General features: G+C 33.8%; 1 long non-coding RNA gene across 1 annotated transcript; it reads right to left on the bottom strand.

Annotated features, from left to right (window-relative positions):
- Nucleotides 1-31,166: 31,166 nt before the first annotated feature.
- LOC124367165 lies at nt 31,167-112,531 on the bottom strand. The gene is made up of 3 exons (XR_006922878.1): nt 112,450-112,531; nt 92,165-92,215; nt 31,167-31,215 (listed from the first exon to the last, which is right to left on the bottom strand). It is a non-coding gene; the product is annotated as an uncharacterized LOC124367165 (long non-coding RNA).
- Between the last annotated feature and the right edge of the window lie 31,648 nt (nt 112,532-144,179).

Genomic DNA, 144,179 nt, shown 5'->3' with positions numbered 1-144,179 from the left:
AAAGCAAACAGTTTTCGAAATAGTATTTTTTGTTTACTGGATCATATCATATGTGACAAGTAGAATTAACTAAATGGTATTTAGAAAACAAATGTTATTGTAAAAAGTTAAAAATTGATAGATTTAAGCGCACAAAGAAGGTACGTAAGTTGAATTTATTAAAAGGAGGTTTGTCGGATAAGCGTACATTATTGTATGCTGTCGTTTACATAAAGTTATTCTTAAACGCATTTTGCTTTAAGAGAAACTTAAAAAAACGTTAGAAAGGGCAAATGAGAATAAAAATATATTTCATAAATCGATTCAATAATATTCATTACAAGGCAAACATACAAATTGAGAGGTCTTCTTTGTACTAGCCGAAACTTAAAATATATGCTCGATAAAAAACGCCATTTTTTTTAATTTAAAATTTCGTGTTAATTTCTTCCGATTGTGATCAATGGTTGTTGCCTATCTGGGAGGGTATCAATAATTCAGTCTCCAGAGATGATTGTACAAATTGTGACGCTAGGATCGATAGACTGTGTATTGTCCATCAATAGGAGGCATCAATAATTCAGACTTCCCAGGTAATAATTGTACAAATTAACATTAATTATTTACAGTACGTCCATCTTTTTTCCGGTGACAGGTTTGAAATACTAATTGGAATTTACAAAAGATTTACAAAATATTATTTTGAAAATGTAGGACAGAAAATGGGAAATATCATTTTAATCACTAAAATTTGACATCGTGTAGTAAATATAATTATCTAGACAATTATGCCAGAGATAATGTATACAGCGGTGTGTCGCATATTAATTACGTGGTGCGCTAATTGTCCAAACTATCCATTAGAGTGCATAACATTAGTTATTAATGAATACTAATGTGTTGATATTGAAGAAAGGTTTAAGTGGTGGATGTTTGTGTGAAAATTAGATTTTTGTGGAGATTGTCATTGGAAATAATGTAGTGAAACACACTTAGTTTCAGTTTTAATCACCATTTAAAATAATAAAATACTACATTCAATTTATAATATCAGGCATTCATATTCACAATGATATACATTCTAATAAGGACATGCTATGAATATAGAGCATACCCCTGGTCAATTTCCTTTCGTTTGGGTTGCAATGTGAGTATAGAAAAACTTGTAGACAATTTTTATTTTGAAGTCCATAATATCTAATAGACTTACGTTTAAGGAAATTATTGTGTTCATAGATTTTACACTAATTCACTAGACCTAAACCTAGTACTTTTTGAATAAGGTAGCTAAAAAAGTCAATTTTTATACTATTTTTCTTTAATTAAAGAAGTAAACATTTAATGCGTACATCGCAAGTTTCAAAATGTAGCTCCTTTTTAAAAATATATGTGAACCAATTATTGCTTCTTATTAGTTCTTACTTTAACTAGTCGTATATTTCTCTTGTTAGTTTACGATGAAGGCGTTATCTCCTAAATCATTGCCTGTGTTACTGCCGCATCTTAAGGGATAAAAGCTTTTCCTCATAAATTACTATAGGCCGAGCAATAGGATTAAGTGATATTTCCGTGTTAATCACTTGTTTTTAACAATCTGAGGACAATAAAAATGTCATGTAAATATTTCTTTGTTGGCATTAAAAATATTGTTTTTATTATTTGTACAAGACTGGCAAGTACAGATGTGGAATGTCTGGTCATTGTCTCGCAGCTTGGGTATCGGCCAACGTAAAACTTGATAGTCATTCACACTATCAGACTGAGATCTATTCACTTCTCGAGCACGTGCTAAAAGTCAGCCGATACATGTCTTCTTTTCTGCTTTGAAACTTCTAAGCGTGTGCATGTGAGAATGTTATATGCCGATGGAGTCTGAGAGGTGTATGGTCTAAAGAGCTTAGAGCTTAATTCTACATCTTTAACGGAAATAGTGGATAAAAGTGTATAAATAGGAGACAAATAATACTGGGACAATCGAATAATTTTTTCATGTTCACATTACTAAGAAATGTTACAAACAAATTTAGCTCTTAAAAACATTTAGAATTCCTTATAGGAGCCATTTTCATTCAATAGATACTAAATAGGATTTATGGCTTATTCATGTCATAATGTCAAACTTTATCCTGTGCCAAAGTGTATAGTGCGAATTAGTATTTGAATTGCATGCAATCTTATTGCCACCATCATGTTTATAAGAAATTTGTATTATGATAGAAAGACAACTGTAATTATTAATTTTAGATGTTATTAATTCCTTAGTCAGAAGAAGATTAAGTAAATAAAGGTATATAAAAATACACAGAGCATTAACGTACTTTCATCTAACAACGAGAAAATGAAAGAATACAAAAGAAGAACCAATTAGCATATACAGTTTTATATTTACGATAGTTGTATGTCCAGTTGGAGTTTGATTAGGAATATAGTAGATGAGGATATTAGCGTTGACGTTGCGGTAGCCAGAGCTAATATTAGCTGAGATGTTGGGATATAAATACGGCTACTACACCGTCCACAGCGACATTATCGTGTCGTCCCGTGCTTCAAGCTGTCTGCTTTCTGACCTCCTAATACTTGTTACTAGCTTGCTTACTGTGACAATGTCGCATTGTTCTAATTTAAAGCTGTCTGCTTTCTGATATCCAGATCCTTGTTACTAGACTGTTCATAGCGACATTATCGCGTTGTCCCGGGCATTGAGCTGTGTACTTTCTGAATTTCTTATACTTGATAATATACTTTCCACAGCGACATTATCGCGTTGTCCCGGGCATTGAGCTGTGTACTTTCTGAATTCCTTATACTTGATAATAGACTTTCAACAGCGACATTATCGCGTTTTCCCGGGCATTGAGCTGTGTACTTTCTGAATTCCTTATACTTGATAATAGACTTTCCACAGCGACATTATCGCGTTGTCCCGGGCATTGAGCTGTGTACTTTCTGACTTCCTTATACTTGATAATAGACTTTCCACAGCGACATTATCGCGTTGTCCCAGGCTTTAAGCTGTGTACTTTCTGACTTTCTTATACTTGTTAATAGACTTTGAGCTGTGTACTTTCTGACCTCCTGATACTTTTAACTAGGTTTTCTACAGTGACAATGTCGCGCTGTTTTGTGTTTCGAGCTGTGTGCTTTCAGACCTCCTGATACTTGATACTAGAAAGTTTGTCTACAATGACAATGTCGCGCTGTTCTGTTCTTCAAGAGGTCTAACATTATGGCGTTATTACATCAAGAAGATGAATACCGATCATTTGTTGTGGCCGAAAACTCTGGTTGAAACAGAATCCATTAAGTTACTGGGAATGCACCTGGCCCCGGGACGGACCCTAAGTGATCACATAGTCTGTGTTTGCCTCAGGCTTACGCAATATAGTGCACGTTTGGTGTAAACAGTCTATTTTGGCCTTATATTTCCATATTTGTTTTATAGTTAGACTATTGAGCAGATATTCTATTTACAAATACAATACAGTATTTATACAAGAAAATATAGCTAAGGAATCCATTCAACAATAATATTTGTAAAATTTGTATAGATAAATAAATTCATAATACGCCTTTTTTTTAATTTCCTCATGAATTTAATTTTGAAATTGCATACGATTTTAAACATTACAAGTAAGATATAACTCATGACGTTTGGTAAATAACATTGCATATTGTACAACCCATTTAAACACATATGTGACAGTAACGATAAAATACAAAATAATTTAATCGTAAAATGTAAGGGCTCAGAGATGTATTGGTAGCATTCTCGCCCAACAAGTGAGAGATCCGGGTTTGAGTCCCAGCGGAGCAAATACTTTTTGTCATTAAATCCTTATTTCAACTAATCATATAATAAGGTATACTTCATTTCAATATTTAATAAACCAATTTCAATTTGAAGATTTGAAGATAGACGAGGTGATGTCAGCAATACTCGGGCATCAATGACATTAATTGGGCCAATGTTTGTGAACGTTGGATTCAATCAACAGAACAGGAATTGTAATTAGCTTTAGGAGCTGTCACTCATGTTCAGTGTAATACCTTTTATACTTCAAACGATTGCACATAAACTTTATTGTACTTTTATCATAGCAGGCCATCACCGTTCTGACGTCCACCTATACTGTAGGAGTACAATTCTTCTAAAAAGCGATGGAAGGTTTTATTCATAAGAAAGACATTGATCGTGAGCCACGCTGCTTGTGGTAGGTATTGGAAAAAAGGAGACATCATAAGAGTTTAAATTATGAAAAGGTATTTTCTTATCTGACACTTCATTTTGTCAATACACTTAAAATGATCATCAGACACATAAGACAAATTTTTTACGAGCTCAGTGTATTTGACATAGAAACATGCCACGTATAATTTCAAAAGTGGTTCGTCAGCAAATGTGTTACTAAGACTCTTTATTTCGCAGGTATTACTCTAACACAGATTTGGAAGAACATTGTCCTTGTAATAAATTACAACTCATATTCCACGTAATAGGCACGTTAAAGCTAATCGTATAAAACATCTTTTAGAAAGCGGTTCATCACTGACTGAAATGAGTGAATGAATTTACAATTATAACTGTAATCAGTTCGTTTAAAAATGTATGTATTCTGCTGTTTTCTCATTTTCCTTGTGGTTAATCATAAGACCAATGTAAAATATATTCGAAACACTCAGCCAAATTCCATGTAGTGACATACACCAAAATCAAACTCAATGTTCAAGTTTGTAGGTCAGCTTGTGTTCAAGATATCGTGCGGACAGACAGACAGACAGACACACATGAATTTCTTCAGCCCCTCGAATCCACAGGCTTTGCTAATGCTTGACCCATAAAAGTGATATTTTCAAAAGAAACAAACATTTTATATCGTATAATATATATTATTTCTATAGTCCTGTAGAAGTTAAATTATATTGTTTTGTATTTAAACTATCCTGTAAATGTTTTAACGTCAACTGTTAAAATTAAATACCGTAAGCAAACTTGTTCATGAATTATAGAATTCAAGAACTCTTCATTATTACCTCTGTGCACGCCTGAAACTCCGCAGGTAGAATAACTTCGGTAGTGATAATTGAATAAAAACATTGCGTCTAGACCGTAAACAAACAAACTTGGTTTACTGAACAAACTAGCAACACTTGTTGAGTTTGCACCAGCACAGCAAACATCCTTGTCCATGATAATAGCCGTTTCAATCTTAATAAAATATCTTTAATAATCAGTTTTTTCAGTTTCCTACCAATACATAATAGACACTTGTACCCTTGCTAACAGAATCAGATCAGTCATTCGCCGAGTGGGCGGATTTCAATATCAGGTAGATGGTGGGTGGCAAGGTGAATGATTGAATCTGAGCTCTTCCCTTCCCTGAGATTGCTTGACAGCGAAGATCTGACACATCTATCTGGAGCCATATCAGAATTTCCACATCAAAATGTTAGAGGAAAAGTTCAGTGATTGTGAAACTTGAGAACTACAATAAAATGGATAATTATTTGTTTCAAATATTTGCTTTGTTTCTTGCGTACAACCATTTTTGGCGTATTTTCCTAATTTAATTCTTAATTCAAGTACAGAATAAATAAATCAGTGAAGGAAACAGGATTCTTTCCGGATATTTTCCATCGTTCAGCGATACAAAAAATCACTACACTACGTTTCGAGATCTACAATCTGATCTCTTCTTCAGGTAAATAACTAACACAAATTACAAACTGGGTTAAAATAACCAAATCATACCAGAGCGTTGAGACACGCGTAGGTCAGGAATCACAACCACATGTTGTGTGTCAACTTCAATAACTCTAAAACATTCAATTGATTAAAAATTAAACATAGCACTAATTATTCCATATGACTGTAATGTACACAGGACGTGACTCTTTATTAGCCTCACTCTCACTGCACTTTATATCCGTCTTAACCAAGGAAGGGCCATTGATTGTTTAGCTTATCGTTAATGTTAGTGCAACATCATTCTCACTGTTAGTCTCAAATAAACAGCAATGCATATTTTACCAACCTCAAGGTCTCTGCGACACTGTATTTTAATTTCCAAGAATGAAATGAAATGAACACCAGAAATTTTGCTTGCAACCACAGGGAAGTCAGTTACGCAAAACGCGGTGTGGTGTATTCGTATTCTAATATCTTTATTACACTATGCAATAACATCATATTTACATTTGTATTGATATTATGGAATTAAAGAGCTCGCGTGTGTCACTTCCTGTCACGTGACCACGTGATACATTGTAACTGGTATCCTTGTTGGAGGAAGTGGTCTGTACAATATTTCTGTGCTTTTCATGTTCTGAGGAATTGGTTTCAACGTATTCTTTATTTTATTCAACTATGAAGAACAAATGCAGTGCACACTTAGGTAGCAATAAATATTTACTACATTTTTAGAAATAACAATTCACAATCCAATTGAATTGTAACATTACTGATTTAGTGTATGTAGATTCCATACGAAGTTCTCTATCACCAATAACTTGTGAAATAAACGCTGAAACAAGTTCCAGCTTGGTGTAAATATTTATCTTTCACATTACTTGCAATTTACCATTGAGGTGTAAATTCGCAATTAAATCACGTAAGGCCTTAGGCAAAAGGAAAAATTGTTCTGGAATGCTAACACAAATTATATAGAACAATATGGGTATATTTTTATACAACTTAAACTCTTAGATATACATATTACATGTAAGCTCCATAAGAAAAAAAGCTGTTAATATTTGTACTGTCACAAAATCTACCGAGAAAAAAATTTAATCTATTTAATTTACTATTTAATCATTGTGAGTAAAATTAATTGAGTTAAATATATTTTGTAGTATAATAAAATTGTATAATGTATAAAGACACAAAACAACATGAAATTTGTATTAGATTCAACAAATCGATACTATTGTTGTTTTTGAACGTAAGGTATTTACTTGAAAAAATCCTTTTTAACTAAACTAAGCTAGTATTAAACTCGGGTCCTTAAATCTAAATGTATTTTTGAATGACAGAAAAAGGCTTTTTTAAGACTTATTTATCCTCTTTGTTAATAAAGCTGATTTTACTTACAACTTGATATTGTATGCGTTACTCAAAAATTACCTACATCTAAAGGATACACTTAAATAAATATAATATTACGTTAACAATTAGTTTACGAGACAATCAATAAGATTTGGTACAGTGAATGAAGGTCTTGATTTCTCGCACTGTGATATAAAAATAGACCAATATAGATGACTCGACCTTGGCATGAACTACGTCTCATAAATATAAGAGGTCCAACTCCACATATAACTACAGTCAGCCCCGCAGCACAGACACTACAGTGTATTGTGGAATATCGAGGGTTGGCCTGAGGCCAATGTCACCAGCTTTGGCCTTCGTCCATGTGCACAACTCCCTCAATGGGTTTAGCTTTCAATCGTCTAGATGTAGTAAGTTTTTTTAATATTAAATTCATAGAATAAATAGTTTGCATCATTTTTAGTTTGGCCTCCAAGGATTTTATCGTAGAGTTCGGAAGTTGTCCGAGAGTCGATTTGCAACGTATAAGCACACAACCTGCTTTTCGTTAAAATTGGTAGAGATATTTGTGTTAAGGCAGACGTCAGGCGTCAGCCTCGTTTACTAAGACGGAGATCGGAATAGGGGGGTACCAAAAGAGTTAAAAATATGAAACTATAATTTTTTTCCTTACATTGGTTTTTCCTAATTTGATAGCTATATGACCGTCCGAAAATAAGATAGACAAATTCACCACGTCATGTCCCTCCATATAATGAAGTTAGTAACGCTTATTTAACATTTATTTGCGTTTCTTAAGGTATTTTAGTCTAAGTGTGTTGGCTATGAAAAATATGATCTGAGAAAATATATTTTCCTATTTCGAGCTCCAACAAAAATAGCTAGAGATGGGTCTCTTGTTTGATTATAGCTTTCGGCTCCTGAACTATTAATAGATTTGCTTGTATGTTAAAGCGAGTAAGCGAAAGTAAAAGTAAAATTAAACTTACTTCATAAAACTCGTCGTGTCATTATCATAAAGATTTGTGATCATTTCCCAACTAAGAAATTAATAGAATAGTTAATTTGGATGTGACGTTATTTTGAGTTATCAGAGACAAAGTGATCGGAGATATATCTCTATATGTGTATTACTCGTGTTATTTGTAGTTAACTAGTTGTCTTATGTGAGCAGAGCTAGGACTACAACATCGCGCGTAATACAACACAACAGGTCACGTCACTATCAACGTGACTGCATCGCACGTCAAACATGCAGACGCGTACTACGCGCCGTGCCGCTACGTGACTAAGACATCACGAGAGAGTTTCTGGTGTACGCTAATATACCGCGCATAACGTAGCTATGGTGGGGAGATTTGATTCATTGTGAATGTTGAGTTTGGTTCAGTTCTCGTCCTCTTAGTGCAGCGTCTGGAATCTGTAGTCTGTGTCAGTCAGATTCTTCTAGACGTGCACTAAGACATTAAACTGGAGCTAAACTCAACATCCACTATGTTCCTATTAACATTATTTGTTCGATACATTTTTATTTTAAATAATGAAAAATCCGTTAAAGTAAACTACCCAAAACTGAGTGGGGTTTTAATTAGAAACCCACTTTTGCAACATAAACTAAATAGAACGTCTTCACTAATTAAAAGTGTTTTTAAGACGGCTTAACCTTACTAATTAAGGATTTTTACATTCAAATTTTAATTACGTCAGTGCAACTGTACTATCAAATTTTTAATTAAACTTTCGAATCATATCTACAACTATATTTATCTGATAAATAGTACTAATCATTTAATACTAATCTATTTTCAATAAATTCAAACACTACTAGTAGAAAGATTACACCTATATCTCAAGAAATATTGGAATAAGTATGAATATTAAAACTATAGTTATTCGTAATGATGAGTTCATCTATTGTGAAATACATAACGATACTGGACCCTTTATTGAATAAGTTATCTCGTTATGTAGACAGGAATGGCAAATGCTTTTATTAACGTATGCAGTGATCGTTCTCTTTCGAATTGAATCTGAATGTTTCTATTTCAAGAATACTGCGCATATGGAACGTGCATTGCATTTTATTACAAGGCAAATGTTCTTGTAAAGGGTCTCAGTCACAAATAATATGCTCACGAACCACATTCTGAATTAAATCTAGTATGAATCTGCTTTATTTATATTGAGCACGTGGAACATATGTTGCAGTTATTTACAAGGGTAATGTTCTGCCATCTCTGTGTTAGAATAATACACACGTGAAATCAAGAGTCTCAGTAACAGATGTGCTCTCAAACTACTTTCTAAATGAAGTATGGTATGATTCTGTTTTATTTATAATGATTACACGTGGAACATGTGTTGTAATTTGTTACAAGTCTAATGTTCTTCCATCTCTGTGTTAGAGTAACACGCGAAATAAAAAGTCGCAGTAACAGATGTGCTGACGAACCACTTTCGAAATTACATCTGGCATGTTTGAGACTCCTTAACGATGAAATGCAATCTTTACCTGAGAACGACAATACCTCAGAACGCTGGTGGCCTGCTATGATACAAGTACAAAAGAATTTATGTGCTATCGTTTGAAGTATAAAAGGTATTACACTAAACATGAGTGACAGCTCCTAAAGCTAATTACAATTCCTGTTGTGTTGATTGAATCCAACGTTCACAAACATTGGCCCAATTAATGTCATTGATGCCCGAGTATTGCTGACATCGCCTCGTCACATAGCGCGTGTTCATGTCGAACAAAGCAAATGGATAACGCTGCACTTTATTAATTTTCTATATTGGAGAGGAATTTCCTTTTCCTTTCTTTATTGGCGTCCAGGTAGGTCAAAGTGAAGTTCAATCAAATGAAATTAATTTGCAGGCGTATGAAAAGCAATTCTTTTTTCAAAATTGGAATTGGTTTATTAAATATTGAAAATGAATGTCTTTTTATATGATTAGTTCCGATAGAGATTGAATTACGAAAAATAATTTGCTCTGCTGGGACTCGAACCTGCATCTCTCACTTGTTGGGCGAGAATGCTACCAATACATCACTGAGCACTTACGTTCTTTTTACGATTTTATTATTTTGTATTTGATCACTACTGTCACATTTAAATGGGCTGTATAATATGCAGTAATATTATTTATAAAAGGGTATTAGTTATATCTTATAATACTTATAATGATTTCAAAACCATATACAATTCATAAATTAAATTTATGAGGAAATTAAAGAAGAGCTGTATTCTAAGTTTGGTCATATTGGTCAGTTTGGAAATATTGATGCCATCTATTTATTGATGGACTGACCGTCTATCGATCCCGGTTTGACAATTTGTACTTTAATCATCTAGGGAGAATGAATTATTGATGCCATCTATTTATTGATGGACAGACCGTCTATCGATCCTGGCTTCACAATTTGTACTTTAATCATCTAGGGAGACTGAATTATTGACGCCATCTATTTATTGATGGACAGACCGTCTATCGATCCTGGCTTCACAATTTTTACTTTAATCATCTAGGGAGACTGAATTATTGACGCCATCTATTTATTGATGGACAGACCGTCTGTCGATCCTGGCTTCACAATTTGTACTTTAATCATCTAGGGAGACTGAATTATTGATACCTCCTTTTGATTTAAAGACTTTCTATCGATTCTGGTTTTACAATATGTACAATCATTATGTGGGGGGACTGAGCTATTGATACCTTCTTTTGATTTAAAGACTCTCTATCGATTCTGGTTTTACAATTTGTACAATCATTACGTAGGGAGACTGAATTATTGATGCCTTCTATTGACAAACGACTTGTCTATCGGTCCTAGCTTCACAATTTTCTTGTTTTCTTTTTTCATTTGCCAGGCAACAACCTATGTTCAAAAGTGTAAGTAACTAACACTAAAAGTGTTAAATTTCAAATTACAAAATGGCGTGTTTTATCAACCAACTATTTCAAGTGGCGGCTAGTTCAATCAAGTCCTTTTAATTTTTTGTGTTTGGCTTGTGATGAATACTGTTGAATTGATCTATAAAATATCAATAAAAATCGTTATTTTCATTTTCCCTTTATAATAATTTTGTTTAAGGTTCTCTTCAAGATACATTTTTTTAAAGAAGAAATTTATACGCACGGCAGCACAAAAACATGTACGAGGTTTTTCACTCCTTTAAAATAATTCTGCTAACGTGCATAATTTTTGCGTTTATATCTATCAACTTCTAACCATTTTACAATAAAGTTTACCTATTTGTCTAAGTAACATTAAGTCAATTCTACTCGTCTCAGATGATATGATACTTTCAGTCCACAAAACAACATATTTTGAGAAAAGTTTCGGTATATGTGGCGGAACATATATTCAATCACTTCCCTTAAAAACATTAAAAGGAACGTTATAATCCTTTAGAAACACTACTACGTAAGTATTTAATGAAATGGATGTTTTATTGTGTTCGGGAACACCTAACTTACTTATCTTATTAAGATAACCGTAAGGATTTTTTTTATTATGCTTCTTTACATACTCATTATTAATATAATCATGACATGTACTTTTATACTAAGTCATTATGTTGATTTGGACTAATAAACTAACACTTAAGGATATGTTTGTAGTGGTGTATATAATAACACAGGAAATAAAATAAAATATAGTAAATTATAGTTGGAAGGTGTCGCGTTAAAGACTTTGCTGGCGTTGTATGAAAATTTTCAATTCTATAGCTAATTTTATTCTCAATATTGTCTAATGCAGATAGATAGACGGAAAATCAAAAAGAAAATTTTACATCCCCTCCGGCAGTCAAGAGAGAAACTGTATCAGCCTACTGAGTCATAGCGTTCAATGACGCTCAGCCAAATTCCATGGTTAGACATGCACGCACCGTCATAGAAGACAGTTTTGTCACTGTAGAAATGATGTTTCACGCAACATTTAAAGCCAACAGATGAAAACTTTCTAAGGATGTCTTACCACAAACAATTATCTATCTTAAAATTACAACATCTTAGAGACTATCACTCACTCATTCCGTTGGACGCTCTTTTAAATTTAAATTGTCCTAGTTATCTTTCAAACGACTTTTAATTTATGTCTGAAATAAGTGAACGAAGTACAAGGAGGGGCACATCCTTATTATCTATCCCAATTCATTCAACAAATGCCTTTAGTAAGTCGTTTACAGTTTCTGTGTGTCGATTGTGGAATGCTTTAACTGTAAACCGATAAAGCATCGGTACCATCGATAATCGCGCTCGCTTCGGGGCGGAGGTCAAGGCTTTGATGCTGGGGACTCGGGATATAGCGGCGGCGGCTTTTGGGTGTGGGACTTATGGCAATGGAATGGAAGTAAAATGAATGCGGATGTGTCTTGATGTAGTATTTTAAATACGTATAAAGTTACATTAGTTATTGATGCTTGTTTTTAACTCAGGTTCTTTCCATATATCATGTAAATAAACAGATTTATTATTAGTTATAAATGTATATTTATGTTGGTTTAATGTTTTATGAAATTAAGTGGTAGAGAGGACTTGGTCTCTAATAAAGACATTTTCATGTCATTTCAGTTCACATAATGCAATCCCATTTTTATTCATTAAATTGTGTTTTATAGCAATATTCCAACGACAAAGGTTCCGGTGAGCTACGAAAACTACTAAAACGCTAGAAATTTCTGAAATTTAATATTAGCCTATCCCCGGGTTTTAACATTGATTTCCCACTATTTTCCTTTTTATCCAATGAATATTTCACATGGTGAAATATGAAATGATTGGTTGAGGTTTATTTACAAATTTGTTTATTCTACTTTGTCTCATTTCCATTAAAGTTACCCATTAGACCAATGTTAAAACATTCACTAACGCTCAGCCAAATCCTATAGTGACATGACCCATCGTTGAAGTTTTGCTTATGGGTAACTTATGCTTGTTGCTATCAAAGTTAGCAACTAATTTTGATCCTTCACAACTGTTTCTCACCAAACTAAAAAAATATTCAGTTAAATAATATTTAATAACACCACACTACGTTTTGTGTAACAGACCTCGCTGTGGCTGCGTGAAACTTTCTAGTATTTATCGCATTTCGTTGTAGAATATCCTGCAGACATACAGAGACTCATACATACTCTGTCAGACATAAGAGTAATTGTGTAAGCCTTCCGAGTAATAACGCTCAGCCAACTTTCGTAGATGTACATGTACTCTCGTAAAACTGAATCTTATCTGTGTATAAATTAAGTTACATGCAAAACATAAGTTTACAGTTGAAATCTTTCTCGAAATATATTTCCTCGTGATACATTCAAACTTTTCATTACGTTGGGTTTCATAGCAGCGCTTAATAACACAAGTTCCGGTAAGATCTGAGGGTTACTTCAATACAAGAGTACGTTGAAATCAAATATTACTACTGTTATTACTGAACGTTAACATTGACTTTTCAATATATATATTTCTGTCTTTTCTCTGCGAATGCATATTTTAGACGCTAAAATCTCATATAATCGTAATCAGTTTGTTTAAAAATGTATTTATTCTGTTATTTTCTCATTGCCATTGTTGTTACTCAAAAGACCCATCTACAATCTATTCAGAACACTCAGCCAAATCCAGTGCATCATCGTAAAACTCAGTGTTGAAGTCTACAAGGTCAGTTCGTTTTCGAGATATCGTTTGGACGGACAGACAGACACACATGAATTTATCCAGCCCCTCGAGTCCACAGGCTTTTCTAACGCTTGTCTAATAAAAGTGATATTTTCAAGAGAAATAAACATTTTATATCGTATAATATATATTATTTCTATAGTCCTGTAGAAGTTAAATCATATTCTTTTATCGTGTAACTACACTGTAAATGTTTTAACGTCAACAATCAAAATCAAATACCATAATCAAGCTTGTTCATAAACTATAAGAATTCAAGAACTCTCCATTAATAACTCGGTGCACGCCAGAAACTCCTCAGGTACAGTAACTTCGGTAGTGATAATTGAATAAAAACATTTCGTCTAGACCGCAAACAAACAAACTTGGTTTACTGTACAAACTAGCAACACTTGTTGAGTTTGCATCAGCACAGCAAACATCCTTGTCCATGATAATAGCAGTTTCAATCTTAATAAAAAATTTGTTTAATCAAATTTTTTAGATTCCCGCCAATACATAATAGACACTAGTACTCTTGCTAACAGAATCAGATCAGTCATTCACCGAGTGGTGGATTTCAATAACAGGTAGATGGTGGGTGGCAAGGTGAATGATTGAATCTGAGCTCTTCCCTGAGATTGCTTGACAGCGAAGATCTGACACATCTATCTGGCAGGAGCCATATCAGCATTCCTGCATCAATACGTTAGAGGTAAGGGTTTGTGATTCTGAAACTTGAGAGAACTACAATAAAATGGGTAAATAATTGTTTGAAATATTTTCTCTTGTGCTTACATATAACCCTGTTATGGCGTTATTCGTGATTTAAGTTTTAATTCCAATACAGAATAAATAGATCCGTGAATAAAACAGGATTTTCCGGACTTTTGCCAACGTTCAGTCATACAAAAATCAGTAACACTACGTTTCGAGATCTGCAATCTAATCTCTTCTTCAGGTAAGTAACTAACACTTAATTACAAACTAGGTTAAAATAAACAAATCACATACCTGACTTGTAACACGCGTAAGTCAGGAATCACAATCACCATGTTGTGTATCAGCTTCACTAACTCTAAAACATGCACTTAATAAAAAAACTAAATACAACAATAATCTATTATTAAAACTGAACTACAGAATATAAGTCACAATAGGTCTACAATCGCCGACCAACCACCTACGACTGAAAACAAACTTCAAACAAAGAAATAGATCAGCTCCACCAATGCGAGTTAAAAACATATCAATGATATCTACTTTAGCCATTGCAGGTATACAGAACTTAATTTTCACTAGATCTCATTATTATCCCCAAATACAAAGACCGACTGCTTGACTGATATCTCTCTGCCTGTAATGTAACCAGGACCTGGCCCTTTATTGACCTCACTCTCACTGCACGCTATACATAATTTAATTCTTACTTCGTCTCATTGTTGTTGCCAAATATAAAGACCGACTGCTTGAATGATTTCACTCTGACTGTAATGTACTCAGAACTTGAACCTTTATTGACCTCACTCTCACTGCAAGCTATGCATCATTTAATTCTTTCTTCGTCTCATTGTTGTTGCCAAATATAAAGACCGACTGCTTGAATGATTTCACTCTGACTGTAATGTACTCAGAACTTGAACCTTTATTGACCTCACTCTCACTGCAAGCTATGCATCATTTAATTCTTTCTTCGTCTCATTATTGTTGCCAAATATAAAGACCGACTGCTTGACTGATCTCACTCTGACTGTAATGTACTCAGAACTTGAACCTTTATTGACCTCACTCTCACTGCAAGCTATGCATCATTTAATTCTTTCTTCGTCTCATTGTTGTTGCCAAATATAAAGACCGACTGCTTGAATGATTTCACTCTGACTGTAATGTACTCAGAACTTGAAACTTTATTGACCTCACTCTCACTGCAAGCTATGCATCATTTAATTCTTTCTTCGTCTCATTGTTGTTGCCAAATATAAAGACCGACTGCTTGACTGATCTCACTCTGACTGTAATGTACTCAGAACTTGAACCTTTATTGACCTCACTCTCACTGCAAGCTATGCATCATTTAATTCTTTCTTCGTCTCATTATTGTTGCCAAATATAAAGACCGACTGCTTGACTGATCTCACTCTGACTGTAATGTACCCAGGACTTGAACATTTATTGACATCACTGTCACTGCAAGCTATGCATCATTTAATTCTTTCTTCGTCTCATTATTGTTGCCAAATATAAATACCGACTGCTTGACTGATCTCACTCTGACTGTAATGTACCCAGGACTTGAACATTTATTGACATCACTGTCACTGCAAGCTATGCATCATTTAATTCTTTCTTCGTCTCATTGTTGTTGCCAAATATAAAGACCGACTGCTTGAATGATTTCACTCTGACTGTAATGTACTCAGAACTTGAACCTTTATTGACCTCACTCTCACTGCAAGCTATGCATCATTTAATTCTTTCTTCGTCTCATTGTTGTTGCCAAATATAAAGACCGACTGCTTGACTGATCTCACTCTGACTGTAATGTACTCAGAACTTGAACCTTTATTGACCTCACTCTCACTGCAAGCTATGCATCATTTAATTCTTTCTTCGTCTCATTATTGTTGCCAAATATAAAGACCGACTGCTTGACTGATCTCACTCTGACTGTAATGTACCCAGGACTTGAACATTTATTGACATCACTGTCACTGCAAGCTATGCATCATTTAATTCTTTCTTCGTCTCATTATTGTTGCCAAATATAAATACCGACTGCTTGACTGATCTCACTCTGACTGTAATGTACCCAGGACTTGAACATTTATTGACATCACTGTCACTGCAAGCTATGCATCATTTAATTCTTTCTTCGTCTCATTGTTGTTGCCAAATATAAAGACCGACTGCTTGACTGATCTCACTCTGACTGTAATGTACCCAGGACTTGAACATTTATTGACATCACTGCCACTGCAAGCTATGCATCATTTAATTCTTTCTTCGTCTCATTGTTGTTGCCAAATATAAAGACCGACTGCTTGACTGATCTCACTCTGACTGTAATGTACTCAGAACTTGAACCTTTATTGACCTCACTCTCACTGCAAGCTATGCATCATTTAATTCTTTCTTCGTCTCATTGTTGTTGCCAAATATAAAGACCGACTGCTTGACTGATCTCACTCTGACTGTAATGTACTCAGAACTTGAACCTTTATTGACCTCACTCTCACTGCAAGCTATGCATCATTTAATTCTTTCTTCGTCTCATTGTTGTTGCCAAATATAAAGACCGACTGCTTGACTGATCTCACTCTGACTGTAATGTACTCAGAACTTGAACCTTTATTGACATCACTGTCACTGCAAGCTATGTATCATTTAATTCTTTCTTCGTCTCATTATTGTTGCCAAATATAAAGACCGACTGCTTGACTGATCTCACTCTGACTGTAATGTACCCAGGACTTGAACATTTATTGACATCACTGTCACTGCAAGCTATGCATCATTTAATTCTTTCTTCGTCTCATTATTGTTGCCAAATATAAAGACCGACTGCTTGACTGATCTCACTCTGACTGTAATGTACCCAGGACTTGAACATTTATTGACATCACTGCCACTGCAAGCTATGCATCATTTAATTCTTACTTCGTCTCATTATTGTTGCCAAATATAAAGACCGACTGCTTGACTGATCTCACTCTGACTGTAATGTACCCAGGACTTGAACATTTATTGACATCACTGTCACTGCAAGCTATGCATCATTTAATTCTTTCTTCGTCTCATTCTTGTTGCCAAATATAAAGACCGACTGCTTGACTGGTATCTCTCTGCCTGTAATGTACCCAGGACTTGAACATTTATTGACATCACTGTCAATGCAAGCTATGCATCATTTAATTCTTTCTTCGTCTCATTATTGTTGCCAAATATAAAGACCGACTGCTTGACTGATCTCACTCTGACTGTAATGTACCCAGGACTTGAACATTTATTGACATCACTGTCACTGTAAGCATTAATTCTGCAGAGATACGACTCAATAAAACTCAAGACTTTAAGAGTGAGGTATATTGTATTGTCTTAAAGATAACTGACAAAAGGATATTATGCTACATTTATTACAATAGTTTCAAGATCTTTCTTACGTAATTACAATATAGCCTATTAGGTTTAGTATCATTTATCAAGTTTCGTATTTCCAAAAAGTTCTAAACGCTTTCATACATTATATTTGGGACGGCCCATCTCCCCAAATTAACTCTTGGTATGGAATTAAAGAGCTCGCGTGTGTCACTGCCTGTTACGTGACCACATGATACATTGTAACGGGTATCCTTGTTGGAGGAATTGCTCTCTACAACATTTCTGTGCTTTTCATGCTCTGAGGAATTCTTTCAACGTATTCTTTCTTTTATCCAACTATGAAGCACACATGAGTTCACTAACCACTAAAAACTTCTATGTAATAAGCATTGCTAATGCTAGTATTAAAAATATTATTTACCTGAAAAAATATTACATTATATTTTGGAGCATTTACCCACCCACGTAGCCATAAATCTTTACTACATTTTTTATAAATAACCAAGGAATTGTGAAATAAGCGTTAAAAAAATTTCCAGCTTGGTGCATCAATTCATCTTAGGCTACGGTTACTATGGATTCGAATTCTGACGAAAATCTGTTCTGACGAGCACTGACGAGTTCGTAAGAAGTCGTCCGAAAAAACAAAAGCCTGTTTTATACTGATACTGTTTACAGTGACAGCGACCTCTGCGTCAGAAAAGACTCGAAGTCGTCAGAACGATTTGAGCGATCAAATAAGTTTGATTTTTTCGTGCGGCCAGCAACTTGTTTCACACTTTGCGTCGAATTTTAGAGTTATTAACTTAAATTAACCATGGATATTGATAAATTACTCGGTCTTGTGTACGAGAACAAATGTTTGTGGGACATGAGGAGAGAAATTATGCTTCCCGAAATGAAGATTCAGACTAAAATTTTTTTATGAGCCTACTACCATATTTCCAAAAATACCGGAAGAAAGAAAAATGATTGTGAGGACCAAGCTACAACAAGTGTTTTGTGATGAGGATCTTTTGTCGGGATTCGGAGGACAACATCGACTACAGCCAATCCACCATCCACCACATAACTATGGTTCTTCCCCATGTGGTTCATCAACGAGTGATACTTGGGAACGTCGTTCACAAGCACCAACTCCGCTGAGTACAGCTCAACATGAGGACCTTGCTTCGTTTTTTTTTCAAATTTAACTCCAACCGATTTAAACTAAAAAATGGAAGTTACATTTTTCCAACGTTACTGCTACTTTACTTTCACTTATTTTGCGTCTTCACTTTTTAAATTTAACCTAATTTCAATTTATGGCGAATGTGCGTAAAATGTGGGTTTTCAGTAAAACTATTTTTTTCAAGGAAATTTATTCTTCTTATCAAACAAAGGTTGTTTTATTTCTAGGGTTAACTGTTATTTCAATCAAATTTTAATAATTTTGTGAATCTAATTTTTTTTTAATGAGATTGTTTTGTAATAATTAATAAATAATATTTATTTGACCAATTAAATACATTGTTTCTAATTATTCTGGCTATTTAATATTATTTTCACATCTGCCTTATTTTCCAATATCTCGAAAATATTGTTGATCGAGTTCATCCATTTAGCTGGGCGGCTTTGACACGTACTGACTATCAGAAGATCTGAAAACGCGCACACTGTAACCGCCTTGTTCTGACGAGGGTTTCGGACGTACTCGTCAGAACAGATTTTCGTCAGAATTCGCATCCATAGTAACCGTAACCTTACACGTTTCTAGGCCACGTTCACTGGCCGGTTTGGTACGCCCTTGAGGTGCAAATTCGCAATTAAGTTATTGAAGGCCTTATAAAGAAGTAGAAATTATTCTTTAATGCTAACACAAATTATATAGAACAATCGAGGTATTTAGATACGTCTTAAACGTTTAGAGATGTATAGTACTTGTAAACCCCATAAGAAATAAATTATTTATACTGTCAAAAATACACTTTTTCTACAGAGCGGGAATAACTATTAAGTTATTTATGGTTAAAGTTTTTGAGGTAAATACATTTTGTAAAATAATGAAATTTTATAATGTATGAAGACAGAGAATAATTTGAAAAAATAATAAGATTCAACACATTGATACTATTTTTGCTTTTTAACGTAAGGTTTTTTATTTTCAAAAAATGCTTTAACTAAACTAAGCTAGTATTAAAAATTGGACCCTCTAATCTATAATGAATCTTTTCCAGAAAGATAAAGGCTTTTTTACAAACCAATTTATCCTTTTGGTTAATAAAGCTAATTTTGCATACAACTTAATATTGTATGCTTCACTTTGAAAAACTATATATATTTTAAGGATACACTTAAGTATATGTATATATAACACTGTATTAACAATTACAAGTCGAAACATGCAATTAAATTTTGCACAGTGAATGAAGGTCTTGGTTTGTCGCTGGTATAAAAATAGACCAATAAAGATGACTCGACCTTGGCATGAACTACGTCTCATAAATATAAGAGGTCCAACTCCACATATAACTACAGTCAGCCCCGCAGCACATACACTACAATGTATTGTGGCATATCGAGGGTTGGCCTGAGGCCAATGTCACCAGCTTTGGCCTTCGTCCATGTGCACAGCTCCCTCAATGGGTTTAGCTTTCAATCGTCCAGATTTAGTAAGCTTTTGGAATGCTAAAGTCCTAGAATAAATAGTTTGCATGATTTTTAGTTTGGCCTCCAAGGATTTTATCTTAGAGGTCGAAAGTTGTCCGAGAGCCGATTTGCAACGTATAAGCACACAACCTGCTTTTCGTTAAAATTGGTAGAGATATTCGTGTTAAGGCAGACGTCAATCGTCAGCCTCGTTTACTAAGACGGAGATCGGAATAGGGGGGTACCAAAAGGGTTAAAATATGAAACTATAATGTTTTTCCTTACATTGATTTTTCCTACCTTGACAGCTATATCACCGTCCAAAATAAGATAAAGAGACGAATTCGCCAATTAAAGACTCTGCATATATCAGGTGACGCTGATTTAAAATTTATTTACAAGTCTGACGTTTTTTAGTATGTTGGCTAGGAAAAATATGATCTGATAAAAATATATTTTGCTACTCCAACACAATTAGCTAACGGTCGATCTCTTGTGTGATTATTAAGATTACTTTTATTTTGAGTAATGCAAAAGTTAAACTTACAAAGTAAAATTAACCTGAATTCACGAAACTCTTCCTGTTACTACCTAAAAGGGTTTGTGTGCTGTGCCAACTTAGAAATTGATTGAATAGTCAATTCTATGTAACGTATGACTACTACATTTTGTTACGTAATGATCGAATAATGATTTTCATTTCAAGCTTGTTTCGAAATTTGTAATAACTTATTTTCAATAATTAATCATAGTTCAGACATTTAGTCGGCTGTTTTTTTATTGAAATTGAACGCTGACGTATTATATGAACATAGTTTTGATTGAACAAGTTTGCTTGGTTATTCACATTTTGGGTTATCACAGACAAAATGATTGGAGATATATCTCGATATGTGTATTATTCGTGTTATTTCTAGTTGAGTTATTGTCGTATTTAAGTGGAGCTAGAACCACAACATCGCGCGTAATACAACAACACAACAGGTCACGTCACTATCAACGTGACTGTATCGCACGTCAAACATGCAGACGCGTACTACGCGCCGTGCCGCTACGTGACTAAGACATCATGAGAGAGTTTCTGGTGTACACTAATATACCGCGCATAACGTAGATATGGTGGGGAGGTTTGATTCATTGGGAATGTTGAGTTTGGCTCCAGTTCTCCGTCCTCTTAGTGCAGCGTCTGGAATCTGTAGTCTGTGTCAGTCAGATTCTTCTAGACGTGCACTAAGAAGTTAAACTGGAGCTAAACTCAACATCCACTATGTTGCTATTAAAATTATTTGTTCGTTACTTTTTTATTTTAAATAATGAATAATCGGTTAAATTAAACTACCCAAACTGAGTGGGGTTTTAATTAGAAACCCACTTTTGCAACATAAAGTAAATAGAACGTTTCCACTAATTAACAGTGTATTTAATACTGCTTAACCTTACTAATTAACGATTGTTACATTTCAAATTTTAATTACGTCAGTACAAATATATTATCCAATTGTTAATTAAACTTTCGAATAATATCTTCAAGTATATTTATCTGATAAATAGTACTAATCATTTAATACTAATCTATTTTCAATAAATTCAAACAGTACTAGTAGAAAGAGTACACCTATATCTCAAGAAATATTGGAATAAGTATGAATGTTAAAACTATAGTTATTCGTAATGATGAGTGCATGTATTGTGAAATACATAACGATACTAGACCCTTTATTGAATAAATTATCTCGGTATATAGACAGGAATGGCAAATGCTTTTATTAACGTATGCAGTGATCATTGTCTTTCGAAATTGAATCTGAATGTTTCTATTTCAAGAATACTGCGCATATGGAACGTGCATTGCATTTTATTACAAGGCAAATGTTCTTGTAAAGGGTCTCAGTCACAAATAATATGCTCACGAACCACATTCTGAATTAAATCTAGTATGAATCTGCTTTATTTATATTGAGCACGTGGAACATGTGTTGCAGTTATTTACAAGGGTAATGTTCTGCCATCTCTGTGTTAAAGTAACATGCAACTTGTGCTGCAATTTGTTACAAGTCTAATGTGTATCCATTTCTGTGTTTGAGGAATACAGGCACATTGTAGAGTATCAATAACAGATGTACTGACAAACCACTTTCGAAATTATAACTGATGTAAATGTCCTTCATTTATACTGGGCAACATGTGTTGCAATTTGTTGCAAGTCTAATATTCTTCCATCTCTGTGTTAGAATAATACACACGTGAAATCAAGAGTCTCAGTAACAGATGTGCTCTCAAACTACTTTCTAAATGAAGTATGGTATGATTCTGTTTTATTTATAATGATTACACGTGGAACATGTGTTGTAATTTGTTACAAGTCTAATGTTCTTCCATCTCTGTGTTAGAGTAACACGCGAAATAAAAAGTCGCAGTAACAGATGTGCTGACGAACCACTTTCGAAATTACATCTGGCATGTTTGAGACTCCTTAACGATGAAATTCAGTCTTTACCTGAGAACCACACCACATTAGAACGCCGGTGGCCTGCTATGATACAAATTAAATAAAGTTTATGTTCAATCGTTTGAAGTGTAAATGGTATTACACTGAACATGAGTGACAACTCCTAAAGCTAATTACAATTCCTGTTGTGTTGATTGAATCCAATGTGCACAAACATTGGCCCAATTAATGTCATTGAAGCCCGAGTATTGCTGACATCGCCTCGTCACATAACGCGTGTTCATGTCGAACAAAGCAAATGGATAGCGCTGTACTTAATTAATTTTATATATTGGAAAGGAATTTCCGTTTCCTTTCGTTATTGGTGTACAGGTAGCTCAAAGTGGAGTTCAATCAAATGAAATTAATTTTCCGGCGTATGAAAAGCAATTCTATCTTCAAAATTGGAATTGGTTTATTAAATATTGGAAATGAAGAATATCTTGTTATAAGATTAGTTCAAATTAAGATTGAATTACAAAAAGTACTAGCTCCGCTGGGAATCGAACCCGAATATCTCACTTGTTGGACAAAAATGCTACCAATACATCACAGAGCCCTTACTTTTTACGATTAAGTTTTTTTAATTTTATCGTTACTGTCATATATGTATTTAAAAGGCTGTATAATATGTAGTAAGTTTAATTACAGAACGATATGGGGTATATCTTATAATACTTGTAACGACGTTAAAACCATATACAATTCCTAAAATAAATTTGTGAGAAAATTAAAGAACTGCTGCATTATGAATTTAGTCATCTTTACAAATTCTACTAATCTTGTTGAAAGGATTCGTCAGCTTTATTTTCTGTTATAGACTGTTTTCAATTAGTTAAACGTGCAGAGTGTTGCTATATTGCGTAAAGCCTGAGGCAAACCTTTGAGGAAACACTGTCTATGTGACCACTTTAGGTCCGTCCCGGGGCCAGGTGCATTCCCAGTAACTTAATGGATTCTGTTTCAACCAGAATAGCTTTTTCTGCCACCAAAAATGATTGATATTCGTATTTTCGACGTAATAACGCCATAATGTCAGATCGCTTGAAGAACAGAACAACGCGACATTGTCATTGTAGATAGTCTATAAACAAATATTAAGAGGCTAGAAAACAGACAGCTTGAAACGTGGGACAACGCGATATTGTCACTGTAGAAAGCCTAGTAACAAGTATCAGGAGGCCATAATGTACATAGCTTAACTCCAGGGACAACGCAATAATGTCGATGTGGACAGTCTAGTAACAAGTATCAGGAGGTCAGAAAGCAGCCAGCCAAAAGCACGGGACAGTGGGATAATGTCATTGTGGACAGTCTAGTAACAAGTATTAGGAGGTCAGAAAGCAGACAGCTTTAAACTAGAAAAATGCGACATTGTCACAGTAAGCAGGCTATTAACAAGTATCAGGGGGTCAGAAAGCAGACAGCTTGAAGCACGGGACGACATGATAATGTCGCTGTGGACGGTGTAGTAGCCGTATTTATATCCCAACATCTCAGCTAATATTAGCTCTGGCTACCGCAACGTCAACGCTAATATCCTCATCTACTTTATTCTTAATCAAACTCCAACTGGATATACAACTATCGTAAAAATAAAACCGTATATATTAATTTTTTCTTCTTTTTTATTCTTTCTATTTCTCGTTCTAAGATGAAAGAACGCTAATGCTCTGTGTAGTTTTATATATACTCTTTATTCAATATTCCACTGACTAAGGAATAAATAGAATAAACAATTACAGTGAAATTGCTATTACAATACAAGTTATTGACATGATTGTGGTAGCAACATGGTATGCAGTTAAAAAACTATTACATATAATAGCACAGGATAAGCCTTCACATTATAAGATACATAAGCCAAATATTTGAATTCGTTTCTATTGAATGACAATGGCTTCTATAAGGAAGCCAAAATATTTTAAGACTCTAAACATGGTAATAACATTTCTTGGTGACGTGAACATGAAAAAATTATTCGATTGTCCCAGTATTATTTTTCTCCTATTTCTACACTTTTATCCACTATTTCCGTTAAAGATGTAGAATTAAGCTCCAAGCTCTTTAGACCATACACCTCTCAGAAACCATCGGCATATAACATTCTCACATGCACATGCTTGGAAGTTTCAAAGCAGAAAATAAGACATGTATATGCTGACTTTTAGCACGTGCTCGAGGTGTGACCAGATCTCAGTCTGATCGTGTGGACGGCTATCAACTTTTACGTTGGCCGATACCCAAGCTGCGAGACAATGACCACACATACCACATCTGTACTTGCCGGTCTTGGCAAGCCGGTGTAAGAATACTGAGGCCGAACTTTTTTGTCTTCTCAAAAATATCAAAACTGATATAGTCATAGTCATTCTTGCATATGACTTTGGTAATCGTGTATCTCCTTCTAGCTTTCCAAAAGCATTTGCACAACTTTTTGAATAACATATTTAAGTGTACAGTATGTTTAGATAACAATGTATGACCAAATGTACTTAACAATACAAATGCACGCTATGATACACCTAAAAGATAAAAAAAAGAAGTATAGATATACTGTATAATAAATCTGAAACTAAAATAATATTATAGTAAATAAAAAAATCGTTCTAGTGAATCTTGATAACTTATGTACTTTTTCACATTAGAACAATTTTTGATAACCGACTCTAAAAATTTAAATTTTAAAATGTAAAACATCACTTATAGGATAAGATATATATATATCAACATTATTACTTTCGTAAATATGAGACTACATACAAAATATTTGGTTGAGAAATTCCGAGAATACATACAACACATTAAAAAATTCCAATGCTATAAACGTTGCTTACACACATAATTTTAATTTTTGAAATCCAGTCATGGTTGCTTGAACCTAATAAAAGCAAATTTACATCCAGTATGTTTGAAAATTGTGAATTTATAAAAACTTAATTGAATTTTTACACTTTGCAAATGTTGCAATTAATAAGGTCCAAAATTCAAAAGTAAAGATTTGAAGAATTATTGTTGGGTATAAGTTAAAAGGTTATTAAATTAAAAGTATATTATTTATGAAACTGGAAAGGCCTTCAGGTTTTGTAAACATCCTTTTAACCCTCGCATATCAGTGTTTGTATGATTGAATACAAAACACCGATGAAATAACATCACAAAATTAAGAACATTTTACCTTATTTGGTAACAGCATTGTGATGGTTAAAGTAAATAATTGAGGAGTATGACTAATTCGCTTGCATATGCAAGGTAGACCATCTTAGGCATACTACATCCCTGGTACTATTACAATCCAACGGAAGAATCTTTACGGATAAAACTTTTTTTAAGATAGCCGGATTCATTTGGAAAGATAACATAAATTATCCAGAATAATATGTTGAAAGTTATCCCTGAAAGGTCAAATGCTCCTCGGGGAATGGAAGCGAGTAACAAATGTACGACAAGGACACCCGCACATTGAAATGAGATCAATACATAAACGGTAACTCAATGATTCATAACTTCGCATTTCCACTTACCAGTCGGAACGTTACCAGTGTAATGTGATCACTGTACCATATCAGAATATTGTTTCATGCAGAGCCTGATCATTTAGAAATATTATACATTTCATTATTTTCCACTTCTATTTCATTGGTTTTAAACTATTTGTATGGTATTGATAACAGAACTAACAACCTACTAAAGGAGACAACAACTAATACAATAAATACATTATTTACAAAAACTTCATAATTTATAATGTAATTCTTCGTAGTTGTGTGTAAATAAGACTGTACATAATCATAACATATTAATAACCTACATGTTACTTTTAAGTATGTAACTTGTGATTGATGATTTGATAATAATATTTAACCCTTTCCGGGCCAGGCGGCAATATATTGCCGCCATAGATCGTGTCTGAAAAGTGCCAGGCGGCAATATATTGCCACCTTGATATTCGTAATTTTCTTTAAAAAATACGACATCAAATGATTAAAGTTTTATGTTTTTTTATTCCCTGGTATATTTGTAGATATTTAATATGAATATAATTTTTATTTTGGAGGTCTATGCATTTTTATTTCGTAATTGTCACGTGACATTATCAGGTGACTCGATCTATTGTTGTTAATTCTTTATGCTTTAGTGCAATCGTACCATTGTATGCTGGATTCTTCTTCATTATTTTATTTTGTGGTTGTAAATATTAGTAGTGTTACCTGCTTAGCTATTGTGTGTAGTAGTTACAATGACTGACAATTTGCGATCTCACGGGAGTGAAATTGTAAGTAGCATATTTGTAAATAGAAAAAGTGTAAATAAATTTCAAATAAAATTGTGTAAATATTTCTTGGTAAATAGTGTTTTTAACTGTATTGAAACTGCTTATGGATCCTACAATCATCTGTTTACCGGTACATCCGTAATGTGAATATTTATTTTAAGTTTCTTGCAGTTAAGAGTCAGTTGCTTTATCACTTGATGCGAAGTACAATTATGCGTATTTAAACAAAATGTGTCATAAAAAATTTATTTATGAGAGAAATATTACAAAATTTTGTATGGTTGTTCCTTTATAAATGTACAATATAATAACATAGCTTTCTACAGTAAAATTATTTTTCCTTTTTTAGTTATTTACGAAAAAAATTAAAAAATTAAATTTTTTTATGTAATCCATTAAAACATTATTTTTTTTTTTAATTTTAAATTACTTAAAACTACATCTTTATATTTTTTTGTTGATAGTATATATCTATACGAGTAATTTGGTGCAACTTTTAGGTCATTCTCTAATGTTTATGAAAAGTTATAAATTTTAATCTAAGAGACTGCAAAATCGCCAATTTTAGCCTGGCACTTTTGACTAGTCACAAGGGGATAGATATGTGAAAAAATTTTGCAACATCTCATATTTGGTCCTGGCCCTGAAAGGGTTAAGAAGTTTCTCGACAATATATGCTACGAAAATAGACACAACGTTTCGAATATTGGAATCCATAATCTTCCTCAGGTGTCAGAAAGTTCTGTTTTTGCGAAACGACATACTTTCATCTCCTCCGTCTCGCCTTACCATTAATATATTTCTTATCTTGTGTACGCATATCACGCAATGTTGTCAGATTAGTTTAATGTGTGGCAAGTCTATTTTGTGTATATTTAACCATATTGCTTAGGGAATTTGACACTTGAGAAAGTGAATAAATTTTAAAATTCTGGAAATCCTATTACCCTTAAATCGTTTTTTATTATTTTGCCAAGCTAACCAATCAGTTAAGAGGAAACTCTGGTAGGCTGGTGGCCGCGCATCTGAGGATACTGGTTGCCCTTTTAATGTGGAGATATTTTTTTATAATTTGTATTCAATATAGAGTTTGCAAATAATACAGCTGCGGTGGGAAGAGCTGATTGAATATAAATGTTGATTCTAGACCCAATTCACCTTCCTTTTAATTCAGCGTCTGAAATTTGACACTGTCGCCAAAATTGACTCCTGAGATCTACAGTCACGTAGGTATGAAAAGATAAAAAAATTCGAAATGACAAAGAATTTCAAAGCAAACTTCGTTTCAAAAAGAGTAAGGTAAACTAGAACTAAATTCGACATTAACATTCAATCAATCCTTCTTACCATATCTACGTATGCGTAGAAAACTCGGTTACCCCACCGTGCTTTAGGATCGTGTCAGACACATCCTAGTGAACCCAATTGTACGTCTGATGAGACAATAAGAATAACTCCTCCGCCTAGATTAAACTATATTCTAGGTTTCTCAGATGTCCAAACAATGCGGAGTGTCTTTTTGAGCTTCTGCGCCGATTTTTTTTGGATATTTTCTTACGAACACCCCAGGAGTCAAGATTTCAGCGTCAGATTTCAGACGCCGCACTAAGAGTATGAATGTGAACTGAGTTCATTCATAGAGTTTGTCATAGGAAAATCTATACTAAACACAAATGTTGAAAATTTAGTATCAACAGAAAATCGTATTTTTTAATTAATCAGCATCAAAATACTAAAATCTAAACCTCTCTAGTGAAATATTCATCTATTTAAAACGCTTCCCTAGTAACAACGCTTCCCTACCGACAGCGAACTAACGTTCTCGTTTAAATACAACAGTGACAGTTACACTATACACTCTCACAATAGATCCAGATCGTTTTATATTAGCTGTGGTAACGATAGTTACGAGGGCATTTTTACGGTCTGTATTAACAGTTTATTGTAGTCTCCTCGTGTCCGAAAGTCTAGAGAGTAGCACATGTTCTTGTTAAGATAAACAGCTGATACAGTCGGTCTGTATAAACAGCTGACTGCAGACCCTGGCATCACAGATGTACATGTACTGCGGATACTGATTTCGAACCGAATGACATCCAGCAACGTGAGATTTGTTTAAATGCCGCCTCGTGTCCTATAGTCCAGGGAGTAGCACATGTTCTTGTATAGACAAACAGCTGATACAGTCGGTCTGTATTAACAGCTGACTGTAGTCTCTGATATCACAGATGTACATGCACTGCGGATACTGAGTTCGAACCGAGTGACAGCGAGCAATGTGAGATTTGTTGAAAAGCCTCCTCGTGTCCGAAAGTCTAGAGAGTAGCACATGTTCTTGTATAGATAAACAGCTGATACAGTCGGTCTGTATAAACAGCTGACTGCGGACTCTGGCATCACAGATGTACATGTACTGCGGATACTGAGTTCGAACCGAGTGACAGCGAGCAATGAGAGATTTGTTTAAAATCCGCCTCGTGTCCGATAGTCTAGGGTGTAGCACATGTTCTTGTATAGACAAACAGCTGATACAGTCGGTCTGTATAAACAGCTGACTGCGGATTCTGGTATCACAGATGTGTATGTACTGCGGATACTGAGTTCGAACCGAGTGATAGCGAGCAATGTGAGATTTGTTTAAAAGCCGCCTTGTGTCCGATAGTCCAGGGAGTAGCACATGTTCTTGTATAGACAAACAGCTGATACAGTCGGTCTGTATAAACAGCTGACTGCGGACTCTGGCATCACAGATGTACATGTACTGCGGATACTGAGTTCGAACCGAGTGACAGCGAGCAATGTGAGATTTGTTTAAAAGCCGCCTTGTGTCCGATAGTCTAGGGAGTAGCACATGTTCTTGTATAGACAAACAGCTGATACAGTCGGTCTGTATAAACAGCTGACTGCGGACTCTGGTATCACAGATGTACATGTACTGCGGATACTGAGTTCGAACCGAGTGACAGCGAGCAATGTGAGATTTGTTTAAAAGCCGCCTCGTGTCCGATAGTCCAGGGAGTAGCACATGTTCTTGTATAGACAAACAGCTGATACAGTCAGTCTGTATAAACAGCTGACTGCGGACTCTGGCATCACAGATGTACATGACCAGCTGACTAAAATTATAAACTACAAATGCCTACTTCAGAAAAAACATTGAGTCAATTACTGTTCTACTATATGTGGTCGATGTTACTATTGAAATTTGGCTTTTTATTCAATTCATTTAGTGAAAGTCAATAGAAAAATTCTAATTATATAACTGTGTAAAATATGGTTGGAGAGTTTATGTTCAATGAGCACAACGCATTCGTGTACTTTCTTTTTGTAAATTTGTTTATAAGATGAGTGATTATTTTAAAAGAATAATTTGCTATAGTTGTAAGTTACGAATTGTATCACACAACGTTTCGAAGATTGGTATCTGTCCTCTTCGTCAGGTGAGAAGACAATTAGTATATCTTGTATGCCTATTTTGCCTTTGCTTGTGTGACGTGTTATAGTGATCGTGACTTGCATACTGCATAGTGACAACACCTGGGTTCATTTTCACCTGTATGAACATAGTAGCTTGTGCTAATAGACGCTCCATATGTAATAATTTTCTTCTCACCTGATAGATTTCTATAGTATTCAATAAATTATTACAAATGTCCGAAGTCCTAATTAATTAATTAATTGTTTTCATGTACTTTTTTGTTCGTGGCCCATTACAAAGTATTGCCTGTTAGAGTGTTATAACTTTGTTATCGTTGATACCATATAGATACAGGACATCATTAACAAATCAATCTACAACCCAAACTGGCGTCTTAATAGTGTTAGATGAGATCGGTACACAAAATCCCATTACAAAACTCAATATGTAAAGTCATTTTTGTTTAGAACATGAATCTGTGCTAATTTATATCTAAAGATAATGCAAACTGAGATGGTTAAAATGTACCTTTCTGTTTCCACAATTAATTAATTATAGAATAAATACTTACGATGATTAGATCCACTTCATTCCAACAAACAGTCACTAATCAGCACCTGGCAAAACAAAGGTACGAGTAAATTACTGTCCAATTTGCATATAAATTACACTCGATCCACACAGAGCTATTACGTTTCGCGTAACCTGCCACAAACAAATCATAATTTAGCAGGATAATGTGTCAGTACACCTAGCCATACCCGATAAGTAAATTACTTTAGATTGAAATGTGATCAAGAAAGAATCAAATCAACATAAGGCCTGTAAGTGTTTTTGTTATAGCCCTAGTTTTCAACAGTATCGATTTCGAATATTACAACGTAACAACCATATTATTTAATGCCTAAACCGCAAAATTCTTTTACCTAATTTGAACTTAAAGTGACCGTAAAACCAAGATTTAGGAATTTATTTCTCATCTCGGTCTAAATTAAATCGCTTATTACAATTAATTAATAAAATTCGTGTTTTAATTTCTTCTATCTGTACCAAATTTTACTCAGAAGTCAATTTACTAAGTTATAACAAAATATTGCTGTATGGATAAATCATTATTATTTTAAAACAGTAATATTTAAAATAGATTAAACATAAAAACATAAAGACACTAGTCTTTTAAAACCTCTTATTGGAATAAAATTCATATTCAACTACCTGTTTCTTACGCTACTATTTCCAAATTAGTATTATCAAAAGTGTTTTTAGGACAATTAAGGCATTCAATTTTGGGGTTTTTTATTTTTTTAGTTTCTCTCTAGAATTGAATTTCGGTATCTAGAAAACTTTCGGCTGCTCAGTATAGTTAACTTTAGTGTTTATGAATTTTTCTCGGTAGAAAGAGATAACAGAATGTTGGATATTTTCCATCATTTTATGTTACAATAAGTATATCACGAAGTTCCCAGGATTCCAATCTACCCTCTTCTTCACGTGTCAAAAATCCTAATAGGCTACATCACAAAACCTGAAAATAAAAAGTGCCGCTGTAGACTGCTACTGAAAACTTCACGTCATTAACCGATGCTATGTCACTACACAGAAGCCGAGAGCAAAAACTACACGCCACACACGCACAAGCGAGTGTGGAACACTGCTTCTGTGAAATTGCAATGCTCGAAACGTAGTGTTATACTCTTTGTTATTCTTTCAAATCATTCATCGTGAATAACAAAATTTAGAATAGGACAAGATGGTCAGTCCAACCATTCATCCTTCATCCTACGTGGAAGAGTTGGTGAATTAAACTAAACTGTTTTTTTTCTCTCTCTCTCTCTTAGGACAAGAAGCTTATAAATTTCACTTAGTCCTGTAAGAACCTTTGCGCTGCTTCCGGAGTGATAGGATATTCAGATGGGTAAGGTTAGGGAGTAGTGGCCGCCTCCTATCAAGATCCATGACGAAGAATTAGGGCACTACATCTCAAAGTCATGTCCCCCCGGAAGAAGGAGAGGCCAGCTCTGAACCAGCATCTCCAGTAAAAGTGGGCAGGGGGTGGCACACCCTGTTGAGGTTAACAAGAACGTTTGAGGTTAGGGAACAAACCCCATCAACTCCAACAGTCATCTTCCACAGTAGACTAGACCTATCGAATTGCCCATGAACCCCAGAATCTCAACATTTGTTGTTAGTGATGTGCCGCTACTGGACATCCATAAGGTTACCCAGATTGAAGTGGCACATCGGTTTTTGCTGTGCCCAGTGGTGGGTTCGACTGGTAGGTATAAACCAGCCAAAAGTGATCCCTGCTGGGTATATTATTATATATCTACTGTTGCTCAATGTTCAAACAATCTTGTGGAATTTCGGTACTGTTTGTTCATGGGCGAATCTGCAGAATCTGAGAGCTGATTGTGATAGAACGAAGTATGGAACAATTATGAAGAAGCTCAACATTGCGGACACTCTCCCATGCACTGGGATAAAAGAGCAAATCTGTGGCTCATGAGAAGTGACTGGAGAATGGCGAGACCACCGAAATATAAAACAAACTCCACAATATTATCCGATGTGATGGCTGTAACGTCTGAAAATCAATAATAAAGCGGAGAGCGGAAGCAACCGTTTCGTCCATCATGATTACGTCATCCGGCCATATAAAAGGGTGGCGGTAACCAGGTTTTTAGTTTCCTGTCTGATTTTACTTACCGCGAGGTTGGTTTACCTTGGAAACTCGTTACAATACATCAGAAACTTTGAGCTTTAATCTCTAGAGAAGCTGAAAAAAGCAGATTATTAAAATCTGAAATACCTTTGTGACAGAAATTAAAGTACATTTTTTAGTGCAGTCATTGAAGCGAAAAAATAACGGTCTTACCTCCGAATTTTTTTACTATGAACCGATTTGCATGAAATTTTGGAATTAGGCTCATCTTACCCTTAACTTCAAAAGTGAAAATGATCTGAACTCCGCCTATTATTTTTAAGGGATGTAAACAACCCCTTAATGGAAAAATTGACATTGAGCCATTTAATCGCTAGAAAACATGTCTAATAGTAAGTGGTGAAATTTTAAAGTGTTTTCTAACACAATTACCTACCTCATATTAAAATCATTTTCAACCCCTTGAAAAATCTTACAACCCTTGTAAACAACCCCTAAATTGAAAAAATCACAAAGAAAATACTTTGGTAATGACATAAAAAGATGTAAGTATAGAGTAAGTAATATTTTATAATCTCTATAATAATTATCAAATTTTTATAACCTCCTTTCAACCCTTGAAAGCTACCCCTTGATAAAAATTGTTAAAAAAATGTTTTTGATAAAATGAAAAAGATTTAAATATTATTCCACACTCTCGAAAATGATTTATCATATTCTTAAGTTTTTTTTCTACCCTTAAAATTACCCCTAAATTAAATCAATAAATATATATATATATAAAAATAATTTAATTTAGAGTAAAAAAACTGCCATTTATTTAATAAAATATTTACAAATTACATAAAATTCACTCAAATGTGTTATATACATATAAGAACGTTGGTATGTATTCATGCCTACGTTTTCCAAAATATACGAGCCATATCTATATATATATATATATATATATATATATACATTACAATAGTTTTTGGGTCTCTATTTATACTGCGTACTTTCACATTGCTCCAAATATTCACACTGCGAAATTTCAGTTACTAAGTAGAAAAAAAAAATATGATAAGTTTTTTGGACCATAACTCCTTCAATTTTCGTGCTATCACAATTTATAAAAAACCATTGTAAATTTAATTAAGAGAGCTACAACATCCTTCATTGCAATATATAGTAAAAAACCTTTTTCTCAAACGGTGAAGGGTTTAAAGGGCTTAAGAGAGGCTGTGATTGCGCTAACCACGCGCTCTTTAAACAATCATATCTCCGTCAATTTTTGTTTGACAGAAAAGACAAAAAAACCCAAATTGTTTGTCATAAAAATACCTAAATTTTTATCCCTACACTTTTATACGTATCTGTCGTCATTTTTGAGATATTATGAAAAAAGGTGTTTTTTTTAAATTTGAAATGTTTTTTAATCGTGACTTTTTTGAAAAATATGTGTCCTGAAGCAGCCAAACTGATACAATCTATCAAAATCTTCATAATAAAGTTAATTCTAGGCGGAATAACGATTAATTTTAATTTTTGTGGTAATGGCATTTATGAAACCCATTGATTTCAAAGAAAAACATTAGATGCTCCTCTTATTTGCAATACAGGTCACTTATTTTACGTGCAAAAGACTTTTAATAGTGCTCATTTTAAAGCTTATTTCAAGCACTACAAAACCCTTTTTTATTAGAATGCCTAAAATGCATCTGCTCGCCGCTAGATGGCATTGACCACATCGATTAAAATTTCAGACAAAATAAAAAACGGCTTTGATCTTTAATATCTAGTTTAATATTGCACTTAGAATACTTTATAAAAAAACCAAATTGTTCATTTTTGTTACCTGCTACAATTTTGTTCTTTATACAATTTTTGATAAAACGTTTATTTTTGGAGATATTTGCAAACAACCGATGAAAAACGTGAAAAAAATTGCGAATTTTCAATTGCCAATAACTTGAAAAATATTGGATTTTCGAAAAACTTTATAGAGGATGTTTTGCTTAAAATTAAGGCCTTCTATCGATATCCGAGGTTATTTTGAAACAAAAAAATTCGCCCCGCGAAAAGGGGTGGCAACCAGTTGCGGAGGTCAAATCATTTTCACTTTTGAAGTTTAAGGGTAAGATGAAACCTAATTTCCAAAATTTTATGCAATTCGGTTCAAAGTAAAAAAATTCGGAGCAACAATGCTTCAATGACTGCACTATTTAGAGATACCACTGGCTTTCTGCACTAAATTAAGCGGGGGAGAATTATTAACTCAATTAACTCAATAGACATTCGGGTAATTGTTTACTACAAGTTAACTAAGCTTTATAAGGGATGTTGTATTATTAGTAAATTTAGCTTATACACAATAAATGTAGCTATCTTTACCATGGGCGTATATAGGGGATAATTAGATGGCTCAAAGCCCCCCCCCACGAAATTTTGAAAGACAAATATTAAAATTGCACCCATTATTTTTTTAAACAAGAAAAAATATATCAGGCCTTAAAGCTCTACAATTTTGATGGGGAAGAATCCCAAGCCTATATTTTTAGGGTATTTTATACCTGCTAAACAACCCTGTGTGTCAACCCCCTCCCCCAAAATAATTTTCTAAATACGCCACTGATCTTTACATGTTAATTTTAGTTATATATTGTAACTAAAATATTAGTTCGCAAGTTAATAAAGAATTCAAGCTCTATTTAAATACACACAATACAACTGATTCATAAAACATTCACTGTACTTATGTTCTACAATGGTATGCTTCAAAGACCAAAGTACAAAGTAAATTACAACAAAATATCATGCAATCATATACATACCTTAAACTTCATCTGTAAAAATCACATCTTCTATAAAAGTGTGATTCATTGAAAGGTCAATTGGAAATAAAATTATTTACAAGTGTATCATAAATTTTAAATCGAATGCAAACAGAATTAACTAACTTTCTCAGCTTCATTTTTATCGACAAAAGTTTTAAATTGAGCATCTAAAAGTTACCTGTAGCCTAGTATTCAATAAATATTTTATTTTATTTATATCGGTACATTTGAGTAAAACTATTTCATTTACTAAATACACAATTATTGTTTGGAAGTTCAATTTTATCACACGATTTTTTCGTGAACCATGATGTGTAGTTACTGCGCACGGCGGGTTCAAAACAAATAAATTGAAAAGTAAAAAAGTGTTTTATTACCTATCTATTATTGTTTAATCATTGTTATATATTGGGTCGACTTTACTATGTACAATGGATTTTAACATAAAAACAACACTTTTAACCAAATAAATATTGCATTTAAATTACGTAACTTCCTCGTTATTTTCCACGAGATTTTCACAATTCTAAACGAACTTTGCAGTAGGAATGATATACAATGAGAATGCAAGCTGTCTTCTACTTATGCTTACCACAACCGCTGTGTTGACCTATTTAAATATAGTAACGTTGTAATAACGTAAGAAAATTCAAGTTTATTATTAATTTCAGGTGGCTCTGCAAGAACAAATTGTCACATTTTGATGCTTCCAGCGCTCAGATTCGTTTTAGATCAAAGAGCCTGAAATAGCTGCTATTTCTCAAGCAGGCGTGGGCCAAAACCCAAATCTCTTATCAAAATGGCATCTACCAGATGTTTGTAGATATCTTTATACGCGAGAGTATCTTCTTTCAAATAAACATAAAAGGGAGCAGCCGCTAAGACTTGGTGCTTTATAGCAGACTTTTACAAAGATGGAGCGAGTGCATTTCTTCAATATAACCTGTGTTGATCTTTCGTTACAAAAAGGGCTCCCGACTGTATAACTCTGAGAAATTATTTTAACCACGAAAACGTTGCAGAAATCTACGTTGGGTTGAATAACTTTCGTAAGACCTAAACTTACCAGTTTAGCTTGTTACAAGTATAGTAATCAACCTGGTATACAAGAATCAATAATATTTATAGCCATTTATAGATTTAATGTAATATTCCAAAATTATGTGTCAGATTTCTTATTTTATAAAAGATAATTATAATTACTTGTAGGAACTCCATGCGTGATGGAATTTCTCACTGTCTGTGAATTTATTAATGGTTAATATTTATAAAGGTTATCGCTGGTAAAAAGCAATCTGTACACTTGTGCTACATAATTAATTAATATTGGAAAAGGGTTTATCAGTAACCACCTAAATAACTTCTTTTAAAATTATTAAATTTGTTTATTCACAGACTCTTGTTATACTGTTAATTTGGAAAGTTTGCGTATTATTCATGAATATCCTGCCGAATATTGAAAAGATGAGTATTTTATACTACATTGAAATGTAATAATCATAACTAGTATTTAGAATACTCTGCTAGCTGTTGATGAGAGTTGTGTCATCCGTATATGAAACTAGATAGCAGCACTCCTCCAGGTGCTCTTGAGTATCTCCAATAAAAAGCACAAACAGTACTAGCCCCAAATTAGATCCTTGAGGAACGCCTCTTTTAATCTCTACAGGGTTAGATGTTCCCTTGCTTGATTTCCACTACAATCTTTCTTCTCTGCAAGTAGCTCTGAAACCACTTCATTCCTGTGCCCTTGATGTGCTACCATAAGAATTTACTTTTATAAGACTTATATGTGGTTAAACTGTACATGTTTTAAGAGAAATAAACAACGGCTGGCAGTGCTCCAAGGATCCAGCTCCAGCCATGACCCTAACGATCGTGCTTTGTAACAAAATAAATCCACGTACATGGAGAGAATATCCACATACAATTAACCCATATGAGATGTGAGATTCCAAAAGGCCCATATACACCATTCTTGAAATAACTTCATTGATTTCAAGAACAGTTCTAGTCTCCTTTCTTCTCAATTCATTCAAAAATTATACTGTATTCGTATCTAATTTTTCATACTGGCTGAAATATTTCCAAAAGTTTTGTATTTGCATATTTACACCGTATAGTATTTTAATTGTAATAAAAATTATGTAAATATTTATTTATGGAGTAGCCTGATGATGAAACCTTTGGCCTCGCCCAAAAAATAAATAATTTGGAAAAGTATTTTATTATTCACATTTAGTAGTATTTATTCGTTTTTTTCCAATTGCTCCAAGAGTCTTCAATCAACAATCATGTTATCTTCAACTTCATGTAAAAGACTTTTACTGTAACCGGAAAGGTACGGTAAGGCGAGAGTTAGTAACTCCGCATCCCTCCTACGTCGAGTTAACGGTGTGACGTCACAACCGTGGGACACAATAAGATAATGGCGACCAGTTGGACAATTAGTATCGGGTACAGTCAGTTAGTAGCCTTTGTGTCACAGAACGCCGCCGCCGCGCCACGTCAGATGACGATGCTAATCACGCTCCCTTCCCACCCCCTTGCACTGTCATACAATACGGTTGTAACTATGAAATAACTACGGTTGTGCTAATTCTCTGATATAACTCTGAATAGAAAGGATTTAGAGCCTTGAAACGTGGAACATAGGTTCTTCTTGATCCAAAGGGTCCTACAGGTGTATTGAGTCAGAATCGAAAACGTTTTATGGAACATTACTTTGAACATTTTTAACATATGCACTAATTGTGAGATGGTTCAATATGACGTGTACTATACATTTAAAATTGGACATATTCCAAAATTCTGCAAGAGTAAAATGTTGTCAAGTTTAAAAATCGTTCACATAAATAAACTTGTGTAAACAAAGAAACAGTCACTTCTGTATGAAAAGTTGTTTAACAAAACAGCACAAATCTCGTAGTCTAGACCAAATAGTATTCTCGGAGCTGTCAATATTTAACTCGCAAAATGCAGCCGAGTGGTGACACAAAAGAGACGATAAAATATTGACTCGATCTCAAGTCTATAACAAGATGGCGGGCCATGAATTGATAACACCCGGTGGGGAGCGAGGTACAGCTCCTCAGCCGCTATCAGGACTCCATTTCGCTCGAAATACGACGAGAGAATAATCTGTTTGTTCGTGAAGTTAACGAATGCAGAACTGTTTGCAATTTTGACTACCGCCATCACAACTGATGCCAGATCGAGTGGACAGAAATACGATAAATATTTATGTGCAAGTCCAATCTTACTTCTAGATTACTCTGTTGAAGATTACTTGAAATAGACTTAATTTCACTGTGCAGTTTGTAGAGTATAATCTGGTAATAAAATATATTTCCTCACTTTTACACAACAGATTCTTTCTTATCTTTGTTATTCATCTTTCTCATTTCACTTCTCTATTAATATACTTATTAATATACTTTCTTCTAAAACATTAAAAACAAGATATTTGTTTAGTTTTAAACAAAATGTACTCTTTGATGAAATAATAAAATTGTACCGCAAATAAATACATTAGTCATGTATTTTTCCTTACATTCCCTTGTTCTTCATTAATACCTTTCTTTACAATCTTTTATTGAAGCTGAATTTCGTTTATGAGTATAATACAATTTTATTCTAAACTCAAATAAATTATATTTTCAAGACAATATCAACGTTTATGCATACCTTAAATATGATAATTGATAAAAAAATAGTTAGAGTATGCTTTTGGTGTTATGTTTATTTTTGTAGTACACATTAATCAGTTATGCGTTGGTATAAGATAATGAGATTTTATTACTACAGTATATAGTATTACTTGTTATACACCTCGATTATTAAAGGAACTGACTATACCGGTGGTTATTTTGGTTCTAGCCCCGAACGAAAAATTTTAAACCCTTAACTGCTCATTTTTAAGGAGACGTAATTAAAACTCATCAAAAAAATATGTAAATTCAATTTTTTATTTCGTTTTTCTTATTTTTTTTTTAATTTACAGGAAAAACTAAAAGCATTATCATTATAATCATCTCTTGTAATTCTACTAACAAAATTAAAGACTAAGAGTCTTTAAAGTTTAACATTGTCCATGTGGGATGAGACACACTTCACTACAAATAGTTCTTAAATTCTTAAGTGTCTAAAGTTTAATACGGTTAAAAGCTTTCTCTTGCCGTAACTATCTGAAAGACTTCCAAGGTATTAAAAAAATTATATTCGACCTTGTAAGACTCTATAAGTAAACTTTACAGAATCCTGTTCTACAAATATAATCTTACATTTGTAGAAATTTACTAACAAATTACTGACTCGATCACGTGACTGTTATGATGAAAAGGAACTGGAAGTATTTTTGCAAACAAAAATACGTAGAATTTCTCTGAGCGCCAAGAGCGTTACCTTGTGAAAAGTCGCCAAAATGGCAACTCTGATAGACTCAGCGTTAATTTTATTTCCCGCCAACCCGCCACTTTACGGAATATAATCAGCTGTTTCTCCGCCGCAGTTCCGGTCCACTGTCCCACAGTTCCGATTATTACATTACCGCAACTCAGTTTGTGTGGAGTGTACGTAACCTCAGGGTCTTTCCTTTCTGGCGTTACCGACTTGTAAATGTACCATTCCAAAAAATAAAACTGCCTTTCCCAATGACCACATACAGTATGTTCATGTGTATAACTAATGCGGATGTTGAATTTAGCTTCGATCTCAGCATCTGATATATGACACTGTCACATACTCGACTCCTGGAATGTGGACCCCACGTTCGTCTGAAGAGATCCAAAAAACATCTGCGACGAAGGAGTTCAAAACGAACTTTTTGCAGCGTTTCGACATCAGGTACACCTAGCCTATACGAAATAGCTGTGTGGTTCACTCAGCAGCCGACTTATGTAATCTAAATAGATCTAGGTAGATTTATCATTCAAGCAATGGGTGCACAATTAATTGAGTGCACTACGATGTTTTAGAGTTTCATACACTTAACACAAATATGGTGGGAATGGTTGATTCAATGTGAATATTTGATATTTACAATGATAATACCTATTCACCTAGAACACACTATATTGAGAAGTCTAGGTGTCTCTGTTGTCGAAACGCTGCAAAGAGTATCTTCATACGTACATGACTCCAGATCCCAGGAGTCAAGTCTGTGACAGCGTCAGATTTTCACTAGAATGTGAACTTGACCTAAACTCAAAATTCGAGTTGAATCCCTTCCCACCATAGTTTGGTTAAGTGTAGTATAACTAAGTTAACTAGAAAGGGCTTCGGAAATTTTTCATTGTTTTATATTACAAAAAGAGATTGCGTTTCGAAGACTATCCTATCCTTAAGGTGCAAAAGGAAAGTGTATAGCTTAAGGCTAAGCTTAGAACAAATTTTAAAATATTTCATTTCTAATAAAGCAATCTTTAATTTTTTGACACCAGATGAAAATAATACGTCCAATCGCCGAAATTTAGTTTTACTTATAGAATATCTAACGATGTCTATAAAGTGATAAAGAGTATGAGTATTGAAAACTAGATGTCTTGACCTCATTCCATGAGGATATAAGGGACCGTGATGATCAAACATGTTATCGCTTCAAACAGGTGCCATTCCCTTACGGAATGAGGACCAGAACTGTATTTTTCATTATTCGTGATTTTGAATCATTACTTTTTTATAGTAATTTCCACGTGAAATATTGGAGGTTACCACGAAATATTCTATTTTGAAATAAAGCCAAAGTTGAAAAAGTTAACAAAACATTCACTTATTAGGTTTGGTGTTTAAATTGGTTACAAAGATAGGTTCAATACAGGCGTTTCCACAATTTTACCTAACCCAGTATACGTACATTTACTTCTATATGGAAGAGCCTTTTAGGATAAAGTAGACTTATAAATACTTTTAAAAGTTGTTAAAATTACATCGTACATATATGGTTGATGTTGAATTTTTACAGGGACATACTTATGTTCCTCAGATGAATATAGGCATATTCTTATTTCGAGAATCCCTTTGGGTTACGCCCTTTGGACTATAAAGGAGATAAGAATCCCATCTTGGTCTCTAAAGTTGCGAAATAATTGAAAGAGCCGTTAATTTTAATAAACCGTTATGTTGAAACATTTTATTATGACAGCACGACTATAGGCCTGCGTTTCTTTAATTTACCAATATTTTCAATTGTTTTACATTTAAACAGTTCAAACATAACAAAAGTAAGAACACTTCTTATTTCAATATCGTGGTAACAAGGAAAACCAATTTATTTTTTCAATGAACTAGATTGTTCATGTACGGTATTGAATCTAGTTTCCTTAGACCATGTGGAACGGTATATTTACAGTAGCCGAAACAGAGGGACTGTACATTAGCATGATTCAACAAGCCATTTGCTCCGTGACTACACTTCGAGCAAACAAGCTAGCACAGTCAGTTTGTGATTATAGCAAGTAGAATCACAAAGCAATACACGAGACACTAAATGCAATTTTTATGACAGAAAATAGTCGAGGAGACATCGCATTCATTACTCACTGATGGGGTGTACTTTCCTATTTAGGTATATACATAATACGCATATTATGTTATAATTCCTAAACTGCACCAAAATAATAGTATTATATAGCGAGCATGGATAGGGACACAACAACATGTACTATGTTGCATCATGCATCATGTATCATCTTTACATATAAATGACAACTGCCACAATGTAAGTATTATTGATGTTGATAGTAGTTTTTAATTTCCATTAACAACATCTATATTCATACAACTTAGAAAACTGTACTGTAAAAATCCAGCCAAAATTAGATATGGTCTATATTGAATTGATTATAGTTATTGATTTATTTTATTCAATAAATAATACATTTCTGAGGCCCCGCTAAGTACAATACTTGTCAGCGGAAACCTTTATAACAATATTCTACTACAGTTAAGACACATATTTACATTTAATTATCTTTCAAATCCTTAATGTTTTTTTTTTTTTTTTGTTGTGGTGAAGATTGATATATTTGGTTCTGATAACTTTATTGGTGGTGATACACACACACACACACACACACACACACACACACACACACACACACACACACACACACACACACACACACACACACACACACACACACACACATATATTTCGGGATTTTACACCGAAAAACAATATATATATATATATATATTGTTTTTCGGTGTAAAATCCCTAACTTCAAGTTTGCGTTGAAAATATAATTAATTTGAATTAGAGGTGCACACCTCAAATAATAATTACATTACATCGTATACACCACGTGTGCTTTTACTAACAAAGCTTTGAACTTCGACTTTGGATTTCCTCTAAACGGGTCTAAAAAAGTTACAAGTGATACTGAAATCGAGGGAGCTATTCAATAAAATATGCGGAATGTTGCATAGAAATTGCGGGCGAAGCCGCGGGTATGTGCTAGTATATAAACAGGTCTGAAAAGCCTTCTTCTGAAAAAAAACCACTAAGATAACTAAGTTTTTTAATTTATAGTAAAAGTTAGATAGTAATTTTATCTTTAATATTACAGTATTGACCAAGCAGTGCATTCTTCAAATTTCCTGAAGTGTACATTAAAAAGTATATTTTTATTAAGACTGTTAAATTTCTTATCTGGATATGTTCTTACTCTGTGCTTAAACATCGGATGCTAAAAAGGTAGGAATAAAGAGTGTCGATACAATCAAGCTTACTCTATGTTTTAAGACCAAAAATTGAAAGTGTTCCTTAAATTAAATAAACTTATGGCTGTGCTGTCATAAAACAGTCTTTTCACCGAACATATGATTACATTTAACAGGATCTTTCAATTATAATATTTTGTTTTTTTTAATGAAACTTTAGAGACCAGTGGGGCGTAGCCCGGAGGGATTTTCGAAATAAGAGTGGCCTTATATGTTAAACAGAGACCCTATGAATGTCCATGTAAAATGTCGATACATTTGCTACAGTACTTTCTACGTGATTGAGTAAAAAAATCAAACCAACACACACTATTAGATAGTTAAATAATATAATAGATATAGGAATATTACAATTAGTTCTGTCTAAAGTACGTATTACTTAATGGACTACAAGTGTGCACTTACTCTTTCATTGCTGTGCGTATATATTTTGCTTACTGATGTTATTATTATTACAATTATAAATAAGACTTCATACTAAAGCAGAGCAAAGGAAAGTCCTTTGAAGAGAAAAAAAGCCACGAGTGGAAATAGAAACAATGGTTGGTGATTTGTAAGTCGGTACGGCCGCGCGGGGATAGATTTCTTGTAAATATGACACAGCATGCGATTGAGGTCTGACCTAATTTGAGTCTTCTGGAAAGTAAAAACCACAATGCTCAAAAATCAATTGAAAACACATTAAAAGTGTTCGACACTACCCATTTTCTGAACTTTGAACATTGCAAATAAATTGGGTAACAGTCCTTTGCAGACTTAATTGCTCGCTTTAAAAGTACAAACTAGTGGTAAATTATACGAGTCAATCCAATTAAATTGCATATGACTGAAGTACTTGAACTTTATTTATTTTTATTTCCCTGTTTTTGAAATAACACTATTAAAGCAACTTCAAAGCAACTTTACACTACAAAAGATCTAAGCCTGAGCCTGCTTTCAACTTTTAATATGCTTTCAGTGACCATTTCAACGTAGAGAAACAACACTGATTTTAAAGATAATTAAGGAAACCTCAATGACGACAGGTTTTCCTGGGCCATTAGGTATATTTGTAAATTGAAAAGTCTATTAATTTTTCCATTTTCCATGTCCCTAAAACTTAACTCATTTGAGTCGCTATCCAATTTAGTAATACTTCCTGATGCCTCATTCCTCTTAGTGCTTTTAAGCAGTAATTAAACCGCTAATTGTAATAAATGTAATTAGTACATTAAAATTTTTATGACTAAAATAGTGATTGATATGCTATCTTACAATTTAATTTTACTAACAACGAACTATGCTAATGGTACTATAAAATGTATGAATAAAATCTCGTAAAGTGTGAGACAAGAACAATTTTTAATGAGAAAATTCAACTAATTAGTGTGTGTTTTTCAAGAATATTTATGTTCGAAAATCAATTTAAACACTTATTCATTAAAACATTCCATTATATTAATAAAGCAAATGCATTTCTAAGGAATAACATGACTGTTAATTTTGTAATGTGTCTCTAATTTACGATTTAAATTTTATCTACTCATCTATTTTGTTACACTAGCTGTTTCCCGCGGCTTTGCACGCTTTTCGTAAGCTTTGCCCGTGTATGAGCGCTTCTGGTTCAAGTGAATTATATATCGCCGATGTAAAGTTTGCCCTGTCGCCACGATCAAGAAAATCTGTTAAAAGTGTTTCTATTCATTGTACACGTACATGAACTTTATTATAAAGTGGTTCACACTTAAGCTTTAAGTAGAAACATAAATTTATTTTATAGACAAATATACATCAAAACTTAGTGCCTTCAAATAGTGTTTGGCTTTTTAATATACGTAACTATCTCGTAATTGCAGTTTATAATGTGCAGGCGAGTTAATAACTTTTATAACTTGCAGCGCCGTCTGGTGGTGAGTTACATCAATGGGCATAGCATATAAACGTTCTACGTGGAAAAATACATATACATACAAATTGTTTTTTATGATCGGTCAAATAGTTTCTGAATCTATAAAGGATGTACAGAGAAACGCCCATTTCCATATATAATAAAAATTATTTTAACAATCACTGTCCAAATAATAAAAAAGAACAATAAAAATTGAAATCCTGTATATAAGTTGTATGCACTCCAACCAGCTACTACTTCCTCAGGAATAAGGAATAAGGAATTATGAACTAATAATATAGTTAAAATATTTTAAGTACAAATTATAGTTATAGAATTAAAACGTAAAACACATGTTTGATACAGAACATACTCTAAACTATACATTCAAATAGGAAAATTTGAAATATACATTTTTTATGTTTTTATTTATGTGTTTTATACTTGTATAACTTAAAACACACGTTTTGGCTCTCGCTATATAAAAAAACATAAGAAGAATAAACATATAAACCTCTAAAGAGTGTTTTCATGTTTATCTAAATCTGAAAAACTTGGTAAAAGAAATAAATACTACGGCAATGATGCTAAACTATAACAATCCATTATGGCAATGGAAAAAGAGAAGGTGTGTTTTAATATGCTCGCCATCTTGCAATTCAAGAATATGGATTTCTCTTGTCAAATCTGGTTTCACCTGGCTGAGTTATTTTAAATTTGTCTCTGCACGTTTTATTAAACTGTTTGCTTCTGAATTTGCTTGCTTATAGCAAATCTTACAAGCCCCTCTCATATATGCGTGGAAAGTAGTGTATGGTAAATCTTCTAAACACTATTAGAAGTTTGATTGTTTAATTGACTCAAAAAATAATATTCAATTCAATAAAAAACACTTTGTCATCTTTAAAAAGTCTATATGTATCTCCTTTCCTCTTTTATCTCTTTCCTACTATTTAACTTTCCCAGGAGAAGATCAGTTCTACGAAGTAGTGAACTAGTTACAAAAGTATCATCGGCATGTTCCTATTTTTAAATAAAACTGACCAAAGTTGGATTAAGAATTAAAATTTTTCTTGTGAAATCTATCACTTGAGGGTCTGAAAGATGTCATTTCTGTCTGTCTGTCTGTCTGTCCGCACGATATTTCGGATGGAACTGACATATAGATTTGAAATTTTGCATGAAGCCTTACATCTTTAAAGTGAGTTGTGTTCGATGATAGTGCAATTTATTCCATGGGATTAATTCGTATTGAATATTCATTTTACATTGGTCTTAAAGGTAGCCGTGATTGCAACGATAAAATAAATAAATTTGTAAACAAAATTATTACAATCATGTGACATTTTCAAATATGGCATTGTAATACATGTAGCCTAGTGAGATTAACTATAGGCTAGAAATTTTACATGCAGCCTTAGTGAAACCTGTTACGTGATATTTTGTATAGCGTACTCCCACATTGTTTAGGTTGGGCGAATATTGCCAAAATCAAAAACACTAAAAAACACAACTATATGTATAGAGTTTTGATCTGCCATCCCAGCCTCAATAATCAATCGAGTGCCAATGTTTCAAATAAATAAACAAACTAATTAAATTTACTTAATTTTGTATTTTTGACAGAGAAATAATTGACACTCACTATAAACACTCATGATATTACATTATTTATAAACATTATTGCCTATTAAAACACAATATTGTACATTCGATAAGTGCGATGTCTAATAGAAGCTCAGCAAATAGTAATCCGTATTCGAGAATGAAACCAGGCCAAGTGCTGTCTCAATCTGCAATTCTGCAATCAGCAAGGCAGTGGAATCCTGCACTGCCTTCTTGAGCATAATCTCCAACCACTACATCGTCACTCCGTCTGGCTCTGACTGTGACTCATTAGTGCAGGGAGAGTTAACCGGTTAATAGTTCAATACCAAACTCGTCTGCACGTTCTTACTGAACACTCGAGAGTTCTAGAAGAGTTGACTTCAGTTCAATATAGCTTCGTATTTTATCACGTTTTCTGGACTTTTTTATTTGCTGTAAAAAATAAACTAAGGAAAATGATTTACATATTTCATAATATTTACTGAAATATTAAATCCCAATGAAATTAAAACTATTTATTACGCCTATGCACAATCAATTTTACAATATGGTATTATAGTATGGGGAGGGCCTTACAGGTCTATTTTAGATCCGTTAATGACTGTTCAAAATTTAGTTATTAAGGCAGCGTTTAAAAAACACAACAGATACCGACTATCTTGCTTTATACAGAGACACAATTGTTATCAATTCGGCAGCTATATATTAAAATCTTACTGGTTTTCGCAAGGAGCCACAGATCGTCACCCCTGTCACACATAGATATTTTACAAGGAATGCTGTTTAGCGTGGGCCTGCAGGCTCCCCGAGTAGTAAAATCGTATAATTACACCAATCCCTATTACATTGCAAATTTCCTACTCAGAAATATTCCGCAACACATAAGGGACCTGCAGGTCCCGCTGTCCGCATACAAAAATCGTGTCTCTGTCTGGCTGTTGGAGGTCGGCGCTGAACACGCTGAGTCGCTGCTCTCGTCTATATACTAGACTAATGTATATGATCACGTTTATTTACTGACTAACTTACTTTATTACACGTAACAAACTTTTTTCACTATTGTTGCGATGGCCGTCTTGCGCCGTTTCGCCTCTCCGATGGTTTTAAACACCTCTAATAACCCAAATTTAACCCAAGTATCGTTAGTAATTAATTTTGTTCAATTTAATAATTTACACAATAGCAAATAACATACCTTATTTTTTTATCTTTTATATAAAATAATTTAGACTATTGGGTATTATGGCATAATTAATGTTTCTGTAGCCTACAAATTACACAGATTATTTTAGATTTTATATATAATAATTGTTTTTAAAAAGTATATGAAATAGTTTATTATTATTAATGATAACTATCATAATACCGCTGTGCACAGCAACTAGAAACTGACTCGTCACCACGCACAAGCCTCTATTACCCATGTGGGACTAATTTCATGCATACTACGTGTACCATGCTTGTTTGTAAATCTATTATAAAAAATGAAACTGTTCGTGTGTAACAGCATCACACTCACAAACGGCTGGACGGATTCGCCTAATTTTTTTTTTAATTTGTTCGTCTTGATCTGTAGAAGGTTATAGGATACTTTTTATCCCTTTCCCGATTCAGGATTCCGCCCCACTGGTTACAGAAATACCCGTAAGAAATGCATTGCAGCAAACATATGTTATTAAGTGAAAGAGTCTTTTCAAATTTTTAATCAGCTGTTCTTTGTAAACATATATAATGCGACAAAAAATATATTTATATATAATTTAATTACTACACTTATAGTTTTAAAGCATAGAGTAAGCTTAAGAGAAACGACAAATTTTGTTTAAACTGTTTCTGCAATCACTGTTAAACATAGACTTTACTATCCAGATAATACAATTCAAATTTGACGTAAAAATTCACCTTTAACTGCAATATTTATTTAATATAAACCATGCTCATGCTTGATCAGAAGAGCAATGCAGGATATCATAATTACTATCTTACGTTGGCTACAAATATAAAGAATGTTATAAAATCAACCTTAGTTGTTTTTTTTTGACAGAAGTATCAGGAATGTGGTACATACCTTCATAATGCGCCCAAGAAGCTCACGAAGGAACGACTATCAATTATCTCAGCAATGTTTAGAATGTGATAGAAAATGAATAAGTGAATATAGTGTACTGTTTTCAACGGGAAATTGCGTGCGAAGCCGCGGGAAACTTATTGAAATGCGCAGCGAAGCGCGCCGGGTCCGCTAGTTTTGAAATAAATTTGATTTGATTTGATTTGCTGTCGAGTTTTTCAATAGTAATGGCAAAAACCGTAATTGGGTTTGATATGTCAAGTGTAAGTATAACGAGAAAGGTATGTAGACTTCGCAATTTTGAGCACAAATAATTATTACATTATGTTTTTTATTTCAATTTTCCCCTCGTACCCCAAGGGATACCTAAAAAAATTCATTTACCTTAAAAATTAGAAAATCATGCGCCTGACGGGGTACACAAAACTCGGAGGTATTTATTTAAGCGTGGGATTAAATTTAAACGAACCATCAAGACAGGCCAAATATACAAACGCAATATTGAAATGCATAGCAACGTGTACCCCCCATTGGGCGCACGACGCACTTTACTATAAAGCCGGTGTGTACCCGATCAGGTACACGGCGGCGGTTGTAAACGATCGCGTGTACCCGATGGAGTACACGTTGTCGTGAACGTGGTTCATACCGGCCATTGCCTTCAGCTGGTGTTAAAAAAATTAGCGACTTTATGTAAAAAATACAAGATCTTGTAACCAAACTGAATAAAGAGACATTACGCAAACTCATTTCTCGTTGATGTCAAATTGAACATTTTTTTAATCTTGTAAATTTTTAAGTCGCTTACATTCTGAAACTAATTTAATTATTTAAATAACACGTATTTTCGAATTATGCAGAAGTGTAGATTACTTAAGGTCATGTGGGTAGCGTGCAGACATAGTTCATTTTTTTTCAGATCACACACCTGAAACGATTAAACGATTCTATAAAATTAACAACTTAGTATTTGAGGTTATGTTAGGCCTACAAACATGAAATCGTTAAATCAATAAATAAATTATCAAATCTGAAATTAAATAAGTGATGGCGTACCCCCTTGATCGTATATTTCAGTTACTTTAACATTCAGTACGGTATTGCTAATCTGTTATATAGCTCTCAACGTAAGTTAGGTCAGCGCCTAGCCGCACATGTGTCACATACACAAGAAAGTGTATATCTATCCAGCTGGCTCGGTTTACTTACAAATCATCCGCCGTTCTTTTTATTTCTCTTGTTACCTTCGAGTTTCGTGTTTCAAAGAACATTTTCTCTTATCGGTACATTGAGGTTCTTTCCTTAACATGTAATATGGATTTATGTACATGTAATATGGACATTCTTGCGGTTTATGGGATGAATATAGGCATATTCTTATTTCGGAAATCCCTCCGGGCTACGCCTCATAGGATCGCCTCATAAGATTAAAGTAGAGAAAATTTTCATCTTGGTCTCTAAAGTTGTGTAATATTAATTGAATGAACCTGTCAAATGTAATCGGCTGTTCTGTGGAAACATTGCTTATTATTTTCAATTTGTTACATTTATAGTGAGTAAATGTTCTAATAAGTGAACATTATTTTTACGCCGTTTTGGATTTCAGCGATTGGGTATTTACCATCTGCCATAGAAAATGTCCTAAACATAAGAAGAGCTGAATTTGACTCCGAAGACTCCCTTTGAAGCAGTCGGCAATAACTATGGTAGATGAAAGTTCGCTGGACTGTGCTTTTGAACTAATGTACCAATTCCAGCTCAAAATGTTTTAAAATATTTTTCAGTGTGTAAACAAACAAACACGTAAATAGTGGCATTTTAAATGTACATTTTTCGCAAATACTAAGTAATGGATATGAAATAAAAAGTTACTATTTAAGTTTTACAATTAATTTAAACACTGTTACAAAACCCTTCTTAGTTCGCTTTTAACGGAAGTGGGCTTCTCTGACCTGTGATGTATATTTTCTTGGCCAAATCAACCGTAGGACAAAACATACTAAGAACGGAGTAAATTGCAATAGCTGTAAATACACACATTTTGACGTATTTTTAGTCGTAACTACAAGGAAAACTCAACATTGGCGTCGTAAATACGTTAATCGGGTAATTCGCTCGAACCAGAAGTGCTCATGTAGCTGAAACATAGGTACGAAGCCGCGGGTAACTGCTAGTAAATTAATAAATCAAAAACTATTTCCATCACTTCGCGTAATTTTCTATTATTAATTTTGATGGGTAAATATCACTGATAAAATATTAGCGGAATTCTTTCTATCTGCACTCGCTAGAAAAAGGCTACAGTTTAATAAGAGGCCACCAACACAATCGGATTATGATTATCGATTTTAAATATTGATACTATCGAATACGACCTATAGATATTCATAAATAATCATTGCCAGCTTTCTTTATTTAGATTGGTGACGTCATTACCAGCTGTTGTTATTTCGTTTATGTAGGAGAAGGCTAGTGACAACGACAAAATACATAAAGTAAGTAAATGTTATGTTTTATTGTAATTATATAAATTATATTGATATTTATACATTAATTTTTAAGATTGAAAACTACCAAAAACCATATTGTTTTTTGAAATATCTATAACGTTATTTTTTCTTAAATTTTGCTTTCAGTCTTTTGGATGGCATGGATATCGATGATAACGAATCATTCGATAATCATAATCGATTGTGTTGGTGGCCGCTTTTTATACTACAGCCTGGAAAAATACTTTTATACAATTTCAGGATTCCATACACAAGGTCTGCTTCAGAAACCATTGAAGCGTTCTACTCCGGGAGCCACTCACTCACTCGAGATGGCATCAATTCATCACTCGCCTTCAGTATACTCGGAGCGTAGTCAATATTTTATCGTCCCTATTGACTCGGTCATTTCCGACCGTATTGTGCAGGGACAGTATTGTCGAGCACGAGGAACACTAGACTATTCCATTATAACTGGAAAATTCCAGGATATTCTGGAAGGACGATGTTGACCTGTCTTGATATTTTGTGCTATTTCATTTTATATACATCACTACAACGGGTACTGGGTACTGGAGTAGGATGAATTAAAAGGGGCCAACATTGTGTATCACAAATTATGACGTTTTTTCGTGTCCTGGTTTTTGTCTCCATTTTGTAGGTGGGAGTTAAATTAATAATTGAAATAACGCTACACTAAAACATGCTTTACGCCAAAAAATACGAGTAAATTTAAGCGGTGAGAGCTCTCCAGTATTAAAAGATGTTTTTACCATAGGTTGCAATGGATGGCTGATGAGTAAACCAGAGAGAGCTCTTTTGTAGCCTAGGTGTCTTTGATATCTCTCCAGTCTCAAGTAGACTGCAGATTTCAGAGTCAAGTCTGTGACAGTTTTCAGATGCTACACTAAGAGAAAACTATGCCTTAACATATAAAAATCCTGCACAAAGCACATAGAGACATTTGGGAGTTTTAAAATTTAATTGTTTCGAAATGAGTATGATGAGTGTGTATATATCAGGAATATAGTGAATACATAAGCTTTTTAACTGTGTATTAAAGGCACTGGATTCGGAAAAAAATACTAACCGAATCTTCTAAAACTCTGTAAAAGGTTATAATTTTATTATATAGAACATTGTTTAAATTAAATAGTTCCATTTCCATTGTTTCCTCGTCACCTACTTAATAAATTCCATGAAAGCGTCACTATCTGTTCACTGTAATAATCTATATATGAATTTTTTCTTTATGTCCTTTATAGAATCAGAAAATATTTGACCGAACAATATGAAAACTTGTATGTATATATCTTTTTTCACATAGAAGGTTTATATGCCATGCCTATTGATGAAACTCACCACCAAGCGGCGCTGCAAAATATAAAAGTTATCAAAGCGCCTGCACATTATTATAAACTGCAATTACGAGACAGTTATGTGTATTAAATAGCCAAATACTACTTGAAGGCGCCAAGTGTTAATGTACATGTTCTTTAAAATAAAGTTCTGTTTAAACTCAAGGCTTGAGTGTTAGACCACTTTATAATAAAGTACATGTACATATACAATGGCTTAACCATAAATTTTTTACAGATTGTCTTGATCGTGGCAACAAGGTAATCTCTACATCGGCGTTGGACATATAATTTACTTGAACTAGAAGTGATCTTACACTGACATAGCTTACGAAAAGCGTGCGAAGCCGTGGAAAACAGCTAGTTTTATATGAGTATCAGTGCCTTAGAAAACATCATGATATAGCTTACAAATGTCGAAATTCTACCTATGGTTAAGTCCGCATGCGGCCCTCTGAACCCAACGGAGTTGCCTTCCGGTGGTGCATGTAACTAGCACTACTTTATCACTTCTATATGAAGTAAATGTCAAGATTGTAATTTGAGTTCTTACAACACGAAACAGACCTTGCAAGAAGAATTTATTATTGTGGCCTCCAAAAGTGTAGTTTTTAATACAGCTAAAACTATAAACAACCTATAACACTTTTATTGGTTTTAATTTTAATATGTACATTTTAAATTCAGGAAATTTCTCCAGGTGCAAATTATGATAGAGTAAATATAATATAAATAAACAAATAATTTAAGTAAATTAACATGTTTTACAACTACCTTGGAGACCAACTTTTATATTTAATTTATATTGTTTAATAATCTATCAAATAACAAATATTATGTAAAAACATCTTTGCCATTAACTGATATTTCTTGCATATGTGTAAAATTTCAAGATTTATTTTCAGTATACGTGTGTGTATGGCCAGTATTATTTAAACGGTCAGCATATTGTGAATTTGATGCTTCAATGCATTTGTTTGTTTATTAAATCTAATTTTTAAGGATCGGGTGGTCTGTTAATATAGTGGTTTTGACATTCGTTGCATTTTAATTTGTATACTCCACTACTGTTAAATTTTTAATTTGGTTTCTTGAATTACGCATATAATTGATAAGCGCTACGTTATTAGAAGCATTGAATTCTAATTAATTAATATCCTTGTTTAAACAATAACTTGTTCATCTTTTAGGCAACGTTTTCCAAGATATTCTGTATGAACGTATTCAAAATTCTCTTTTTTATTTATCCTTATTTCCTAGCGTTTTGTGAATCTTCAATAATAACGCAGTGTGCGGTGGGAAGTGGGAGTTATGTGCTAACTCACCATGCTGCAGTACTTGTTAACTCGTCTTTGACTTTGACATGGCCCTCGCGAGCATGAAGAGTTGACACCGACTCGGACGGAAACGGAAACGGAAACTACGTCACGCCAAATGTCGAGCAGAGGTCGATATGAGGTCTGACCTTCATTTATCAATACATGGCCCCAATATTTGACCTATCCAAGACTGGATCTGCATAAACTACCACAAATTAGACAAGTTTAGTGTTCTCTTCGGATTGTATACTTTAACTAGTTGGCTGAGCGTTAGCGAAGTCTAGAAAAATGTTACTTCTAACTGTCTATCATTCTGTCTGCACGCTATTTGAGAACTATCTTGCAATATCGTGTTTTGATGATGACACATGTAACCCATGGGGGTTTGGCTGAGCGTTAGCGAAGTCTAGAAAAATGTTACTTCTAACTGTCTATCATTCTATATGCCCTATATGCACGACTATCAGAGAAACTATCTAGCAATATCGTGTTTTGATGATGACACATGTAACCCATGGGGGTTTGGCTGAGCGTTAGCGAAGTCTAGAAAAATGTACTTCTAACTGTCTATCATTCTATATGCACGCTATTTGAGAACTATCTTGCAATATCGTGTTTTGATGATGATGATGCATGTAACCCATGAGGTTTGGCTGAGCGTTAGTGAAGTCTAGAAAAATGTTACTTCTGACTATCATTCTGTCTGCACGCTATTTGAGAACTATCTTGCAATATCGTGTTTTGATGATGATGCATGTAACCCATAGGGTTTGGCTGAGCGTTAGTGAAGTCTAGAAAAATGTACTTCTAACTGTCTATCATTCTATATGCACGCTATTTGAGAACTATCTTGCAATATCGTGTTTTGATGATGATGCATGTAACCCATGGGGTTTGGCTGAGCGTTAGTGAAACAAATTGAAGGTTCCATCCGAAGAATCTCGCTTTTTTTAAGCTTTATTTTTACACAGGTAACACTGATTTTGATTATGTACCACGTTCATCGAGGGGATTTAAATACCATTCAACTGAACATCATTGGAGCCTATCACTCAAAATGTAGGCACAATGTTTCTCTGCCTGGGGGGAGAGGTGATAAAAATGTATTTTCTGTTTGATTGGAGGATATTCCAAGAATGGATCCGTTAGCTCCAACTTAAAGTGAATACCTTCAAATATTACAACGAAAGGAGCCACGAACATTAAAATGGTATTCGTGACATGGTATTCACTAACTATTCACTATCTCAATTACTTTTCACTATTCCCATATATTGGCACGACAGATGTTTGACTAACAGTTTGATCCATTAAGTCTGAACTGTTAAGAATTGTAACCGTGAATTGTTAAAGAGATTTTTCAATTGAGAAATCACAGTGTAATTGTTTTCCTCTTATGATTATATAGTTAGAAGGTTTATAAACCTTCTAACTATTTATCTTTCGCTGTCGCAACGAGGCTGTTTCAGTCGTAACGACCCACATCTAATGGTGATAAAGAAATCACCATCCATCAGAGTTGGATTGAAAGTAAATAAAAACGTTATTTTAGATTATCCCCATTTTAAGCATGCCACTTTTTATACTTCGACTCATGTCTGTTCATTTTTTTTAAATTGCTAATTTTAAAGGATCTGTTTTGTATTCCTATTTTCCTCTAAATGTTGAGAAACTATTTCAAAGTATTTCTTAAAAAAACACTTTTTGAAAACCCGGAATTCGTTGTTATTACTGTAATTCCAAAATATTTATATCGTGTGAATAGCTATAACAAAACTATTTATTCTAGAACCGGATGTTCCAAAACTAGTCTTCAATGTTTCTACATATTAAGGGCTTGTTTTGAAACCAAACAAGTGCAATGTAATTTGTATCTAAAGGTCACCAGCTTCTACAGACAAGGGCACAAAATAAACTGCACACCCGACATGTAATTAAGACGGAAGTCAGAAGAAACACTCATTAGTTCCACGATACCAGCCGCTTAGTACTTCTAATTACACGGGTTACTTTACATCTAAATGTATATTAGAAATGCAATGTTAGTTTGAACAAAGTCTAGGCAAACTATCGTCTCTACACCGTCTCTATATTTATTTAGATCCAAACGTATTTTGTTATGAACTAATTTAAAACTTCTGATGTTCAATAATGATATATATAATAATTGACATATTTTAAGGCACAGTATAAAATAGTATTTTTGTGATGAATCTAATAGGAAAGTAAAGAATCAATTTTTTATTACCTAAAATCTACTGTTTATTAGCAATATTCTGGTTAGTTAATCGCCCAATATCGATTTTTATCTGACTATATTACGTAGAGTGAAAATCGTGAATTTTTTCTGTATAATTTCGGCGTGAAGCTTTCTACAATAGAACGAATTACCTATAAAATTTTGTTTTACTTTCCCAGAACTCGCAAAATGTACACAACAGTTTTTTTCATTCCTAAGACCATCTATTTACTTCTACAAAAATTAACAGGTAAAGTGATAAATAATCGACACTTACACTCCAGGCTGGCCAAAACATAACATAATACTGTTATATAGTCACAAATAACATGAATTATAACAAATCAAATCTAAATAAAATTAAAGTACAGGAAAAATCAATTCTAAATTAAACCAACTTTAAGGTAACATTATATTAAATTTGGTTTAATTTGAAAAATGCGTAAAAAGCGTAGTACACACAGAGGTCTTAACTTAAAAGACACTATTATTGAAATCAGCGTTCAGACTAGACAGAAAAATAATTTATAACACCCTGAATAACTCAAAAATAAAAGTTTACTCTATACACGTTCACTATCCGAATTATGTTTTTCATAAAAAATTGTTTTCAGTTCACCAATCATATCTAAGTAATACTTATATCATAAAATGTTGAAGTAAGATCCATTTCAGATTCCGCTTTGGGCTGCAACCTCTGAAATCTGGCACTTTCACCGATTTGACTCCTGGAATCTGGTGTCCACACACCTGTGAAGGGATTTAGCAGGACCAAAACAGCACCTTAGGAATACTTTCAGTTTCCTTTAACGCATCAGGTTTCTGAGTTGGAGCCAACCACTGGTTGATATCCAACCTAACTCATCGGTGAAGGAAACGTCCAAACGTACTCTCGGCTGCACATGGAGTCCTTGACTGTTTTTGTGTTGCATTATTACGACATCAGAGACACCTAGTTGCAAACGAGCTAGCTGTGTATGGGTAACCCAGTAGTCACCCATTGTAATCTAGATGATGATGTGTTCTCGTTATCGCATCAAGTACGCAATTGAGAGGACTACGACGTGTCAGAGACGATCTCCAACGCACCGCGGAGTAACCGAGTTTTCTACACGTAACACAGTTAAGGAAGGGTTGATTCCATTGCAATGTTGCGTTTGCAGAAGCAGCATAAGTGGTAGGTGCAATGGAGATAAACTCAACGTTGACATTGAATCAACCTTCTCACCACACCTCATTACTGACAGATGTAACGACAGATAATCATACGGGAAAAGAAATCTTTACATCTCACAGCAAACCATTTTTGTTCATTAAATTCATATCAGTGTTTAAATAATATAAGTCTACTCACTAAGTCACCATTACGTTATGTTTTTTGTGTTGGGATAATTAGGCTACATATGTTAATGATGTCATATGTTAAAATCACTTATGGTTGAACTAAGTTTTTTTACAAGTTTATTTATCCTGATATTTATTTTCTCGTTGTAATCATGGTCACCCTTAGACCAATATAACCGAATTCGCTAAAGTGCAGCAAAATTCCATAGAGCTTTATGCACCATCATTGAACTCAGTTATCGTCATATAGAAATGAAACTTCATGCAAAATTTCAAGCTTGTAGGTTAGTTCATTTTCGAGACATCGTGCGTAGAAGTGAAATTACTCCAGCCCCTCGAGTGAATGGCTTCGTTAACGCTCAGCCAATTGTTTTAATACTCAATTATTTATACACATTGTATACACATATATATATACATTGAATCACAAAAAGTACTTGCTCCGCCGGGAGTCGACCCCGGATCTCTCATTTGCCGGGTGAATGTGCTACCATTACACAACAGAGCGCTTACTTTTTCCGATTCAATTATTTTGTATTTGGCCGTATCTGTCACATATGCGTTTAAATAAGCAAACTAACATATGATCGGAAGACCAAATACCTGTTAAACGACTTTTATTTACATTAAACTGTATAAATTGGCAATAGCCTTATTTAATTTCAATATGTTAGTTTGCTTATTCCAAAATAACATGAATACGTCTTATTAATAGCTTCAGATTACTTGTTAAACATTCTTGATGTAATGCAATTATAAACTCTTGCAAAGAAGGTTTATTTTTGGTCTCGGATCCTAAAATAAATTAATTAACTTTTCTGAGTCTTTATATTTTATTTTGATTAAACGAGATATCTCCTCGTCTATTAAAAAATAGCTTTTACTCTTTAGAAACTAATCTGTAACTTCTAAGAAAATCCCACTTTTGAATTAAAAGAGGTAGAGATTGTTTCACTTTAAATAAAGAAAATTTCCACACATGTTTTTGTTTGACGCATAATGAATGTATACAGAGTTATAATGATTATTTCCTCAATAACGTTTTCCGTTATCTATACGGCTTTGAACCTAGATAAAATGTACTGGCCAATATTATTACTTTTACTTAAATGTTTGGTAAAGAAAACTCTAAAAAATATTAATAGTAATTTTTTTTTTTTTTAATTACTAACATAGTTGTTTCGTTATTAATATATATATATATATATATATATATTCCTTTATAATTAATAGCGCTATTTTCATACGCATTATAGTGCAGTGTTTATCATGAAGCTTAATTGTACAAACCAGAATATAATCAGAACATTTGTAAATTATACTATACTGCAAATTTCTTTTAGACCAAAGTACATATATACTTCGTTTTCTTCTTATTCCGCTGCTAAACGCGTAATGTTTAATACACTGAAGTAGCAGTACGTTAAGTGTGTTATGCATTATTAATATACTAATTCACGAGTTTATTAACAGTTCTTTTACATGATTAAATCTAGTTTTATCGAAATTCAATATCGAATCATCACAAAGTGCATTAACACAAACATTAAATTTTAATAATATTAGGCCTAACCCTGACCTTTGTGGTAGACCGTTGTATAATGCTTAGAATATTAAATTTTTCGTTTAGTTAAAAATTCCACTTTCTTAATATTATACGGTTAATGATAGCGTAAAGATGTAAATAATGAAAATTTTTCTCTGTATACAACAGTGAATAGCTCACATATACATTATTTCTTGGCCTATTTTCATACCGTAGGTGTCAAATTTTTGTAGTTATTTAAGCAACTTTAACTTTCTCATATTTTTATGATATAATTAGTTTTACGGTAAATTTAACCGTACGCCATTTTGAAACGTGATATGATAATATAAAAATTATTTTTCTATTGATTTACCACTGCAAGAAAAATGGTTGTTCCCTATTTAATTTTTTAATCTTTTTGGTTCTGAAATTTAAAAAAAATAAATATTACATTCAAACAGACGGTAAACTAAGCATTTCCGACCCATGGTTATAATTACATTTTTTGTCTTGAAACGTAGAAAAATTCCCAAAATATTTTAGGAAAATTCGTAGATTGCCTGTAAATTAGTTTTATTTAATAAACTGGCCGGGAGAAATCAGCTGTGGAAGTAAAAACATGCCATCGCTTTCTGATTGGCGAACCGCTCCCGTCATAGTAATATGAACAGCAGACGCCAACCATCCTCGTAATATGATTGGGGAAGAAATGAAGCAAGACATATGACGACCAGAATTGCAAAGGGATCTAAGTGCCATCTTTTAGCGCAATGGGGTTTTCACTGCAAACCGATCTATGTCCACATGCCAATGCCCTGCAATGTGATCTGTGTTCATAAAAAAACTCCTAGTAGTTGTTATAGGATGCAACAGAATGCGCTGGTAGTATGTCGGGGCGGGCTTGCAATGCATAGGGATCTAAGTGCCGTCACGTTGTCGTCCGCCCCACCACTATTCCCACCACTCCTGTTGATACAGGCGTGCTCTACCCGTCATTGCCTTTGCCTGTGTTTTTCATATTGCTTATTTTAAGTTATAAAGTTTTCTTACAATCATGGCTGACGACACCAACAATTTGAATAACAGTGCTTTTGGTGAAGATATCAGTGAAAAGAAGCTGGCGTTTAGAGAAAAACAGAAGAAAGCAAGACTAAGTGGGAAGTCTTATATGACACTAAACAAACACACTAGGAAGGAGATAGCAGCGAAACCATTGCCTGCTGTAGAGGTAAGTGTGATAGCTTTACCGGTAGTAATGGAATTAGAAAAAGTATTCCCTTTGCCTAAATTGACACATTGCAATATGTATTATTTACGCCAACTCACCTGCTACAATTTCAATGTCCATAGCACCAACGCTAATGATGCTATAATAATTTGTATGTTGCACGAGGGGCAGTCAGGTAGAGGAGGGAATCAGGTAGCGTCTTGCATTAGTCAGGCTATAAACTCTGGTTTACTCCCAAATCACAAGAAACATTTGGTTGTTCGGAGCGACAACTGTGCCGGCCAACTAAAAAATCGAATGCTTATTTTTCTATACCTATACATGGTAGTTAAGGGTATTTTTGAGTCTGTTCAACACAAATTTCTGCTCTCTGGCCACAGTTTTTCTGTTGCCGATAGAGACCTCGCTATTATCGAAAAAAGTGTCGGTCAGCTAGAATGCAAGTGATGGAAGATCTACAGAAAGTTATCTAGGAAGCTAGTAACCCTCAAAGCCTTTCAAAGTTTTGAAAATGGCTGACCACTTTTTTGACTTTGACAAAGCAGCTTCTAGTTGCATTGATACAAAAAAAAAACTAGGCATCAGTCAGATTTCCGTGATCAAAGTGGATCAAATTGAACCTGTTTTTGTCTAACAAAAATTTAACGATCTATGTCCATGGAAAAGAAAGGCAAGACAATAACAGATATTGAAAATGTATTGCACAATGATTTCATACTTGGATGAAAACAACAGAAACTTCTATCGTGAGCTGTGTTAGTAAAATGAACTCTTTTTAAGGCACTTACATCCTTTTGCACTGTTAGGTAGTTTGGACTTAGGACCTTCTACCGAAAGGAATTTATAAAGTTTTTATTCAAATAAATAGCTTTATAAAACTTTATAATAATTTTATACATAATGTAAACAATGTATCTCAATAATTACAAAATATAAATACAAATTTTTTTTGAAGATGTAAAGTTTTTTTCATTTCCTGAAAAGTTTTGTTTTTGGCACTTAGATCCCTTTGCAATTCTGGTCGTCATATATGATCATCTGTGTCTTCCGAGGTGTCTAGAATTTCCCCCTTGCTCTCACCGAAGTCCAATTTGTATACAACATCAAGTCGCATACAAACTTTTTAATTTGTTTAACTGTTTTACTACAATGTCCTTTTGTGTCCTTTCGTTACTCGATAGGCGGTTCACAAATCTTGTGCCATGATTCTCTTTGGTGACGTGTTCTATGTTTTGGTGGTCATCGACACCCTTTCTTACCATTGTGAAGTATCTAAACAGTGCCTCAAGAATTCCCAGGGTATCATCTGCATTGTGGCCAAAGACGTTATATGTGTCTGGTGAAGTCTATCAACAAGAAACTGAGTAACCTCTTAGTCCTGAAAGGACCTTTGCTCCTGCTTCCAGATATAAAGGATTGGTAGCGGTATGTGAAATAAATTAGGAAGGATTGCAGGCACTATATCTTAGTCATTTCAACTTGGTAAAACGGGAGACAAGTTCTGTACCAGCCTCCCCAGACAAACCGGCATGTCTAGGCTAGCAACTGTCTTTAACCGTAGTCACCCCCCGCAGTAGACTACACCTATCGATCTTCCAAGCTCACATTTTGTTTGTATTGTTCAACTATCCTAGTCTTATTATTTCATTGTTCACTCATACACAGCTCAACCGTTATTTATGACACCAATTTTTCTACGAGTTGAACTGACTGTAATTGCATCACAATGTTTTTAATGTAATGTTGATTTTAGCTCCGGTTCGCCCTCCTCTTAATGACGCGTCTAACATCTGGCGCTGTCACAAGACTGGGTTCTTGGAATTTGGATTATTGTTCGTTTGAAGAGAACCAAAAAATTACATTGTTTTTATACTTACTTGACACTTATTTTCTTACTTTATACTTACCTAATAGATACCTATTTACTTACTTGATCTTATTTACTTATTTGATACTTACTTATTTGATCTTATTTACTTATTTGATACTTACTTATTTGATCTTATTTACTTATTTGATACTTACTTACTTGATCTTATTTACTTACTTGATACTTACCTATTTGATCTTATTTACTTACTTGATACTTACTTAATTGTTTGATACTTATTTACTTATTTGATACTTATTTGCTTGATACTTACTTTACTTACTTCATACTTATTTACTTACTTTAAAACTTACTTAATTGATATCTATTTACTTACTTGATACTTACTTACTGATCTTATTTACTTATTTGATACTTACTTACTTGATACTTACTTACTTGATCTTATTTACTTACTCGATACTTATTTACTTGATTTACACTTATTTGTTTTATACTTATTTACTTATTTGATACTTATTTGCTTGATACTTACTTTCTTATTTTATACTTATTTACTTGCTCTAATTTACTTACTTGATACTTACTTACGCGATACTTACCTACTTGATACTTACTCACTTACTTGATACTTATTTACTTACTTACTTGATAGTGCGTCCAGTTGATCTCAGAGAAGTCAGACATGTCAAAATGCCTTCTCGGACATTTTTCTCCCAGCTTAATGCAGTGGAAGGATGGTATGGGGCATGGTGACACCTTGGTTAGTTTAATCAAATATTCTTTCAAACTTTTATCCAGCAAATAACTGTTAACCTAACTGCACATAACTCGTCTGTATATTCACATATCTTTCTATTAATTTCGCAGTTCACTGAGACTATCGTAGACGTCTGTCACAAAGCTTGCTAAACTGTTCTGTTGGAAAACATGGAGTTTATTTTGGGGGAATCTATACTGAATCAAATTAAAAACTATTATTATCATTACGTAATTTGACAATCCATTGGCTAGGAGACACTAAATTTTGAAGTGAAATATCTATGGATTTGAGATGAGTTACTAATCGCAGTTATAACGCAGTTTTAATCTTTAGCACCATGTTAAAACGGAGTCCCAGATGCGCTGTCGGCGGCTAACTGGCGTTCCCTCTTAAGCGGTTATTTGTGGTCGTAGAATTATGAATGACGTCTCATTTTAAAGACTCAATTAATTCTATTACAAACGCTTTTCATCTTTATTGAAAGTTTCGCACTTTTAATATTCAAACAACTTTATGAACTGCGAAAATGAATGGGCTTTTACTTGTGAGTGAGAAATAAAAATATCAAAAACCAAACATGCATTTGATGCATACTAATTGTGTTTTTAAATGAGACCTTTCTTGCAATTCTATGCCCAAAAATAAGGGCATTTATAGTATATGAGGTCTGGCTAAAGCCACTCATGCAGCGGGCTACAATATTTGTCTCCGCGTTAACCCCCAACCCCCTGTTGACTTATGTTACGATTGCAACTTCTATAACATAACTAATTAATACAATCTTGCAAGAACACACCTGAGTCAATCATTTTATTAGCCATGAAATATAAAATATTAGACATTGTAGAACCCCACCTGCTGATCGACTTTTATACATTTCTTACGGTTGGGGAATTTGTTAATTAAAGGAGCCAAACAAATTAATAAGTAATAATTTTAATTCACCGTATGTCAACATTTAACTAACAAGCTTAAAATATTTAATGTGATTCCTCACGAAAGTGTACGTTATAGAATTATTTGACTTATATGAAAGAAGATTTTGGTTTGTAGGGGAGGGTATAATAGACCACAAATGTTCACTTGTTTTACTCTTAGATACTTAAGGAGTTTACGAGTTCTGTTTTAATTGTGATCGGTGGACCTGTGCACCAATAAAATTCATGGGAGACGATATCATTGAACCACTGGAAGGGTATAAATGCAGATTTTGGAAATTATCGGGATGATCGGTGATTTTAAGTACATAAAATGTTGAGATTGGTGGATTTTATAGAATATTAAATAACATTAATTAAAAAAAGCAAATTGAAAAGTTGACCTATCCGATTTACCAATCATGTATATTCTGGATGCTTCATTCAGGATTTTTCGATAAAAGAAAGTGTTTTAGGATATTTACCTACATATTAAATTTTAGTACTAGGTTGCGATATAATTTTGAATAATGTTTCAAAATGTATGTATGATTTATAAAACCTATAGTTACAGTTTTCAAACAGTTTTACACTTGAACAGGCTTACTAAGAATCTGTGTTGTACTCTATTTATTCTGTTATGTGAAGTTAATTATTGCTTTTTTTAAATATTTTATTTAGAATAACAATAAGAAGAGTGTGTAAAGTTTTTGGAAATTGTATTGAGTAAATATGTTTTTTAAATGGGCATGAAATTTTAATTTAACATAGTAAGTATTTTTTAAATATGTAAGTTTTCAACTTAAAATAAACTTAAATTTCATTGTTATTTAATTTTATTTGTATAATCTCAATCTACGTCTTTTTACCTTCCAATAAACATAATTATAGAGTGACAAGTTGAGATGTAATGTAAACTAGCACCAAACTTTGCCAGTTTTACAGGAACACTTATGAATGAAAGTTCTGACCTTATGATTGTAAGTTATTCTGATACGCCACGTATGTTAAAGTGTTACTATTCTATCTTGGCTGAATAACTCTGTAGACATCAATGTAGAATTGGGAAGGGGTAGAGCCCAGTGAGAGTAGGCACAGTTCAGTTCCCGTCCAAACCCTAAGTCGGCAGTAGGTCGCATGTTGTCCCATACTTATATCGCAGAATATTCTTATATTCTTATAGAGCTGAACTCTGACAAAACTCTTCCAGTCCTTCAAATATCTCATCCGAATCTTCGTTCTTGTTGTGTTTTAACCCTTCACAACTCATGGCTCATGGCTTAAAAACATTCCTCCGTACTTCCTTCCAAATTACTTTATAACCTCTTTGCTTCATATATCAGAATAAAACTGTTATTATAGGTTAGTACCGCGTAGCATTGTAATAACTTGTAATCATCCATGTAAACAGTAAGAACTGTAGAACATTCTATTCATTGCTTTAATGAGTAAGGAAACAAATTGGTTGCAACAAATTGGCTATTCTACAAAGTCTTGTATTGTCACAAAGTTTTAATTTGTTCTCGAGTTAAATCACTGTTTTTGTGACTTCCTACAGCAATAGTCAAGTCGTTGTTTTATTTGCAGGTACTCTTTGGCTCTACCCCAATGAATAAAGGTTTTGATTTGTAACTTTAGCCGAAAATGTCAATGTTTCTATAACCTACACTGATCAAACATCCATAAGCTGAATTAAACAACCTTAATTAAATTTGAATTAACTTTATAATTCAAACAACATCGTGTTAGAATGGAACAGAATGTTAGTAACATGAAAATTGTCAATACATAGCTTATTAGGCAGTGAAATGTTTTACTTAGTATTTAAGAAAAAAATAACAATTTATCTTAACGTACTTTAAAGAATCTTAATTACAGAAGGCTTCCCTCTTAACCGATCTTGGATCAACCGACTGTCGTATTAACCGATCCTACAAGAAAAACAGGTTTAGACAGGATTTTCTCCCATTACGTCAATGACGGAAAACGTCGAAAAACAGACAACTCTCTTTGTTTTAAACGTAAATGTTTCGTAACTGTCTTTTACGAGTTGCAGTACTGAAAACATTCAATGCCGTCTACATTTGTGAGTGAATTACTATCGTTAAAACAACCTTTGTTTTTATATATCATAATTTAAATTTTATTTTTATATTTGATCCATTAAATTACTACGATGGTTATACTCTCCTGAGGTTTCTTTACGATTATCAGTTTAACGAACCTTTTGGTTATCCAACCTATACCTGGTCCTGAAATGGTCGGTGGAGAGAGATGCTGCTCTATATGGGTCACACATCCCGTTAGAAACTCATTCACAGAATAATAGCAGTATTTAACAAAAATTTAGTTTTCTAAGAAATTCTTTTTTTATTATCAATAGTCCTCTCGCCCCGAAGCAACATGCTGTAAAGACCTAGAGCAGAAAAAGTAAACTCCCTTCTACAGAAAGGAGAAAAGCCATGGTCCTTCCTGAACTGTAAGAATGAAGAGCAAATGCAACATTGAAACAACTAGGTGTTACTTGTAAAGAATAACAACACCTTATAGATGTAAATGCTTGCAAGGGTTAAAATATTAAGATGTCTGAAGAGAGACATGCATAGATCACGTGCAAGTACTTTAATTCATTTACAATTGTCAGAAGCTTCATTGTTAGTATTCACGGAAGAAAATAAATTGAGAATGATGAGTTACCGGTACTTATTTAGAGTATTCGATTTTTTTTAGTGTATGTAAATATTTTCGCTAATAATTAATAGATCACTGTTAGTTATAATACATGATTTCTCATCACATAAATGAAGGCGCACATTTGTGTAATTAGAACAGAGGAGTGGAAGAATAATGAAGGAAGAATCTGAAGATGTTTGGAATGAAACGCAAACGCAACTGTTGGCGTTTTAAAATTAGTTCGGCTCATTCCCGCAGCGCTTCCATAATTGCCCCAAGTTTGGACAAAACTCAACTGGAACAACTTTTTAAAATTGAATCCTGGAACTTTTTTGAAACTCTTAATTAACAATCTGAAACAGTTCCATTCATGATGTACTTGTATTTGTTGCAAAGGTACTATGTTACTTTAAAACTGTAAATAGTATCAATTCAATGCGTTATGCAATCAAGATATACTGTGATATTATGTTGCTTTTTTATTAACAGGAATGAAGTAAAATACAACAATCAACTTTTTAAACATTTTGCAGTAAATAGTGCAGTAAAATCCAATGGTCTTTACTTCTTAGCGTATTACAGCAAAGGTTGCAGTCCAATTAGGCCTCAGGTGTCAGAAAACGAAGCCTGGTAAAGGAGTTCGTCATCGTTGGGTATTGGAATTAGTTATTGGAACCAATATTTCAGCGGCCTACTTAGGCGGGCGCTGTACCTTACGCTGTAATTGAGATTGAAAACAGGTAAGTACGAGATTTACGATCGTGGCTCAACGAGTTAATTTTGATTTGTGTTCAAAATGTGGCTGCATTACTCACAGCTAATACACTCATAACTCTTGTAATTTGTAAACGTTGTTTGTCATCGAATTGCTACGATCTCAGATTTCAAATAAAACCTTAAATCTACGAAGTGGAAAATTATTAATAAATTAACCACTTACCATAAATAGTTTCTTTTTTACCGTTGAATTTAAACCAGAAGAAATACTGGTCCAAGTTTGGATCCCTAAGAGATTCCGTATAGTATACCATTATAAATAATTTACGATAGCAAATTTTGCACTGAGACTTGGGACATTAAATTAACAGGTTAAACGACAAGCAGGGATGTCAAATTTAAGCAGTGCCGTTATTACAATATTGTATCAATAATAATTTTCTTCCAAAAATATAGTTTCGAAGTATAATTTAAATGATTGGCATATTTTATATCTTCAATTAAAAATACTCTTATTTTAGATTAATTTAAATTAAACTAATGCTGTTTGTTTCAGGCATGCATAATCTTTTACTACCAGTAATTAAATATTTTGAAATAATACCATAATGGTATAGGAATTAATTAATTTTTTTTACTATTAATAAAAGAATTTGTTGTTATATTTTGACTTTCGAAAGTATTCAACATTGCAATGGAATAATAACTTCAGTATTAAGTCTACGGAACTATGTAGTCACGTTTGATTTTGTGCCATAAGGTTGTTAACTCTCCTAATGAATTGCGCAGATTACAGATAAATTTTGTGTACGCTGTATAGACATGAACGAGATTTTTGTTATTAATGTGGTTATAAGCAAATTAAAGTAAATGTTTACAGATCAATTTTGTTGATCCCACTGCACAATATCGTTCTCTAGCTGCAAAAAACAGAAATTAAACTATATACCGTTGTATTAATTTGCCGAGTACCGTAGTAAAAACTTGTAAATTTACATATTGATTTATTTCATTCCATTAACCATAACAATTGTACAAATAAAAAATTATAATAAAACCTTAATTGTCACTGAAAAATGTATCAAAACTTTTACTTCAGTTTGCAAGTACTTGAGTCAAAAAAGTATAAAGATCACAGTGGTTACGGACATAACAGCGACAGCCTCCACAGTTGGTTGTGTATGACCAGGGTGTCAGTCTATATTATTTGGTACCCATATTTTGTATTGTTTAAAGCCTCAATACGATAATTTCATAATAAAAAAGAAACTGTGAGATATGTTGACACATACGGGCCACTAGGGTTTATTCCAACACTCAATTTTAACTCGGAAGTACCATAGTACAAAAATATGAAGGCATACATTTTATTACATTCAATACTAAATTTTTCCGCAGGTAAAATATTATTGTTTTATTTAAACGAGCTGTAATTTCATGCATATTGCTTTCTTGATTTTCAGATAAACAAAGCATACCGTATCACAATCGGTTAGAAATAGTTAAATATTTATTATTTATAAATAATTAAATATATTCTAAATTTTAGATTTTTTTTATTTTGCCAGATAATGGGCGGACATTGCACAGTATGAGACGACTCATATTCCATTCGCTAAAAATAATCATATTATATTTATAGCATTGGTGCTAACTTTTATTTACATTGCAATACACCGACATTTTGGTTTGCACAAAAATGGTATTGACACTTAAATAATAAAAACAATTGCAAATAATTGTATACTATTCTTACAAGTTAACTCGATTTTAATTTTCTCTACTATTCTCAAGTAAAAGAGTTGTGCCGTCTGATTATTACTAGATTAAGTTTATGAAACCGCGAATTCAAACGTTTTAATCAAGGAACAATAATGGTCCAAGGATGAATCCCTGAGGAACTCCACGTTATAGACCAGTTACAATTATTATGAATTTTGCGCTCAGACTTGCAATTATTGTATATTTACAAGTCAACTCGAGTTTATCATTCTCATGTACTACAGTTGTTCCGTCTGATTATTATTATTATTATTATATTTCGTTTATGAAACCGTGAATTCAAATTTTTAATCACGGAAAATAATGTTCCAAGGATGAATCCCTGAGGAACTCCACGGTATAGACCAGTTACAATTATTATGAATTTTGCGCTCAGACTTGCCATTATTGCATATTTACAAGTCAACTCGAGTTTATCATTCTCATGTACTACAGTTGTTCCGTCTGATTATTATTATTATTATTATATTTCGTTTATGAAACCGTGAATTCAAATTTTTAATCACGGAAAATAATGTTCCAAGGATGAATCCCTGAGGAACTCCACGGTATAGACCAGTTACAATGATTATTAAATTTGAGCTTAGACTTGCATTTCCATCAGAAATTTGTGAATTCGGGAGAATTAAGTTTACCGCACGGGTTGCTATTGAGTCGATAAGTAATTAATGCATGAACAGCAAATACGCGAATCAGCAGCTCATTACGCTCATTTTATGCCTTCGAGTTCGGAAATAAATTTAACTGTCTCAGTTGGGGGAATTTTACAATTTGAATATTGTAAGGTTATATTAGTTTGAAAACGTTGTTCTTGATCCTTATAACCTGATTTATGGTTTTTATAGCATTCAGAAATTAAAAATATATTATTATATCATATTGTAATAAATATGAGTATCTTACATGACCGCTTTGCCTCTGAAATTGGTTATAAATTTCATACCAACTTGATAAACTTCATGTTAGTCGAATGCTGTCAGATAATGAAGTATTTGCCAAGTTTATTACTGTTATAACTATGGATATATCAACTGGTTACTGAAAAAGGTAAACTCCATTCAAATTAAGTTACTTGTATACTTGATTGCCTAAAAAAAATAATATTAATAGTAATTAATTATGATCCTCATGTATATCGCAGTTAACTAACAAAGGAGTTTGAAAATAAAAAATTACTGAAAATTGAAAAGAATAACCAACTATTGTAATGGTAATCAGAAAGGGAACCTTAATATACAAAACTTGTAGAATTCTCAACATTTATGACCTTAGTTTGCTAGTTTTTATTGACGTTTTTCGTCTATAATTTGTAAAATTTTCATATGCAATTAAATTTAAAACGTTTTTAATCAACAGTTAGTTTTTACTACAAAATGTTACTTCAACGTTACTGTTTTCATAAATTATTTTTAAAATTTTCTTTAAATATTTCTAATAAACTCCATGGATTTTTTTATTTCAATTTATTTTTAACTAAAAGCACCTAAAACTCAAGTTTCATGCCAAAGAAAAATTCAGTGCAATATTAAAGATTTGAGCAAACACACTATTTACATCAAACTGTAATGACAATTTTGATAATTTGATGTTACAAATTGTTATGTAACCAAAGTACCGTTTTTATTTAATCTGACTTAAACTATAGCTCTAACAAATTAGTAATGCTCATTATTTGCTATGCTCTAAAATCTGTCAACATTTAGAATAAAGAAATGATTTAATTGTAGGGTAACAACAATTATGGAATCTAAATACCAACATATTGTTTTTAGTATTTAAAAAAGCTAATTGTACAGTACATATTATCGTTTAGTGTTATAATGCACTGTTGCCTTGGAAATATCTTGGTTCATACGAAATATAAAGTTTTGTTGTTATAGAATAGGATTATAGGACAGAACAACGTAATAAATCTGGCCACGTGCCAGTAATGTAAATAAATCATCCGTTGTTGTATAAATTACAGACGACTGTATTGTCTTTATGAAGTTCATATCAAAACCTTCTCTCTAAACTGTTCAAATGTATATCCCAGGCTGATTGTAGTAGCACTTATTGAAATCGCACAATTAAGTAAATCAAACAAATGTTGATGTTATCAACTGATTCTATTGTGATGAAAAGGTCATTTAACTTTTAACCGAATGTGTAACAGTTTCCATATCGCTGTTCTTTGTAAGTGCAGTTGTGTGGGTTTTTAAGATAAAATGAATAGCAATAAAGTATTAGAAAGCGTGTTTTGTATAGTATAGTTGGTACTGACACACTGTGATCTGATTCGCCCCTACCCCACCCCCTTCAAGAATCAGAGGTACGTCACTCCCGATATGCTTTTATCAGTTAACAAAACGTTATACTCTTTGGTTGAAGTTGGTTTATGACGATGGAAGGATTGTGAAGGAAACAGGACTTTCCGGACATTTGCCATCGTTCAGTGACGCAAAAAAATCAGTAACACTACGTTTCGAGATCTGCGATCTGATCTCTTCTTCAGGTAAATAACTAGCCTAACACATAATTATTACAAACTAGGTTAAAATAAACAAATCATACCAGAGCGTGTAACACGCGTGTCAGGAATCACAACCACCATGTTGTGTGTTTTCACTAACATGCACTTAATAAAACACTAATCAAAACTTTATAGTCGTTATATTGTAGTATTTGTTTTAAACGCATGAATGTCTATTCAGTAACTGTTACATACGGCCAGTTTACCACAAGAACCATTTTCTATCCACTTTCTTCCCGTATGCCATGCGTTCGCTTTAAAATCACTCAAACAATGAGTTGTCCTAAACAGAGTCACGATACGAACAACAGCTGTGGAGAAACTGTAACAGTCCGCTGTATCGTAATTTATGACGTCACGCCGCGGCGCTTCTGTACGGTACGTAGCGGACTTCATTTGCACAATTATCCGCAGTTCACGTCAGGCTCTCGAGTCCAAACATCGAGTGTTGCACACTGGCCAAATTTTGTTTCTATTTCTGTTCATGAAGCTGATGGGTGAATCATCCTAACAGGTTTTATCTTTTTTAAGGAGAGAGGCCGATCCCCTTTTAAGCCTTATTCTGGTAGATGGAGGATTACAATGTTTGTAGCACTCAATTTAATACTGAATAGGATTTCAAAAAATGAGCTGGAGACAATTATCCATTTTTTTTTTGTTTTTTTTTTTTTTTTAAGGAGAAGCCGATCCCCTTTTATGCTTTATGCTGTCCGTCCTCGTGGGCCACTGGCCTGTGTGAGGATCTTATTAAACAGAACAAGTGGGAGAGTCGATACAGTACAAGGTTGACTGTACTGATAAAAAGTGCAACGGTCACAGACAGGATTCGAACCTGCGCTATCTCTAACTCAGACCCAAAGTCCAACGCCTTAGACCGCTCGGCCATCGGCACTCCCAATCTGTAATATTAAAGGAACATTGGGACAGGAGTATACAACAACACTACACAGTTGTTTAAAATTTCCAGATATTCGTAATGTCTTACGAATATATTAGGCAGAAAGGAAACATCACTGTCAAACTTATAAAATTTTAGTACTATAAAATTAATTATATACCATATGAGCTATTGCTCTACTTAAATCGATAGGGGCTTTAAGGTCGACACAAAGTTTTGGTCTTAAGTTTTGAATTATTGAAATAATTAATTTTTTATCGATGTATAATCTCATCTTGTATTATTAATACTACCAATTACTAATTAGGCTTTAAGTTCAAAGAGCAATGTTTCCTTCTATTTCAACCTCTGTGGGTGATTGATCTTGATATAAATTCTTTTGTTTTCTTATTTCAGTTATGAGGCATGCGTGCAATCAATTTCAATTCTCTGAGATATCATGAGGTTCGAGAATTAATGATGAGTGGGTGAGGGCTTTATGCTTTTGTTTGTAGAGATTCTTCTCTCTTAATCCAAAACTACTCCTAACGTAAAATAATTCAAGTATTGTTATGATTTTGCTTTAAGAAAATCCTAATAATATTATAAATGCTAGTGTCCTTGTTTGTTGGTTTTGATTTCACCCGTAAATTATTCAACCGATTGATTGAATTTTTACGTGAACATTCTCACAGCCCCTAGGGTGAATATAGGCTTATTCCTATTTCGAAAATCCGTCCAGGCTATGCACTACTGGTCTTTAAAGTAACGAAAAATCCTATATTGGTCTTCGATAGTTGTGAAATATTTATTAAAAGAGCGTGGTGTAATGTAATCAAGTGTTCTGAACATTTTTATTACTTTCAATATTTTTATATTTATAGTGAGTACATTCTCTAAGAACTAACAAATATTTTTAACGCCGCTTTAGTTTTCAGCGATTAGGTCATTACTAATCTACCTTAAAAAATGCCCTAAAACATAAGATCTTCAGAATTTGACACCGAAGACTCTTTTTGAAACAATCAGCAAGAACTATGCTAGATGAAAGTTCGCTGGGCTTTTGAACTAATGTACCAATTCTAGCTCTAAATGTTTTATAACATTAACAATATGTTTTATTTCATAAAGGAACAAACTCGTATTATCATTGTTAATGTACTATTAACTGTAAATTTTTATCAAGTAAATATTAGATCTAAAAGACATTGTTATTATCTAACATTTATTATAAATTTAGACAGTTAAAATCCATCACAGTTCGCTTTTGACAGAAGTAGGCTTCTCTGATCTGTGATATATATTTTCTTGATCGGGAAACAAGACAAAATCAAGTATGGAATAAAACACACTAAGAACAGAAGAAATTATAATGGCCGTGAATATATAAACATTTTTATGTATTTTATTGATCGTGGCAACAAGGGAAATTCAAAATTGGAATCGGAAAAATAATTCTTTCGAATTAGCAGTGATCATATACGTGCAACGTTTACTAAATTGCGTGCTAATAAGTGGGTAACTTCTAGCAGTGCAGATATAAGACAATGTAGTCTAACTTTTTCCTTACATTTAAAGACTGTTATAAAACCTAAATTAGCTGTATTTTGACCACAGTGAGCTTGTCAGTGTTGTGCATATATAAATATTTTCTTGATCGGGAAAAAAGCCAGATCAAATAAGGAACACACACTAATAATTAACTGGAATAAATTACAATTGCTATAAATATACACTTTTTAACATATTTTCTTCATCGTGGCAAGAAGTCAAACTCAACATTAACGCCGGAAATATAATTAATTCGGACCAGAAGTGCTCAACCTACGAGATTGCGTGCGAAGCCGCGGGAAACTGCTAGTATGAAAATAAAACGTCATTTTCACCCTGAACCAAGAAACCTTTAAAATATTCCATCACCAGATTTGTATCATCACAATATTGTCATCACATTTTTTTTTTTTTTTTTTGTGGAAAAATCGAATTATCAAAATACGTTTTGGAGCACTGAAAGTATCTAAAATAGACCTTTGTAGCTAAAGTCAAAAAATAAACTAAATTATTTCATCTAAATTTTCTAGAAATGCCCTGAAAACTAACGTAAAATAAAGTGTTGTACTTTCAAACTGAATACAAAAATTTGAACCTAATATTTAAAAATTAGCAGAAAGTTTTATAATTTGTTAAATGTATTTGGTGAACAAATACTCTTAAAGGCATTGGTTATCTGTTTGCAGGAAAGACCAGCGGTCATCAATCCATCTTAACAGCTACACGGTTTATTTCTGCTTCACTTCGTAACATTAGCTTATTCATTTTATCCTCGACGGTAAGAAAGTTGTGTATACGAAAGAGGGAAATCAACTAATAAATATAGTAAAATAACATGGTCGCATTTTATTTACAACAATTCACAAACGAATATAAACACAGAATTTATGTTCACTAATTAATTAAACTTCGTCGTTTTAATAATGAGAAATTTCACCTATAATTGTAAAAAGTGTGTTACAATGTTTAGGGTTCTTTTCTTTGCAACGTTGTATAAGGTTGCCCAACTGTCACTCTATCACAAGTTGTCAGAAGGTCGGGACAAAAACGACACGATATCACGTCAACTGTGTCAGACATATGATATATTGTCTTCCTCGTGCCTTATCAATATGTTGGTATATCACAAGATTCAAGAAGTTCGGGATAACAACTACACGTTATAACTTCCGCTGTGTCAGAGTTATGATATATTGCCTTACTGGTGCCTTAGCTTAACTAGATTATATGTGACGGCTAATATATCATACATCACAAGAATCTAGAAGTTCGGGATAACAACAACACGTTATAACTTCCGCTGTGTCAGAGTTATGATATATTGTCTTACTTGTGCCTTAGCTTAACTAGATTATATGTGACGGCCAATATATCATACATCACAAGAATCTAGAAGTTCGGGATAACAACAACACGTTATAACTTCCGCTGTGTCAGAGTTTTCATATATTGCCTTACTTGTGTCTTAGCTTAACTAGATTATATGTGACGGCCAATATATCATACATTACAATAATATAGAAGTTCGGGATAACAACAACACGTTTATAACTTCCACTGTCTCTGAGTTATGATACATTGTCTTACTTGTGTCTTAGCTTAACTAGATTATATGTGACGGCCAATATATCATACATCACAAGAATCTAGAAGCTTGGGATAACAACAAGACGTTAAAACTTCCGCTATGTCAGAGTTATGATATATTGTCTTACTTATGCCTTAGCTTAACTAGATTATATGTGACGGCCAATATATCATACATCACAAGAATCTAGAAGCTTGGGATAACAACAAGACGTTAAAACTTCCGCTGTGTCAGAGTTATGATATATTGTCTTACTTATGCCTTAGCTTAACTAGATTATATGTGACGGCCAATCTATCATACATTACAATAATCTAGAAGTTAGGGATAACAACAACACGTTATAACTTCCACTGTCTCTGAGTTATGATACATTGTCTTACTTGTGTCTTAGCTTAACTAGATTATATGTGACGGCCAATATATCATACATCACAAGAATCTAGAAGCTTGGGATAACAACAACACGTTAAAACTTCCGCTGTGTCAGAGTTATGATATATTGTCTTACTTATGCCTTAGCTTAACTAGATTATATGTGACGGCCAATATATCATACATCACAAGAATCTAGAAGCTTGGGATAACAACAAGACGTTAAAAACTTCCGCTGTGTCAAAGATATGATATATTGTCTTACTTGTGCCTTAGCTTAACTAGATTATATGTGACGGCCAATCTATCATACATTACAATAATATAGAAGTTCGGGATAACAACAACACGTTATAACTTCCGCTGTGTCAGAGTTTTCATATATTGCCTTACTTGTGTCTTAGCTTAACTAGATTATATGTGACGGCCAATATATCATACATTACAATAATATAGAAGTTCGGGATAACAACAACACGTTATAACTTCCGCTGTGTCAGAGTTTTCATATATTGCCTTACTTGTGTCTTAGCTTAACTAGATTATATGTGACGGCCAATATATCATACATACATTACAAGAATATAGAAGTTCGGGATAACAACAACACGTTATAACTTCCACTGTCTCTGAGTTATGATACATTGTCTTACTTGTGTCTTAGCTTAACTAGATTATATGTGACGGCCAATATATCATACATCACAAGAATCTAGAAGCTTGGGATAACAACAACACGTTAAAACTTCCGCTGTGTCAGAGTTATGATACATTGTCTTACTTGTGTCCTTAGCTTAACTAGATTATATGTGACGGCCAATATATCATACATCACAAGAATCTAGAAGCTTGGGATAACAACAACACGTTATAACTTCCGCTGTGTCAGAGTTATGATACATTGTCTTACTTGTGCCTTAGCTTAACTAGATTATATGTGACGGCCAATATATCATACATCACAAGAATCTAGAAGCTTGGGATAACAACAACACGTTAAAACATCCGTTGTGTCAAAGATATGATATATTGTCTTACTTGTGCCTTAGCTTAACTAGATTATATGTGACGGCCAATCTATCATACATTACAAGAATCTAGAAGTTAGGGATAACAACAACACGTTATAACTTCCACTGTCTCTGAGTTATGATACATTGTCTTACTTGTGTCTTAGCTTAACTAGATTATATGTGACGGCCAATATATCATACATCACAAGAATCTAGAAGCTTGGGATAACAACAACACGTTAAAACTTCCGCTGTGTCAGAGTTATGATACATTGTCTTACTTGTGTCTTAGCTTAACTAGATTATATGTGACGGCCAATATATCATACATCACAAGAATCTAGAAGCTTGGGATAACAACAACACGTTAAAACTTCCGCTGTGTCAGAGTTATGATATATTGTCTTACTTTGTGCCTTAGCTTAACTAGATTATATGTGACGGCCAATCTATCATACATTACAATAATCTAGAAGTTAGGGATAACAACAACACGTTATAACTTCCGCTGTGTCAGAGTTATGATATATTGTCTTACTTGTGCCTTAGCTTAACTAGATTATATGTGACGGCCAATATATCATACATTACAAGAATCTAGAAGTTCGGGATAACAACAACACGTTATAACTTCCACTGTCTCTGAGTTATGATACATTGTCTTACTTGTGCCTTAGCTTAACTAGATTATATGTGACGGCCAATATATCATACATCACAAGAATCTAGAAGCTTGGGATAACAACAACACGTTAAAACTTCCGCTGTGTCAGAGTTATGATATATTGTCTTACTTGTGCCTTAGCTTAACTAGATTATATGTGACGGCCAATATATCATACATCACAAGAATCTAGAAGCTTGGGATAACAACAACACGTTATAACTTCCGCTGTGTCAGAGTTATGATATATTGTCTTACTTGTGCCTTAGCTTAACTAGATTATATGTGACGGCCAATCTATCATACATTACAAGAATCTAGAAGTTCGGGATAACAACAACACGTTATAACTTCCACTGTCTCAGAGTTATGATACATTGTCTTACTTGTGCCTTAGCTTAACTAGATTATATGTGACGGCCAATATATCATACATCACAAGAATCTAGAAGCTTGGGATAACAACAACACGTTAAAACTTCCGTTGTGTCAGAGTTATGATATATTGTCTTACTTATGCCTTAGCTTAACTAGATTATATGTGACGGCCAATCTATCATACATTACAATAATCTAGAAGTTAGGGATAACAACAACACGTTATAACTTCCACTGTCTCTGAGTTATGATACATTGTCTTACTTGTGTCTTAGCTTAACTAGATTAAATGTGACGGCCAATATATCATACATCACAAGAATCTAGAAGTTCGGGATAACAACAACACGTTATAACTTCCGCTATGTCAGAGTTATGATATATTGTCTTACTTATGCCTTAGCTTAACTAGATTAAATGTGACGGCCAATCTATCATACATTACAATAATCTAGAAGTTAGGGATAACAACATCACGTTTTAACTTCCACTGTCTCTGAGTTATGATACATTGTCTTACTTGTGTTTTAGCTTAACTAGATTAAATGTGACGGCCAATCTATCATACATTACAATAATCTAGAAGTTAGGGATAACAACAACACGTTATAACTTCCACTGTCTCAGAGTTATGATACATTGTCTTACTTGTGTCTTAGCTTAACTAGATTATATGTGACGGCCAATCTATCATACATTACAATAATCTAGAAGTTCGGGATAACAACAACACGTTATAACTTCCACTGTCTCTGAGTTATGATACATTGTCTTACTTGTGTCTTAGCTTAACTAGATTAAATGTGACGGCCAATCTATCATACATTACAATAATCTAGAAGTTAGGGATAACAACAACACGTTATAACTTCCACTGTCTCAGAGTCATGATACATTGTCTTACTTGTGTCTTAGCTTAACTAGATTAAATGTGACGGCCAATCTATCATACATTACAATAATCTAGAAGTTCGGGATAACAACAACACGTTTTTACTTCCGCTGTGTCAGAGTTATGATATATTGTCTTACTGGTGCCTTAGCTTAACTAGATTGTACGTTAAGGCCATTCAGTTGGTATATCATAGGATTCGAGAAGTTCGGGACTTAAATAAAAAAATTAACCCTCTTCTTCTTGTCCAGGAAATTTCGATCCCTAATAGTATTGTTATATTTTTTATAACATGCAATGGTGGAAAATGTTCGAAATCCTATTATTCTTCATATGATCCGTCGGTAATAACAAAGTTTAAACCAAGCATCGTGCTCGTGTCTGGGCTGCTTGTATGAGATGATCCACCTGTCAGTGTATCACGAGCCGCCAAAAGTTTGGGACAGTAACTGGAAGGGATCACTTCCAGTCTAACTCAAACTTTGGATATATTGTCTTCCTTGTCCCTCAAACTATTTACAATTAATTACTCACAGCCTACCAAAATTATCTAATAAGAAATCGAAATTCCTTTAAAATTGTATAAATATAACCTAATCAGGTCATGAATCGTATTTTGTTTCAACGTGTGTTTGTTTTTGTGCTTTGCCTCTCCGTTTGTTTGAAGTTTAAAAATCTCTTTAACGCCCTTTTATCTTTAAAATCGGCGACGAAGAGTAGTTTGATGTCTCTGATATCGAAACGATGTAAAGATTCATTTTGACCTTCTTCGTCGCCGACTTTTTTGGATCTTTTCAGATGGTCATGACTCCATTCCATCAGTCATATCTCTAACATTGTCAGATTCAGACGTTGCACTAAGTGGAAGGTGAACTGAAGCTAAATTCAACATTTACAGTTATAGTGAGATAAAATGAATTGTCTTTTAAACTCAATTGCCTTCAATCATCTTAAGCAATGTTATACCAGGGTAATATAAGTTTCCTATTACTATTTAGTGACGGCAAACATACTGTACACTGTATCCCATACTTAGTGTTATAGTACTTAGTCACTCGAACATAAGTAGTTGGAAAAGTTCCATGCATGTTTGCTTAGGTAAGGAAAAGTTTGCTACTGCGCATCACATCAGACTGTCTGCCGACTTTAGCCACATGACGTCAACTCGGTTACGTCACCGTCACTTAAGCAGTGATCTCTCCCCACCGTTCACTTTGCTACGTTCTTGTTTATAATTAACTTACCATTATTATTTTCATTGTTTAACGTTGTACTCAATCATTACAATAAAATAAGGATATAACTCCTCTCTCCAGTTTAATCACAACATGGAAATTATTATTTTAATTGTCTGGTTAGCGAAGATCTATTATTATTGCATGTTTTATATTTTTATTACTTTAATTTAATCTCGATTTACATCTTGTGTCATGGCCACAGAAGTTGAAAAGCCATTTCATTTTTAGGGCGGTTTCACAGGTAGATGGAAATTGGGGGAAGGATGAAGAATTCCACCTTGATATGAGACCGATCTAAGAGTACTGGTTGTTAAGTCTTTCTCTCAACTATAGGTGTTACTTTCAAAAATTTCCCGATTTTTAACTATGTTCTTCAGAAGAACAGTTGCCTTAGAGAGAGTGTTCCCCTTAAACCCGAAGAAACCCATGTACAGATATTCAAGTCACTAGGACGTTTCTACCGAGGAGTTACGGCACAGACGGACGGACTACTATTTGACCCCAAACTGAACACAGTTTATCCTTAAACGTTTTCAGTTGTAGATACATTTTCAGAACATCTTTCAACTATGTAATAATAATAATATAATAATACACTTTATTTATCTCATAAACAGGATGTACAACAAATACATAGGATAAAAATCATTTACAATGTGTGACACATATTGAATCTAACAAAGAATGAACAATTTATGGTTAACAGAACACTATTCTATATCAAAATAGACAAATAAATTACGATTCCTCCAAGGCGAGCCCGTTCGGAAGATTCTCGCATCAAAATATAAGTCGTGTTGAACAGCAAAATTAAATCAAGTTAAAAACACATGTCAATTTTAGAATAAAGTAACCATGAAATAAAATTTGTAATAGTTTGATTAAGCTCCATCAAGTGAATAGCTTACGGTATTAATAACATAATCCACTTACAACAGAAAAAGAAGCGTGGTTCAGAGTCTAATATATAAAAATCAAGATGTACCGATTGTGTTAAATAGTAATTTTGGGGTAACTGGATTACCGGTGGAACGAGTAGGCCCAGAAGAATGATAAGGACTGGACAGTACAAAAAGCCTTCTGTCAGCGAGGCGCGCATCGCAGATGGGAGAGTTTGATAACGAAATTGAGAGGTGGGGTGAGGTAGACGTGCCGTACCTCCCGTCTCAGTTGATCTGTAGTAGTAGTAAACGGATTAAAGCCTTTGAAAGTGTTTAGAGTTGTTTCTTGCTAATCGTCATCGAACCTGCGGATGCTTTCAGCAATTTAATTCTCTAATACTGAAAAGAAGTAATTTTAATTCTCTAACACAGAAGATTTTTTATAATACAAATATTGTTGATATATAAAGTAAAGTAATGAAATTAGTAACAGAATAAAATTGAGTTTTGAAGATAAATTAAAGTGAAGAATTGCCAGATCAGATTAGAGCGTGAAAGTTTTGAATTTTGAAAATTGAATAAAAGACAAGCTGTGAGAACTTTGTACATTTTTTTGAGTGACGAATATATTACAAGTTTGAACTTAAAAGTAATCAAGAAGTTTTTATTTTAATTTTAAATCCACTGATTATTTTCAGAAGATTTTCGTTTCCTTTTTGAACCTTCACAAAACTTAAATTTCAAAGCTAACCCCTCATGTGCCAGTAAAACGGTACAAAGAGTGCAAGAAATACACTGAAATATTTTGCATTAAGAATACAAACAAACAGAAACAAACTAAATACAGTAATTACCAATATTGATACAGAACGCTAACAGAATATAAATATGATTTTAAAAAGGAAGAACATATGCATATAATAGAATGGTACATAAATGATTACTGTGCACAATTTTTAAACCTGTATATTAAACATTAAATTTTCAATATCATCAACTATAAACAACCGTATATAAGTTTGCACCTTCAAAAATGTATAACCCTTGCCATTATTTGAAATCTGGTGGTGAGATAATTCCTAGATATCGGTATAATATGTACAAAACCAAGACATTATAATTTAGATATTGTATAGAGATGCAATCCACGGCGTTCTCGAAGGATGAGTCAATGAGTTGGTGTTTTACGCTTTCATTCAACTCTAGTTTGGAATACACGCGATTTTTCCAATTATTTCTAATTTTTTTACCAAAAATCCCTTATATTGAGAACGCCATACCTGATAGTGTGAGAAATATGTTTACTTACTTACGGCTATAACACATACGGCTATACTTGGGCTGTGCAGCGTCATGCACCCTGGCATCTGTATATTTGCCCTGTTGCTTCAGTTCATAAGGTCAAATCAATCATTCACCCCTGAATGAATTAAACTGATAATTTAATCTTTCGACATTGAGAATGTTAAATCTAAGTAATCTATAAGAATGTGCAATACCTTGAGGTACCTATCTTTAAAAACTTTCGAACTGCAGTAAATACAAAATCAGAACTCGACCTTATACTTCCCCATTTTTGTCCGGAAAACATTTGTAAATGAAGTGATTTCGTAGCAGTTCCAAGTAATGTTTCGTTACCACATAAACTTTCATGCCTTCTGTAATCACTTGCACTTTCGCTTGGGCTATTAACTATAATTTTAAGTCCAATCAACACTTGGCATTGCTCATGTCACAAACTAAACCACATTTCACCCTCATTTACACTCATAATGCTCTTCACAATTATTATTCATTGCGCACCTGGTAAGATAATGAGAATAGCTCTTCACCTGGACTACACTATATTTATATACAGGGTTTTCATAAATGAATGGTGCAATTTTGAATGCTTATAAACAATTTGCTATGCAAGGTAGAAAAATATGGTTGGCACCTCTGAATTCTTCAGCTCAATTAGTTTTATTTGTCTAATGTTAAATGGTGTATTTTCAACAAGATGGTGCGCCACCCCATTATAAGGACTTTGTTCGTGATGCTTTGAATGACAAGTTTGGACAAAGATGGATAGGTCGAGGTGGCCCAATAGCATGGCCTCCTAGAAGCCCGGATTTGACTCCATGCGATTTTTTTTTGTGGGGATACGTGAAAAACATTGTTTATTCTCAGAAGATCCGTGATTTAGCTCATTTAAAGGAAAGGATTTATGAGGCAGTATCATCGGTTACAAGAGACATGCTGCACAGTGTATGGGCCGAGATCGACCATAGATTAGATGTCTGCAGAGCTATCGGTGGTGGACACATTGAAATGTACTAAATGTATCAGTATAAATTTTTTTTAACGAGGATTCTAATGAAATAAATATTTTTAATGTACTTCGTACGGTTCTCTTTTTATTTTATGTTTAAATTGTACCATTCATTTATGAAAACCCTGTATTTTGTAGTCTGGGTGTCTCTGATGTCGAAACGATGTAAAGAGTACGTTTGAGCTTCGTTGCCGACATTTTTGGATCTTCTCAAACGAACATGACTCCAGTTCCAGGAATAATGTCCGTGACAGCGTCAGATTCTAGACGCTGCACTAAAAGGAGGGTGAAACCTCAACATTAGGAGCTAACCTCAACATTAACATTATTACTCATCATGTGCACATAAAGTTGAACGTTTAAGTTAAACTTTTTAGCATGGATTAGTTTGGCACACTTACTTGTTCTTTGCATCTGTTAAAAATTTAATTTAATCCTAAAACAGCATTATCACCTTTTTCTACTTTTCGATGTTAGAGACTTACTGCGTTGAATAATTGAACATCATCAAGTATTGTTATTCCGGTTTAAGGTTTTAAGCGTACAAAAACCCCATTTCTAAAGTATTTTTAAAGCAGGTATTTTTCAACTTATACGTTTATTTTGGGTTAATTAATTTTTAATTTCCGTGGGATACAGTTTTTAAATAAGCGAAACCCGTTATTTATCTAGGAAGTAACTCACTATCCCATACTTATTCTAACCATTAATTATAATCACTTATAATTATAATCTTTTTCTGCTTTTATCTACAATTCTAACCAAAAAAATGAATATTACTATAAATTAAAAACTTTAATATGCAATATAATATTAAAGCACACCCTATGCCTAAACGATCTTTTTATAATGAATTGACACTTTTCTAATTGTTTCAACAATTTAAACTATTAATTTAACTTCATATTGTAATAAATAAAAATACATTTCATTTAATACCACAACATTGATGTTTTATATATATATATATATATATATATATATATATATATATATATATATATTGTCAAGACAGGTTTCCATTTTTTATTTTATTTGCTCGGAGAAAAACAATGCTATAGCACTAAATACAATTTTCAGGCATAACCCAGATTGGTCCTGTAATAGTATATGAACTGCTTGTTTCATTCAAAATATATAGGTTGCTATATTCAAACCTTTTGGACACATAATATACATTTATATCCATACAAGTAACTAGTTTAATGTAGCGTATTACAGAAAAACCAGTAATGTGTCGTTGTTAATTGTCTGAAACACACATCGCTGTGTGTCTGTTATGTGTCTCTCCGCCAACGCGACGGAGGTATGTTAATTATTTATAAATAGTTTATTGTGTATTTTATTTGTATCGTTTGAATTTTTAGAAGTCAAAAGCTTTTTACTTATATTCTAGGTAAATGTTTAATATTGGTGTTATGTCATCTAAACAGGTAACACAGGTGATTGGTAACACAGGTGATTGGCGGAGTTTGGAGTACGTCACCTCTTGTATTTAAATTCGTCCTATTAATTTCGGAGCCTCAGAAGTTAATAAAATATAAAAATTAATTTTTGTCGCAGCTTAAGTTTAGTTGGTAGTTTTTTGGTGTAATAATGGTGTTCAGTAGTGAAAAGATTGACCATACGGTACTGTAAATTATCTGTGGCGTTGAAATAGTCCAAATTTGTTCCGAAGTGTTACAATGAAACCAAATTTCTTTATTTTCCAACTGCAGTATATCTTCAGTTCCGATAAATAAATCATACAGGAAGAAATTCAGTGTGTAAAGTTTGACACTTATTGTAAATTCAATAACAAATTAAATTAAAAATCAATTCCAAGACAACTTAATCTAAACAGAATTTCCTATGTGAATACCTGCAAGTCTATTTTGGTTATAATTAATTTTTATACACTCTCAGTTTATTGAAATAAAGCATGAAGTTTTTGTCAAAGCTTTGATTGAATGCAGGTCAAGTGGCTTCTTCAGCCAACACCTCATAATTATTATTCTTTCATGGTATGACAATTTAATAATACTGAACAAATATAATTTATTAATATCATTAGTTAAAATTTAACCTAAAACAGGTTTTCTTAACTAGAATGTGTAAATAAATGTATATATTAAATATTAAATATAAAATATGGATATTTATATCAATTATGAATGTAATAACTAAAATATACACTCATACAATATTCGCACAATATCTTAGCGTAAAGAATATTTGTACAGGAAATTTAAAATTATGTAATTTCTGAACTACTTGTTAAGTTCTATTAAATTTGCAACAAAAATATACCAAGAAAGTATCTCACCGTAACTTAATGTAGTAACATTTACTGATCTTTGATCTTTCCATAACGGGCACAGTAGTGCTATTTCTTGTTACGTTCGTTCTTATTTAAAAATAGGAGAGTTGTCTTTCAATTACCATGTATGTACTTTGAAACAGCTCAATCAATAGAAGTATGGAAATATCTCCTTTTTTATAAAATTATTTATTTTAAAATTAGGCAGAAAGTTGACAAGTTACTACAATGTCAAACGTCACGTTTGGACTAGGTGAACATGATGTGGGCGAAGTTCATTTTAATTGTCTGCATAGATAGTTAACTCTTGTTATTTCTCGATGCTTCTTGTCTGAATAATCAAAAAGTAGGTAGTTTTTAAAGACAATTGGCTGAGCGTTAGCGAAGCTTGTAACTCAACGCGGTATCTCTAGTTCGAGGTGAGTTGTGTGCTTAACATTATGCATCAATCTTCAATTTAATATAGGCAATATCGAATTTAATTATGATGTCCCTCTGGGAAATCTGATTTTCGGTTAGCAAAGCCTCTTTAAGGGAAATATCGAGAATCAATTAAGTTGTTGTGTTTAAATTTTGCAAGAAATTCCAGTGAGATCCGTTACACGTCTATATATTTCAGCTTGATAAACACAATACTACCTTCAAAGTCCAAATAATATGAGACGAAGTTTGTATAAATGGGAAACTTTTATAAATTACTTTTAATGGTCTTCCTGCGCATATTGATTTGTTCAGCATGTCCGACACATCATTCAAGAGGGTGGTCACGAAATATCTCTCTGGCCACATGTGAAACTCTGACACTGAACGTTATATTTTGCTCGCTGCATTTTTGTTTTTTTTAACACTTTTGTTTATATTTAATGGCATCAAACCCTGCATGTATTGTCGCATATTTTATATTTCGCTAAATAGAAATGGTTTCGAGTGAATGTTATATATTGCTTGCTATTTTCTTAACACTTTTGTTCATATATTGTAATGGCATCAAAATCTGCATGTATTGTAGCATGTTTTCTATTTTGCTAAACTGAATTGGTTTCTTGAGATGTTTTTATATATCAATGAGCATAGGCTACGCTAAACTTTATTTTTTCTTTCGTATTGTATTTGCTCATATGTATAGGTATTTCTTAGTAGTATAGTAAGTAACTCTATAATTTATACGCTACTTTAATTAAGTTTTTTTACGGATCCACCTGCATGTTGCACTTGTTTATGAACTACATATATTGCTGTTGTAATTGTTCTTTTTATTCACGATGTTGATGTTATTTGGCACTTGTTTTGCTTTTGTTTGCTGTAGCATTTATGCATTTAAACTATTTATGTAGGTTGTTTTTATCAAGCCTCTTGTATTTTCATAATACCTATATCAAATGTAAAATGGTGTATACCGTATGTAAATAAATAAATTGTATAGACGAGTGGATAAGTGTTTAAGGGATGAGTAAAGAGTTAATGGAATACAATTTGTTATTTGCTAAAAGATGTTGTGGAAAGATAGTTGAGATCGATTTAATGGAGATAAATAGAGTGCATCAATAAGAAGGCAGTCTATGTGATTACCAATCTGTAAAAGATAAATAAATACACAATGGAAGCTAGAGTGAAGCCTCCAAGTAAACTATGAAGAAGAATTGTGAAATAGACACTGATCTAGAAAATTTGAGAAAGCGATTTACTTGTGAGGCATAGGAGGTCTCACAAGTTGACGTTTTTAATGGTAATTTGTATGTATGTCTGTAAAGTATTGTAAGCAAAGAGAAGAGAAGTTGAGCTCATTGTAACGCCACGCTATCCATACTCGTATATCAATATTTGACCAATCTAGTCAGCCACACAACTGACGAGCAGTACTATATATCCGTCAATCTGTCGTTCATGTCTCAACATTTGTTTTTCAACAGTACAGTTTGAATTCACATTTCACGCTTTTACTAGTTCCATATAAAAATGCTATGGAAGTTTGACAATATCTTTTCGATATACTTTTTTGTGATATAAAAATTGTTTCTGGGATCCTCACTTTTAAGATTACTTAATATAAACTACTACAATACATTTCAAATGCTGGAATTTTCAGTTAACTTATTTAAAAGAGTTTTTTTCTAAAATTGGGGTCCCTAAAATATTATAAACACAAAGCGCTGAAGAGTAGGTAACAATGTGTTTATGTTTATAGCCAATTGGATGTAAAATTGGAGAATTTCAAAGTTGGCTGACTCACGCTAATCTCCAAACTTTTTTTAGTAATTATTTATAATCATTTATATTTGTATTGGTACAACTGAACATTTTTTTATGTTTTCTGTGCAATTTTGATTCACTAGCATATTAAAATGTATAAAGTAGTGCGGCATAATTTGATCAATTAATTTTGAACTTAAGAGAAAATAATTAGTCTTTACAGTGGTCTCTGGTGGCCCATTCTCATGGATCCTCCATTCTTGAACATCCCTAACAACCATATAAAGCCCTAATAATCAGAAAACTGGGAAGGTTCTTCTGAAAGGATTGGAACATTTGAGAAAATTTGATTTGAAAATAATGGCCAAAATAAAATAGAGATTTTTAAAGGTGACAGTTTAAATTGATCAATTGATAGTAATTTTTTATTAAGTGTTACATAAGTATGATTTATTTATAATAATATATTATGTTTTTTAATTTGAATTACAAAAAACTACAGAGTTATGCATTAATAGGCTGAGTAGAGTGAGGAAACAACCATGTTAAAGTTTTTGGTCTCACAGAATCCCCACAATATTAACCCTACCTTACCTTTTATTAAAATATACAACATCCCAGACCAAGCGTTTCCTACGAGGCAAATGTAAACACACCTCAGGACAAATATTGCTTAATTGGGGGTTGCTCTTTAAAAATTTGAGAAAAATAATCTATTTCTGCTCTTTGTTCTATATGGAAGCCCAAAATCTTATCTTTAAATTTATGTATTGTATAAGTGTGGAAAAGTAGCTATTGTTCGTAGTTGATTAGGTCTCTTTTGCTTTTACAGAAAGTTTGGTTTTGTTACAAATAAGTACCTTTTATTCGGGAACGGGTTAAGATATCGTATCACTCTTTTTTTTAATTTCTAGTGAAAACTTCTGTAGTCTGAAAACAATTTTCCCTGTATAAAAAACAGGGTTTTGTAAAGCAGTATATAAAAATTGTTAGACAATAAAATAATTTTACCTTCAGAAGGTACAATAAATCCTAAATCGTCTAAAGATATTGTTAATTAAAACTGTTCTTAAAGACCAAACAAAAATTAATTATGAAAGAGTTCAACATGGTTTTTTAAAAAAAGTTACATAAGTTTTACATGATCGAGATATGTAAAAGTGGCCCCGATGTAATTTGCAAAGATGACCAATATGATATTACCTTTGAGACAGAATCTAAATAAATACTAATAATTTTATTTCATATATACAATTTAACTATACAAAAATTAATTACAATTGAATGAATGTTTGTCCGTATGTCCTATATAGACTCAATCGACCAATTTGACCAATCATTATGAAAATTTGTATGTATATGTATTTTTCAACAAAGAAGGTTTATATGCTATGCCCATTTATGTAACTCACCAGGCGGCGCTGTAAAATATAAAAGTTCTAAAAGCGCCTGAACATTATAAACTGCAATTACGATACAGTTACGTATATTAAATATCGAAACACTATTTGAAGGCGCTAAGTTTTCATGTATATTTGTCTTTAAAATAAATTTATGGTTGACTTGAGTGTTAGACCACCTTATAATAAAGTAAATGTATGTGTAACAGCTATAAACATACACTTTTGAAAGATTTTTTGAACGTGTCAACAAGGTAAACTCTACATCGGCGTTTGAAATATAATTCACTTGAACCAGAACTGCTCATACACGGGCAAACCTTACGAAAAGCGTGTTAAAGCCACGGGAAACAGCTAGTAAATCTATAAAATTACCTCTTTTACTTTTTATCATAGGTGAATTAAAATGAATTAAGACAAATGCGCTCACGAGTGGCTATGAAAGGAAACGTAATGTGTTGCTCGTGGCTGTAATCTGTGACCATCATCTGGACAAACAACTGACTACAGTGCAGCCAACTGTGTAGCGTCGGCTTCTGCCAACTTTGCAACATTAATATTTTTGCCGTACAAAAATATGAGCATCTGTGTTTATTTCAAAGAATTCTTTAGTTATGAATTTAATTTCCATTCAAAATATTTGCAAATTTAATTTACAATTGTTAGGATTTATAAAACATCACATATTTTGTAAAGTAAACCAAGTTACATCTCTCAATAATTTCTATAAAGGTGAAGGCTGCAGTGAGTTTTTCCCCCAAAACATGGTATTTATTTCTTTATTCTTTCATCGTCTACCGCCAGTTTACAATAGTGCATTAAATTAAAACCAATACAAATACAAAATTAGAAGTAACAAAATTTTTAACATCGCAATACAAGTATATACATTATTACTTATTTATAATGCACTGTACTTATAATACTTTATACAAATATTGATTAACATTAAATAAATTAAAACTAATCTTTAGAAAAAAATTATAGTTGAATCTAAATTATAGTTTAGGTTTACAATGTTAAACATTATACAGTTTTACGCCCCTATTTGTGAGCATAGCGTTATGGGAGGTGTTTGATTTAGAAAACCCAATTAGTACGCATGTAAATGCTTTTTAGGTTTTTTAGTCTACATTTTTTAAGAATTTCAACGATGAAGTAGAAAAGGTTTGAAACTTTTCTTCTGAAACAATAACAAACCTAAAAATGTTAAAAAGCGTTTGGATACGTATTAAGTACATCTTCTATTATTCTACGACTAAAAATGAAGTCGTAAATTGCTCTTATGAGGCTGCAACAAGAGGGCCGGCTACTACAATCAGTAATTAGTTTTAGTAACAATCAGTAACGAGTTTTAGTAACAATCGTTAACTGTTTTAGTAACAATCAGAAACTAGTTTTAGTAACAATCGGTAACTAGTTTTAGTAACAATCGGTAACTAGTTTTAGTAACAATCGGTAAATAGTTTTAGTAACAATCAGTAACTAGTTTTAGTAACAATTGGTAACTAGTTTTAGTAACAATCAGTAACTAGTTTTAGCACCAATCAGAAACTAGTATTAGTAACAATCGGTAACTAGTTTTAGTAACAATCGGTAACTAGTTTTAGTAACAGTCAGTAACTAGTTTTAGTAACAATTGGTAACTAGTTTTAGTAACAATCAGTAACTAGTTTTAGTAACAATCCCCGGAATTTCAACGATGAAGTAGAAAAGGTTTGAAACTTTTCTTCTAAAACAATAACAAACCTAAAAATGTTCAAAAAGCGTTTGGATACGTATTAAGTACATCTTCTATTATTCTACGGCTAAAAATGAAGTCGTAAATTGCTCTTATGAGGCTGCAACAAGAGGGCCGGCTCTTAACAGTTTGATGCAACTTTTCAATACTTTGACTACCTTTTCACTTTTGGTTCTTTATTAGACTAAAAAGGGTTCAAGAGTCGTAATACTAAAATAAAACTCTCTTGAAACTCTCATGAAACTGATCATATTATCTATTGACATTCCATACAGTGGGTGCGAATGTTACAACAGTTTATCAGTAACTAGTTTTAGCACCAATCAGAAACTAGTTTTAGTAACAATCAGTAACTATTTAAGTAACAATCGGTAAGTAGATTTAGTCACAATCAGAAACTAGTTTTTATAACAATCGGTAACTATTTTTAGAAACAATCAGTAACTATTTTAGTAACAATCGGTAACTAGATTTAGTAACAATCGGTAACTAGTTTTAGTAACAATCAGTAACTATTTTAGTAACAATCGGTAACTGGTTTTAGTAACAATCGGTAACTAGTTTTAGTAACAATCGGTAACTAGTTTTAGTAACAATCAGTAACTTGTTTTAGTAACAATCATTAACTATTTTAGTAACAATCGGTAACTAGTTTTAGTAACAATCAGTAACTAGTTTTAGTAACAATCGGTAACTAGTTTTAGTAATAGTAAACAGGCACTCACCACTAGTTGAGCTTGTTCGGAGACAATCCACTGCCACACTCGGATCCACACCTGACAAAATATATTTGTCAATTAATCTCAGAGCGTAAAATTGTACACAAATATTACATCCCGACACGGGGTAACAAAGGTAAATTGGATTCTGTGGCCTCGCTGCGGCAGACGCGGCTTCCCCTGTGAAAATATTTCCTCTGTCACCTAAACGATAATTTAATTAATATCGCCTCTTATCTAAACAAACAGAAACACACATTAATAAAGTGGTGCAAAATGTGTCGACTGTAAAAGCTGTATAAAGCGAGCTGTAATAGGCAAATTACATTAGTGGACACAGAAATGGTTAAATTTTCTCTGATTACTGAGCGTTAACGAAGCCTATGTCTGTCCGTCTGTATGATATCTTAAGAACGAACTGACCTACAGACATGAAATTTTGCATGAGCATCATTTCTTTATATGCAACATTGAGTTCTATAATGGTCCATGTCACATCATATAATGTAGCTGAGCGATAGTGAATATTTTTGGATGGGTCTTAAGTATCCATGTAGCAAATATAGACATTTTGACATTTGACATAGTAACATATACCTACAGGCGCGAACCCATTGGGGGGCTAAAGAAGCTGTAGCCCCCCTCAAGAAAAAATGTTTTACTCATACTGAATATTGTGCACAGCAGAGCGCTTCTTTTCTATCAAGACATACTTCTACACGATGTCTGAGAGTAGGCTAAATGGCTTAGCCAATCTCAATATCCACAGGGAAATTCCAGTTGACACAGGCAGTGTATTATCCATACTGACGTAGACCCAAAGAAGATTCAATTTTGTTTTGTAAGACAACTGATGTAAAACGATTTTGTCAAAATAAAACCTAAAATATTATTTAATCTGCTGGGTTTTATCATTTATTCCTATAGTCCCTACTCAAAACTTGCATTCAAAGAGCTAAAATAAAGTTAAATTAATGCCTTAAAATGCCGGTTTTTCTGAGGAATTTTTAAAACGTTTTCCATTAGCTGGCCCAGAGAACCCCGGTCAGCCCCCCCCCCCCCACCATAATTATTTCCTGAGTACGCCACGGTATATCTATGTACTTAAAATATTGTTTGCAGCCCCAGCGAAGCCTCCTTGATTCTCAATATACTCATCGGCCATTCTTGCAGATATGTTTTCGTCATTTTCTCTACCTCCCAAAAATACACCTGATGCCGTCATTCCTCCGAGATGAAGACTAGTATTTTATGACTCCCAGTGCAATATCCACCCAGCACGTGTTAGACGATATTGTTTGTGAATGATGAAAACATGTTCTTAGTTTACAAACAATGGTGGAGTGAATTGATGTGAGATACCCCCGATTCCTGTTGGTCTATGTTTAGATCAATTAGCGAGTCGGGCCGGGAGATGGACCGATCCAATTATAAACCCGACGGCTATGTTGGTGTCTTCGGTGTTGCCACCACAATTGAGCACGTGTTATTGTCGAGTGAAGTGCGTTTCGTGGCGGGAAATACACCGAAAACAAGTTGCTGGCTTGCTAGTAATCTGTTTAAAGTAACTATTAGTTGCAAAATTATATAATATTTGTTGCTAAGCCAAGGGTTGTCTATTCATCTAGTGTTGAGAGTGATGCTCCGCCCACAGAGCGGTGAGCCTTTGGATTTGTGACCAACAGGGGACAGTTCATGGACCTTCTTGAGTTCACTCTTAGCCATTCGCGCCTTGCTGCGTGTTCATTGCGCTACTGTAGTCCACTTGATGACGGCAGTGGTGGGCGGTGCTTCACTCTCAACACTCGATGAACGAGTAAAAGGGGGCAAAATGTTCATAAGTATTAAGCAACTTGAAGGAATCATTGAATGCTATAATGAGGCTTTGCATAATTTGTTTAGCACAATATTTGACCCATCCTAATTTTCAAGGTATCTCTAAAAATATAAGTTGTGGATTCAGCTTTTCACTAAACAATGGTTGAGATTAAGGCAACAAGATTTTGCCTGCTTTTGTAGCTCAGTGTCAAACAGAGAAATAAATAGCTTGGGAACGAGACCCCATTATAGGTTGTATAACACAACTGTGTTTTCGTGAGGTATTTCCATGCACTTCTACAGAAAAAATTCCTAACTAAATGACAATTTCACATGTAAATGATGGTTATGTCAGCATGAAACGACAGAACGAAGGGACCGAAAATGGTGTTGGCTTAAATGATTTATTGACTTGGGTGATTTGGTATTGGCTTTTACTTTACACTACGCCATTTACAAGAGTCAAACATGCTACTGTCCTAACCAAATATTTACAGCCATTTTGAATCGTTTACTTTTTCACTCTAGTTTTAAGCTGGCATGAAACATTTATTTTTACTTTATATAGCAGTTAGTAAAAGGGTAGAAACTCCGTATACTTACGATACAAGATAACTGTTGTAGTCACCATGAATACCAATGCCTTGGGTAATAGGTAACTGAATATAATATACTTGAATGCTAGGTACTTGAATATCAAGCATTAGATTAACAATACATTGGATACGATATACTTGGATGTTAGGTACTTGAATATGAGGCACTACACAAACAATACATTGGATACGATATACTTGGATGTTAGGTACTTGAATATCAAGCATTTAGATTAACAATACATTGGATACGATATACTTGGATGTTAGGTACTTGAATATCAGGCACTACACTAACAATACATTGGATACGATATACTTGGATGTTAGGTACTTGAATATCAAGCATTTAGATTAACAATACATTGGATACGATATACTTGGATGTTAGGTACTTGAATATGAGGCACTACACAAACAATACATTGGATACGATATACTTGGATGTTAGGTACTTGAATATCAGGCACTACACTAACAATCCATTGGATACGATATACTTGGATGTTAGGTACTTGAATATCAGGCACTACACTAACAATACATTGGATACGATATACTTGGATGTTAGGTACTTGAATATCAAGCATTTAGATTAACAATACATTGGATACGATATACTTGGATGTTAGGTACTTGAATATGAGGCACTACACAAACAATACATTGGATACGATATACTTGGATGTTAGGTACTTGAATATCAGGCACTACACTAACAATCCATTGGATACGATATACTTGGATGTTAGGTACTTTAATGTCAAGCATTAGACTAACAGTACATTGTATGACCTTTTCTTCGGTAAACGGTACTTAAATATTGTATTCGGAGTGCATATTCTTGGATAGCAGGAATTTAAATATCAAATACATCAAACGCGTTTTCTTGGTTAACAAGTATTAGATGTCAGATACTTGAGGTGCAAGATATTTAAATAATAGGTATTGCATATTGGTGATTATCAGAAACTGTCATGGATAACAGATTATTAAAATCAAACAGGTACATAAATGCATTTCAATGAGTGATTTATACAGAAACCTTAACAGAACTTTGAAATTCATTTCCTTGATCTTTAAGTGTTTTACTTTTTATTTGGGGAGGGTCTTATGTTACTAATTTAGAGCCTATTATTAATATTCAAATAGCTTTGGTAAGAATTATAAGTAGAAGTGGCAGACTCGCTGCTTCTTATCCATTATGCAAAACCGTCATGAAAATGCAAAAGCGACTAAACCTCTTTGAAAAACTGAAACAGTGTTTATTACAGGCCCAACAGAGCAATCATTTTATAATATGACCGTCGTGCGTAGACTTGATATAAAGATTCTAGAGACTAGAGGCATAGGTTCCTCCAAAAATAAGAAAAAGATATAAATTAAAGGTAAAAATAAAGTGTAGTATTTTTCCATTAGTAATAAAAGTCACCATGACGGCAAGAGAAAATCGTAAAAAATACAAATTTGTAAAATTCGATGAAATTTTAATCAGGTAACATTGAAACACATGTGATGAAGTAAATTTTTGGGTTGGTTATCACGATTTCTTTACGTTCTGTCGGACCTTTCAAAACTCTGCTGTATTGATTTATATCAACTTTTATCACGTGACATTGTGATTAAGAAATTCTATTGTATTGATTTATAGCTATCGTTACTTTATGGGTTGTTTGATTTAAAATATTATGAACACCAAGTACAATCATCTTGCGAATTGATTATTTTAAAATTAAAATTGAATATTGAATTTTTATATGTACAATCACCTTGCGAGTTTATTATTTTTAAATTCCAATTGATTATTGAAGTTTTATGGGTACAATCACATTGCGAGTTGATTATATTAATTTACAATTGATTATTGAAGTTTTATAGGTACAATCACCTTGCGAGTTTATTATTTTTAAAATACAATTGATTATTGAAGTTTTATAGTTACAATCACCTTGCGAGTTTATTATTTTTAAATTACAATTGATTATTGAAGTTTTATAGGTACAATCACTTTTGAGTTGATTATTTTAAAATTACAATTGATTACTGAAGTTTTATAAGTACGATCGCTTTGTGAGTTGATTTTCTAAAATTACAGCTGATTCTCGAAGTTCTCTAGGAACTATTGTATAATTACAACTGATTCTCGTAGTGCTCTAAGCCATTCATCTTGCGAGCATGGTTACTTTAAAATTAGAATTGACTTTCGTAGTGCATTACTCATACATGCGTAACTTCATGAACAATCAGTAATAAAAACATATTATAGACTACATAACTCTGTAGGCTAATAATAAATATTTTTGAAATAAATAACAACTTTTGTGAAGCAATACTAAGTTATATCTGTAACGAATTGTGTTCCTCTAAATATTTTATTGGAATCTTTATAGCCTCATAAAGAATAATTTATATTTGCAAAAAGTTGGCTTTGAAACAGTGGTTGGCAACACTGACAGAATAGGCTCGCGGCTGTTGGTAAGATTGGGAAAAGATTCGCATCCGCGGGCTCGTTATCAGAGGAGAATAAAAGGAAAATCTGGGTCAAGAGAGATCTTGAGGCAATTCCCAGTGTAACTTCCCCCTTCCCACATATTAGCAGACTTCCAGTCAGTGGGTATTTCTTTTCTTTACGTCCGCGAAAATTGTGGTAGATCCAAATTTAGTTCTTCCAACGTACAGCGTGTTTATCAACCTTATTATTTTATTTCAGTGAATCCTTCTTAAAAATATTTATTTTAAAGCACAGGTAATCTATTAGTCTTCCACTAGTGTTTGAAATATTCTGGCTATAACTATGCGAACACAAGTAAAAGTGGCACTGTCAATAAAGTAATTAAATAAATACACAGATATTTAACTACAAATAATTCTACAAACGTTAATAAAGCAGTATGTGACACTCTTCCTTTATCGCTGTCTATTTTTCTGTGCGCCCAATGTATCACTTGATCACTTGAGCTTTAACTTTCACAATCAAAACTGCCATGCCACGCTAATGCGTCATTTCTGTGTTAAGACTGGTGTATGAAAATTTCAATGGTAAATTAAAGTTTGTCAATTTAAAAATACATTAAATAAAACCATTGATAACCAACCATTAAAAACAATTATTTCCATGACTTTATTACAGTAACTGGTAACTTAACAGAAGTAAATACCAGGAAGGTCCCTGTTCTAACAATCTCGAGGATATTCCAATTGCTGTGAAACTTACTATGCACATGTAACATCTAAATCTCTGTTCCCGATTTATTTATTTCTTGTATTTTACAAAGTAACATGTTTAATTCAAAATGTTATTTTGAAGAATAGTTTTAGAAAAAAAATCAAAATTTTCTCATAACATGCTTTTGATTATTTACCATCGCTACCACACGGTGGCAATAAGGCGAATGCCCTTTCAAACCTTTGATTAAAATTTGATTTGAATTGTTGGTTACATTGCCATAAAGCATCATAGAGGCCAAAGGCATATTGTGATTTTAGTGATATTATTCATTATTTAACTACAGTTTTTTTTTATCTCTTCATTCCATTTTTAGTTCAGTTATAGTACATTTATATGTATAGTTTTTAATGCATCTCATTAAATTTTGAATCCAAAAATTATGATGTGGTGGTTAAAACAGCAATGTTTTTAAAACAAATGTTGCAGGTTTGATTAATTTTTATCACGTTTAACCCAATAGATACTTGAGGAAATCTATAAGCTTGGTCCTAGATTATAATTAGGTTGCAAGATTGGAGTACTCTATATCAAGTACAGCGCTAACTTCTTTATAAACTTCGTAATTTGCTACCATATTGAAAATCCTGCGATCCACTGTTTAGTAATGGCTACTTGGCATTCTTCGTAAAGATTCCATGCTGATGATTAGTAATAGAAGAGCTTGAACTCCTCTGGATTTAGAGCATGATTGTGGGATTCCACTAGACCGCCTTTTTCACAACAATGTTTCCTCTATAATCGAGAGTGGAGGTTAGGCGAGCAGAACAATCTCCATGGAATTTGCACCTCCAGTATTTGCTTGCAGCCGATGATGAATATTGGATATAAATATACCCATTGTAACACAAATATTTAGTGTTTCCTTTAATTACAAGTTTGAGCCATAATACAAAACTATGTAAAACCAGATCGAAATTTGTATACAACAAATATTTATCTGAGGTTTCTATGGTAACATTTTTTTACGATCGGTACTTCATCATTTTGGCAATTATTAGTTTTGGCATTTCATAATTTTGGCATTTTTATGATTGGCACTTTTGTACCCTAATCGTTTTTATTTGTCTATCCACAGTTTAGGGCTGTATACTACGGACAATAAAAGGTATAACAAGCTGCAGTGAGAACTGTGTTGGTGGTATTTCCAACCACTTCCATGAGTGACGTGACACAGGGTCGCTTGTTGGGTTATATACTACGGACAATAAAAGGTATAACAAGCTGCAGTGAGAACTGTGTTGGTGGTATTTCCAACCACTTCCATGAGTAACGTGACACAGGGTCGCTTGTTGGGTTATATACTACGGACAATAAAAGGTATAACAAGCTGCAGTGAGAACTGTGTTGGTGGTATTTCCAACCACTTCCATGAGTGACGTGACACAGGGTCGCTTGTTGGGTTATATACTACGGACAATAAAAGGTATAACAAGCTGCAGTGAGAACTGTGTTGGTGGTATTTCCAACCACTTCCATGAGTGATCGTGACACAGGGTCGCTTGTTGGGTTATATACTACGGACAATAAAAGGTATAACAAGCTGCAGTGAGAACTGTGTTGGTGGTATTTCCAACCACTTCCATGAGTGACGTGACACAGGGTCGCTTGTTGGGTTATATACTACGGACAATAAAAGGTATAACAAGCTGCAGTGAGAATCTGTGTTGGTGGTATTTCCAACCACTTCCATGAGTATCTGACACAGGGGTCGCTTGTTGGGCTATATACTATCGGACATAAAAGTATAACAAGCTGCAGTGAGAACTGTGTTTGGTGGTATTTTCAACAACAAAAAAACAATAAAGAAAAAAAATAAAAAAAAAAAAAAAAAAAAAACAGCATACACAACCTCGTTAAAAACAGAAAACGTAAAAAAAAAACAAAAAAAAAAAAAAGACAGAAATCAAAATAAAAAAAAGCAAAAAAAACCTAAAAAAAGAAAAGGAACAAAAAAACAAAGCAAAAAAAAAGAGAAAAAGCAAAAAAACAACAATCAAATAACAAAAAAAAAGAATCAAAAACGAAACCCCAAAAAACAATAAAAAACCAAAATAATGACAAAACATAAACGAAAAGTGATATCTCTATAAAATAGAAAAATACAAAAACCAATATCAAAAAAAAAGAAACATCAAAAAAAAAACACAAAATAAGAAGCAACACAAAAAAAAAAAAAATACAAACTTCCAAAAAAAAAAAAAAGGAAAAAAATCAAACCGGACCCCGACCCAACCGAACACCACCAACAAGAGTAAACGTTACATCAGGTTCGCATGTAAGTAAAAAAACTACCGGACCAATCAAAGGAATAACAAGCAGACAGATGAGAACTTATGGAGGTATTTCCAACCATCTTCTATCCATGATATCGTGACACAGGGTCGCTTGTTGGTTATATACTACGGACACTAAAGGTAATAACAAGGCTGCAGTGAAACTGTGTAGGTGGTATTTCAACCACTACCTTGCGTATCGTAGACACAGGTCGCTATTTTGGTCCGTTTTAGTTATATACTACGGACAATAAAAGGGTATACCAAGCTGCAGTGAGAACTGTGTTGGTGTATTTCAACCACTTCCATGAAGTATCGTGACACCAGGGTCGCTTTGTTGGTTAATATACTACGGACAATAAAAAGGTAAAACAAGCTGCTGTGAGAACTGTGTTGGTGTTATTTCCAACCACTACCATGAGTATCGTGACACAGGGTCGTGCATTGTTGTTTATATACTATGACAATAAAAGGTATAACAAAGCTGCAGATGAGAACTGTGTTGTGGTGTATTTCCAACCACTATCCAAGAGTATCGGTGACACAGGGTCGCATTGTTGGTTATATACAACGGACACTAAAAGGTATAACAAGCTGCAGTTAAACTGTGTTGGTGGTATTTCCAACCACATTACCATGAGTATCGTGTGACACAGGGTCGCTTGTTGGGTTTTATATACTACGGGACAAATAAAAGGTATAACAAGGCTGCATGAGAACTGTGTTGGTGGTATTTCCACCACTTCCATGAGTATCTTGACACAGGGTCCAGCTTGATTGGGTTATATACTACGGACAATAAAAGGTAAACAAGCTGCAGTGAGAACTGTGTTGGTGGTATTTTCCAACCACTTCCTTGAGATATCGTGACACAGGGTTCGCTTGTTGGGTTTATATACTAAACAGGACAATAAAAGGTATAACCAAGCTGAGTGAAGAACTGTGTAGGTGGAATTTCCAACCACTTCCATGAGTGACGTGACACAGGTTCGCTTATGTTTGGATTATATACTACGGACAATAAAAGGTATAACAACTGCAGTGAAACTGTGTTGGTGGTATTTCCAACCACTTCCATAGTGACGTGACACAGGTCCGCTTGTTGGGTTATATACTACGGACAATAAAAGGTATAACAAGCTGCAGTGCGAACAGTGTTTGGTGGTATTTTCCAACCACTTCCATGAGTGACGTGACACAGGGTCGCTTGATGGTTATATAGACGGACAATAAAAAGGTATAACAAGCTGGCCGTGAGAACTGTGTTGTGGTATTTTCCAACACAACTTCATGATCTCCGTGACACAGGGTCGCTTGTGGGCAATAATACTACGGACAATACAAAGGTATAACAACTGCAGTGAGAACTGTGTTGGTGGTATTCCCAACCACATTCCCATGATAACGTGACACAAGGGTCGATTTGTAGGTTTATATACAACTGACAATACAAGGTAAAAACAAGCTGCAGTGAAAACTGAGTTGGTGTATTTCCAACCACCCTTCCATGTAGTATCGATGACAACAGGTCGCTTGTTGGGTATATACTACGGACAATAAAAGTATAACAAGCTGCAGTGAGAACTGTGTTGGTGTAATTTCCAACACATCCATGAGTATCGTGACACAGGGTCGCTTGTTGGTTATATAACTACGACAAAAAAATTGGTATAACAACTGCAGTGAGAAACTGTGTTGGTGGTATTTCCAACCACTTTCCATGATATCCCGTGAACACACGGGTCGTCTTGTTGGGTTAATATACTACGGACAATAACTCACACGGCTATAACAAGGCTGCGATGAAAACTGTGTTGGTGGATTTCCAAACCACTTCCATGATGACGTGACACAGGGTCGCTTGTTGGAGATATATACTACGGACAATAAAAGGTAAAACAAGCTGCAGTGAGAACTGTTGTTCGGTGTTATATCCAACCACTTCCATGAGTGACGAGACACAGGGTCGCTTGTTGGTTATACTACTACGGACAATAAAAGGTAAAACAAGCTGTCAGTTGAGAACCTGTGTTGGTGGTATTTCCAACCACTTCCATGAGTATCGTGACAACAGGGTCGCTTGTTGGGTTAATACTACGGACAATAAAAGGTAACAACAAGCTGCAGTGAGAATTGTGTTGGTGGAGGTATTTCCCACCACTTCCATGAGTATCGTGACACAGGGTCGCTTGTTGGTTATATACAACGGACAATAAAAGGTATCACAAGCTGCATGTGAAACTGTGTTGGTGGTATTTCCAACCACTTCCAGAGTGACGTGACACAGGGTCGCTTGTTGGGTTATATAACTACGACAATAAAAGTAATAAGCAAGCTAGCAGAGAGAACTGTGTTGGTGGTATTTTTCCAACCACATCCATGAGTATCGAGACACAGGGTCCTTGTTAGGGTATATACTCTAACGGACAATAAAAGGTATAACAAGCTGCCAGTGAGAACTGTGTTGGGTGGTATTTATCAAACCACTTCCATGAAGTATCGTGACACAGGGTCGCTTGTTGGGTTATATACTACGGACAATAAAAAGGTATAACAAGCTGCAGTGAGAACTGTGTTGGTGGTATTTCCAACCACTTCCAGTGAGTATCGTGACACAGGGCGCTTGTTGGGTTATATAAACTACGGACAAAATAAATAGGTATAACAAGCTGCAGTGAGAACTGTGTTGGTGGTATTTCCAACCACTTCCATGAGTATCGTGACACAGGGTCGCTTGTTGGGTTATAAACTACGGAACATAAAAGGTATAACAAGCTGGCAGTGAGAACTGTGTTGGTGGTATTTCCAACCACTTTCCATGAGTACGTGTGACACAGGTCGCTTGATGGGTATATACTACGGACAATAAAAGGTATAACAAGCTGCAGTGAGAACTGTGTTGGTGGTATTTCCAACCACTTCCATGAGTATCGTGACACAGGGTCGCTTGTTGGGTTATATACTACGGACAATAAAAGGTATAACAAGCTGCAGTGAGAACTGTGTTGGTGGTATTTCCAACCACTTCCATGAGTGACGTGACACAGGGTCGCTTGTTGGGTTATATACTACGGACAATAAAAGGTATAACAAGCTGCAGTGAGAACTGTGTTGGTGGTATTTCCAACCACTTCCATGAGTGACGTGACACAGGGTCGCTTGTATATTTGATCTGGAAGTGTCGAGACAGTGATGCCTCGGCAATGAAGCAATTAAACTTTTACAATGCCGCGAGGGAGTGAGAGAGTAAAGTGAGAGTAACAGCGAGCGAGTATGGGAGTTTAAACTTTTGGTTAAAATTAGCTCTTTAAGTACTTCAAATAAAAACTATGTAAAGTATTATTTTAGTGGTGCGAAAGCGTGTACAACGTTCTGGTCTGTCACAATTAACTCGGTTTATAAACCATACCCCATCATTGATCGCTCATTATTTAATTTAATTTATTACTCAATATAAAAAACTACACTTATGTATATAATATATTACTATCACCTGAATGGAAATAATATGAATGAACCTTAAATTTATCAAGTGGAGTTGAGACCATTCAGTCCTGAAACTAAAAGGTGTTGGAAACACAATAGCACCCTAATAACTAACTAGCCTACATTAGAGTAACTACCAACAGCATAGTTATTGTATAGAGTTACGTAATACACTTGGACACAGGGTGAGCCTGTAATATTAGATCATATCATCTTCAACCTTTCAAGTTGATTGAATTCCATCATGCAATAAATAACCTACTTTTTACCTGTAGTACAAAGTTGAGTATTGATTAAACATTTACAAACGCCAAAGTAATAATACCAATTACAGAGTATAGTTTAAAAGAAGAGCTTTGCAGATATAATGGTTTTTACATTCAATACTGAAAATGTTCAATAGGTGTGTTTTTATTGTCTATGCTATAGTAATTATTTTAGGGGCTATTTTGAAGCGGTATATTTATTTCTAAGACAATTCTATTGGTGGTACCATATAAAAGCTCATCATTGTAACAACATCTTCCAAATATTTACACATATTAGGTAATCAGCCTATTGTAAATATCCTACCCAGCAGAGATCACTTCTAGCTGGTTTATAACTTCCAGTTGAACCTACCACTGGGCACAGCAAAAACCGATGTGTTACTTAAATCTGGGCAACCTTATGGATGTCCAGGAGCGGCACATTATTAACCGCAAATTTCGAGATTCTGGATTGCAATGGCAGTTCGATATTTCTACTCTACTGCGGGAGATGACTATTTGAGTTGGTGGGGTTCGTTCCCTAAGTATCAGAGGTTCTTGCTAACCTCAACAAGGGTGTGCCCCCCCTGCCTGCTTTGACTGGAGAGGTTGGTTCAGAGCTGGCCTTCCCTTCTTCCGGGAGACATGACTTTCAGATTAGTGCCCTAATTCTTCCTCATGGATCTCAATAGGAGGCGTTCCTTACCAACTAACATTACCCATCCTGAATATCCTGTCACTCCGGAGGCAGCGCTAAGGTTCTTACAGGACTAAGTGAAATTTATCTTGTCCTACGGGAACAAAAATTGTAAATATCCTGATGATACCGGTTACTGAAAGTTTCTGCATAACTTTACGGGCATTAGCCCTAAAGTCCAAAACCAAACCCCACTCAAAAACTTGGTACGAAGTATGTATTATATGTACCAAGTTCGTTGGTCAGCTTGGTACAGCATTTACAGTAGGTTCAACACGGAGGCCGTCAGATCTCCAAAAAAATACCAAATTAAAAAAGGATTAATTGTTAGATGAAATAAAATTGTGAACAAGAAAATAAAATACTAACCTCTACACAATTACTTTCAACTTTACGTGGTATAAACTTAGTGTATTCAAGTATGCGGTATCTGACACGTCAGCGTTAGTTTCCAAGGCAACAACAGTTCTGAAGGAACAGCTCTAACACTAGTTTGCGATACGAGATCAAACTTCGTGATCCTCCAGTCCGACCTCAAGGGATGTTGGCTTTAAGCAGAATTCTGTTTTGTTTTGTTTATGCTCGTCCAAAATACACACTCGCGTTAATTCCATAAGTGGGCAGTGTATTTTGTTTTGAATCTAATGTGTATGTGTATTTCGTTCTGTACAATAGCATTTTTTTTGACGTGACAACGTCTTAAATTAGGTTGCGGCTCGGAGTCACTCATGAAAAAGTGTAACGCCCGGTAACGTTACGATGCCCGTCCAGTGCGTCCGCAGCACGGGATCCGCACGGGATAAAGCAGATAACTGTGGGTCCGCCGCACGGGATAAAGCAGATAACTATGTTTATTCGTGAAAATGTGGAGTGCTTAGATTCGTCATTTACAACAACTACAACAATAAAGGTAAATAATTGTACACTGATATTTCATTATCGTAAACTATGATTGATTGATTAATTGTTAGATTGACACAAAAGTTGAGAAACTGAGTTTATAGGTTATGTCATACTATTGACAAATGTTGATAGTGTTAAGTAAATTATTAGTTTAAATCACTCTGCAATCAATCGTAATTCAGTCGATTGAGAAGAAACAGCGCGCATTGCTAGTCAAACATTTAAAATAACAAATTATAACCTCTAACCTGTCATAACAGTGCGACCAAACAAACGAACTAAACCGACCAATCACCACGCGCGGAGTTAGAATTTAACTGTGTTTAGCAAGAATTTCAAATTCCAATTTTAGTAAATGTTTTATTCAACTTTACCATTTACAATAAAAAATTTTAATTAATTTCAAATTATGTACAATGTTTTAGTAAACAAAATATATTTCTATAGTTAAAATTTGTGCAATTCTTATTTTCATTCAATTCCTTGTTCCTATTGTGCAATTTAATAATATTCATATCAATAAATATTCTACCGAGAAAAAAGACGTTGTCACGTAAAATCTTTGCCCGTAATACCGACTTTACAGGCAACCATAATTTTTTTTTATTCTCCGCTGATAATTAAATAGTTCTTTATACTTCCTGAACAAAAGCTTGCTACTTGATAGCCCTCAAGCGTCCATCATGAATAATTTTTACGACTCAGACTTTCACTAAACGTCGTCATTAAAAACATTCTTGTCTTTAAACTCATTTTTCCGACGCTAATACCGATCAAATCGCTTTATAGCATATACCGATCGAAATCCCATGAGATTTTCATTATGTTTAGTGGTCTTTCGATTTCTCATATTCTGTACCAAACATTAGTCTACATCATTTTCATCAGCTGTTGTTTCCAGCGAAGTGTGTTTGCATTGATACGAACTTGTGAATTTCGCAGTTTCCAGTCTATTTTTCCTTGTTTTACTTTCTATTCGTTCTTATGTGGTTACTAATTGTTGGAAATTATATTATTGCATGTAAATATTGTTCATGTTTTTCATAAAAGATAATCACTATGTTTACTTTCCTCTATATGCGTAATTATAATGAATTGATAAATCAACTTACAGCAACGTATATTCCTGTATTGATGGTAAAATTTGGTTCAAATAGGCTATTCTAAATGTTATATTACTACTATATTTAGTATAATATAAAAAGCAAGAACATTTTTATATCTATGTGTTACATAACTACCGCAAGTAGGGAAAAATTTCAAGTGTGCACTTCTTCATGAATATATTTTTTTATATTAATATTAAAAGTTTAACATTATACATTTCTGTCTTCAAAAAATATTCCCTACAATTTGGCTGTTCTGAATTTTTAATATACGTTAATATATTAAAGACATGTTCACACTTTATTGCAAATGTTGTTTTTATTTTTATTTTTTGTTGGTAGTTTTTTTTTTCTAACAGCACAGTTCTGCAAAAAAAGTGGTATATAACACTTTACATTTAAGTTAATATTTAGATTTATTATACATTTTGTAGGACAGTCTACAAAATCTCACAAAACGGGTATTAACAAAATATTATGGACGCTCGGAGGGATAATAATAGTGTGAATGGCATATGAACTTTTCATCTTCATCCCAACAGTCCATTGGCTGAAAGTGAAAAAAAAAATGCCTGTATTTATAGGATCTGTTTGTCAGTAATAAAAAAACCGATAAAATACGAACACATGCTATAGGTATCATAGAAGTAGCACTTTTTTATCTTAGTTAATTTAAGTAGCACTTTTCTTAAAATCTTCAACGTTTGTACATTAACAATTGGCAACGTTCTATAACCCGAATTTCGCTTTTTTTAATTGGTTTATACGTAACTGACTTATTTAGAAAGAGTTTTCGCTTGGGCGTCATATCGAATAACTGCTAACACAGGCTATGATTATTCAAACAGTTTGTTCCGAATAATTTGGAGCGCCTTTTATAAGATCATGCTCATTTCAAAAAAGATCTTCGAGCTAAATGCAGATGGATCTATTCAAGCTCGTTTCACACTTATAAGATATTATCTATGGATACGCCAGACTAATGTTATCCCTGCAACGTCTTTAACAATTATCAAATTTAAAATCAAATAACAACATTTTTAATGAAAATCATTGCAAAATTCTACTATAGTAAAAAAACTTTTAAAAGTTTATTAAAATCTATGAAAAATCTGTTAAAAACAACTTAAATATTTGTTACAGTAAATGAAAAATCTGTTAGAATAAATGAAAAAGTATGTTGCCAAATCTGCTACAAATCAAAGAAAGGATTTTATTAAACGAAGTTAATTGTGCCACATTTTTTATATTTAATTGTTTTTTGTCCAGTGACCACTCAGCGTAAGTTATCTAAAAAATACTTCCAGATCCACTAACCCGGAAGTCGTGCGAAATACCCAAATTCTGCCTTGGGAAGAACCATCATTTAAAAAATTTGAAATAACGATGTAGTGATCATTAAGGTATACATTTACCCAAGTTCTGATATTTTAAATTTCAATATTTTAGGTTCATAGTCAGTACAAACTATCAAATACAGTGGTATTTATTGAATAAAAAAACGTCTAATGTGTGAGACTTTTACTACATTTTTCAAAATTTATTTTACTTTAACATTTAAAGCTAAACTGGCAATAATTATGTATCTAAATTAATTTAATGCCCTATTCGGGTATATTTTTACATATTGATCCACTTTTTTGCAAAGACCATAAAACATTTCACTGGGACAAACTCAATTTGACGCATATCGCAGAAATGTTTTAAATGCCGTCTCGGTCTCGCATGGGTCGATGCGGCACTACAAACAAACTCACTCAGTTTTTATTACATTTGTGTTTATTGAGGTTGAAATTTGAATATTCCTATTGTTTCAACTTATAGCATTACAATATTGATTGAAACATCTTTATCTAATAAATAAACTAATAAAATAATTAAACATAAATAGACTACTAAATATACTTCAGTTTACACTTCACTTTTCGAATTTGTGTATAAAACATGTATAAAGAGTGGTTTTAATTTATATACGCAATTTACTACAAATTTTAAAACATTTTCTTAATAGTACATATTCAGCTGATCCTGTCAAGTACAGTGGTAATGACTGAATAAAAATAGCTAAAATAATGTTGCCATATTGTACGTAATTTATGTTTGAAATAAATATATGGAATTAAATTTCACATTTCGATTTTTAATTATACGTAATTAAAAGTTATAGTTATTTAGTTAATTAAGTTAAAGTAATACGTTACTGCAAAAATTATAAACGTTAAAAACACGAACCTGTATTTTTAATGTGTATATATAAAATAATAACATTTATATGAACGTGCAAATATAAATATCTACATATCAAATATAAGTATACATATTTTTAAGTTGATAAGTTTATGAAATATAAATATGTATAAATATGCTTATTTATTAGTACATAAATAACAACAATATTTTAAAATTTTTCTGGAATTATAAAATATCATTATATACTAAATAAACTACAAATTCAAATATAATTGCTTTGATTATATTGTTGTTTCTTTCATCTCCGCCCTTTTACACAGGAGAAGTAACATATACAGGGTGTAATAAAACTCTCTACACAAATTTTAAGATATTATTCCATGGACAAGAGATGCTAAAACTAAATACATCTCTTTCTAATGGTCTATCTCTTTTAGTTTACTCTCTGTATATTTTCTTTTTTTAGTTTTTATTTGTTATTTCAAAAATCAGTAAAATATAAAACTCAAATTTGGTACATTATTTTCCTTGCAGTTTAAAATCAAGAGAAATTTTATGTTTATTCTGTCATAAATATAGCTTTTATGTAATGGTATGTAAATTTAAGAAAGAACTTTTCCCAGCACTCTAACCTATAGTCTTACTGGGAATTTTCCATACGAATAAGCTTTATCATTTGATTGTATATACTAATTATGTATTATGTGAAATAAAGTGGTTTTGTTTGATTTGATTTGAATTAAAACTGTATTATCATATAACTACATAAAATGTTAGGTATCACAAATGTTATTATTCTTTTACAAATGTTATAACATTATTATTTTTTACGCTATTAAGCTTTAAAAACTTTAACCATCCGATATCTTGAAACCTGATATGAATACAATGTAATTTTTCTTTAGATTTGAAGCTGTAAGAAAAATAATAGTACCAAATTTGAGTTTTACGTCTTTGCAGGTTTCTGAAAAATAAAATGAAAAAAACTATAAAAAACACATATAGATTGACAGACCTAAACGAAAAAACATAAACCATTGGTTGTATTTAGTATTTAGCTCCTCTTTGTCCATGTAACGGATATCCTTAAAATTGTGTAGAGAGTTGTGTTATACCCTGCACATACTGGTAAGAAATAAAAATGTTCTGTTTCTAAGTTACAAGATCTGGTTTTTGTGAACCGTATAAAAATTACGATTATTCATTACTTCCCTCTGCAGCACTGTCTCTTAAAGTGCAGAGCAAAGGAATTTTAGACTTTCCTCTGACCGACCAACCGTCAGTCACAGGGATAAAAAGTAAGTTAAAAATAAGTCATTTATGTCATAGACAATTCGTTCTGTAATTATGCTTCACGTTATTATTCAGCTGACCAGCAAAAATTTTCGAAACAGAAGCGGACCTTGTGACCGCGCAAGTATACCCTATTTGTATTATCCAAGCGAAGTATAACTAAGCAAATTTTTACATACACACAACAGAAAACCTGACAACTCTTATGACCTTCATTTCACCTCAAATTTTATGTCTGCATCAATGCAGCAATCTTTTTCCTGGCGAGAGCATTTATTTATTAAAATGATTTATTTTACACGCTCGTAAATTTTCCTGACATTCTCGCGAAAAGTATTTTTAGCGAAACAGTTTACATAATATTCGTAGCCATTCTTTCAATTAAAGTCCATGAAGTTGTAGTTTTGGAAATTTCTGTACTGAATGGAATGTCAAGATTAGAAAATTAAGTCAAATTAAATTTTCATCCAAGAACGTTTGGATACTGTAAATTGAAGTATCCAACAAGTCTAAAATGTTTCTAAACAATGATTGCAACAGTAATTAAACCGATGTCACTTAAAAATGTTGCAACTACTTAAAACTTACTTTACTTTTTTGGATGTTGATTTCAAAAGGTTGCAGATACATATATATATATATATATATATATATATATATATATATATATATATATATATATATATCTTTACAAGATTTTGAATTATTTTTTCAAAAAATCAATGGATGTGCAAAATTTAAAATCTAGAGTGCAGCAGTTAACTAAAATTGAGTACATTTAAATTTCGCTGTGAATATTTACTATCGTATTTATTTATTATTGTTGTTATTGATTTAGAGTATTCATTATACAAAGAATTACATTTTAATTTCATTCTTTGGACTATATTTTATTAATTCATTACTATATCTATCCTTTTTTACTAAGATTTTTAACTGTTTAAATAGTAAACTTAAATCAAATGTTTACGATATAATATGATTATGTTTCCATTGACAGATCTTCTTTTATAATTATTATATACATTGCGATTACAGTTGGAAGTGAAATAAATAAAGAAATATTTTCCTTTTAATACTCTTTACTGAAAAAAATACTCCATAACTTCTAAATATACTTCAATGAACCCAAATCCATCCCTAAAAATACTGAACAAAAATTTATTTTTGAATGGAAATATTTTATGTTATGGTGGATATTTAATACTACTAAACTGTTTCTTGCGTGATGTTAAGTTATTGTCCATTTCATCTTTACTAACGTAACGTAAAAGTTAAAATATTTATGTTTCATATTACAAATCTTTATTTAAATCTAACATTATATAAACATCTAATGGTGTCTGTCTGTGAGTTTGCGTGCGTATGCTACTCAATTACATAAAAACTACTGGACCGATTGTACTGAAATTTTATATGGACTTTCTTAGGGTCTCTGGTAACATAAAGGCACATTCTTATTTTGAAAATATCCCTGCCTATGTCCACTGGTGTCTAAAGTTGTGAAAACTCCCATTTTGGTTTCTAAAGTTGAATGTCAGCAAAACAATATTATTAAAAAGTTGAAAAATGTAATCCAACTTTTCTGTGTAAACATTGTTTTATGGCAAGACAGCAACATGTTTAATTAATGTAACTACTATTTTCAATTTCTAGTCTTAAAAGCATAGAGTAACTTTGATAGTATCAACACTTCTTATTTCAACCTTTTCTGTAACCGCTGTTGAGCACGGAGTAAGAAGATATCAAGATAAAAAATTATTTTTTAATATAAAAAAAATACTTTTAACTGTACAATTTATCAATAATATTCAGTATACAATGCTTGACCAGTACTGTAATGCGATATCAAAGCAAACTTACCATCTAACTGTTTTACAATATTAAATATAAAGACTTATAAAAACCATTTCTTTCGACAGAAGTAGGCTTCTCAGATCAGTGTATTTATGTATATTTCTTGATCTGGGGAAACAAGACAAAATCAACTATGCTACAAAAAATAATAAATATACACTTTTGACACAATTTCTAAATCGTGGGCAACAAGTCAAACGAAACATTTGTGTCGGAAACATAATTCCTTCGATCCGGAAGTGCTCATATACGTGCAACGCCTACGAAAATTGCGGGCGAAGTTGCGTTTAACTGCTATTATATGTATAAAAATGCATTAATATACATTTTATAAATTATATAAAAGTGGCCATTTAAGTACGTATTCACGATTATTTTGTATGTGTTCCTGATTGCAACCAGCGCTATAGAGGTTATATTACTTCCACTTCAGCTATACAATGTTAATTTGTATTTTAATTTAATTTCTTTCACAAAATATTTAAATATCGTAGGTTTTTTCCGAGCTGATCAATAAAAGGGAATAGGGTTCCGTTGCAACATTTAATGAATAATCATTTCCGTCGACTTGGGATGGGGGTTTTATCCCAATTACCTGAGAGTTGGCAATCCCATGTCAGAAACACAGGCACGCACGCACGCACAGTGAATAGCGGGCGACGCGCGGGCAGACGCGGGCAAACTGACAATCTTGGAGACGTGTGTTGCGCACGCTCCCCCCCCCCCCCCCCACACCAACTCTAACCACCCACCAGACACCCACCACTGACACTGCGCTACACGGCACAATTAATTGCAACCAACTGTAGGATCCGTGGAGTTACGAGCCTGTTGCTTTTGCAAAAAGGGAGCTCGAGTTGACCTCCTTCCGAAGTTGACGATGACTGCAAAAACAGTTTTTTTCAATTCCATAGCATTTAATGAGTTTAAATCTTCAAAACAGGTTTATAGTGGGAATTAGAGATGGGCTCAATCAGTACGAACCTGTAACCGTTACTTCTGATACCGTTACTCAGCGATACTGAGTACAAATACTGGATACAGTACTTTAAATCAGTATTTCCGTACTTGTAACGCTTTAAATACTGGATACTTTAAATCAGTATCTCCGTACTTATAACGCTTTAAATATTGGATACTTTAAATCAGTATTTCCGTACTTGTAACGCTTTAAATATTGGATACTTTAAATCAGTATCTCCGTACTTATAACGCTTTAAATACTGGATACTTTAAATCAGTATCTCCGTACTTGTAACGCTTTAAATATTGGATACTTTAAATCAGTATCTCCGTACTTGTAACGCTTTAAATACTGGATACTTTAAATCAGTATTTCCGTACTTGTAACGCTTTAAATATTGGATACTTTAAATCAGTATCTCCGTACTTATAACGCTTTAAATACTGGATACTTTAAATCAGTATCTCCGTACTTATAACGCTTTAAATATTGGATACTTTAAATCAGTATTTCCGTACTTGTAACGCTTTAAATACTGGATACTTTAAATCAGTATCTCCGTACTTATAACGCTTTAAATATTGGATACTTTAAATCAGTATTTCCGTACTTGTAACGCTTTAAATACTGGATACTTTAAATCAGTATCTCCGTACTTATAACGCTTTAAATATTGGATACTTTAAATCAGTATTTCCGTACTTGTAACGCTTTAAATACTGGATACTTTAAATCAGTATCTCCGTACTTATAACGCTTTAAATATTGGATACTTTAAATCAGTATTTCCGTACTGATAACGTTTTTAAATACCAGATACTCTAAATCAGTATTTCCGTACTGATAACGTTTTAAATACCAGATACTCTAAATCAGTATTTCCGTACTGATAACGTTTTAAATACCAGATACTCTAAATCAGTATTTCCGTACTTGTAACGCTGTAATACTTAAATGCTGGATACTTGAAATCAGTATCGAACACACAGTTTTGTAAATGCTTTGTTATGTAATTAATAGTATTCAAAAGTACAACGCAATTATTTAAAAAACGATTATACTTTTTGAGATGTAATTAATAAATTGTGCAGTAAATTGAACTTCTGCTTCTTTGAATAGAGTCAAATGGGCAGTTACACTGGGTATTCTTTGAGGTTATGAACATAAAATTCTATTTTATAAGTAATTTAAATTTCTTTGGTGTGTTTTGGAACATTAACACAGTTTTGTATCACTCATAATTGCAATTAATATATAATATAAATATCTAATCATATTTTACATAATTAAACACTTTTAACTCAATGTATTATATAAACTGTTTAGTTTTCTTTCAAAAACATATTTATTACTCAATAAATAATTCAAGAATACCACACTGACATCGGAGTTGATAAGTGATTTAGATTGTGAAGTGTCAATATTTTGCAGTTGAGCGTTATGATCGCGATATTTATTTTTTTATTTCTCAACCTCAAATCAGTATTTAAGTACATATTCGGTATTAGTGAGGATATGAGTACTTCAGGTCTAGTAAAGTAATCAGTACGTGAAAATATCTGTATCTTGTAACCTTGTGGAGTACTAGATACAAAGTGTCTGTCGTCAGTATTTTTGGTTCTTGGTAACCATTACAGATGCTGGAGAAAAGTAACTGTTACAAAGTACTTATTACTGAGATACCTCTCACCTCTAGTGGGAATGTGGGCTCAGATTCAGCGGTGCATTAAAAAAGACTCTGCATTAAAAGGGAGGTGAAATGGAGCTGTACACGACATTCTTATTGAATTCCCATCATACCTATATTACTGTAATAACTGTATCTCGTATTTGAGGTAGCCTACAGCTATACCATTGAAATTATTGCATTTATATTTTTTTTGTTCTCTTAGGACAATAAGCTTATAAATGGCACTTAGTCCTATAAAAACCTTAGCGCTGCTTCCGGAGTGACAGGATATTCAGGATGGGTAAGGTTAGGGGCTAGGGGCCGCCTCCTATCGAGATCCATGAGGAAGAATTAGGGCACTAATCTCAAAGTCATGTCTCCCCGGAAAAGGGGAGGCTAGCTCTGAACCAGCCCCTACAGTCAAAGCAGGCAGGGGGTGGCAAGAACCTCTGAGGTTAGGGAACAAACCCCACCAAATCCAACAGTCACCTCTCGCAGTAGACTAGACCTATCGAATTGCCCTTGAACCACAGAATTTCGACATTTGCTGTTAGTGATGTGCCGCTCCTGGACATCCATAAGGTTGCACAGATTTAAGTGACACGTCGGTTTTTGCTGTACCCAGTGCTAGGTTATACTGGAAGGTATAAACCAGCCAGAAGTAATCTCTGCTGGGCAATTGCACTTACATAATACCTACTCTTTAAAATCAGAATATACTCTTTCTTTTGTCTTATAAGCTGTTTATTTTGCATTCTGTAACATCTGGACTTATATAAAGAGTACGTCTAGACGTACTGCCCGTAGACTTTCCTGTCCAGGGAAATCGTTATCCAATCGCAGACTTCCTGTCCTGCCACAGCAAAGAATGTCTCATTAATCAAACTGGTTCTATACTCGGGACTGTTACCATTCACCATTACCAAGGAAGAATGAAGATAGTGGGCAAGCTTCTGATTCTGGTGTAACGCTTGGTCACGTGGTCCATAATGGCGGTGTAGGTACCGCCTCTAGGTATGTTGTTTGAGGGCCATTGTTTTTATATTAATAGAATTGAATTATTTTTTATTAGCTTTGAAATGTTGCTCTATATAATAATTGGTTTTCAGAACAAGTATACTGCAGTAAGCTGTCATCTGTGGTTAAAAACTTCGCTGTGCCCGAACTGGACATCATGGTCTATTGGGATGGGCACGTGGCCAGCTGGCACATGTCGCCCTGTTGGAAAATTGCGGATAGGATAACATGAAGGATTATATGCGTTTCAAGGATATGTTCTCGCTCTTCAAGGGTCACCACGGTACATTACAATAATTGAGAACAATCCAGCTTGATCTGTCTTTTAGAAATGCCGTCATCCCAACAGAGATATTGTGATCCACATTTTATTTATTCATTTATTCTTTTAACGTAGTTACACCAGTAGTACACTTAAATAACTTTAAAAAGAGTATAAACGATTAATATCACTAATAATATTTACTTATATAATTAAATAATAAACCGTATTAAAAATAAATAATCGAAAAATCAATGAATAAGTCAGAAATATAAGTTGGTTAACAAACAATAACAAAGTAAAAAAAAGACAAAGACAGTAATAGATAGCTAAATATCAAAACTATCAAACAGTGATCAAGTTTTTGATGAGTGATAAGAAATAAATAATAAAGTGTTAAAACATTTTGACAAAATAACCATATGCAAAATAGCAATATTTTTAACCAACTACGTGCAAGAAATGGTAAATAGTTCAGACACATGCGTAAACATAAACAATAATCAACAACAATCTTAAATAATTAAAAATAAACATTAACACATGTGAATTCGTTACCAAATCCGCTACATGCATACTAGAGTGACGTGCGTGGTTTTGTATGTGTGTGTTTTAGTTTATGCCTTCTTTTCAACTGCATAGTCTGCTCTACCTTGTTATTTAACTAGTGCATAATTAGTTATAAACCGTAATTACTAATTACTCCATGGTTATAGCCTACACCTGTAATCCTATTAATTTTTATTATAGCTTTACTGATAATTTTGTATTATTATTATAGTAATTTCTATGCAACTATTTCAGACCAATTAGAAGAACTCCAAAGTTTAAGTTCATAGTTTTCTGAATGAAAGCACTTGTGATGTAATACGATAGGATCCTATGACATTTTAAATGGAAGTCATACTTATATTACTGTAATAACTGTATCTCGTATTTGAGGTAGCCTACAGCTACTCAGCGATACTGAGTACAAATACTGGATACAGTACTTTAAATATCTGTATTTCCGTACTTGTAACGCTTTAAATACTGGATACTTTAAATCAGTATCTCCGTACTTATAACGCTTTAAATATTGGATACTTTAAATCAGTATTTCCGTACTTGTAAAACGCTTTAAATACTGGATACTTTTTTAAATCAGTATCTCCGTACTTATAACGCTTTAAATATTTGGATACTTTAAATCAGTATTTCCGTACTTGTAACGCTGTAATACTTAAATACTTAAATGCTGGATACATGAAATCAGTGTCGAACACACAGTTTTGTAAATGCTTTGTTATGTAATTAATAGTATTCAAAAGTACAACGCAATTATTTAAAAAACGATTATACTTTTTGAGATGTAATTAATAAATTTGTGCAGTAAATTGAACTTCTGCTTCTTTGAATAGAGTCAAATGGGCAGTTACACTGGGTATTCTTTGAGGTTATGAACATAAAAATTCTATTTTTATAAGTAATTTAAATTTCTTTGGTGTGTTTTGGAACATTAACACAGTTTTGTATCACTCATTAATTGCAATTAATATATAATATAAATATCTAATCATATTTTACATAATTAAACACTTTTAAACTCAATGTATTATATAAACTGTTTAGTTTTCTTTCAAAAACATATTTATTACTCAATAAATAATTCAAGAATACCACACTGACATCGGAGTTGATAAGTGATTTAGATTGTGAAGTGTCAATATTTTGCAGTTGAGCGTTATGATCGCGATATTTATTTTTTTTATTTCTCAACCTCAAATCAGTATTTAAGTACATATTCGGTATTAGTGAGGATATGAGTACTTCAGGTCTAGTAAAGTAATCAGTACGTGAAAATATCTGTATCTTGTAACCTTGTGGAGTACTAGATACAAAGTGTCTGTCGTCAGTGTTTTTGGTTCTTGGTAACCATTACAGATGTTGGAGAAAAAGTAACTGTTACAAAGTACTTATTACTGAGATACCTCTCACCTCTAGTGGGAATGTGGGGGCTCAGGTTCAGCGGTGCATTAAAGAAGACTCTGCATTAAAAGGGAGGTGAAATGGAGCTGTACACGACATTCTTATTGAATTCCCATCATACCTATATTACTGTAATAACTGTATCTCGTATTTGAGGTAGCCTACAGCTATACCATTGAAATTATTGCATTTATATTTTTTTTGTTCTCTAGGACAATAAGCTTATAAATGGCACTTAGTCCTATAAAAAACCTTAGCGCTGCTTCCTGAGTGACAGGATATTCAAGATGGGTAAGGTTAGGGGGCTAGGAGCCGCCTCCTATCGAGATCCATGAGGAAGAATTAGGGCACTAATCTCAAAGTCAATGTCTCCCCGGAAAAAAGGGGAGGCTAGCTCTGAACCAAGCCCCTACAGTCAAAGCAGGCAGGGGGTGGCAAAGAACCTCTGAGGTTAGGGAACAAACCCCACCAAATCCAACAGTCACCTCTCGCAGTAGACTAGACCTATCGAATTGGCCCTTGAACCACAGAATTTCGACATTTGCTGTTAGTGATGTGCCGCTCCTGGACATCCATAAGGTTGCACAAGATTTTAAGTGACACGTCGGTTTTTTACTGTACCCAGTGCTAGGTTTATACTGGAAGGTATAAACCAGCCAGAAGTAATCTCTGCTGGGCAATTGCACTTACATAATACCTACTCTTTTTAAAATCAGAATATACTCTTTCTTTTGTCTTATAAGCTGTTTATTTTGCATTCTGTAACATCTGGACTTATATATAAATGAGTACGTCTAGACGTACTGCCCGTAGACTTTCCTGTCCAGGGAAATCGTTATCCAATCGCAGACTTTCCTGTCCTGCCACAGCAAAGAATGTCTCATTAATCAAACTGGTTTCTATACTCGGGACTGTTACCATTCACCATTACCAAGGAAGAATGAAGATAGTGGGCAAGCTTCTGATTCTGGTGTAAACGCTTGGTCACGTGGGTCCATAATGGCGGTGTAGGTACCGCCTCTAGGTATGTTGTTTGAGGGCCATTGTTTTTATATTAATAGAATTGAATTATTTTTTATTAGCTTTGAAATGTTGCTCTATATAAATAATTGGTTTTCAGAACAAGTATACTGCAGTAAGCTGTCATCTGTGGTTAAAAACTTCGCTGTGCCCGAACTGGACATCATGGTCTATTGGGATGGGCACGTGGCCAGCTGGCACATGTCGCCGCTGTTGGAAAATTGCGGATAGGATAACCATGAACATGAAGGATTATATGCGTTTTTCAAGGATATGTTCTCGCTCTTCAAGGGTCACCACGGTACATTACAATAATTGAGAACAATCCAGCTTGATCTGTCTTTTAGAAATGCCGTCATCCCAACAGAGATATTGTGATCGACATTTTATTTATTCATTTATTCTTTTAACGTAGTTACACCAGTAGTACACTTAAATAACTTTTAAAAAGAAGTATAAACGATTAATATCACTAATAATATTTACTTATATAATTAAATAATAAACAGTATTAAAAATAAATAATCGAAAAATCAATGAATAAGTCAGAAATATAAGTTGGTTAACAAACAATAACAAAGTAAAAAAAAGACAAAGACAGTAATAGATAGCTAAATATCAAAACTATCAACAGTGATCAAGTTTTGATGAGTGATAAGAAATAAATAATAAAGTGTTAAAACATTTTGACAAATAACCATATGCAAAATAGCAATATTTAACCAACTACATGCAAGAAATGGTAAATAGTCAGACACATGCGTAAACATAAACAATAATCAACAACAATCTTAAATAATTAAAAATAAACATTAACACATGTGAATTCGTTACCAAATCCGCTACATGCATACTAGAGTGACGTGCGTGGTTTTGTATGTGTGTGTTTTAGTTTATGCCTTCTTTCAACTGCATAGACTGCTCTACCTTATTATTTAACTAGTGCATAATTAGTTACTAACCGTAATTAATAACACACATTACATTATTAGGCATGTCTTTGTTTTTATTTATGTACCATATTCCATGGTTATAGCCTATACCCGTTATCCTATTAATTTTTATTATAGCTTACTGATAATTTTGTATTATACTCGTACGTTTCTCCCTACTAGCACTTACTCGCCAGTAATTTCTATGCAACTATTTCAGACCAATTAGAAGAACTCCAAAGTTGAAGTTCATAGTTTTCTGAATGAAAGCACTTGTGATGTAATACGATAGGATCCTATGACATTTTAAAATGGAAGTCATACATCATGGAGTCATACATCATCATATGGAGTCATACATCATGCATCGGGTACCCATTTTTCAGTGCTCATGATTAAGTTGTTATTCAATTATCTGGCTATAGTTGTTATAAATTTTGTTTATGTTATTTTATTATTGTTAACTGTAGATTTGTTGCTTTATTTATTGTTGAAAACATTATAGTTTTATTCTTGTTAAATATTGTTATGGGTTATTTCTATCTGTTCATCGTTTAATTACCTTGTTATCTACCGTCTATAGTTATTCTCTTTGCTATTTCTGTGTATAGTCATTCTCCCTATTACGTACTGTTACATAGCTTTTCCTTTGTTACGCTGTTACAAATAGTTTATTCCATGTTACTTTGTTAGGTATTTAAATTATGTTCAGGTTTTTTTTCGTTATTTATTTTTATTTTCTGCGTGAGGAAGACGTTTGAAATTATTATAAATTTGATCGTGTATGCTTAGTGTGAGAGTTATTATTCTATTTGTGTTGTAATTGACTTGCTTTATTATGGTGTGTTTCACTTGGTAATATTATTATTTATATTTATAGTTTAGTAAGTGTATTATTGCAGTCTTTCTGGTCAGTTGTTTCTATGTCTTATATTGTCAGCTATGCCATCTTACTTACTGTGTGAAATATTGTGTCAAATATGTTGTAAGAACTATAATGGTTTACCATTGGAAATAAATAAATAAAGAGGACCAGAGGTTAAGCAAATGTGCGAGTAATTCTTATTTCAGGTTTTGCGCTTCTAGTTCATATTATTTTATTTCCAACGGAAAATTAGAGGTTTCTATTTTGACCCGATAAACAATATATACTGTATATATAGATCTATATAATCTTGTAATGACAGTGCAGTTTTCTAAATTGTATGTTTTAGACCACACTGACCCTACTACCCAGCGCGCTAAATTCTGTCGGTTAAATTGGTCAGTAAATACGCCAACAAGAGTGACCGCTAAACCCATCGAAAACGTTGTAGCAAATATCTCAAACACCCCAGTCTCTGCGCTCAACATGGCCATCCCTGATCACTTTTCCTAGAAAAACAACATGCCCCACCCAAAATTAAAGCGGACACAATGTGGGAGGACATTGCCCTTTTGAATATTTTTGTTAGTTTTTCAATAATTTCTAAAGCGTGGATGAAGCTTTCGCCATGTTTTATAAGCGTTTTGTTTATTCACTTGGATGCCCAACCTGCCCTCTCAAAATGTTTAAGGAACGGAAACCTGCAAAACCAAACTCTTGGGATGACCATGTAAATTATTAACTGACGAGAATGTTTAAAATAGTACCTTTTAATTTATGTCCGGTCTGAGAATAAAAAATTCAATTTTTTTTCGAACTTTCAAGAGCACCTATCGAAAAACAATAGAATCTGCAAAGGCAAATAAAGTTTAAATAAAATAGCAAACTTGCGAAGTTTTTTTTTTTAAACAGCTCGGAGCATTATTAAAAATGCAATAACGCAGCTCATTGGTTCATCAATTTCAAAATTCCAAAACTAAAAGTACAGTACGAATTGATCACTGACACATCAAAAGTGGAAATTGAATTCAATGCATTTTTCTCGTTCGCTGCATCACCAAATTTCAGAGTCCCCACGCGAAGTGAAGTGTCATTGACGGAATCGGTCTCATCCATAGCACTATTTTCTGTAATTGAAGAGAATGGTCTCCGTAGTACAGAGACTCAAAACAAAATAATCACGTGACATTAACGATATGTCTGTGTGGCTGCCCAAGTATTGTTTTAGGCCAATTTTAACTATTTTGATCACCCTGCCCATTGCACAAAGCACTTTTTATTCCCTCTTGAAAACAGTAAAAGTCACGCCCATTTTCAAATTTCAATCCTCTCTCATGAGCAAAGTTTTTGAAAAGGTTTTTCTTACAAGATTCGAAAAAGTCCTTGATCGTTTTAAAATCCATTGTTCTCAACAATTTTCTTTCAGAAGAAAACAAATCTACAATCGGTGAAGTCACAGACTTAATTGATACAGTTGTCGATGGCCAGAAAATGAGAGAACGTGCTAAGTATATTTCATGATTTATCCAAAGCATTTGACTGTGTATATCATGAAACATTGATGTTCCAGTTAACGACATATGGTGTTCGACGAATGGGTCTTTTCTTACCTCATGTGCAGAGAATGCCCTATCAGGGAAGGTTCAAAGGACGTACGGTGTTCCACAGGGATCTATCTTTGGACCGCTGCTATTCCATATGTACTGCAACTCATCGATCCTGAAGGGGATGAATGGTTCAATATGCTGATGGCCAATACCAACTCTCTGCATTAAAGCCAAAATACGTATTGGAAATCAATTCATTCTTAACACTGAATTAATGTATTCTGCATTTTTTTAGAGAGGGTCAACAATTCCAAATCAAATGGAATTAACTTTTGCCTCCGGCAAAAAAAGAACCCGAGATCCTCATCTCCTAAAGGAAACTAATTCTACCAAGTTCTTAGGGTGCATCCCTAGAAAGAGGACTAACGTGGGATTGGCTTTGAAAGCATCTGCTCTAAGGTTTCTTCATAAATTTATTTCTTACGCGAGAACTTTAGCTTAGCGTACCACAATACAGAACTTTAAAATTTGAACGTTTACCGTACGAGGTTGGTGTCAAGCTGATCAATAAACTCCCTGAAAAAATAAAACAAAATTAAACGACCCCAAAGAGTTTAAAGCTCGATTAAAACTGGTGTCTAGGGCGTTCTACTCAGTTGACGAGTTTATATTGAGCCGCTAGGATGCAACTCAAAATTAACATCACCAATGCACTTGTTCTGATGTAAAGCGTATCAAGAACGGCTGACACGAGTGATTGGCTTGTAAGTGAATGAGATTCAGGAATTCCCAGGATTCAGGAGATTCAATTTACTCAGATATTTAGTATTTGGAACCTCCAAAGATTCAGGAGATCCCATTAGTTTAGGTCTCCTAGTAGTTTTGACCTCCCAGGATTCAGTAGCTTCCATTGGCTCAGTTTTCCTATTAGTTACAACCTCCCAAGATTTAGAAATTCCCATTGGTTCAGGTCTCCTAGTAGTTTGAACCTCCCAGGATTCAGAAGTTCCCATTGGCTCAGATCTCCCAGTAGTTGGAATCTCTCAGGATTCAGGAGCTCCCTTTGACTCAAATGTCCTTCTAGTTGGAACCTCCCAAGATTCAGGAGCTCCAGTTTGTCCAGGTTTCCTAGTAGTTGGGACCTCCTAGGGTTAAGGATCTCCCATTGGCTCCGGTCTCCTGGTAGTTTGAACTACCCAGGATTCAGGAGCTCCCATTGGTTCAGATCTCCTAGTAGGTCGAACCTTCCATGAGTCAGGAGCTCCACTTCTAAAAATCTCACAAAGACGGAGGTGACTTAAGATTGGAATATTCATTTGGATTCTGTGAACTTCTAACACTAACTTAGGTTAGAAGGAACCTAAACTACCTAACTAAATGGTAGGTATATCTTTCAGACATCAGTTCTGCTAACTAAACAATACTGCACCTTTTTAGGAAATTATTGTTTGTTTTTATACACGACACTAACTTCTGATCGATTGTTTTTATAGTGCATATAGTACAGAGTATAGTATAGAGTTGTTAATTCAATCGCTCTTGATTAACATATCCCAACGCACAGAAAGAACCAAATCTTCGCTACCAAGTTTAACAGCTGACGTCATCCCGCTAGCGGGCACGGTTTATATTTCAATTACCATTGTAAATATTTGGTAGGATGCAGAACGAGGTCAGGAAGCGGAAGCTAACGACCCATTTGCCTAATTACTTGGCACATTACGCCGACTTCTGAAAGAGCGCTCGCCAATTTTAATTCACACTTAAGCTGCAGACTCACCGGGATCTTCAATTACAAGTTTATTCTTCTTAAATGTAGAATCTTCATGAAAGTTGTACCAAAACGGTGCTTTATGTTTACTACCTGAATTTTAATAGTATTAATTTGCAAATTTGTAAAGCGCTGAAGTGGTTTTAATGGTTAATGTCAAAGTAGACTGCAATTGGGTTAATTATGCCATGGTAATGTAAGTGATATAAAAAAGTATTAAGAGGGCGTATATAAATATAAACTGAATTCAGCTATAAAACAAGCATGATACTTACATATAATCAACAAATACAGTTAAAATTGAATACACAATAGTTTCATTTGCTTTTTATATTAAATTATAATACAATATATTACAATGTTTTATGAGAAAAAGCGCGAAAACAGTTCTGCAACAATAGTAAACAGATGGAACTTGAATACTGTTAATAACCTAATTTAGATTTAAGACCGAAATTAAAAACAAAAATGTTATAAGAAATCATAAAATCTGTAAGTTATATTAATTAATGTGTAGGTTTGTTTTTCGTGTTACATATTTGTTGTTATTTGATGTATTATGTTTTACTGTCATAGCTAATGAATACATTTAAGTATTTATTAGTAGATGACTAATTTGTTGCTCTTTTTGTAATGCCATAGCATTGCTTCGACGAAACAATGGTCTAATATGCGTAGCTTTACTCCTCGACAAATTTACCTCGTCACTTTTCTCTATAAAACGTGCATGCTCATTTCACTAAAGCTCCTTTAAGTATTGTGAGCCTAACTTGATAAGCGTAACACAAACATAATGTAATATATTTATTGCAGATCGGACTGAAGTAAGAGATCATAAATAAAATTAAAGAATACACTCTCAAGAAATGCTGCAATTTGCAATTTATTCCATATTTAGTTAAAGGCATACTCAGACATCGTTCCAAGAGGCAGTGGCGAAATATGTGACCGGTACGTATAGTGTCATACAGTATTTTCAAAATCCCATAACGTTTTTTATATTTTCATTTCAAAAAGATTTTATTTCACAGTATTTACAAACTTTACAATATATTTATACAAAACAAAAAAAACAAACAATATAAAACCATTGATCTTGAAATATTTACAAACTTAAAAATAATCAAATAATAATATAATCTTCAAGCAAACTAAAAGTAAACTTAACAATCAAAAGAACTTAAAAAAAACAAACTCGATAATTGTGAAATAAAATAGAGCATCCAATAGGCAAAAGCCATGAAGGATGCACATCAAATTAAAATAACATAATAAAACTAAACTCAAAGAAGGAATTTTATATTGGTGTTATGTATAACCAAGATGGCAACGAACAAATCGCATAATGAACAAATTTGTAAACAATGTCACTACAGTGATATCAGATTAAAGTACGTTTCATTTTTAGTCTTAGAGTAAAAAGAAAAAAGAATAGAGTGAGAGGTCAACGTGAAAAAGTCAATGACAAGATTAGATTTCAGCGCACTCTTGCGTTGTTGCTCTCTCCCTAGCTCTCCAGAATCATTATTATTTGAACACTGCTATAAACAAAAATATTAATGTAGCCTATCAAGAAAAGATAAATCTGTAAACATTAAATTTTGCATGAGCTGCATTTCTACATAGAGAAGAATGAGTTCTATGATGATGCATCACGAACTTCATGGAATTTTGGTGAGCATCATTTGTGTGTAAATGTATTTTCTGTATAATTGACCGTTTGTCTATGTGTCCGCAAGACTTTTAGAAAATGAAATGAGCTATATTTTTGAAATCTTGCAAGTAACATCAGCGAAGCCAGTAACGCGACTTGTGGTGTGACGTACTCCTGCCTTGTTTTAAATTAATCAAATCAAACGTTTTATCAGAAAACGTGGACATCAAAATATTTCTAGCAATGAATCTTGGACACCTTTTTTAAAAACTCTTCTTGTTTATATAAAAATAAATTTTTGATGTCAACTACATGATTGTGGTACTAGGACCGCTCATGGATGAAGAATGCGCGGTTATGAAGTATGGCTTAACAATAGTTTGTAAGCAGCGACTGATTTTCATAGCACATTTCCTTTATGGGATTCAATCCCAAAATAGTTACAAGACGAGAAAAGTGTGCTACATTGTGCCAGCCAAATCCCATGAAATGAAGTGCGCCACTATTGCCTATACGTGAACACAGTATTGCCTATATGGAAATATAGCTTCATGCAAAATTTAAAATTTATTGGTCAGATCGTTTCGAAGATATCGTGTAAACAGTCAGACAGACAGAAATTAATTTTTTCCAGCCTTTCGAGCGATAAGTTCCCTAACGCCCAACCAATAAAGTAGCTGTGTAGGATTATTTTTAAACATAAATGTATGATAATTCTCTAACTACTTCTACTGGCGTTAAACCGGGGGCGGGGGGCTTCGCCCCACGCCATGACGCCATACTCTAACAGAGACTGAACGTTGGAAAGTCTACCATTTCTAGAGCAAGAACGTTGGAAAGTCTACCATTTCTAGAGCAAGAACGTTGTAAAGTCTACCATTTCTAGAGCAGGAACGTTGGAAATCTACCATTTCTAGAGCAGGAACGTTGGAAAGTCTACCATTTCTAGAGCAGTAACGTTGGAAAGTCTACCATTTTCTAGAGCAAGAACGTTGGAAAGTCTACGATTTCTAGAGCAGGAACGTTGGAAAGTCTACCATTTCTAGAGCAGGAACGTTGGAAAGTCTACCATTTCTAGAGCAGGAACGTTGGAAAGTCTACCATTTCTAGAGCAGGAACGTTGGAAAGTCTACGATTTCTAGAGCAGGAACGTTGGAAAGTCTACGATTTCTAGAGCAGGAACGTTGGAAAGTCTACCATTTCTAGAGCAGGAACGTTGGAAAGTACCCGCGGTGCACGTCACAGCGTTATCCTTTAATGTGCTTTTATCCTTCCTTTCACGCTTTATAGCCTACCTACTCTTTAACTAACAAGCATGGCCACATGTGCTTCCCGGAGCCTTTCATCCAACATACGTCCCACGATAAGCGTTAATGCAAAGTAAAATACAAGCTTTTAAATATATCGAAATTTTATCAATGTAAGTAAAGATTTTATTCCACACTTAGGTTTAGGTATTATATTTTATAAGTAAACACCACTCCACGGGTTTCTCTAAGGTTGTATGCAATATCTCATATTTATAGTCCATTCCATTATATGTGTAACTACGTCGTGTATGCTTGTTTTCAGTTTGTTTATCATTCTGTTAATTTATTATTTTCTCTTTGCCTTCATTCATTCTTCACAAAACCAATGTAAACGCTCAGGCAAATCCCGTGAAGTGACATGCACCATCATGAAATTCAAAATTTCAAGTCTATAGTTGAGATATTTCTGAGATATCGTGCAGACATGAATGAAATTTTCCAGTCCCCAAATTATAGGCTTCGCAACGCTCAGCCAATGACTGTAAGCTAGTTGGGTTACATGATACTCAATATTGTTATCCAGGTTAATGAATGTGCTTAAAGAATTCAACGTTTTTTTATGTTCCAGTATGAGTTTAAAAACACAAATCCGTTAAGTTTCCAACATTTTATTCATAAATGTATACAAATTTTGTATAAATTGTTTTTAATACTATTTTTTAAACCATCAAACGTTACTCATCTAAAGTATTTTGAGATTATCAGAATAAGAATTCATCTAAGCTTCAATATTCTCGCCTCTTTTCTTTACAAAGTCTCAACTTCACAATCCTTCCATTTGCTTGACATTTCTTGGACTTTTATTTTAGGTCAAGAAATAAAGAATTTACACAATTAGTTAGAAGTTAATTGCGTTCAGATTAAAAAGTATTAGCCTACTGTACACATTATGATTGTGTTAAAAATCTGATGACACGCAATCCTAAAAGTTTCTTTTACAGTTTGAACCTTCATACTTTTATTTATATTTATGAAATTGCACTAACATGAATTTTGATTTAATTCTAAATCTGAAAAATACTATATTGATAGCTAAAAATAATTTTGTATACACAAATTACATAAAAATCTCCTCTTTAAAAATAATTCTAACATAACAAAGTAATGCCATTCAGTAACACGCCATAGAAGTACATATTTAGCACTAGAATGGTTAAGCACATTTCTAATCCACTGTCTTATTATAAATATTCTACATATTTGGAACAGATCTGGGTATTGTCTAGAAATGGTCCACCATCACGTAACACTGAAGACAGTATAACATGTCAGTTTGAGGTAGGTTGTTACCGTACAGTAGACAGGAAACTGCTCGTTACGCCTTTTACGTGCTTTACTAATCACAGCCCTGTTAAACTTGCTCCACCATCACGTAACACTGAAGACAGTATAACATGTCAGTTTGAGGTAGGTTGTTACCGTACAGTAGACAGGAAACTGCTCGTTACGCCTTTTACGTGCTTTACTAATCACAGCCCTGTTAAACTTGCTCCACCATCGTGTAACACTGAAGACAGTATAACATGTCAGTTTGAGGTAGGTTGTTACCGTACAGTAGACAGGAAACTGCTCGTTACGCCTTTTACGTGCTTTACTAATCACAGCCCTGTTAAACTTGCTCCACCATCGTGTAACACTGAAGACAGTATAACATGTCAGTTTGAGGTAGGTTGTTACCGTACAGTAGACAGGAAACTGCTCGTTACGCCTTTTACGTGCTTTACTAATCACAGCCCTGTTAAACTTGCTCCACCATCGTGTAACACTGAAGACAGTATAACATGTCAGTTTGAGGTAGGTTGTTACCGTACAGTAGACAGGAAACTGCTCGTTACGCCTTTTACGTGCTTTACTAATCACAGCCCTGTTAAACTTGCTCCACCATCGTGTAACACTGAAGACAGTATAACATGTCAGTTTGAGGTAGGTTGTTACCGTACAGTAGACAGGAAACTGCTCGTTACGCCTTTTACGTGCTTTACTAATCACAGCCCTGTTAAACTTGCTCCACCATCACGTAACACTGAAGACAGTATAACATGTCAGTTTGAGGTAGGTTGTTACCGTACAGTAGACAGGAAACTGCTCGTTACGCCTTTTACGTGCTTTACTAATCACAGCCCTGTTAAACTTGCTCCACCATCACGTAACACTGAAGACAGTATAACATGTCAGTTTGAGGTAGGTTGTTACCGTACAGTAGACAGGAAACTGCTCGTTACGCCTTTTACGTGCTTTACTAATCACAGCCCTGTTAAACTTGCTCCACCATCACGTAACACTGAAGACAGTATAACATGTCAGTTTGAGGTAGGTTGTTACCGTACAGTAGACAGGAAACTGCTCGTTACGCCTTTTACGTGCTTTACTAATCACAGCCCTGTTAAACTTGCTCCACCATCGTGTAACACTGAAGACAGTATAACATGTCAGTTTGAGGTAGGTTGTTACCGTACAGTAGACAGGAAACTGCTCGTTACGCCTTTTACGTGCTTTACTAATCACAGCCCTGTTAAACTTGCTCCACCATCGTGTAACACTGAAGACAGTATAACATGTCAGTTTGAGGTAGGTTGTTACCGTACAGTAGACAGGAAACTGCTCGTTACGCCTTTTACGTGCTTTACTAATCACAGCCCTGTTAAACTTGCTCCACCATCGTGTAACACTGAAGACAGTATAACATGTCAGTTTGAGGTAGGTTGTTACCGTACAGTAGACAGGAAACTGCTCGTTACGCCTTTTACGTGCTTTACTAATCACAGCCCTGTTAAACTTGCTCCACCATCGTGTAACACTGAAGACAGTATAACATGTCAGTTTGAGGTAGGTTGTTACCGTACAGTAGACAGGAAACTGCTCGTTACGCCTTTTACGTGCTTTACTAATCACAGCCCTGTTAAACTTGCTCCACCATCACGTAACACTGAAGACAGTATAACATGTCAGTTTGAGGTAGGTTGTTACCGTACAGTAGACAGGAAACTGCTCGTTACGCCTTTTACGTGCTTTACTAATCACAGCCCTGTTAAACTTGCTCCACCAACACGTAACACTGAAGACAGTATAACATGTCAGTTTGAGGTAGGTTGTTACCGTACAGTAGACAGGAAACTGCTCGTTACGCCTTTTACGTGCTTTACTAATCACAGCCCTGTTAAACTTGCTCCGTGCACAACGCTGATCAAAACAGGTTTAATGAATCCGGCCTCGGACGTAAGTTTAACAGAAGGTGCATTACGGGACTGGTCAGCATAATTAGGTCAGCTTCACCTAAGCACAACATTTATTTTCTATAAATAATATAATTATATAAAATATCAATCGGCAGTCCTCTGCAAGCTGTGTGAATCTTACAGTATTTATCGAAAACAAGTTCGTAAATGTAAAATATGTAATATACGTCAATGTTTAACATATTATAGTTTTCAATTAATATGAAAATTAAAGCTGCTAGTAGTGGACTGCTAGTAGAGGACTGGTAGTAGTGGACTGGTAATAGTGGACTGATAGTAGTGGACTGGTAATAGTGGACTGCAAGTAGTGGGCTGGTAGTAGAGGACTGCTAGTAGAGGACTGGTAGTAGAGAACTGCTAGTAGTGGGCTGCTAGTAGTGGACTGGTAGTAGAGGACTGCTAGTAGTGGACTGGTAGTAGAGGACTGGTAGTAGTGGACTGATAGTAGAGGACTGCTAGTAGAGGACTGCTTAGTAGAGGACTGGTAGTAGTGAACTGCTAGTAGTGGACTGCTAGTAGTGACTGGTAGTAGAGGACTGGTAGTAGTGACTGGTAGTAGTACTGCTAGTAGAGGACTGGTAGTAGGACTGGTAGTAGTGGACTGATAGTAGAGGACTGCTAGTTAGTGGACTTGTAGTAGAGGACTGGTAGTAGGACTGGTAGTAGTGACTGCTAGTAGAGGACTGCTAGTAGAGGACTGGTAGTAGGAACTGCTAGTAGTGGACTGCTAGTAGTGGACTGGTAGTAGAGGACTGCTAGTAGTGGACTGGTAGTAGTGGACTGCTAGTAGTGGACTGCTAGTAGAGGACTGCTAGTAGTGGACTTGTAGTAGTGGACTGCTAGTAGAGGACTGGTAGTAGTGGAACTGCTAGTAGTGGACTGCTAGTAGTGGACTGGTAGTAGTGGACTGCTAGTAGAGGACTGCTAGTAGAGGACTGCTAGTAGTGGACTGGTAGTAGTGGACTGCTAGTAGAGGACTGGTAGTAGAGAACTGCTAGTAGAGGACTGCTAGTAGTGGACTGGTAGTAGTGGACTGCTAGTAGAGGACTGGTAGTAGAGAACTGCTAGTAGAGGACTGCTAGTAGTGGACTGCTAGTAGAGGACTGGTAGTAGAGAACTGCTAGTAGTGGACTGCTAGTAGTAGGGCTGCTAGTTAGTAGTGGACTAGTAGTGGACTGTAGAGGACTGGTAGTAGGAACTGTAGTATAGTAGTGGACTGCTAGTAGTGGACTGCTAGTAGAGGACTGGTAGTAGTGGAGTGATAGTAGAGGACTGCTAGTAGTAGGGACTGGTAGTAGTGGACTGGCTAGTAGTGGACTGATAGTAGAGGACTGCTAGTAGGACTGGTAGTAGGGACTGCTATAGTAGACTGGTAGTAGTGGACTGTAGTAGTAGAGGACTGCTAGTAGTGGACTGTAGTAGAGGACTGCTAGTAGTAGTGGACTGCTAGTAGTGGACTGCTAGTAGATGACTGCTAGTAGAGGACTGCTAGTAGTGGACTGGTAGTAGTGGACTGGTAGTAGTGGACTGCTAGTAGTGGACTGCTAGTAGTAGTAGGACTGCTGCTAGTAGTGGACTGCTAGTAGAGGACTGGTAGTAGTGGAACTGCTAGTAGTGGACTGCTAGTAGTGGGCTGCTTAGTAGTGGACTGCTAGTAGAGGACTGCTAGTAGTGACTGCTAGTAGTGGACTGCTAGTAGAGGACTGGTAGTAGTGAACTGCTAGTAGAGGACTGGTAGTAGTGAACTGCTAGTAGAGGACTGCTAGTAGTGGACTGCTAGTAGTGGGCTGGTAGTAGTGGCTGGTAGTAGTGGGCTGTAGTAGAGGACTGGTAGTAGAGGACTGATAGTAGAGGACTGTAGTAACTGCTAGTAGTGAGGACTGGTAGTAGTGGAACTGCTAGTAGAGGACTGCTAGTAGAGGACTGCTAGTAGTGGACTGCTAGTAGTGGACTGCTAGTAGAGGACTGGTAGTAGAGAACTGCTAGTAGAGGACTGCTAGTAGTGGACTGGTAGTAGTGGACTGGTAGTAGTGGACTGCTAGTAGAGGACTGGTAGTATAGAACTGCTAGTAGAGGACTGCTAGTAGTGGACTGCTAGTAGAGGACTGGTAGTAGAGAACTGCTAGTAGAGGACTGCTAGTAGTGGGACTGCTAGTAGTGGACTGCTAGTAGTGGACTGCTAGTAGAGGACTGGTAGTAGTGAACTGCTAGTAGAGGACTGGTAGTAGTGAACTGCTAGTAGTGGACTGCTAGTAGAGGACTGGTAGTAGAGAACTGCTAGTAGAGGACTGCTAGTAGTGGGCTGCTAGTAGAGAACATTTACACTTGTATTCCTTATCAACATAAAAATCCCAGCGTATTTATTACATGACGGTAAGTAACCGTCTTAGTTATTTTTTATTGAATTGAAAAAACAAGATATTTTCTTCCTTTGGCCGCGGCGTGAATGGTGTTTTCTAAGGATATGTTGATGACACAATGTACATGTTCAGTAGCAAAATATTTCTTTTACAACCATAGAGTTGCAACAGCTACAAATTTATTAGACAAAACTATTTTTACTTTGGCATAAGTATCCCAAAAATTAAAAAGCCTCCAAATTTGTGTAGAAAATTTTCAATAATACACGAAAATTACCAAGCTACAATTACACAGCTACGTGTAACAAATAAGAACCGTAAAACAGAAGACGTGTAATCTTAAATATTTTAAAATCTCCTACAAACCTACAAGACGTTTAAAATAATGCGGCAGGAGGCGTGATGGCGACCTTTTATAGTAATTGACAAATGTCCACCTACCTAGTATAACTGTTTATACTCATCCAAAATGTGTCCCCTAAAACTACCTAAGTGCCTACTTACTAAAATGCCTACCTAACTGGAAACAATTTGAAATTTTCAGAAACGTAGTTCACGAATGGGAGTATTTATAGCCTATTTACACAAATTTGATTTTTTATTTGGCTGAGCATAACCGTAAAAATAATGAGATATGAAGTACCAATAATCGTTATAAAAAATGCCATTGAGCTCCTTTGTTCCATATAAGATGAAAGATTTTAAATTGTGGGACAAAAGCTTTTTGAGGAAAGACAGCGTATTTGTCCATACATTTCATTTATATTTGGTTAAAAAAAGTAATTATAGTAGGGCATCCAAAATTGTCTTTCAAAATCTAAAATTGCCTATGGACCCTATGCCTAGAACGAAAATTATAAAATATGAAACACTAGATACTTTTGGAGTGAAACATGTATGCGAGTATTATCGTCGAATTGTCAAATCAATTTTGCAGTTCTGTGAACAATTCCGTTTCAGAAAAGTACATAATGGAATAAAAAGGCATTTTCAGTGACATTTTAACTAAAAATTAACGCATCCCCCAAACGTACAATTGTTAAATATTGCTTGAAAAAGCATACAATGACATCTAGCTCCTAATGGTTTCTAAGGAAACGTTTTAGACGAATATGCGAAAGTGCAAGTATGTCAGTCTTTCCGTCAGTCTTTTCTTTTAGTCTTTTATGTATGTCTGTCAGTCTTTTCTGTTTATGTTAATGTAAGGATAATAGGATTTCGGGTATTTGACATCGTTATACGTTACAAAATGTACAACACAACGTTTCGAGGATTGAAATCCATCCTCTTCGTCAGGTGAGGATATAATTAATACATTACCGTTAGAACGTCCGGAAATGAACTGCCGCAAAAAAATAAAAATTTTTAAACATACCCAAAAACTGATTGGAGTCCACATAAAAAATAGTTGTACGAGATGTACTAATTGTCTTCTCATCTGATGAAGAGGGTAGATGTCAATCTTCGTAAACTTAATAGCCAAAGATAATAGTTTTCAAAGCGCCTGCACATTATAAACTGCAATTACGAGACAGTTACGAATATTTAATAGCCAAACACTATTTGAAGGCGCTAAGTTATGATGTATATTTGTCTTGAAGATAAATCTCTGGTTGAACTTAAAGCTTGAGTGTTAGACCACTTTATAATAAAACACAGTCATGTACGTGTACAATGGCTATAAACACATACAGATTTTCTTGATCGTGGAAACAAAGCAAACTCTACATCGGCGTTGGAAATATAATTTACTTGAGCCAGAAGTGCACATACACGGGTAACGCTTACGAAAAGCGTGCGAAGCCGCGGGAAACAGCTAGTCCTTAATAAAAAAAACTTTCAAACAAAGGATGCGTTAATGCCTTAGTGGAAAGTTAAAGTAACTGATATTCAGAAAAAATATTGCTTAAGGTAGATTAAGTTGTTTTATTACAATCAATAATATTTCTAATACTAATTTGCAAAAATCAAACCTATTTGTACAGAACGATGTAATGAACTGATTCGTAAATCCTATTACACGAACAACACGAGAGAGATATTAGATTGCCTAACGTAGTGAGAGGGGGATGGAGAGGGAGAATCTTGTTGAAATAAAATATGAGCCGAGATGGTGATAATAGCATCCGAGACTCATAACTCGAGATAGATTTGTTCTTGACTTCTTCAGCTGGTTTCCCGACTTGAGCCGATTATAATGCTTTGTCTGCTGATTCAGGTGCTTACGTTGTTTGTAGACATGCTTCGCGGTGGTTCTATTTCGTTCGTTTTTTCAATAATTACATTACTTATTTCCAGATATTTGGCATCGTTTAGTGATTTAAAAATATAGTTCTATTATGTTTCGAGATCTTCGAGTGAATAACTAACCTAACACATTAAAAAATCTAGGTTAAAATAACAAATTATACCAGAGCGTTGTGACACGCATAAGTCAGGAATGCTATTGACACACAACGCCCATGCACTAACTCTGAAACACGCACTTAATACAAACAAAACACTAATTATTAAAACTGAACACAGAATACAGGTCACAGTAGGTCTGCACTCATCGACCAACCACATAGAACTGTTGTGATTCCTGACTCGTACGCGTGTCACAACGGTCTTGTTCAAACGTATGACACATTAAAACATGTAGCCTTAGCTATCCCATCACGTAAAACATCATTTTATAGTGGCTTGGAATGTACACTTTTATAATTTAAAAAACTAATATGAAACTCAATTTAGTTAAAAAAAATCTTAACGTTTCATGTGCCGAGAAAAGTTGAGGAAATTTAATACCTGACTTCAAATTTACCATGACACTTCATTTCTACAAGAATGAGTTCTATGATACGTCATTTCGTATCATTTTTTTTATGAGTGTCTGTGTGTTTTGTGATCTATTTCATTCTCATTTTTTCGAGAATGAAATGAACTATAGACCTTAGCAAAGCCTGTTACGTCACGTTGTGTGACGTATTTCTACCTTGTACTCAAATAATGAATGAAAAATTGCTTATGGGAGAAGTTAGGGCTGGTTCTCCCCATCAATAAACTTCAACATCACTGCATTTATAATTTGCAATGTAAATATTGCATACTAAGTACATTCCTTTAACAATTCTCTCTCCTCCCAACGTTTTGATTGAATTCTGTTGTACAAAACACCTTCAGGGTTTTACACATTATCCTACTGGTCATATAAATGACCTTGGTCATGATGGTCGCAATACTCTACTGGTTGGCGTGTATTACGGTACTTAGTATCAGTGCATATATTTATCTTGCTAAGGTTGAGCTATGGATCATGCATTAGATAATTAAGGTGTATTAACGTTAACGGCGTGGTGAATGACAAATCAAAATTGCGCGCTCACTAAAATATAAAGTTCACGGAAACGTGCAAAGCTCGTAGAGTGTGCACTCAGCAACGACACAACACACGTGCTGCACTCTAGACATTCTAACTTTAGCCTTGAACTTATCCCCGATAAGGCCAATGAAGCAGCTAACCTTTAAATGCCTCTTGTGGAGTTTGACGTATCTGCCACCTGTTGTGAACGCCGCTGCCGCTGTTTGGCTTATCCTTCAGTATCAAAGGTTAACAGACTTTCAGAGTAGTGTGATTTCCTATCGTCATAATGTTCTATAAAATTAAAGGACAGTCGATTAAAATTATTTGTTTCTTGCACAGGCACACAACATTCTAAATAATACCTTATTCCATTATTAAATTTTACTTCGTTTTAATTATTTTATTTTTCATTAATCTTTCCAATGATTGAAGCCATTTTTGATTGACTTGTTAATTTAATTCAGGCGTAAATTTGTTGAAACTTGATTCTCCTTCAATTAATTTAGTAATTTGTTGCTCTGCTTTGTCCCCGCTTTTTTGCAATTTTAAATTATATTCGAATATTATAGAATGATTTGTATGTGTCAAGCTGTGAAACAGAGAGACTTCTTAACAAATATGATTATATGTTACAATAATATAACAATACGTTTCAAGGATTGAAATTCTTATTCTACTTTAATTTATTTAATAATTCGTTACTTGACTTTGTCCCCGCGCTTTTTGCAATTTTAATTTATATTCGAATTTTATAGAAGTATTTGTTTATGTCAAGCTATGAAACAGAGAGACTTATTAACAAATATGATTATATGTTACAATATTATAACACTACATTCCGAGGAATAAAATCTGCCCTCTTTTAATTAATTTAATAATTTGTTACTCCACTTCATCCCCGTGTTTTTGCAATTTCAAATCATTTTCCATCTTTAAAACTAAGTGTGGCGATCAACTAACCACACACTAAACTACAGTAAATTAGAAAAAATTAAGAACCCCAAAATATAAGCTGTACAATATTGGTGCAATAACAATATAAACTGCAGTCTGGTGAGAATGTAACCAAGCGAAATTGCAGCGCAGAACCAAAAGCGCTGCACAGCACATCTCGCACTCATTAGAGAAGGTGGGAGACTAACGATGGCAGATGTCCGAAATCCTGTTATCCTTTCAAATCATCCACCATAACAAACTTTAACCACAGGAAATATGATCTTATACTACACAAATACTAGAAAATTACGCATATTACTGTTTTAAATACGTTTCCATGGTTTTCGTCTCGTCAATTTAAAAATAGTCTTTAGTGATCTTTTTTGTACTACTATTGCATTTTAATGGAGTTTTATATTTGAATTTGGATTCGCTATCCTCAAAATCACTACTGCATGTATTAAAGGGTACTTAATAATGCGCAATAAATTAATATTACCTTTTTTCGTGCATATGCTTCTCGTATGTTTCATTACAATCGTCTAAGAAAGTTCATATCATATGATACCAACACGACGATATAATTGATGTTTCCTCTTGAATTTGATGATTCCGATACTTGAAAGATTGTTTCAAAATTGGAAAACGGGTCCTCTAAAATTGTTGTATATTTTCGTATAGAAAGTTCAACAACCTCAGGCTCTATCGAGTATTTTCCAAACTTTGTTAATACTGCTGCAGTATCACATTTCACAACTAACACTGATGGCAAATTGCTGAAATTCCCAGGGGCCAGAGCTCTATCGGGAAGTTATAATCCACAACCACCCTTTCAAAAGGGAATAATATTTTGCATTTGCAACATGTAACCATAATTTATGTATGATTCAATGTTACATTTTATTAGTTTACTTTGACCTTCCTCAGAAGCAACTAAATTGGCATTTATATTTATAACATTAAATGCTTTTTTATAATACACCGACTAATTAAAATGTTTATCTTATATGGTTCACATTTATTGAATAAGTTTTCATAAAAGCACCAGTAAAATTATTCTCGTTTTTGAACAATTACAATATTTAACTAGGTAGATAAGCAATGTTACAATGACTTCACCGCCAGACAGCGCTGCTGTTGGCATCATGTTTCCAACGAAAGGAAGGCACTCTGACGTAAAAACTGACGAGGATGACAAGAATGCCGGTTTGTTTTACTGTTGCTAAGCAACAGGGACATCGTTCGATACCTGACTATAACCCGTGTCCAGACTGCCGGGTGTGAACTCTCTCACCCTCCATGGTTGGCTCATCCTCTATGCTTTTTTGTAAAGAAGGCATTTAGAGTTCCAATGCATGGCGATGAAATATTGGCAGGACTTTGCTTAGTTCTGAAACCCTGATACTAGGAGTACGAGAGCAGATAAATAGACAATGCCTTTATCGAACAAGCGTTCTTTAAGTACAAAACCCTGATCATCAAGGCTACTGTTTCATTTAACAACATTGAAAGTCAATAATATTTATTGACTTATGACAGATCATAACCCCTGTCCAGACTGCCGGGTGTGAACTCTCTCACCATCCATCATTGGCTCTTCTTCTACGCTTTTTTGTGAAGAGGAATTGAGGGTTCCGATAGATGGATAAAATATTGATAGGACTTTGCTTAGTTCTGAAACCCTGGTACTAGGAGTACAAGAGTAGATAAATAAATAGTGTCTTTATCACACAGTCGTTCTTTATTGTTCAAAACCCTGATCATCAAGGCTACTAATTCCTTTAACAACATTGAATGTCAATATTTATTGACTTATGACGTATTGACTTATGACAGATCATAACCCCTGCCCAGACTGCCGAGTGTGAACTCTCTCAACCTCCATCGTTGGCTCTACTTCTACGCTTTTTTGTGAAGAAGGGATTGAGGGTTCCGATAGATGGATAAAATATTGATAGGACTTTGCTTAGTTCTGAAACCCTGGTACTAGGAGTACAAGAGAAGATAAATAAATAGTGCCTTTATCACACAATCTTCGTTCTTTATAGTTCAAAACCTTGATCATCAAGGCTACTAATTCCTTTAACAACATTGAATGTCAATATTTATTGACTTATGACGTATTGACTTATGACAAGTAGATGTAGTAGAGTAGATGACTAAATAGTGCCTTTATCGAAAAAGCGTTCTTCATTGAACAAAATCCTGATCATCAAGGCTACTGCTTCCTTTAACAACATTGAAATTTATTAATTTTCCTTAAAAACAAACAGAATTTGATCAAAAGTTTTATTAACCTGCTATACTACCAGTCTCCAAACTTTATATTACTATAAATATTACTTACCTTCCCTTTGAAGTTCTAGAGTGAAACATTTTATGGAGACAACTTAAGTGACATTTCCAGAACTTCAAAAGTAAACAATAGCAGTTTCAATGTACAGTGGCTTTTATTGTACACATTATGACACATTATTTCCAACCAAAAATTGTAACAGGTAATGTTGTTAGGTAACGCGCAAATCCACATAATGTCTAAAGTTCAAAGTTTCCTCATAGGTTGAGTGAGGGTTTCCAAACAGAATAATTTCATGGAGCAGATGTACAAACAGTACATCACATGATACAATTATATCCTGTATTAGCAGATGTACTCAAACTTTCTGAAATCATAAGCAAACTTGAGTGCTCCATTTCGCAAACTAGCAAGGACAATCCTATTTACTTGGGGCAGAATGCAAAAACTTTGTGTGAACACGACAGATCGAAAGGAACATTACCAAGTGAACATCACCTCACTACAGACAACGGTAATATTTAAAAAATATAATGTCACGACTTCACAGCGACAGTTTTGCTTGTATTAATTACACGGTCAGTACAACCAAGCTGAGAATCGGGATTGATGATGATTTTTAAGGTAATACGATTATCCTGGATCTTGATACAAGAATTAGTAGACAAACTAAAACAGAATCGTTACACTACATGCGGTAGAATACATTTATTACAAACAGTATATCGTGATCATCGTACATACCTTTACAATCAGTGTCAACCTTTCCCCCAGCTTCAACTGAATTTGAGGAATACTTCAATTGATTTTCTAATTCGCAATGTAAAAACGAAAAAATACAGATTCTAAGCAACTTCCTTGATGGACACCTATAGCTTTAAAAAAAACTGTAAAGAACCGCTCAGTATGGTGGTGCAATCAATTTTGAGTTTGGAAAATAACTTTTATGTTAAATTCATAGCTCTTTTAGATGACTATTCCAAATACATAAACATATAAATAATCATTACATGTAAAATTGCAGGGATTTAATGAGAGAATCCTGGTTAATTTTGTGATTGCGTCTGAATAAAAATGGTTGGACGAAATATGCAAGAATTTTGCAGTATGTACACGAGTTATACCTTCACACTCTGATTTTTTGGATTTCTTATGTATACAAAATATAATTTCGTTAAGAAAATACATTACAAAACTTGTCATTATCTTAAATTATTAAAGTCATAATGAATAAAAGAATGTGCCTCTCCCGGAAACTATAACTAACTTGTGTATTTGTTGTAAAACTTTCACCTTTTTATTTTCAGCCGTTTTTATATGGATTGATTAAGAATTATCTAATTTCCCTAACCCAAACGTGTATAATTTTGCGTAGAGTAATAGCAAATTCTAATTTTTTTTAATTCGAGAAAGTTATGAATTTAACATAAAACCCCTATTTCAAACATAAATTTCATTCCACCACTTTTTAGTATTTTGAACTATTCAAAATAAACCAGTTTAAAACCATCTACTTTTGTTTTTTGTAATATATTTCAATTAATCTTATACAATTTCGGTTCAAATTAGCTGAATCAGAGGCTTGAGAACAATATAGTGCAGTTACAACTCTCTTAAGCCCCTTGCCAAGATGAGTAATGGCTCTAATACAAAAAGGGCTTAAGCCTTCGACCATTTTAGTGGATACTCCATCAACACCACAGTAATTGTTACATTGTTCATGAACTCAGTTTTATCTCTGAGCCGGTAACAGGAGTGGAGTGGAGGGAAATTAATACAAACACTTGTGCGGAAGCTCAACTTGTCTGTGAATATATTTTTGCCAGAACCCAATGTGAAAAACGTATCATTGAATGAATGAATGAATGAAGCTGAACTCAACAGTCGCAAAACCACCATAATTTACTACAACCAAAAATCCTTACGCAGTTGCCAAATATCTATTGAAGTCTTTATTTTCTTATTTTACTTTCATCCTTAAAAAAATAAATTTCAGAGTCCTACAAAGCTCCAAATGTTTGTAGAGACGAGCTTCAGATACCACAACGTAAGCTAAACCAACAACATACTGGACAAATCTCGAGTTGAAAATAATAAAACTGACAAAATTATAGCTCCCATATATGTCATGGTGTCTAAAAAGACTAATCACCCAAGCAATTAAATTTATTATTGTAGAAAGTTAATTGTCCAAAAAATCTACAAAGAAGACGCATTGATGGACAGCCAGTAATTAAAAGAACTGCAATTTATGTGCCATACTCGTAATAGAGTTGCAGTGAAGAAATTGAAGGCGCAGGCAGAAAATCAGTATAATCAGTAAATTACCTCTGATCAATCAACAGATAAATTTTCAGAGAAGGGAATGGTGATTTCAATACAAAACGAAGACAATGATACGCGTTTTCAACTATAATTCACTTTACTCATTTTTTCCGATCGGTTATGTTTCACAGTAGCTGATCTGCAGATACTGTATTAAGATATAGGATCACCACACATAAAGTCGAGACCTAGTTGGAAGGGTGGGGAACTCCTCGTCTGGGTAAGAAGATAAGGAGATTGTGCAATTTTGAGGTGGGAGTGATACTGGTGAATATATTTAAGACACATTTTCATCTCGGCCACCTCTCCTTTAGAATAAATTACAGGATATTTCACAAGTCGTAAAATTAAGTCTGGGATTTCTTGTGCTCTCTTCATTTATTGACTACGTTACTTATTTACAAAAGTGATATTACTTTTAGGTTCAAAACCTGTATTATTGTTTACAAAGCCTTCGCCCTTAGAGAAATGAACAGTAGTTCTCGGTGAAGATTATTCTTACCTATTTATGACAACATGTGAATCTAACATTTTTTTTGTCAATGGTCAAAGAATAAAATTGTTGAGATAAAAATGGCATTTACTATATTTTTTTCCTTAATTCCGTACAAAATACCTCTTCTCGGAAGCCAGCGTGACTTATACAGAGTGTTAATTTTAAAACTTCAAACTCGTATTAAAAGACTTATAGCCCATATGTATATATATATATATATATATATATATATATATGTATATAAATATATGTTTTATATATATATATATATATATATATATATATATATATATATATATATATATTACAGTTGCTCAATATTAAATATGCCCCTCAGCCACGCCTTTTCTCCTGAGTATTTTCTGAAAATGAAAATGTCTCTGATACCATAAAACTAACTAACAGTATGTAAAACTCAAAATCAACACTATAAACACCTTTCCAGACTTTTTATTGCCAATTTTGAGTATCTGGATAAGGAAATTAAAATATTTTTATCTAATATAAAACAAATTACTTTTTAGTGATCATCGCTTTAGAACTTCACTCAACGATCGGATCGAAGGCAAGCAATTTATTAAAAGCCTTTATGAATAATATAAAGTCTCCTCCCACCCTGTTCCGGATTGATTCTGTCCAATTCAAGCTCTCCACCTTGTAGCCGTGTTTGAAAACAACGCAAGATGTTTCATACAAACTATACATAAAACATATTTCCTCTATTAGGATATATGTCTCTTATATTATAATATTGAAATATAAATATATTTAAAATGTATTTAGAAACTAATATTTTTTATTTTTAGCCATATAATATAATATATATAATAATGGGATTCAATGTTTATTGAAATTAAATAAGGCTATTGCCATTTATACAATTTAATGTAAATAAAAGTCGTTTGACAGGTATTTGGTCTTCCGATCATATGTTTAGTTTGCTTATTTAAACGCATATGTGACAGATACGGCCAAATACAAAATAATTGAATCGGAAAAAGTAAGCGCTCTTTGGTGTAATGGTAGCACATTCACCCGGCAAGTGAGAGATCCGGGTTCGACTCCCGGCGGAGCAAATACTTTTTGTGATTCAATGTTCATTGAAATTATATATATATATATATATTCAAAGATATGTGCTCTAACGGTTTTCGGCTCGATTACTTCCAGGGGGGTAATTGAGGCAACGATCAGTGGAGTATTAAAACCGTTCCTGTTCTAAAACAAATATTCTTTCTAAAAATTTTAATTTCTTCTAATTTATTTATACTAAAAACTTTATGAAATAGTTGTAGAATAAATATGTCAACGAGTACTCCGTTACATATTAATTTACTACTCAAATTATTTTAATTTTCAAATTATTTCCCATTTCCTAATTAGTATCCTATATGGTAGGGCCTATATGTTTTCAATAAAAATATAAAAATTCATTATAAGGCCCAATTCGTAACTGGTTTTCGGGGTTTTACCAACAATTACTTCGCAACGAAAAGTTTATATTCTTTTTGCCACTAAAAGCTATATCTTTTTAGTTTTGGTTACATATATTTTTGTTTTCCAATAGTGTAGACCTTTCGCAATATGAAATTGTTTTTGGGGGAATTTCACGCTTCTACTACACAACATGAGTATACAACATATATACTCGTGACAACATATAGTAAATAATAACATTAATAATTTCAAATACTGCTTCAAAAAGTACATTTCATGAGAAAATTTAATGTATACATTATATTAAACAAGTTTAGTTTTTTTTACTAATTTTTTTTATAAAGACTTGCAACATGCACAAAAACCGGACCCATCTAAGAAATTTAGCAGAGGTGCAGTGCTAGGGTAAAGGAACTGTCACTTAAGCGGAGGAAAAACTAATTCAATTCACTTCCAGAAGGAAACGACTACAGCGCAGTGGCGGAAGGTTTTGAAACTACACTACCACTGTAGGTCATACAGAGGACGTTGTAATGTAAAAGGAACAGTGTTCAGCTACTTCCCCAGTAATAGTGTTTCATAATATAAAGTAAAATAAGAAATGTGTTTATTTACAAAAATGTCATTTTTACATTACCCGCGTGTGTTCCCATGAAGATATAGACTAGTTGTAAGTCTATCAGATCATCTTAGCCGGGAAAGTTTCAGTAGTAGAGTTTAGTCTCCTACACTGGATGGGATGGTACTCCATGGATACACGCGGGTACTCCATCCGTGACCCTAGGGTCTCACGCTTCTTCGCGGGACTGATAAAACGGACATCTCGAAATGCTATTAAGAATTCCAACAACTTCAGCTCCGCCTTTCCACGAGACTTTCCCAACCTTGCCATAAGGGAGAAGCAGCCGTGCCCA

The sequence above is a fragment of the Homalodisca vitripennis genome, chromosome 8, assembly GCF_021130785.1.
Source record: "Homalodisca vitripennis isolate AUS2020 chromosome 8, UT_GWSS_2.1, whole genome shotgun sequence".
Lineage (NCBI taxonomy): Eukaryota > Metazoa > Arthropoda > Insecta > Hemiptera > Cicadellidae > Homalodisca > Homalodisca vitripennis.
The sequence above is the reverse complement of the archived record's forward strand: the minus strand, read 5'-3'. Positions and strand labels throughout refer to the sequence as shown.